Source organism: Staurois parvus, unplaced genomic scaffold (assembly GCF_062004578.1).
Source record: "Staurois parvus isolate SC_StPar_1 unplaced genomic scaffold, SC_StPar_1.0 ptg000183l, whole genome shotgun sequence".
NCBI lineage: Eukaryota > Metazoa > Chordata > Amphibia > Anura > Ranidae > Staurois > Staurois parvus.
In genome coordinates, this window is record NW_028317979.1 from 9,431,470 (window position 1) to 9,575,648 (window position 144,179).

Here is a 144,179-nt window from a genome sequence, read left to right on the forward strand (position 1 = left end):
TTCAAAGAGTAGTGGTTAATGATTCATACTCTGAATGGTCTAGGGTTATTAGTGGTGTACACCAAGGTTCAGTGTTGGGACCCTTATTTTTAATATATTTATAAACAATATAGGGTCTGGGATTAAAAATCCCATTTCAGTCTTTGCAGATGACACCAAGCTGTGTAGTGGAATAACGTCCTTACAGGATGTCTTCAATTTATAAGCTGACCTCAATGCACTGTTTAATTGGGCAATTATGTGGCAAATGAGGTTTAATGTTGATAAATGTAAGGTTATGCACTTGGGGGCTAAGAATATGCATGCATCATACATACTAGGGGGGGTACAACTGGGGGAATCAATGGTGGAGAAGGATCTGGGAGTTCTGATAGATCACAAGCTTAACCTCCCTGGTGGTATTCCCGAGTGTAGCTCGGGGTAAAGTTTCAGCACCATAAGCGGTAAGCCCAAGCTACACTCGGGAAAACCCTGCAGCGCTGCTCCGGGATCTGTTCTTCTCTTACCTTGTTCTGCGCTCCCGCGATGTCCCTCCTGCAATGTTCCCTGCAATGTCCTCCGGCCGATGCCGGCATCTGTCTTCTGGGTTCCGTTCCCTGCGACGTCGGGACGTACGGGGGACGAAACTGGCGGGAAATTTGAAAGTTGTAAAAGTGACAATCACTAAATTCACTAAAATCACATAGTAAAACATTACTGTATCAAACCATTTCACATACATTTTGTCCCTAGTGCTTTGTCCTGTGCCCTGCCTGCATTTGTACTGTTCTTTCTGCCTGGAAACTAAGAAATGTCCATGGTGTCCAAAAAGTGTCCCTTTAGGTCAAAAGCGGTTTTAGACCATCCAGAGAACAGCGATAGTAAATTAGAACCACTTGCAGAATTGAGTGATAATGATTTGTGGGGAAATTCGTCATCAGACACTGAAAACGATTTTGCGACTTTGCTCAGTGATGTGCGAACTTGGCGCTATATTTCAAATTTCAGTGTTTTTGGTTTGATTATATTATTTAATTACATTTATTATATTATTATTTTTTATGATTATTTATTAAATTATAATTTATGATTTCGTGTTTCAAATTTTAACATACCCGGGATGTTTACTAGACTCTTGTTCAGACAGATTTCAGTGAGTTATTCCTAAAAATTACAGGCCTACAATAAAAAAATACATATTTCCATGCAAATGTACCGCTTTGAGCACAGAAATATGGACATAATCAGACTGCCAGGGAAGCTACTAATGGCATGCAATGCCAAGCTGCAGTTTCTAAAGCAAGAAAAATCCTCTCTTGCATTAAAAGTGGTATAGACTCCAGAGAGAGAGATATCATTTTACCCTGTACAAATCATTAGTACCACCTCATCTGGAATATGCAGTTCAGTTTTGGGCACTAATTCACAAAAAGAACATTGGGAAACTGGAGAAAGTACAGAGAAGGGCAACCAAACTGATCAGAGGCATGGAGGAGCTCAGGTATGAAGAAAGATTAGAGGAACTGAATGTATTCTCTCTTGAGAAGAGGAGATTAAGGGGGGATATGATCAACATGTATAAATACATCAGTGGTTCATATAATGAACTCAGTATAGAGCTATTCACCCTGAGGTCATCACAGTGGACAAGGGGGCACTCTTTAGGAGGAACAGAAAATGAATTTCTTCACAGTAAGAGCTGTGAAAATGTGAAATAGGCTCCCTTAGGAGTTGGTTCTGGCCAGCTCAGTGGATTGCTTTAAAAAAGACCTGGATTCTTTCTTAGATACACAGAATATAACTGGATACTAACATTTCTAGGTAAAGTTGATCCAGGGAATATCCGATTGCCTATCGGGGGATCAGGAATTAATTTTGTTTCCCTGCAAGAGCAAATTGGATCATGCTTTGCTGGGTTTTTTTGCCTTCCTCCGGATCAACTGTGGGTATAAGATTCTGGAGCAACAGAGTGAAAATTGAAAAATTTTACAAATATGATGCAAATCTCCTTTCAGTATTTGTATATGATGACATTAGCTAAAAAATATGGCCAACAGTGTATAACAAATACACTAGGTATTCCAGCACCATTGGTAAGACTGGTTGAGATTAGTCTTGCACTATGCTGGCGACACACATATCAATATGATAATTTGATCAACCGAACAATACAATCAAGAGTTAGTGGCTCAATAATTCAAATTATATTACATTACATTGAGTTTATATAGCGCCAAAGGGTTTGCTCAGCGCTGTACAATAGAGGGGGGGACAATACATGAAACATTACAGCAGCTACGAACAGCACACGAGGGGTAAGAGGGCCCTACTCTTTCGAGCTTACAATCTGGGAGGGAGGGGGTAGTGGTACAGGAGGAAGTGGCTGTGGGGGATGGAGTGGTAGGAGGAATGAAGGAGAGCAGCAGTTAGGTGAGGGTGGGGTAGGCTTCCCTGAAGAGGTGGGTTTTCATGGAGCGCCTGAAGGTGAGGAGGGAAGGTGACAGTCTGATGGATTGGGGTAGTGAGTTCCAGAGGATGGGGGAGGACCTGGAGAAGTCTTGCAGACGTGCGTGTGAGGAGGAGACCAGGGAGCAAGATAGAAGGAGGTCCTGTGAAGAGCGAAGGGTACGGGTAGGGTGGTACTTGGGAATCAGGTCGGTGAGGTAGTTAGGGGCAGTGTTGTGAATGGCTTTGTAGGTCAGAGTGAGTAGTTTGAATTTGATGCGTTGGGCGATAGGGAGCCAGTGGAGGGAGAGGCAGAGGGGGGTGGCAGAGGTGGAGCGGCTGGTGAGGTGGATGAGTCTGGCAGCTGAGTTCAGGATGGTCTGAAGCGGGGAGAGTTTGCACTGGGGTAGGCCGGTGAGGAGGGAGTTGCAGTAGTCAAGGCGTGAGATAATCAGGGAGTGCACAAGTAGTTTAGCGGTGTCTGGGGTAAGGAAGGTGCGTATTTTGGCGATATTGCGGAGGTGGAGCCTGCATGTGTTTGTCAGTGATTTGACATGAGGTTGGAAGGAGAGGTTAGAGTCCAGAATGACCCCAAGGACTTTGGCTTGCGGGGCGGGATTGATGGTGGTGATGTTAGTAGTGATGGATAGGATGGGGGGGGGGCGCGGGCAGGAGGGAAGACGAGAAGCTCGGTTTTGGAGAGGTTGAGTTTGAGGAAATGGAGCGACATCCAGTCAGAGATGTCGTTTAGGAGGTGAGTGATGCGGGCGGAGAAAGTGGAGGTGAGGTGAGGGGTGAAGAGGTAAATTTGAGTGTCATCAGCATAGAGATGGTAGTTGAAGCCGTGGGAGTGTATGAGTTTGCCAAGGGAGGAGGTGTAGATGGAGAAGAGAAGGGGTCCAAGGACAGAGCCCTGGGGGACCCCAACAGAGAGGGGGAGGGAAGGGGAGGTGGCACCATTGTAGGAAACGCTGAAGGAGCGTCGGGATAGGTAAGAGGAGAACCAGGAGAGAGCGGTGTCTCTGACGCCAAGGGAGAATAGTTTATTAAGGAGGAGGGGGTGGTCAACTGTGTCGAAGGCCGCGGAGAGGTCCAGGAGGAGGAGGACAGAGTAGTCGCCTTTGGCTTTGGCGGTAAGTAGGTCGTTGGTGATTTTGAGGAGGGCGGTTTCGGTGGAGTGTAGGGGACGGAAGCCGGACTGTAGTGGATCAAGGAGGTTGTTGTCAGTTAGGTGGGCGCTTAGGCGGTTGTAGACTAAGCGCTCCAGGAGTTTGGAAGTGAGTGGCAGCAGGGAGATGGGTCTGAGGTTGTTTGGGTCAGAGGGGTCCAGGGAGGGCTTTTTGAGTATGGGGGTGATGTGCGCATGCTTTAGGGGGGAGGGGAATACGCCGGTAGAGAGGGAGAGATTGAAGATGTGGGTGAGGGAGCAGATGAGGGAAGAGGGGGGTGACTGGAGGAGTCGAGAGGGGATAGGGTCTAGGGGGCAGGTAGTGAGGCGGGCTTCAGAGAAGACCCTGGTGACTTCCTCAGTGGTAGCGGGGCTGAAGGAGTGCAGAGCTGGTGGGGTTACGGTAAGCGGGGTCTTGGGTGTGGAGGGGGGCAGTGCGCTTGCGAGGTCAGAGGAGGGAAGAGATGAGGGGGAGATAGGGGGGGGGAGGCTAGGTGGGGAGGTAGATTGCGAGTTGACTATGTCCTGACGGATAGCATCAATTTTATTGTGGAAATGAGTGGCAATCTCGTGGGCGGTGAGTGAGGTACTGAGTGGAGGAGGGGGGGGAGAGAGCAGGGAGTTGAAGGTGGAGAAGAGTCGGCGAGGGCAGGAGGAGAGGGTGTTAATCAGGTTTACGAAGTAAGCCTGCTTGGCGGCGTGGAGGGAGGAGGTGTAAGTGAGGAAGGCAGATTTGTAGAGGGAGAATGAACGGGGGGACCTGGTTTTGCGCCATAGTCTCTCCAGCGCACGACTGCGACGTTTGAGGCATTTAGTGTGGTCGTTCTGCCATGGTTGGAGCGGTCTGGGTTTGATGTAGCGTGTGGTTAGGGGTGCCAGAGAGTCTAGGGTAGCTGATAGTGAGTCGTTGTACGTGTTAGTGGCTAGGTCAGGACAAGACAGTGGAAGGATTCTGTCGTGTAGGCGGTCGGCAGCTGAGTGGAGGGGGGCCGGGTTCAGGTTGCGAAGGTTGCGGCTGGTGATGGTTTGGCGCTCTGGGGGGGGGGAGTTAGGGGAAGGGGAGATGGAGAACGTGAGGAGGTGGTGGTCGGAGAGAGGGAAGGGGGTGTTAGAGAACTGGTTGAGGGTACAGAGGTGGGAGAAGACGAGGTCCAGGGTGTTCCCAATGATGTGGGTGGAGGATTGAGTGTGCTGTGTGAGCGCGAAGGAGGAGGTTAGGTGGAGGAATTGGGAAGTAGCCGGGCTGTTGTCATTGATGGGGATATTGAAGTCCCCGAGGATGATGGTTGGTAGCTCAGAGGAGAGGAAGAAGGGAAGCCAGGCAGCGAAGTCATCCAGGAAGCGGGGTATGGATCCGGGAGGCCTGTAGATCACTGCGATCCTTAGGGGGGTGGGTGAGAAGAGCCGGATGCAGTGAGCCTCGAAGGAGGAGAAAGTTAGGGAGGGAGGATTAGGGAGGACCTGGAAGGTGCTCAGCGGTGATAGGAGCAGGCCGACCCCACCACCTTTGTGACCGCTCAGTCTTGGTGAATGGGACCAGACGAGACCTCCATAGGAGAGTGCCGCAGGGGAGGTGGAGTCAGTGGCCTGTACCCAGGTTTCGGTGATGGCTAGGAGGTTAAGGGAGCGGGAGATAAAGAGGTCATGGATGGCAGTAAGTTTGTTGCAGACCGAGCGGGCGTTCAGGAGTGCAACCGAGAGAGGGGGGATGGATGCGGGGAGAAGGGGCACAGATATGAGGTTGAGGGGGTTACGGCAGCTGGCGGGAGCAGGGGGGTCCCTAGAGGAGGGGTGAGGTGGCGAGGGGCCAGGGTTCGGGGAGATGTCCCCAGCAGATAGGAGAAGGAGAAGGGTGAGGAAGGTGGCATGGGAATGGGAAGTGTAGGAGCGTGTGGGTCTGATAGTGGTGGCACGTGGGTCGACGGGGGAGTGGAGTAGCAGGAGGAGGTGGTGAGTGCCGTAGTGGGGAGAGGGGAGTAGTGAAGGGGCAATGTAGAGCTGTTTTGGGGGGGTAGGCGGGTAGAGGGAGGCGATTTTTGGGATGGTGGAGAGGAAAATGAGGAGGAGGAGTGCAGGAGGCATGTTGGGGTGGGTGCGGTGACAGTTGGGTCAGGGGAGGTGAAGGGATACAGGTCAGGGCAAGGTGTGTGGGGAATCTGTGTTACCATGGGAGAGTCATTTGAGTCCTTCTGTAGGGGTAGAGTGAGGGTGGAGGGCGGCAGCTGGTTGGCAGCAGTCTGTGGGTGCAGTAAGCTGGCGACCATGGGTGCTGTGGCATGTCTTCAGTGGGTACGGTGGTTCGGCTAGTGGAGGGGTCGTAGGGTGCGATGGCTGGGGGTGATGGTAGGCACGGCGACTGGTGATGCTGGCGGCTCGGTGACTGGGGTTGTTGAGGCCAGGCGTCGGGTGCTGAGGGCTCGGCGTCGTGAGGCGCTGAAGGTGTTGAAGGATCGTCATCAGAGTCGAGCGGGGCGTTGCGGTAGCGATCGTCGGCCCTGCGTGGTTTGTGCTCAACCGTGATCTGTTGCGGCCGGTAGGAGAGACCGCAGCTTCAAGGGTCGTGGTGGGCCATTAGTCGCCGGGGCGTCGCCAGAGGGAATAGCGTGCCGGAAATCAGGGTGCTGGGCGAGCGTTCCCTGGTGTGGTGGCTGGCTGGTAATCCCAGGTGGGGTGGTGGGCAGGGGATCCCCGGTGGGATGGTGGCCGTGCTATCCCTGGTGGGGTAGTAGCGATCCCTGGAGGGATAGTGGCTTAGGGTCCCTGGTGGTTTGGGGTTTCAGGTGGATGGTGGGATCCCTGAGTGAGTGAGTCCCTGGAGGCTGGCGGTGTGATGGTGGTTGGGCTCCCTGGTGGGTAGTGGGCGCCCCTGGTGAAGTACCTGGTGTCCTGGAGCGTCGGTGGATCCCTCCTGGGTTAGCAGGACCGTTGGTGGTGGTGGTAGCTTCCCGGAGCAGCGGAGGCGTCCCGCCGCGGCCGCAATTCCCGCCGCGATTCCAGCCACGGCTGGCAGGAAACACCGCGGCTTCGGGTGCCGCGGTAGGCCTCAGGCTGCTGCGAACCGCCGGAGCTCCGCTGGAGGGACGGAGTGACTGTGGGTGTTGGTGGGGACCTCGGCAGCAGACACAGACACAGGGGCCCGGATGGGCCCTGATGGCAGCGGTAGGGGCGCAGGGGTGATCCCCTGATCGGCGGGGACCGAGGAGCGGAGTGGCAGTAGTCCGGGCTGATGTCCGGCGATCCTGGTCGGCCGCGCCAGAAATCGAGGCCGCGGCTTCAGGTGCCGGGTAGGCCGCAAGTCCCGGAGCTCCGGGAGAAAGGTCCAGTGGCCTTCCCTGGCTGGCGAACAGGGACCGGAGGGTCGTGGGGCCCCCGTCAGGGTCCGCTGCCGCCCAGATGGCAGCGGATTGGGGCCGGGGGAGCAGGAGCTCGCCGAGACACGTCCGTCTCGCCGGACGTCCGGATGTTTATGCTAAAAAAATGATGAAGAATCGCTCTTTGCGGATTGCTTCTTAAATTGATCATAAATAACAACAAGTATGGTGGACCTTAAAGACCTAAAAAGGGGAAGTATGTATGCAGGGCACCATAAAAGAGAAATGAGCCTTAGATGACTCTGATGGAGGCAGCCATTCCTGGCTCAAGGGTAAAGAAATTAAATCCAAGTAGCTTAGAAAGTGAGATCAGTATCCTGGAACAAATATGCAGTCGATGGTGTAGCAATGGCAACCCCCATCAGAGGTCTTCTAAGACCTCTGCTTTGTGACGGTGTCCCTTTAACAGCATTAAGGGACCAGTAAGTGAGTAAGTGAGTAAGTGAGTCAGTGGATTGTCTGACCCTATTAAAGCCTGTATAGGAAGAGATGATAAAAAATGCCCAAGAATTTGCATTATCTTATTATAGGTCCAGTCAAGCAAATGATGTTATGAGGGTAAGGTGTTTCTGATATAACCCTGCAAATAGTTGTCCTATATTTAAAATAGATTTTCATTCTGTATATTCAGCACAGTCAGCAGTAGTCATTCATATAACAGATTTCTGTGACATAGAACTGCTAAAACATTTTCATTTTAGGCAGAAACATAATCCATTTCCTGAGCAGATATTGTAAGTCATACTATCAGATGTTTTAACCCAGTATATGTACCATAGGATAAAGCGTGATAAAGGTCATGTTATATTATAGCAAAATTGCCACTTGCAAGTTGGGACACACTATTACATTTCACAAGAACTTATGCAATGCATACACATATTATTTATATGATAAGAAGTTGTATATATAGCTTCAGAAATGTCTGGTTTTGGAGCATCAGGGGCAGAATTTAAATTAAGGTTATGTTGTATGTTAGTGCGCATCTCTTGGATAAAATGGAAGTGAGCAATACAATAGACTTATTTTCATATAAAGTTTTCATTTTTTAACCTACATACATTGAGGGATACAAGATTTAGTTTGAATTCACGATGCCATATACAGTGCCTTGAAAAAGTATTCATACCCCTTGAAATTTTCCACATTTTGTCATGTTACAACTGAAAACGTAAATGTATTTTATTGGGATTTTATATAATAGACCAACACAAAGTGGCACATAATTGTGAATTGGAAGGAAAATGATAAATGGTTTTCAAACTTTTTTACAAATAAATAAATAACTGAAAAATGTGGCATGCATTTGTATTCAGCCCCATTTACTCTGATACCCCAAACTAAAATCTAGTGGAACCAATTGCCTTCAGAAGTCACCTAATTAGTAAATAGAGTCCACCTGTGTATAATTTAATCTCAGTATAAATACAGCTGTTCTGTGAAGACCTCAGAGGTTTGTTAGTGAACAAACAGCATTGTGAAGGTCAGGAACACACCAGACAGGTCAGGGATAAAGTTATGAAGTTTAAAGCAGGGTTAGGTTATAAAAAAATATTCCAAGCTTTCAACATCTCATGGAGCACTGTTTAATCCATCATCTGAAAATGGAAAGAGTATAGTGCAACTGCAAACCTACCAAGACATGGCTATCCACCTAAACTAACAGGAGAGAATTAATCAGAGAAGCAGCCAAGAGGCCCATGGTAACTCTGAAGGAGCTGCAGAGATCCACAACTCAGGTTGGAGAATCTGTCTCCAGGGCAACTATTAGTTGTGCACTCCACAAATCTGACCTTCATGGAAGAGTGGCGAGAAGAAAGCCATTGTTGAAAGAAAGCCATAAGAAGTCCTGTTTGCAGTTTGTGAGAAGCCATGTAGGGGACATAGCAAACATGTGGAAGAAGGTGCTCTGGTCAGATTAAAATTGAACCTTTTGGCCTAATAGCAAAACGCTATGTGTGGCAGAAAACTAACACTGCACATCGCCCTGAACACACCATCCTCACCGTGAAACATGGTGGTGGCAGCATCATGTTGTGGGGATGCTTTTCTTCAGCAGGGACAGAGAAGCTGGTCAGAATGATGGGAAGATGGATGGAGCCAAATGCAGGGCAATCTTAGAGGAAAACCTGTTAGAGTCTGCAAAAGACTTGCGACTGGGGTGGAGACTCACCTTTCAGCAGGACAACGACCCGAAACATACAGCCAGAGCTACAATGGAATGGTTTAGATCAAAGCATATTCATGTGTTAGAATGGCTCAAAGTCCAGACCTAAATCCAATTGAGAATCTGTGGCAAACTTGAAAATTGCTGTTCACAGACGCTCTCCATGCAATCTGACAGAGCTTGAGCTATTTCGTAAAGAAGAATGGGCAAAAATGTCCCTCTCTAGATGTGCAAAGCTGGTAGAGACATCCCCAAAAGACTTGCAGCTGTAATTGCAGCGAAAGGTGGTTCTACAAAGTATTGACTCAGGGGGTCTGAATACAAATGCACGCCACACTTTTCACATATTTATTTGTAAAAAATTTTGAAAACAACTTATAATTTTACTTCCACTTCACAATTATGTGTCACTTTGTGTTGGTCTAAAACATAAAATCCCAATAAAATACATTTATGTTTTCGGTTGTAACATGACAAAATGTGGAAAATTTCAAGGAGTATGAATACTTTTTCAAGACACTGTGATTTTTAAACGGACGCTGAAGAGGCTGCAATTTAGGGGGCTAACTCTGAGCACTAGGAGTATAATTTGTATTTGTGGAACCTGCTGGGGGACAAGGGGATTCCAGCTGCTTGAGTGATTTTATAATGTTTATCTTGAATTTTGGGTGCTTGTTATAAGCGCTGGTTCTATATTTATAAACATCAATGTAGAGTGCCCCCTTTCAATGCCCACTTTCATTGGCGGTTAGCAGTGAGTGCCCCGATTCATGAGTAATTAGTGGTGTACGCCCCCTTTCACTGGTTATCAGGGGTAAGTGCCCATGTTTATTAGAGGTTAGTGATGAGTACTTGCTTTTATGGTGTCAGTAACAAGTGCCACCTTTTATTCATTCAAGATCATTGGTGTGAGCCCCTTTGCCCCCTTTTTTTTGGCAGTCACTAGTAAGTACTCCTTTTCCAGGTTGCTCAGTGGTGAGTGTCCCTTTTCATTGGTGGTCATTATTAAGGGGCTCCTTTCATTGGTGGTCTGTACTGCTGACTTCTGGCTCTGTCTAGACTGAATGATAATAGTCTCAGATAATCCCACACTTGCCAAAAAAAAATTAAATAGCAAATATAAAGGTGATATGTAACATCCTCCAGGTTAGTTAGCTTTTTTTAGATGGAGGCTGAGCAGCAGACTGGGGATGAGTCGGCCTGGGGAGAGAGGCAGTGAGGTTACCTCAGGACAGGCTGGGAGGCTCTAACAGGTCAGGGCTTCTAGACCCCTCCCACCTCTCCAGAGTTTTCTGGAGGAGGGGTAGAGGAAGCCTAGACCTGCATGTTTGAGGGACCCTGGCCAATCCCCTGGCAGGATGCTGGGCATGGTGTTCAGGGCAACCCTCAACAGTGGCAGAGCCTGTACAGAGGGCCAGAGAATGTTGGGTGGAAGTTGTGCCCAGGGCATTTGGCCCTCCTGCCCAGCCCTTGTCCTGGCCCTAGATAAGGGCACCTCCTGAGAAGTAGTGAGTCTGTGCTCCCAGGCCAGATATTCAGGGAAATGGCACAGAACAGGCTGCAGTTTTAAATGCTATAAATTGGACGTGTCTCTTATTTTTTCCTAAATAAAACATCTATCGTCTTCTCCTTCGTCAGCCAAGTCAGATATCATTACAGAAAACGTGAGGCTCTACCTTCAGTCTCATCACATCCTTCCAGTACATGTGTATGGCAGTGAATGGATGAGGTCGTTACCACTCCCAGACAGCAGGGGGCGCTGCTCTCCGTCGCCGTGTGATCATAATACAAGTGTCGTGTGCAGCGCAGTCATCGTGAGGTGCACATGTCACAGTGCCCGGGGTCGGCCGGGAGGGGGCCGGCTGATGGTGAGTCACTATTACGCAGCACATTTACTGTGGAGTCACCGTGTTCCGGCTATAATAGCGGAAGGCGGAGAGCCGCTGAACAGACCGAGCAAAGAACGGGACGGCGCGGAGCTCAGCCTTCTGTATTCTCCTTCATAGAGGAGACATGGGCACCGACACTGCCCGGAGCATGCTCAGTACAGCCGGCACTCTGATCCTCCACACCGGCAACATGATGAACTGGGGCCGCCTGAAGAAGAAGTGTCCGGCCACCCCCAGCGAGGAGGTCAGTCACCTTCCTATAGATCCGGGGGGGGGGGGATAGAATCCACAAAAGAAGAACTCCTCTCCATCTATTCTCATCTCTTCTTCCCCTCACCATCTGCCATACATGCACCGATCTGATCGATCATTGTTCCAGGACCTGCAGATCACTATTACATTGGGTGATCAGCCTCACCGATCATTACATCGTTTTCTGCAGAGAGATTATCCCAAATGTCTATTTTCATTGATCACATTTCTGATCGATCATCCATTGTTGTGTGTATGGCAATCATCGTCTCCTACTGACCTGGCCTGTGCTTAACAAGCTCGTTTATTCTGACTTGTGTTTGTACATTTACATATTATTATTATTATTCAGACTTGTGGTTGGGCATTTACGTATTATTATTATTATTATTATTCAGACTTTTGTTTGTACATTTACATATTATTATCTTTATTATTGTTATTACTATTATTCAGACTTTTGTTTGTAAATTTGGAGAAATTATATATATATATATATATATATATATATATATATATACTAATTGAACAAAGAAAGTAGTGGGTTGGATTTTGTCCACACTAGTGGCCCCTTGTCTGCGCTCACCTGTCGGATGTGATGACTTTGTTAGGTGAATACTTGCTGCTGAAAGTTGTGGTTTTTTTTGTGCCTTAAAGTGCCAAGCAAAGATTGTGTGACACATTAAAGGCGGCGCCAGCTGTCAATGGATTTCAGTCATTGGCCTGTCAGTGTACACACCCACTTAGTGTGCAGTGCACAGTGTATAGGTAGTTGGATGCTCTGATACATTACCCCTGGAGGGAAGTGCAGAGAATTGTAACGCCAGGCTCTATGTATTCAGCAATGATATGACACCATAAATCAGCAAGAATGAAAGGGACATTCCTTTAGAACAGGGGTGTCCAAACTTTTTTCAAAGAGGGCCAGATTGGATGAAGTGAACATGGTGGAGGGCCGAACATTTTTCCAAACATTCTTTGAACCATTACAATTAAATGCAAATAAATTATTTTATGCCAAGTTACTGTATTTTTCGCCGTATAAGACGCACCTGACCATAAGACGCACCTAGGTTTTAGAGGCAGAAAACAGGAAAAAAAAATTCTGAACTAATGGACTGCAGACACAGTACAGGAGATGACCAGAGACTGCGGACAGCACAGGGATGACCAGAGACTGCGGACAGCACAGGGATGACCAGAGACTGCGGACAGCACAGGGATGACCAGAGACTGCGGACAGCACAGGGATGACCAGAGACTGCGGACAGCACAGGGATGACCAGAGACTGCGGACAGCACAGGGATGACCAGAGACTGCGGACAGTACAGATGACTGCTGACCTTTGGGGAGGTGGGGAGCGGGTACCTGAATTTGACAGGTACCCGCTCTTACTTCCGCAGTTGTTCTTTGATCTTACCTGTTCCTCGATCCAGCCGCGCGCTGTCTTCTTGGCTTCTGTAATGGCGCTCGGCATGACAGCCGGGTGCCCAGTGCGCATGAGCGAGAAGCACTTGCGCTTTGTGATTGGTCCGGCGGCTTCTGGGATCTGTCATGTGTCCCAGGTACCGCCTTACCATTCACAAAAAGCACCGCTTCTTGCGCATGCGCACTTGGCACCCGGCTGTCATGCCCAGCGCCCACACTACAGAAGCCGGGAAGACAGCGCGCCGCTGGATAGAGGAACAGGTAAGGTCCCGCTGCAGAGCTGAGCAGCCGGCCCGGTATTCTGACACGGCCGCGGTGGAAATACCGGACCGGCCACTCCATATTCGCTCCATAAGACACACTGACACACGGACATGGAGGGCCGTATTAAACCGACCCTCGGGCCGTAAATGGCCCGCGGGCCGGACTTTGGACATGCCTGCTTTAGAAGGTATAGAGGCTGATATGAGGCTGGCTTCATATAGTACTGCACCTGCAGACTAACATAGGCCGGTCATAATAGAGTTGAAGTAACACTAAAAATAAATAAATGAAATAATCCTTTTTTGTTTTGTTTTTTGCAATATACCATAATCATTTTCATAGCATGTGCACTCCTAATGTCAGTACCATTCACCATTGTCAATGTGGAGATACTGCCTGTGCCCTGTAGCCCTGTCTGGTAACATGCACATTAGGCCCCATGCACACGGGGCGGTTTAATAACGCTGGGAAACATTAGCTGTGTAAAGTCCTGTTAAAAACCTGAGTTTTTTCAGCAGCGTTTTGCCGCGTTTTTCGCATTTTTACATGTTTGCGGTTTTTTAGCGTTTATTTTTTACCCCCCCAAATTTTCTTTTTTGGTCCAAAAAAGCCCAAAAACGCTGGTTTACCGCGTTTTGCCATGTTTTTCAGCATTAGAGCGTTTTCACAGCTAAAAAAAACTCCTCTCGAAACCCACTAGTCCTGGGTCATTATGGCCTATGATGCCCCTCTGTGACTGCAGTGTAGCGTACTATACATGTGCACACATTCAGAAAAAGTTACATGAGCTACATTGGCGCTTTTGTCACGTGGAGAGCAACCTTATGCTGGTGTGTGACAAATGCTCCAAAAACACAGAAAAAAAGTGTCACTCAGGTATGAAAGCAGTGTAAGGGCCAGTTCACACTACTTGTGTTTCAGCTGCTTTTTTTTCTGCATCCAAAATGCACAAAAAGTAGGTTATATTGTTGTCAATATCATACTTCACATCAGTGCTGGCAGTTCCAGTGCATTCCGGATGCAATAAAAAAAGTAGAACATGCTGCATTTTTTCTGCACAGAACTGTACTGGAACACGGTAAAACACACTGGAACGCACATGTCCTTATTTAAATTGAAGAAAAAGAAGGGGGAAAATGAACTGGAATGCATAAAAACGCATCAAAAATGCGCTTTCAGAAATGCATCCGGAACACATTTCTATAGTGTGAACTGGCGCTAAAGGTTTGATTCTCTTCTAGAAGAGTGAGGAATGTTCACCTCTATATACACATCCTTCACTTCCTAGCACTGTTACTTTACCTTAGTCACTTCCTCTGTCAGGATGACTTGCTGTTTTTGCTTCTTATGTTCAGCTCTTTTCTATGTCCTTCCTTAAACATTTACTATGCTATGTAGTGCATGCGTTCTTTTCTTTTTTTTTTGTAAGTTAGACAATTAATGGTGCACCAGAATGAAAATTCTTGGACCAAAAATTCAGGATGCATTTGGCCAAAAAACAAAACCGTAATGGGTGTTTTTTTTTTTTTTTTAAATATATATTTTTTATATATATATAATTGTATTCTACTTTTCAGATGAATATGAATTTATCTTCAGCACCTTTTGGCCAATAGGCTGCTTTCACACTGAGCAGTTTTTGCAGCTCTTTTGCATTTAAGAAAAAAAAGGCACAAGAAAAGCTAAGAAAAACGCATCCCTTTAAATTCAGTGTATGTTTTCACACTGGTCCCTTATGCTTCCCTTGCAGTGTTAAAAATCCTGCTTGCTGCAATTTTGGTGCATATTTGGCAAGTTTAAAAAAAAAAAAACGCATCCCCCATTGAGGCCTGGTTCACACCACTGCGTTCCCCCCCCCCCCCCCCAATTATTGAGGCCTGGTTCACAGCAGTGCGTTTTTTAGGACTTTTTGCAGAAATGCGCTACAGTCAATTTAACATGATTTCCTATGGGACATGTCACATCTGTGCTTTTTTTTTTTCTTTAACTGCTGCGTTTTTGGAAAGGGTCAGGGACTTCTTTAAATGCAAAATGTTGCATTTTTGGTTCAACAGACTTCAATGCAGACTCTTCAGAAAACGCATGTAGTGCGGTTTTGATGTGTTTTCATGCATTTTGCATTTTTAATCTGCTCAGTAACAAGTTGGCCAAAAAATTAAAAAAAATGCAAAACACATAAAAAAAAATGTCAAAAACGCAAAGCGGGTAAAACGCAAACTGCATTGGTGTGAACCAGTCCTCAAATGCATTGAAAACGCATAAAAAAACACGTATGTGTTGCGTATTTGATGCATTTTGATTTTTTAATCCAGCAACAAGTTGGCCCAAAAAAAATAAATTGAAAAATGGCTCAAAAAACGAGTCAAAAACGCATGTGCAAGAACTCAAAATGCACTGCAAAACAGACAAGACGCAAACTGCATTGGTGTGAAACAGACCTGAAATGCATTCAAAATACATAAAAAATTCATGTGCTGCGTTTTTGATGAGTTTTGGATACTTTTTGCATTTTTAATCTGCCCAGCAACAAGTTGGCCCAAAAAAAATACAAAAAATGCATCAAAAATGCAAAACGAACAAAACGCAAATTGCATTGGTTTGTACCAGGCCTGAAATGCTTTGAAAACGCATCAAAAACATACATGTGTTACGTTTGTGATGCATTCTTAATCTGTCCAGCAATGACGTGACGAAAAAAAAGTAAGAAAAATTACTTAAAATGCACTGCAAAACGGACAAAGCGCAAACTGCACTGGTGTGAAACAGACATTAAATGCATCGAAAATGTAGTGAAAATGCATAAAGAACACATGATTTTTGATTGTGATGTGTTTTTGATGCATTTTGCATTTTTAATCTGCCCAGCAACAAGTTGGCAAAAATGCACCCTAAACGTGGTAAAATCACGGGCTAAATTGCGCATTTTCAGGAGCCTGTCAGCAAAATGCCAATAACACTATTTTCAGCCGATACATTTTGGCCGACAATATATCAGTGCATCTTTTTGCAGGTAAAAAAAATGTGCATTTATTTATTCATTTTTTTTTATTCGGATCCTGTAAAGCAGGGGTGTCAAACTGGTGGTTCTCCAGCTGTTGCGAATCTACAAGTCCCATCATGCCTCTACCTTTGGGAGTCATGCTTGTAACCGTCACTCTTGCAATGCCTCATGGGACTTGTAGTTTGGTAACAGCTGGAGGTCCGCCAGTTTGACACCCGTGCTGTAAAGCATTGCACCTGTGATCATTAGATTGCGGGTGCAGTGTCAGGCTCCTGCAGACTGTCAGTGCAGCTGTCTGCCTGCACCTCATACAGGCTGGAAAATTACTGAATTGCATGAGAAAAGAATGATAAGCCGTCAGCCGCAGTGGTGGACTATAGTTGTAATTTATTCATTTACAGAACTCTGTTAATGAATTTCGTAGCAGGGACCTGCTCAGCCATGCTGTCAGCACGGGGGAAGGGGGGGGGGGGGTAGGGTGCAGGGGCTGCTGCTTTAGTAACATGTTACACCCTGAATATGCAAACATGTAAATGGTAACTGACTGGTTCCAGTAATCATGAGTCACCTAGAAATCCCATGACGCTATGCCTACGTCAGGCAATACCCAGCTCAGGTCCACTACAAGGGAGAATTTTTAGGTTATCTGGAGCTGGACTTTAAAAACTGGAAGAAAGAACCCATAAACATGATCATTTGCCAACTCTGTAAACCAGTTTTTCTCAACCTTTTTTCAGTCAAGGCACCCTGTAAAATTATGGACTGTCCCGGGGCACCCTGTAAAATTATGGAATGTCCCGGGGCACCCTGTAAAATTATGGACTGTCCCGGGGCACCCTGTAAAATTATGGACTGTCCCGGGGCACCCTGTAAAATTATGGACTGTAACATTATGGACAGCCCCGGGGGGGGCACCCTCTAACATTATGGACTGCCCCGGGGGACACCCTGTAAAATAATGGACTGTCCCGGGGGGGGGGGCACCCTGTAAAATTCTGGACTGTCCTGGGGACACCCTGTAAAATTATGGACTGTCCCAGGGGGCACCCTGTAAAATAATGGACTGTCCCGGGGGGCACCCTGTAAAATAATGGTCTGTCCCCAGGGGCAACCTGTAAAATAATGGTCTGTCCCCAGGGGCAACCTGTAAAATAATGGACTGTCCCGGAGCACCCTGTAAAATTATGGACTGTCCCGGGGCACCCTGTAAAATTATGGACTGTCCCGGGGCACCCTGTAAAATTATGGACTGTCCCGGGGCACCCTGTAAAATTATGGACTGTCCCGGGGGACACCCTGTAAAATTATGGACTGTCCCAGGGGGCACCCTGTAAAATTATGGACTGTCCCGGGGGGCACCCTGTAAAATTATGGACTGTCCCGGGGGGCACCCTGTAAAATTATGGACTGTCCCGGGGGGCACCCTGTAAAATTATGGACTGTCCCGGGGGGCACCCTGTAAAATAATGGTCTGTCTCCCGGGGCACCCTGTAAAATTATGGACTGTCCCGGGGCACCCTGTAAAATTATGGACTGTCCTGGGGGGCACCCTGTAAAATTATGGACTGTCCTGGGGGGCACCCTGTAAAATTATGGACTGTCCTGGGGGGCACCCTGTAAAATTATGGACTGTCCCGGGGGGCACCCTGTAAAATTATGGAGTGTCCCGGGGACACCCTGTAAAATAATGGACTGTCCCGGGGGGGGGGGGGCACCCTGTAAAATTCTGGACTGTCCTGGGGACACCCTGTAAAATTATGGACTGTCCCAGGGGGCACCCTGTAAAATAATGGACTGTCCCGGGGGGCACCCTGTAAAATAATGGTCTGTCCCCAGGGGCAACCTGTAAAATAATGGACTGTCCCGGGGCACCCTGTAAAATAATGGACTGTCCCGGGGCACCCTGTAAAATTATGGACTGTCCCAGGGCACCCTGTAAAATTATGGACTGTCCCGGGGGGCACCCTGTAAAATTATGGACTGTCCTGGGGACACCCTGTAAAATTATGGACTGTCCCAGGGGGCACCCTGTAAAATAATGGACTGTCCCGGGGGGCACCCTGTAAAATAATGGTCTGTCCCCAGGGGCAACCTGTAAAATTATGGACTGTCCCGGGGGGCACCCTGTAAAATTATGGACTGTCCCGGGGCACCCTGTAAAATTATGGACTGTCCCGGGGCACCCTGTAAAATAATGGACTGTCCCGGGGGGCACCCTGTAAAATTATGGACTGTCCCGGGGGGCACCCTGTAAAATTATGGACTGTCCCGGGGGGCACCCTGTAAAATTATGGACTGTCCCGGGGGGCACCCTGTAAAATTATGGAGTGTCCCGGGGGGCACCCTATAAAATAATGGAGTGTCCCGGGGGGGCACCCTGTAAAATTATGAGCTGTCTTGAGGCACCTCCTTCTAAAATGTAAAAAAATATTCTAATACTTTTATCTAACGCAGCAACATCCACACATGTAGGACACCCAACATTAGAGGTGATTTATTCTTCCAAAGCAAATGCACTTTTGCACACTGGTACTGACTAGTATTCCAATGTTTCTCTTCTCCCTCAGTTTTTCTCCATCACTGAGCCAATGTGACCCCAGCACTGATGGAGAGGGGCAGGGGAGGGTCAAACTAGGATGCTGTGCAGGCGACATCCCCCTTATCAGCTGATGATGTCATTGGTTGTTGTTGTTTTTACCATTTTCTGTCTATGAGTACTGTCAGAGGCCATTCACTCTCGTCCATTGCATTGTGGTGCTGCATGTTGACATGCATTGTGGTAAGGTAGCCTATTTATTATGAATGGGCTGTAAACACACTACAACACAGGTTTTAATGGACCTGCAGCATTTTGTTAGTACTGTATATCACAGCACATAGGTGGTTTACAGCCTGGGACTGCATGACACTGTATTGTACAATAGTACAGCCCACTAGTGTAATTGAGCCCTAGGTGAGCAAATGATAGTGTGCCTTTATAGATACGTCTGGTGATGTAATCATACAAAGCGGCTATTCGATTGGTTCATTTCATTAACTTATTTTTGAATTATCTCCCTTGGTGTGCAGTAAATGTCGTTTTTTTTTTTTTTTTTTTTTTTTTTTTTTTCCATAGTAGTAATGAGTAACATTCAAATAGATGAAGCAACCTGTGCAGTCATGATGACAAGGCATTTCATTGAGTTACATAATGTCACATGCTGAGACATAAACAAGTTAGACATATGCGTACAAAGATAGTCCTGACATCTCGGGTTTGGTACTTTAGCATCGGGGGTCAGACACTATGGGGTTGATTTGTCAGTTAACCTCCTTAGCGGTCTGATTATTTCAGATTTTTGGTGCTGAAAGCGGTACCATTATTTTGCATGGAAATATGCAGTTTTTTTATTGCAGGCTGTAATTTTTAGGAATAACTCACTGAAATCTGTCCGAACAAGAGTCTATTAAACATCCCGGGTATGATAAAATTCAATAATAATAATAAATAATCATAAAAAATAATAATAATATAATAATAATACATTTAATTCAATAATATAATCAAACCAAAAACACTGAAATTTGAAATAGAGCGCCAAGTTCGCACATTGCTGAGCTCAGTAGCGGAATCGTTTTCAGTGTCTGATGATGAATTTCCCCACGAATCATTATCACTCAATTCTGCAAGTGGTTCTGATTTACTATCGCTGTTCTCTAGCTGATCTAAACCCGCTTTTGACCTAAAGGGACACTTTTTGGACGCCATGGACTTTTCTCAGTTTCCAGGCAGAAAGAACAGACAACATGCAGGCAGGGCACAGGACAAAGCACTAGGGACAAAATGTATGTGAAATGGGTTGAAACAGCAATGTTTTGCTATGTAAAATTTTTTTTGAAAAAAATGACATTTTTTAAAATTTTCAAATTTCCCGCCGCCGCCCGTACGTCCCGACGTCACAGGGACCGGAACACAGAAGCCGGATGCCGGTATCGGCCGGAGGAGATGGTCGGGGACGCTGCAGGGGACACATCGCGGGAGCGCAAGACATGGTAAGCTCTGCAGGGACCCCCAGAGCAGCGCCGCATGGTAAGCCCGAGTGTAGCTCGGGGTTGCCGCTTTTGGCACTGACATTTTACCCCGAGCTACACTCGGGAATACCGCCAGGGAGGTTAATGTAGAAGGCTTTGCTGCGAATCCTTACCTATGCAGTGATACAGAGTTATTTGGTTGGATGGGATGTTACGTGTTTGGTATACAGAAGGAATGTGACATTTAGCTTTCTTTCCCTGACAATGTTTATTAATCATGAAAATAATCCTCATATTTTCTTGTCATGTGCTTTGATAATGTAAATGTCAAAGCTGGATTATTTAGACGGAGGATGAGGGAGTGTTGTTCAACCATGTCTGTTTTTTGGGTTCCATGGCTCTGTCACTGAAACATTGAAACATTCATACTTGTAGAACATCTCATGCTTCCTTCTGAAAATGCTAGTTACCTTTCTTTCTTTGGCTTCATTACCTTCTAACCCTGGAACAAGCATCCAGTCAGTGAAGTCTGGGCACACTTAACACAGCTGAACAAGAGGAAGCCAGTCAATTTCCCCGTTGATGCTGACAGCGAGGATGGCGGAATCACCACTGCTGGCTATTATATTTAGGAGCCATGACACCTATGGCTGCCTGAATACCCTAAGAGTGGCTGCATCCAATAGGGTGCAGTGACTATTCGGCAGAATATTTTCCTCCCGGGTCAATCAATTTCTAACTATTTATGTGAAGCCGAATGGTGCTTGCAGGGCACAGCTCAGATATGGGCCTATTCAACAGGAATCAGCTGAAATTTGAGCTATCTATGACTAGATCTAGACTCTGCCAACTTGTTTTAGAACAAAGTACTTAGTGTTACTAAACCCACAACAGTAAAATCAGTCTGTATATGCAGTAAAGCATGCTTGTTATACTCACTGTGGAATCTAAAGGGTTAATCCTCCGCATTATGTAAAAAGGTTGTTTAATCCTGTCTTCTCTGATCCTCCCCTTCTTCTGTTCTTAGTCCATCTGCTGATAGTACAGACCTCTACGAGTCACTCTGCGAATGCTCAAATTGGTGTGTATTGTTGGAGAGTTTTTTTTTTCTTTGTCTCTGTGTTGATGACATGCACCCTCAGCACTGTCCAGACAGTGGGTCAGGGGTTATGCAGCCTTATAGGACAGTCAGAGCAGAATGAAAACTCCTACAAACTTTAAAGTGTTACTAAACCCGCAACAGTAAAATCAGTCTGTATATGCAGTAAAGCATGCTTGTTATACTCACTGTGGAACCAAAGGAGTTAATCCTCTGCATTGTGTAAAAATGCTGTTTGATCTTGACTTCTCTGATCCTCCCCTTCTTCTAGCATCCCCCTCTTATCTCTTGATAAGACATATGGTGTGGAGTCACTCTGCACATGCTCAGTTTGGTGTGTATTGCTAGAGACTATTTTTTTTTCCTCTTCGGAAAATGCATGTGATCAGCACATGGCCAATCATTACTGTCCAGACAGAGGTCAGGGGGTTTTGCATCCTCCTATAGCAGAAAACCCCTCCTCTTACAAGCTTTAACCAGTGCTCTGCTGAACACTTCTAGAAGTCACAAGACTGCTCTAACTGCTGATGAAAAAAGGTATTTAGCAGTTTATATTTACTAAAATAATTGCATTTCCATGTTCAGTGTACTGTGGAAGACTGGTTATAGTGAATGCAGGGTCCTGGGTTTAGCAATACTTTAACCAGTGCTTGGCTGGACACTGCTAGAAATCACAAGATTGCTATATACTGCAGAAGAGAAAAGGTCTTTAGCCGTTTTTCTAAAACAATTGCATGTCCATGTTCTGTGTACTGTAAAGGACTGGAAATAGTGAATTCAGGGCCTTGCAGGTTAGTAACACTTTAAGCCAATAATATAGCATTACAGCCAGGAAACTAGTATTTTTAAAGCAAGCTGTCAAATGACAAATGACATACACCTATCAGCCATTACATTTTGACCACTGATTGGTAAAGTGAGTAACATTGATTATCTTCTTACAATGGCATCTGAAAGTGGGTGGGATCTAATGCGTATCAAGTGAACATGTTGTGCCTGAACTTGATGTGTTGAAAGCCAAAAAATTGGGCAAGCGTAAACGATTTGAGCAACTTTGACAGGGGTCATATTATAACGACTAGATGACTGGGTCAGAGCAACACCAAAACTGCATCTCTTGTGGGATGTTCCTGGTCTGCAGTGGTCAGGACCTATCAAAAGAGTTCAAGGAAGGAAAACCGGTGACAGGGTCAATGGAAGCCAAGGCTCTGTGATGTGAGGAACGAAGAGTGCCCCGTGTAGTCCAGTTTAATAGAAGAGCTACTGAAGCTCAACTTGCTGAAAATATGAGAGCTGGTTCCAATAGAAGATGTCAGAATGCACAGTGTGTCTCAGTTTGCTGTATATGGGGCCGTATAGCTGCAGACCAGGCAGGATGCCCATGCTGACCCCTGTCCATAGCCAAAATTTCCCACAATGGGCATGTGAGTATCAGAACTGGATCATGGAGCAACAGAAGAAGGTGACATGACATGGTCTGATGAATCATGTTTTCTGTTACATCATAAGGGTAACTGGGTGTGGGTGCAGGTGCAACACTTACCTGGGGAAGAGGTGACTCCAGAGATGCTGTATGGGAAGAAGGCAAGCCAGCAGAGGCAGTATGATGCATTGGGCAGGGTTCTGCTGGGAATTCATCGATCCTGCCATTCATATTGAGGTTATTTTGGAGTCTGTTTTGGCGGCAAAAGGTGAACCTACTCAGTATTATGTTGGAGGCCATAATGTTTGCATCATAGTTAGTCCCATTTAAAAAAAGACACACATCCATCTAGTTCAACCATTAAAAGGGGAAAAATTACACAATCCTATATGCACAGTCCACGCACAGTTTATCCAGAGATGGGCAAAAAAAAAATCCCAATAAAGCATGGTCGAATTTTCCTCCAGTAGGGGAAAAATTCCTTCCTGATCCGCCCCCAAGAGGCAGTTGCATATTCCCTGGATCAACTTTACCTATAAATATTAGTATCGAGTTATATTATGCACATTTTAGGCCTTTTTAAAAACACTCTACTGAGCTGGCCAGTTCTCGAGGGAGTCTATTCGATATTTATTCTGCTCTTACTGTGAAGAAGCCTTTCCGTATTTGGAGATTAAATCTCTTTTCCTCTAGACATAAAGAGTGCCCCCTTGTCCTCTCTGATGACCTTTAAAATGGTTCTAAAAGCTCTAGGTATTTTACCTTAATGTATTCTATGCATGAAGGTAAAAAACCTTCTGTGTGCAGAGGCTCCCCCAGCCCCTCCAATCCTTACCTGAGCCCCCTCTAATTCAGCAACGTTCTCAATAGCCTCTGTTGTCTGGGGACACTTCTTCCTCATTGGCTGAGTCTTATGGACACATAGAGCAGTGGCTTGGGGATGAACACGTAGCATTGCCTCCAGGGCAAGCAGCTTTCCCCGAGGGCACTGCTTGAGCGGGAAGAGCCAGGAGCTCTGTGCAAAATCACTGCACAAAGCAGGTAAGTATAGACAAGTTTTGTTATTTAAAAACAAAAAACAAAGCTTTCATGAATAACTCTACACCAAGTTCATTATATGGACCACTGATGTATTTATACATGTTGATCATATCCCCCCTTAATCTCCTCTTCTCAAGAGAGAATAAATTCAGTTGCTCTAATCTTTCCTCATAGCTGATCTCCTCCATGCCTCTTAACAGTTTAGTTGCCATTCTCTGCACTTTCTCCAGTTCCCCAATGTTCTTTTTGTGAAAAAAAATGCTCTCTCTCTCTCTCCAGTCCATACCTCTCAACACAGGAAAGGATTTTGCTCTACCAGAACACCCAGATCCTTCTCCACCACTGATTCCCCCAGTTGTACCCCCCCTAGTATGTATGATGCATGAATATTCTTAGCCCCCAAGTGCATAACCTTACATTTATCAACATTAAACCTCATTTGCCACATAGTTGCCCAATTAAACAGTGCATTGAGGCCGGCTTGTAAGTTGAAGACATCCTGTAAGGACGTTATTCCACTGCACAGCTTGGTGTCATCTGCAAAGACTGAAATGGTATTTATAATCCCAGACCCTATATAGTTTATAAATATATTAAAAAGTAAGGGTCCCAACACTGAACCTTGGGGTACACCACTGATGACTCTAGACCAATCAGAGTATGAATCATTAACCACTACTCTCTGAATCTGGTCCCTTAGCCAGTTTTCTATCCATGTACAAACTGATTTTTCCAACCCTGTAGACTTTACCTTACACATTAGCCATGTGTGGGGAACTGTGTCAAACGCTTTTGCAAAATCCAAGTATACTATATCCACAACCACACCTTTCTCTAAGGTTTTGCTCATGTCATAAAAAGAAATCAGGTTTTCTGGCTGATCAGTTTTTTTCTCAGTGTGGATTGCCTTTAACATAGAGGGGTGCTCAGGAGCAATCCAGTCATAGTACAGCCTTCCTTGCAAGGACATGCATCTTCAAGTAGAGTTATTGTAAAAATTGTCATTATGGGGGACCATAGTACATGTGTCAGCATTACCTACTCTCATGTTTATGTTGGATTAAAAACCACAATAAAACACTAAAGCATTCAGCTTAGATCACATGTTCTCTGGCTGTCAGTCATTGCTGCTGAGTCTGTTGGTTTTAATCATCAACGAGATAAGAGGATCAAAAGTGCTGGCGCCATTTGTAAATCATTACAAACCATTCATACAAAGATATATTATTTTTTGTTTACAGTAGGTTGATTATTTCTCATAGTATAAAAGGTCTGTGATTCCCCTTACATATTGTAGAAGTTTGCATGGCTGTGTACACAGTGGACAACTCCATGCCACCTTATCTTGAAGTGCTATGTGCTATGGAACAAAATTATCCCACCTGACCAGTAAACCGTGGTCATAAATGTACCACCTTCAGGCAGTTTCAACCACTTTTGATTAAGTCAGCATTGAACTTATGATTGAAGGTGGTTGCCTGAAACCTAAGAATCTACCACCCACGGGTTTGATTGCTATCCTGAATTAGATTGCTTGACCTGGGCTATAAATCAATAACTTCAATATGCTTATTAAAGAAAAAATCAAAACTGGACCAGTTTGGTCTAAAGCAATATTGTTTTTTTGCCAGGTTTGATTGGGGTAATTTCAATCCCATCTCCTTGCAGTTGATCAAAACCTCTTTTTTCAAGTTTGCACTCTGGATTTTGTTCCAGCTCAAATGGAAGTCGGTAAGCTTGCTTGAAAGTTTCCACGTGTGTGGCTATACATGTGGAGATATATTCTTACGAAGTATTTGCAAGCTTCACACCGTTTTCTTGAGGCCTTTAACCTCTTGTTGCCCATGTAACACTTATGTGCAGTGACAAAGAAAGTGGGCTTTAACACTAACACACCATACATCTGCACTCATGGGCTGTTTTTTGTGCTGAGAATGTGCCCAATGCACACTCCAAACACCATGACTGAATGGTCAAAGACCACATTTGATTTGCAGTAATGATTGGGAGCCAGTGGGATTGGCTCCTGATTATGTAACCACTGTGCCAGTCAGTCACAGTGGTCACATGATCAAGCAGTCCTTCCTGCCCCCTAGGCATACTAACCCATTTAAAAGATGCCAGGACTGGGTAGAAACAGGTTAAAGAAGTACTGTCACAACTTAAACACCTTTTATTGAATCATTTAGGAGACAAAGTGCAGATGTGTGTCCTTCTGGGAAATAAAAACATATTTCTTATTTGTTTGTTCTGACTCTAGCTCCACCCCAGGCTGAAGCCCAATTTATGGAGGAGCTAAAACCTGCACTGAAGTCTCACACCCTCTCTCAGGTTCTCACTTTGGGGTTTATTTATTAAAGCTGGAGAGTCCAAAATCAGACTCCCTTCTGCATAGAAACCAATCAGCTTCTAACCTCAGCTTGTTCAATGAAGCTTTGGCAATGGAACCTGGAAGCTGATTGGTTTCTATGCAGAAGTGAGTCTGATTTTGGACTCTCCAGCTTTAGTAAATAAACCCCTTTGTGTCCTTTCCATTGGATGTACAAAATGGGGAGATTTACTAAAACGGGTGCACACAAAACCGGGTGCAGCTGTGCACAGTAACCAATACATTTCTCAGTTTTAGGCTCCATTCACACTTGTGCCACTTGTCATGTGATTTTTGGACACAAAATGACAAGTCGCAGCCCAATGTTTTCAGTGGCACTTGTTTGGATCTATGCAACTTAAAGTTGCAGCCACATTGAAAAGGTCCCTGCACTACTTTTGATGTGACTTGAGTGTCAAAGTGTAAAGTCACACTGGAAATTGTGCGACTTTGGAGTCGCTCAAGTTTGAACAGAGCCTTATTGTCAAAGCTTAATTGAACATGCTGAAGTTAGAAGCTGGGTGGTTACTATGCCTGACTGCACCAGGTTCTGTGTGCACCAGTTTTAGTTTATCTCCTCCAAAGTAAATCTCTATCTATTCATAGCCCTGACAGCACTGACAGATCTTTCCTATTGAAGGTGTGGAGGGATGTTTACTATCAGCTAGCAGATAGATCACAGTTAGATCCTGATCCCCAGGATATCTATCAAAGCTAGGTCCCCAAAAAGAGTGTCCAAATGTTAGAAGAGGGGGCATAGAGGCAGAAAAGTGGAACTTATCCTTTTGGGTAAAGTTCAAATTTTAAAAATGCTGGTGAAAGCACAGAAAATGTGGGTATTTGAGTTGCCTACTTGCAGTCATCTCTCCAAGACAGCACAGGAGAGAGAGGTCATGACTACACTCCAGGAGGTAGGAAACACAGGCCTCAGTATTTGTGTTTCCTCCACCAGAGGAGAACGTGTCTTGAGCGCTCCCATTGCAGGGAGAGAGGGTTGCTGCAGCATTGTTGCTGCTGATCTGAACTTCTTGCCCCCCCCCCTTTTTTTTTTCCTTGTCCCTCATTGTAGCTGCATAAGTTAGATATTGGTCTGGGGCTCCCTCCTCTGTTCCAAGATCCATGGGGAACAAGGACGCCCAGTGATCGAGCTCCCCTGATGATGGTGAGACTCCTCTAAAGTTGTCCCCTGAGTGGCAGAACCGGGCAGCACTGCCGGTAGGGGCAGGTCCAGGGGGTGGAGCAAGACTCCTGAGTTTGGTCCTCAGAGTACAGGTGGAGGGGGAGGACGGGATTCCGTGTCCCACATCATGTGAGGTTATTTTTTATTCACATACAGTGTGCCTCTGAACTTGCTAGAACATTTGACTACTCCAGGAAAGTCAATTCCCTAGTACAGCCCCTACCTCAGAGCACATCATAGCTCTCTCCTTTTCTGAAAGTATCTAATTACTCCAACCATGTTGGCCCAGCAACTCTGCCTCTCCCCTAAGCTCTCTGCATATTTTTATGCAGCTACTTGGGGAGATGCTAAGGGTAAATACTATATAGTGTCACCTCCGTGAGAGCTCTGAGTCTGCCAGGGCTACTGACATCACATCCAAGATGGTGGCACCCAGGAGAAGTCTCAGGACTTTTATAAAATGCCCATATTATCTTCCAGTAATCTTGTTGAAATGAATGGTCTAGTGACAAGGTCCATTTCCATAATGAGGATGTAAAACATGGATCTGAAAGGGAACACTGTTACTTTAAACAAACTGCCAGCAGGCTTTCAACCAAGTATTGTTGGAGCTTCTTGATGATTGCTAACAGCTTGTTTAAAGTGACAGCATAATTCCCATTAAGATCTGCCTTTAAAGTGGTTGTAAACCTCAGATATAGAATATGAACAAATCATATCCCTCTATTGTGTGTACTTGTCTCAGTTAAGATCACTAAGTATCATTTCTGTCTGCTGCTTCGATCCTCTGCTATCAGCAGGAATCACATCTGACAAGTTTTCCTGACACCAAGAAAAAAGTGACTGAGCCCAAGGGAGGGATCTCCAGTGCACAGCCTGTGATTGACAGTCTCCGCTCTGTTCTTGTGTGTGGTGTGAAGGCTCTGCAGTGTGTAATCTCAGCTCTTCAAACTCCCCCCCCCCCCCGTTTTCTTAAGGGTCAGACAAGCCTTATAAATCCCAGACTTTGTAGAGAAGACTGCAGATAAACCAATACAAGGAGGATTTGTTTAATCTGTGTATCGCTTGAGGCTAGTCGCTTCACTGGGTGTATGTAAGGGTTTATAACCACGTTAATCTGCCAAGAGTAAGTCTTCAACAATTTGTGCCAAACTGGCTGAAAGCTTTTGGATTCTTTGTAATAACCCACGGTAGACCGATACAGTTCCTATACAGGCTGACTTCTGTATGTACAAAGGCCTACAGTTGGCCATACTCTAGTAGATTTTAAAATAAACGTTTGTGCAAACATTTATATGAAGATTTTCAGTACATTCGATGACTTAGCAAGTTTACCTTTTGAAAGCACTTCAACATTTTGTTTGCTTTAACACTTGATTTTGGAAGGAATGGACTTTCCTAGGTGAAAATCTCGTTCGCTGTTAAAAATTAATTAGTTCGAAAAAAAATTTCCATACTAATCGTTAAGATTTTCTCAGCACTATGGTAGAAAATGAGCAGAAATTTACAGTTTTTTGTCTTAAGAATGTTCATTCTATTTTCTAATTGTTAGTAGTCAAACTAACTTCTACTAGTGTGTAGCCAGCTGAAGAGCTTTGTACTGAAATTGTCTGCTAAGGTCTTTTGCACTCCTTTAACCTCTTGGCGCCAGCCGCACGCAACTGTGCAACCTCCTGGCATCTGGGCCTTGACGCAGAGCGGCTGCACATTTGCGTGCAATTAAGAAAAACATATGTGCTGAGAGCGTGCGCCCTGCGTGCTCCCAGCACACGTCTGGTACTCACGGAAAGGTCCCAATCTCCTCTTTCGATCAGGACCTTTCCCGATCATGAGACCGCTGTGATGGCGAATCACGGCGGTCACATGACCCTAAAACCCTGCCCCGCCTCACGGCTTCTGAAAATCTTAAAGGGCCGGGAGGTGCCGGCGCCAAGGGGGTAAACATCTGTATCTTTGTAAAACCATAGAGATTTTAGCAGAAAATAAGCCTTCTGTATTAATACAATGGTATCCAATAAACATTGACTAATGAGCAGCGTAGTTTTTACAAATACTTTATGAATATTTTATTCTAAAGCAGTTGTTTTCTTTCCAGTTGGGAGATTGCATCAGGATTACACTGAATGAATGGAGCTCGAAGGCCAGCCCAGAACATTTACAGGTAATATTGTTTACACCTGTACTCTTAATCTGGTGAATGAAAAATCCAAGTTGTGTAGTGGTTTCTGTTTAACAGTTTTATAGCCTCATAACCCTGAAGACTGGCCAAAGGCTTTAGCTCTGGTCTCCTTTTTCTCTGGTACCTCACCACCCCTGCAGATATTCACTATGCTTATAATGCCTATATAAAGTTGGCCATACACGGATACACAACCAGCTCAGCAGGGACTGGCTGAATTTCAAGAAGTGTTTGGCAGTCCCTGCCTGACTGAAGTTGATCATTTGATCAGATTCTGTTAGAGAGACATGTTGCAAAACTGTTATCAATTCGTGACTGCGACTGTCAGTGTATTCTGACAGCGGCTGGTGCATCCACCTTGTTCCTGCGAGTGAAGGAATCTGTTAGTGTATGGCTAGCTTAAAGTAAACTCGGTTTGTTATTTAAAAAAAATAAAATAAAAGTTATACTTACCTGCTGTATGCAATGGTAATTCCCTAAGCCGCCTCCTTCTTGGGTCCCCTACTGGCGCTTCAGGCTCCCCCTCTTTCCGGTGCGCCACTATAGGAAGCTGCTTTTTATCGTGACACACCTGCGGGCCCAATTCCGAGGCTCGCTGTCTGTGTCCATAAACAGACAGCTTGGCTCTGCCTTCTGCTTTCTCTTCACAGGATTTGACTGACAGCAGCAGGAGCCAATGGCTCCCACTGCCTTAGCAAAGCCTGTGAGACTCGGGTAAGTGTGTGTGTCTGTGAAAATTAAATCCGTATTTGGTGTGACTACCTTTTTCCTTCAAAACAGCATCAGTTCTTCTAAGTACACACAGTTTTTGAAGGAACTCAGCAGGTAGGTTGTTCCAACATCTTGGAGAACTATCAATCTTGTGCATTGGCCCACTACAGCTATTGTTTCATCAACAGTCCCCACAGCTGGAAATCCTCTGTACCATGGCAGGTATAGAATACAAGTATATTAAACCAGTGCTCATATATTAATGTCTCTTAAAACCATTCAATATCTGTTCCAATCACAAAATCTTCTGCTCTTTTGACTCTCTGATGGACTCCAAACAGCAGGGTAATAACACTCAGAAAAAAGAAAATTATATGGTGCAATATGTAGATACTCCAAAATAAATGTGCTCAAAGTCTTATGAATGGTTCTCAGATTTAATTATTTCACTCATAAATCCATTGTATGTATTCTTACCCTCCACCCAAAAATTATCCTTCTGAAAAAACCCTCTGTTCTTCAGCCTTCTCCCATCAAATCCATTTTTCAAGAATATTCTTCCTCCCTCCAATGTGAGTGTTAGGAGCACCCAAAAGAGAAATGTACGACTAAATCGTGTTATACCACAACACAAATCACTTTCTCACTTATGAACTCACGTTGTGCCTATTTATTTAAGTAGCTGTGATTCTACCACGAGCAAAGTGCCTCACCTGATCATTCCATGCACTTTGCCAAATTCAAAACTATTTATGTGCGTATCTAAATCAATCCCTTCTTCAAATTCCTCCTCCCACTCTGTTCCCACCATATAGCAGCAGGATCCAATAGTTCAGCTCCCCTATGCAAAGATATTAGAGACATTTGTAGTGCAGCAATCCCCATAGAATCAATTCATTTATTAAAATCTGTTCACTTTCAAATGCTTGTATAAACAGATTGATTCTTTGGGGATTGCTACACTATGGATTTCTCTAATATTTTTGCATGGGGGAGCTGAACTATTGTATGAACAGAACTGTTGAAGAAAGTACAACAAAGTATAGCTTTTAGATCCATGTGTCTGGTAAGGTGCATGGAGTGACTACCGGTTGGATATTGGTATTGGATGCACTTTTCACAGGTATATGGTGGGAAACTGGCTTCTTTAAAATGGCCGCCGGAGGTCCGCCTCTTGATTACCATTGGTGCGAGTTCTCCTATATAAGGAAGTCCTGTCCTCTATGGGCGTTACCCTAATGAAGTCACGTGTTGAACGTGACGCAACGCGTCGGTACGTGGGGAGGAGCTTCTGTTAGCGCGGTGATGTCATTTCCGGCGTGGGGGTCATATTGGATCACCCTGTTGTGAATATCCATGCAGTACACCCATAGCATGTGGTAGGAAGCTGAAAAAAAGTCATGGGTAATGTGAGTAGAAACTTTTATCAGAAATTTTTTTATCGGAAATTTGATCTAATAAAACCGGTTGCACTATGGAGGGTCTCTGCTTGTGTCTCACTATGACCATGAGAGGAGCTGGCTGCTAGTCTGGTAAAGGCTGGAGACAAGAGGGGAAATCCTGAGAGGAACCCATTCTGACAGGATCACTTGATCCTCAAAGCGTGCTGGCCCTGTGGGGTCTAAGTAAGGAGGTGAGGGGGCATTTTGGCTGTTAAAGGATTGGCATGTGTGAATCACGCACACTGCACATTATTTTTGCATGAAGAGTGAAGTGGGAGGACCACCACAAAGCATCGCATTATCATTATTATATTTTTTGGACTTTGGAATTGATTATTTGTCCACCAATTTTGTGCACTAGTATGTTTTTTCACAATATTGAATTAAGATTGTATTTGTCACCCTATGCACTGGATATTCCCCATGAGGGAATTCACGCATGACTCTTGTTATTTATTCATTTGTTTATCATCCCGGGTATATATATTTAGGGGATGTGTATCTAGTTTGTGTATTGTAATCACTGATTCACTGAATATTTTTATATATATATTTTTTAGTGTTATTACCGCTACACTGTTTATTTTAATTGACCATTCACTTATTTGGGTATAAGGTTAGTGTCAGCAGCTTTTGAGGGTAGGATTCCATTTAAGCGCAGGAGGTTTATTCGAATTATATAAGGGATGCACTTTTCACAGGTATATAAGGGATGCACAAGGGTTGCATGTCAAATGTGAGTGGTTTTATCACTATGATGATTCATTTTTAAAGTAATAATACATTATATACCTAAGGCTTATTTATGGGTGTGGAGGGTAAGAGTACATACAATGGATTTATGAGTGAAGTAATTAAATGTGCACACCATTAATAAGACTTTGAGCACATTTATTTTGGAGGATCTATATATTGCAGCATATAATTTTCTATTTTTTCCTCATTGATCCTGACAAAATGTTCAACTCCATTTGCAGACATGCAGCCCAAAACTTAAAAGGAACCTCCACAATGCTTCACTGTTGCCTGCAGACACTCATTATTGTAACACTCTCCAGCCTTTCGCCAATAAACTGCCTTTTGCTACAGCCTATTATTTCACATTTTGGCTCGTCAGTTCAGAGCACCTGCTGCCATTTTTCTGCACCCCAGTTACTATGTTTTCATTCATAGTTGAGTCGCTTAGCCTTGTTTCCATATTCAGTGCATAAAAACATAGGAGCTGGGGTGCAGAAAAATGGCAGCAAGTGCTCTGGACTGATGAGTCAACATTTGAAATATACAAATGTACACATTGGCCCAATGTAATTATGTAAAAAATACCATACCTGGAACTTATCTTTAAACAATCTGCATTTTGTCTTCAGTGTGACAGACAACTACTGAGAATTTTAATGTTCCAGCTCAGTGGGCTGAGTTCATAGTACATGCAGTCTGTATAGTATGTTTTGAATGTCGGTGGACAATGAGTAGAGTGGGTTCTCTCTGTACTGTTGCCAGCAGTGCAGTTAATGAGTTCAACTGGCTTCTGAGTGTATTTGCAATTGTGTATGGATAGAAACCCAGTCAAAGTTTTTTTTTTCCTTTTCACCAGCTATGTTTTCATTTCTACTCTGTATTACTGCCAAGAATTTAGATTGTGATAAATCGGTAGTGTTTATTTTTCTAAAGTTTGAATTTACATTCCAAATGGCCAACTGGCTTCTTGTATCCTTTGGGATTTCAGCAGTGACTTCTCCCTGGTTGAGTTTGACTCCCCTCCCTATCCCAAAAACGTTTGTCAGTTGTGTGTGATGCATTGTTGGGCTTCAGTGGAGGGAAACATAATTTATTAAAATTGAGAAACTTAATTACCACCGAACTGAACCCTTGTATAAAAGCTTGTACTTTTTAATGGTAGTCTTGATATTTATTTGTACAACATGCCCCAAGTATTCAAAGCCAGATCCTTACACTTGATGAGTATTAGCTTTTCTGAGTGGAGGACTCTAGCCCTCACCTAAAGGGATGTGTCAGACAGCAGTAGTGAGGAGAACTCCTGAAGCTTACCACAGTGTAAGAGAACCTGATGAACAGGCAAAAATTTGATCAGTGGGTGGCTCTGTTGGCACTTTTCTGCCCGCAGCCTTAAAAAAAAAAAGCCGACTGTAAGAATACAAAAGCAGGCAGAGCTTTCTTCCATCTACAGATATCTTTAGTTCATCCTAAATTGCATACCTACGACAAGAATCTGTAGATACCTGCTGCTGGGATCACAAGTGTGTGTGCCTACAGGTGTGGCCCCTCAGCCTGTACAAAGCAATGACAGGCTGACTGGAGCCACAGCTGTTTGCATGTATCTGCACATCCTGCAGCTAGGTACAGATGATCAATACTGGACACAATCTGTCTACTTCCAGGGGCATTATCTGTTCATAGCAGCTGGACCTCTCATTGGGCAGACAACTGCACCTCCCATCAGTCTGTCATTGCTTGGTATGGGATGAGAGGCCGCAGCTGTTCACACACGCCTGGGATTCCAGCCGCGAGAATGTGCTATCTTGCCCTATTAGCAAGTATAAATGGGGTGTATGTGCAGTGGGGAGCAGCCCCAGATTTTGCAGAGCTGCATTTATGTGGACTATCAATCTTATAAATATGGGGGATTGATGAAAACAATATGGGCAGAGTTGTGCCTTATTTTTGTTTTTAATGTTGGTGCTTAGAGCAGGAGAAAATCTAGTTGTACTTTTTGTAGGAATGTAAATTATCTACCTGCAGTATATGAAATACTGCTTATACAGCAAGGCGGTTCTCTCGTTCTGGGAGGACGTCATATGACGTCCTCCCATTGTAACTGCACATGCGCGGCTCTGGGAGCGCGGCAACACGGTGATCGGTGGTGCGCTGTGTCCCTCGGACACAGCGGATCACCGATCAATGGAAAGAGCCGAAGATGTTGGCTCGGTCATGTGATCAGCTGTACAGGGCAGATGGCTACAGATAAATAGGTACAACTTATGTTTGAGCCTTTGTTTCATCTTCGTGTATCACCTGAGGCTAATTTCTTCACTGGGTATATGTAAGGATTTAAAACCACTTTGAAGCCCAGCTCCTGCAAAAAACATAGGTAATGTATCTTCATTTTATTTTTCTGGTTATAAATTGGTATTTTCTTACATTTTAGGACTCTTCACAGACCCTGGAGTGTGCTGTTAGTCAGGCTATGGAAACCATAAACCCTGAAGAGAGAGAGGAAATGAAAGTATCTGGTAAATACTGACAATAGGTGTAATATTTTGCATTATTTTATTGTATCATACTGTGTATATATTGGTGCAATGATGTTGGTTTAATACCTAGCTGCATTGACCTAGATGGAATGGACTATAGCTAGAATTGTTACTTGTATTAGACAGAAAGTATTGCCCTGCCTATAACCATCATGTTTGCAGGAATATTAATAATATTGGCATCAAATCTTGTTTCACCAGCCAGTGAGAATAAATGCATAGTGTGTGACAATCCACTGATGGCTGGAAAACTGTGTTCAGTGAGTAGTAGTAGAAAATTGCCGTAGAGGATACAAATATGAAATAAAACATTGTGAGGTTATCGTAGTGTACAGTATGGTTTCTGTCATAAAACTATAGTATTTATAATTTTCTGTATACTGAAGAATTTATATACACATACTACATTTATCATTGTTTTGGCCTTCACATGTGTCCAGAATACTCTGCTTTATTGGATTCCCCAAGGGCCTATGTACACTTGACCATTTTCATGCAGCAAAACCCACGAATGAGGGGTTACATTACCTAAAGAAATACACATACACACACAGACACACACACACACTATATTGCCAAAAGTATTGGGACACCTGCCTTTACACGCACATCACTTTAATGGCATCCCAGTCTCCGTCTGTAGGGTTCAATACTGAGTTGTCCCACCCGTTGCAGCTATAACAGCTTCAACTCTTCTGGGAAGGCTGTCTACAATGTTTAGGAGGGTGTCTATGGGAATGTTTGACCATTCTTCCAGAAGTGCATTTGTGAGGTCAGGCACTGATGTCGGATGAGAAGGCCTGGCTCGCAGTCTCTGCTCTAATTTATCCCAAAGTTGTTCTATCAGGTTGCGGTCAGGACTCTGTGCAGGCCAGTCAAGTTCCTCCACCCCAAACTCACTCATCCATGTCTTTAAGGACCTTGCTTTGTGCACTGGTGTGCAGTCATGTTGGAACAGGAAGGGGCCATCCCCAAACTGTTCCCACAATGTTGGAAGCATGAAATTTCCAAAATGTCTTGGTATGCTGACACCTTAAGAGTTCCCTTCACTGGAACTAAGGGGCCAAGCCCAACCTCTGAAAAACAACCCCACACCATAAACCCCCCTCCACCAAACTTTACACTTGACACAATGCAGGCAGGTAAGTATCGTTCTCCTGGAAACCGCCAAACCCAGACACATCCATTGGATTCCCAGACAGCGAAGCATGATTCTTTTCTCCAGAGAGCCAGGGTGGATTTGATTTAAATCAAACTGATTTAAATCACGATTTAAATCACTAGTCAGTAAGGCTTGATTTAAATCCTAGTTTTCTACATAAAGACTAATTCTTGCTGGTATAACTTTAATATGCAAGCAGATGAAGATTTTTAGAATAACAACTTTTCATATTAGTTTTTTTATCCCCAGTTTAATAGGTTAATCATTCATATTTGGACAACTTTTCTGTTGTACTTAGGAAGGAGAAAAATAATCATTACCTTAATAATAACAATTTAAATAGATTTATTCAACTGAAACAATAACATTCCAGCATATGTTATTTGCTTAAACAAACATCCATGTTTGTTAACTAATTTGACTAAACAAAATATATATATTTTAAGAAACTTAGACTGTCAGCTACTTCCTCCTCACACTTCGTTTCACTTTCTTCTTGTGCAGATCTATTCCACTCCAAACAATCAGAAAAATATTGTTTCGATTCTATTCACTGAACTTCTTGAAACTTAGCACTGAAGGGTTTGATTCTGTATTCATAGGTTTGTAGAAGTTAGGATGAAGGTCTTTTTCTTAACTCTTCATGTTATAACATTTTTGCTGTGAAGAAGAGGCATGTGATCTCCGCTGAGTCAAATTCAGTTTTGAGAACTGCAAAAGTAAACCAAGCATCTGTGATAATATCTTGTAGGCAGAGAAACTGCCCAATAATCTTACAAAAACCTCTGGAAGAGCATGACATTGTGAATGGATTAATGGCATTTATTTACCAAAAAAATTAAACATATACAGCCTTATTCTACATAATTAAAAAACTAATCTTTATTTCATGATGGAATAACCTTTGGATGGTAATATATTTTCCTCAAAAAGCATTTTATTAAAAAAAATCCAATTTAAATAAAAAAATCTGATTTAAATAAAAAAAATCAGATTTAAATAAACAAAATTCGATTTAAATCAAACAAATCAGATTTTTTTGATTTTTTTAAAAAAAATTATTGATTTTTATCCACCCTGCAGAGAGCACATCTACACTGTTCTAGAGTCCAGTGGCGGCGTGCTTTTCATCACTGCTTTTGATGCTTTGCATTGCACTTGGTGATGTAAGACTTGAATGCAGCTGCTTGGCCATGGAAACCCATTCCGTGAAGCTCTCTATGCACTGTTGTTGTGCTAATCTGAAGGACACATGAAGTTTGGTGGTCTTTAGCTATTGACTCTGCAGACAGTTGACGACTTCTGCGCACTGTGTGTTTCCACTGTGTGACCCCACTCTGTCATTTTACGTGGCCTACCCCTTCATGGCTGACTTGCTGTTCCCAGTTGCATTCTCTTTGTTATAATACTACCAACAGTTGAGCGTGGAATATTTAGTAGCAAGGAAATTTCACAGATGGACTTATTGCACAGGTGGCAACTTATCACGGTACCACACTTGAATTCACTGAGCTCCTGAGAGCGACCCATTCTTTCACAAATGTTTGTAGAAGCAGTCTGCATGCCAAGGTGCTTGAGTTTATACACTTGTGGCCATGGAGGTGATTGGAACACCTGAATCCAATGAATTGGAGGGCTGGCCCAATACTTTTGGCAAGTATTTGTCTATATATAGGCCCAACAAACAAGAGATCCCTGTGCTCAAATCCCAATAGCTAGTGCATGCATTTATCCATCAGGTGCTAAAGGCGTGTAACCACATATTAACACTAGAAATTCTGAAGGACCCTCTGCACAGTCCTATATACCCTTTCAAGCAGACTATGCAATAAATAGGGATATTTAGTTCACACATATTGCAATACATGTTTAAGCTGGCCAACTGCGTCAAAGTAATCCCTCTATGGCCAGTCCTACTCTGCCTTGCCTACGCAAGTGCTACTGTGAATACAACGATTGTATTGTTGGGTCAGTAGCCGGACCTGAACCTTGTAGCTCTCCCCCATTGTGTCTTTTCCCCTATGGTAGCATTGTGTCCACAGTAGCATATGCGTAGGCAGGGCAGAGTAGGACTGGCCATGGAGGGATTACTTTGACGCAGTTGGCCAGCTTAAACATGTATTGCAATATGTGTGAACTAAATATCCCTATTTATTGCATAGTCTGCTTGAAAGGGTATATACCAGTGTGCAGAGGGTCCTTCAGAATTTCTAGTATATATAGGACCATTCGCACTTGTGTTAAAACACGGAACAACGTGACTTAAGCCTTAAATTTAATAGGCCATGGGGTGATTTCAATTGCCAGTATTTAACAAAAGGTAAAATATAATTTATTCCTGACCAGATGTAATTAATGCTGAAATGCCTAGGCCATATTTTAAATTGAAATTGTTTTAAAAAAATAAATAAATACTCTTGTCACTAATCATTACAGTTTTAAAGAGATGAACACTATCATCTTTAAGCTGCAGTGGTATCTACATGCTGTAAACCATGGGTGCCCACGGCCTCATGCTGTGAATGCAGGAGTTTTGGTGTGATTTCAGAAAGTGCACCACGGCTGCAAGATATAATAGAAGTCCATGGCAAAGCGCAACTAACCTGCAGGAAAGTTGCAGGCACACTTCGCTGCACCTGTGGATCAGTGTGAAAGCAGCATAATAACCCTTTTTTAAAAGTACTAATATGCCCATTGCAATACTGTGTGCTAGAAAGGTCCCAGTACTCAGCTGTCTGCTCCATGCACTCTAATGCTCTGGGATGGTGGGTCACTTGGATACATCCAATAAGCCTTTACTATCCTGTGCCCCCATATAAGGCTGCTTTCACACTGATGCACTGCAGTTTACCTGCACTGAAGTTGCAGGTAAACTGCAGCGCATCAATGTGAAAGCAGTCTTATATGGGGGCTCAGGACAGTAAGGGCTAATTTATATTTGAGGTGGGTGGTAAAACCTCATAGTTCTTACCACCCCCAACCACTGGTGTAATGTCAGGGGTTACAATAGCAACCCCCCTCAATGCTCCAGGGGGCCTGTGTGGCCTCCCTGTAACTTTTTTTCTTCTCCTTACACTTGGACAGGAGGGGTGGTGGGGGCCGCATATGCAGGAACTGATCCTCTTCATTTTCCTCCTACAACCACTTAAAGCTGGCTTCTCCTCCTCTCCCTCCTGCTGGCATTCAATGGCTTCTGGAGGTAAATGTTCATTATGCTATTTAAAATTCTGAACCTTCTCATTTCATTGTGGCCCACGACTGGTTACTAAATCACATAAGCACCCCTGCTGTAAATCTGTTTTGTTAGTGAAGTATCCATCCTGCATATGATACCTATGTCATAGCAGACGGGGGAGCCACTCAAATTTGCGTCTTGATCATCAGTGGGGACTAGAACTGTCCATGACCATCAGAATTGAGAGCCAGCAGCCTGCATGGTCAGCTGGTGGCTGTCGAAGGGAAGATGTTTGCTAATGTATCCCAAGCTTGGGCTATCATGTTGAAGAATGTTTTTACAGATTGCGAGTGGAAAGAAGTGGTTAAAGAAGCATAGCTAAATGCCTCTTATGGCTGCCTGGTCAAGTTTCTAAATGAAAAATGCTCGAGGTGCACTGTTCATCAGCATATTATTAGGGATTGATTTGTCTCTCCAATCTAAACATTGATAGTGTGATCTCTGTAACTTACAGTTGTAATGAGATAGCGATAACTTCAACCTCAGTTGGATGCCACAGTCAGTGACTCAATCGATAAGACATCTTGTAGATCTTGTGAAGTTTATTCCATAAACTGAGAGAATCTTACAACAATGAACATTCGATAGGTCAAAAGATCATAATGTTTCCTGCTCCATGACATGAGGCTAGAAGCTGCAATGCATCTCTGGAAAAGGGGGAGGGCTATCTATACAACATTAACTAAACCAAAGGAAAGGGAGGAGCAGAAACAAAATATAGAAACACTTAAAGGCATATGACAGTCAATATGAGGGTCACTGTTCATTGTCTTCAGTGGGCCTTGCGTATAGTTAGACAAATAAAAGTTGCAAAAAAGTCTGAAATTGAACACAAGAAATGTCAGTGATTGTTGGGTGTTGTCTTAGGTATTTGTTTTTTGTATTTGTAGATGTTCTATTTTTATGCATGGTGTGCGTGTCTTTGTTGTGTTTTTTTTTTTCATAACAATATTGACCTTGTAAAGTATTTTATTTTGGCGTGCAATTGCAGCATATTTTGCATAGCTGAAAGTGTTTTATAAGGTAATGTGAGTTTTGTATTCCTTTCATTACACAAGCAAAATACTATGTATAAATCGATTTTTTTGTTTTGTTTTTTTTACCTCTTTACAGCAAAGCTGTTTATTTTGGATTCTGGTCTTTCATCAATCAGGCATGCTGTAGATATGGGTAAGTTGATATAAAGAAAATGAGTTAATTCATTTTGAGCAGGTATATAAAGTCTTTAAAGTTTTAGTTTTTTTATAGTCGATCACATATACGTAATCATAGAAGCCAACAGGCTCTGACTGTGGACAGGATTCTCTTGTGTTGTGCGCAGAGAGCTACAAGCCTGACCTCATTTGAACTTAGTCTCTTTTTACACTAAAGCCTGTGGTGGTCAAGAGGGATGGAAATAGTGATGTAAACCACTTTGAAAATAAACAGGTATTTGGCAGATCATGTGGCTGGCTCCATCACTAAAGACTCAGAACACCATAGATTAGCAAACATATGTTGGTAATGCTGTATACAAGTTCAGATTCCATGGGGGTCTGCCAAAAAGGCTTGGAGGCCATTGTATCCATTGTTTTTGTGATGAAATGGTGTGCTGGGTCTGATGTACTGAGAACAGAAGGTTAAATTGTTTCCCATGAAATGTAATAGCATAAAAGAGATCAATAGAATTTTGGCTAGCTATGTCAAGAAGTCTGTTTACTAATGTATAGTATATACTATGTAGATCAAGGCTGCTATAGGCTGTTTTAACCCCTTTACGACAGCGGAACTTACATGTGGTGTCCAGGAAGTGGGCTTTAAACCTGGGCGCCACATATGTGGGTCCCCTGAGTCGCTACTAACAATCGTGCCCCAGGGGAATCAGATCACATGATCATGGTGATAACATCTGACTACCACAGTGATCATTTGATCTGTAAAAGCTGTCCCCCCCTCCATTTTTTTTTTCTTCTGTGAAAAGAACACACACACTTCCTTCTAGAGGAAATGTGTCAGTTATTGGTACTGTCAGTGTCAATGTAATTGTCAGTAAGTGGCAGTATCAGTATCGGTGTATTTAGGTAGGACAAAAAGAAAGTGCTGTTGTTTCTTGGCCCTACTATAGACACATAGACCAAATCACACACACGTGGTATCGCCGTGATTGTCAAGAGTAAGAGAATTTATTTAGCTTTTTTTTTGGGTGGTGGTACATGGTAATGGCATAAAATATACAACTAACGTAAAAAGAAAAATAAGATAAGGAAAATAAGACTTTTGGTCTTTTCAAAGTATTACTTTGTACAGTCACTAGGATAAATTCAGAATATTTATTTTAACAATGACAAATATGTTATAGTTTTGCACAGAGCAGCTTTGATCCTTCTCTTCTGTGGTCCCCTACTGGCGTTCCTGGCTCCCCCCTTTATGAGTGTCCCTATAGCAAGCCACTTGCTATGGGGGCACTTGTGCGGGGTCGATTCTGAGACGGGCAGTGTGTATTCATTGATACACACTCAGCAAGGCTTGGCCCTGCAACTCCCCCCCCCCCCCCCTTCTTATAAGTTGTAATTGACAGCAGCAGGAGCCATTGATTCCCACTGCTGCCTCCATGTCCAGTGAGGAGAGAGAGTAGAAATAGCAGCTTGACTGGGGCACAGCGATAGATCGAGATTGTGTTAGTAAGGTAAGTATTCATTTGGGGGGTTGAGCTGAATACAGAAGTTGTTTTTTGGTTTTTTTTTTGCCTTAATCCAGAGAATACATTAAAGTAATAAACCACCTGCCTTTAAAGTGGAACGTTATTTAAAAAAAAATTAAAAGAAGGGCAAACGTGGTATTTTTAATGCTGAAGAGACAGATCACTGTAAAACTTTGGCAATGCCAAAGCTGACTGCACTCCCCCATATGCGCAGGAGTGATGTCACCCCATCCTGGCCAATGAAAGCAGCCGGCAATCGAGTCCCAGAAGCCAGCTATCCAAAGATGTTAGTGGCCTGCGCGGAGCTCTGGGATGCTGCACCGCTGGATCCAAAGTGAGTATAATTCTGTTTTTAAAATTTCAAAACTACCTGTAAAACTTTCTATGATGGTTGTAGGTTTTTAACCAGGATATGTCCCCATCATTTGTACACAGATACAAAATGCCAAATATGTATACAGGGAACTCTGAGGGAAGAGTTTACACTATCCTAAAGTATGTAGTGAGAAGAATAACTTAATGTGGATAGTGAATTATGGAATGTGAAGTACGTGATTATGAGCTTTATTGGTTTATGGTGTCTTTTCATATTTGAGGACATAAGGTGTTTTGGCAAATAAAAAAAAAAAGGAACAAAGTTGCTGCACAGAAATGTTTTTGGTAAATAGTTCATGTAAAACTCAGATATACAGAGCCATTCTCAAACCACTCATAGGATTCCCTACATATGTGCAAACCATGAATATTTTGAAAGGGAATTGGGAGGAAGAATAAAAAGGGAAAACCAAAAACCGTATAGACACCAAGCTATGCAGTGGAATAACATCATACAGGATGTCTCAAACTTACAAGCCGCCCTCACTGCATTATTTAATTGGGTAATTATGTGACAAATGAGGTTTAATGTTGATAAATGTAAAGTTATGCACTTGGGGGGCTAAAAACATACATGCATCATACATACTAGAAGGAGAATGATCTGGGTGTTCTGGTAGATAAACTTCATAATACCATCCAATGCCAAGCTGCAGTTTCTAAAGCTAGCAAAATACTTTCTTGCATTAGGAGTATAGCCACAATTTAGCTGGAGCGTGCAAAATCAAGCTCACTTCTGCATAGAAATCAATCAGCTTCCAGGTTTTATTGCCAATGCTTAATTGAACAAGCTGAGGTTAGAAGCCGATTGGTTTCTATGCAGACGTGAGCCTGATTTTGTATTCTCCAGCTTTAATAAATAAACCCCACTGAGTTCCAAGCATAGCTAGAGAACTGAGCATGTTGTGCTCTCATGCCTAGAGTGGTCAGTTTTTAATATAAAAGCAGGATACTTTTGTCATATAAGTACATGGTACAGCAGGCACATACCAGGAATATGAATTTATTGGGTTTACATACTCTTTAAGAGATTTATACATGGCTTCAAGTTCAGAAATATCTTTCTTGAGCTGTAGCATATGGGCAGCTATACTTGTCCCACTAGTTTCCCTAAGTCACATTTCCTATGATTCCTCTTTGTTTAGCTCTGAAGGCATGACCTGGGCTTGCCCTTATCTGAATGTGTACAGAAGTTATGAATGCATGTGCACTAAAGCTGATCTGCACTGTGGGAACAAGTGTTTACTCAAAATTGTACACAGTACCTTGGGCCTAATTTCAGCAAGGTGGACTTGCATACTAATTTTAGAAATTCTAATATCCACTGAATTGTCATAATGTTGCATCTTCTGTTTTGTAATTTGTGTCCTGAAGAACCATACCCTTTTTTCTTCCAGTGGAAATTGTAAAGTGAAGTGCAAATATTTGCTATATGTAAAAAAAGGTTTAAATGAGTCTTCTCATTAACCCTGCAGGCTATTGATTATTCTTTACCACTCCATAAACCTTTTTTTTTGTTAATTTGATATTGCTTACTGTATAAGAATTGATAACTCAGACCTGGCTTATGGCTCCCTATTGTTGTTCCCTAGTGTCTTACATCACTATTTTTAATGTCCTCTTGCTTTCTTTAACTTTAATATGGATACAGCATCATTTGTAATTAATACAAGTTATTGCTGTCTCCTCTATGTGAAAAATAAATTGCAACTGGCAACACTCCAGTAATCCCAGTTCATTATTTAGTGCCAGTTCACACTACTGCAGTGTTGGAAACTGCATGTGATTTGGAAAGGAATCATACTGCATTCCTGTTCAAATCACATGCGATTCTTTGCAGTACAATTTGAGCCATTCGTTTTGTATAGCTCAAATCACACTGCACCCACAGGTTTCCACACTCTTGTTGGATCGCATGGGTGTTTACACCCATGCGATTCAATTCATCCAATTACACTGCATTCTATGAACCTTTTTGGGGTGTCGTTAATTTAACATAGACACCTGCAATGGTTCACATGAACTGAGTTCATGCATGCACAGAATTTGCTGCGAATTCACACTGCATTAGTGTGAACCAGCTTATGGTAAATGTTTGATTCTGCTCTCACACAAACCTTATGTTTACTCACTGGGCAACTTCTGTGGCTCCACTATATTTCACGTCTGTCCCTTCCTCAAATGCAGTTCAACTAAAATGTTAGTGCATGTCCTCATTATGTCCTTGCTTTACTATTTAACCACCTTTCCTCTTGGCCAGTCTGTACTCAAATGTTTACTTGGCTTCTCATTCTTCCAATACTGTTCTTCCTCCATACATTTCTTTGCTAATTTCTAGATGCCGTCTTATAAACACAACACCTCTGCCCATGACCACCTCTTCACTCTAGTCCCTTTCTCATAATCCCAAATCCACATTTATGTGAGTATTTTACACTCAATGGCCACTTTATTAGGTACACCTGTTCGATTGCTTGGTAACACAAATTGCTAATCAGCCACTTATGTGGCAGCAACTCAATGCATTTAGACATCTAGATGTGGTGAAGGCGACTTTCTGAACTTCAAACCGAGCATCAGAAAGGGGATTTAAGTGACTTTGAACGTGGCATGGTTGTTGGTGCCAGACGGGCTGGTCTGAGTATTTTAGAAACTGCTGATCTACTGGGATTTCACACACAACCATCTCTAGGGTTTACAGAGAATGGTCCGAAATAAAGAAAATATCCAGTGAGTGGCAGTTTTGTGGCCAAAAATGCCTTGTTGAGGTCAGAGGAAAATGGGCAAACTGGTTGCTACGGCATTCAGATGGTAGGGTCAGAATTTGGTGTAAACAACATGAAAGCATGGGTCCATCCTGCCTTGTATCAATGGTTCAGGCTGGTGGTGGTATAATGGTGTGGGGTTTTTTTTTTGACACTAGGTGTACCTTTTATAAAGTGGTCAGTGAGTGTATGTAAGTGATTCTCTGAAACCCCACATATGTACCCTTCATGTACACCCTAAAACTTCTTTATCAAACAAGAATACAATCTGAACAAAGTTCTTATATTAAGTAACTATTCCATCACTTCTTCTTTGTCTGGCAAGACCCACGCTATCACTTTAGTATTCATCTCATTCACTTACTTTAGCTCTTTAGATGGTAGACTTGTACACAAAGGGCCCTAACTCTTCTTTCTTGTCATTTCTATATTTTGCTAAAAAACTGAATGCACTAGTCTTTGGAACATTTTTTTTTTTATTGTATTATCTTCACTACCCTATTTCTTATCTGTTACTTTGTACAGCACCACTGTAGATAAAGGTGTGCTGTATAAATCATACCCCAAAATGATCCCAGATGTTGCAAGCAGCACTACCTTGCCACAAAATGTCCCCTTTATCTACCCAAACATTTCTTCAGGTTTTCTATTGAGCCAAGTCCTGGGGCTAGATGATTTAATATTAATAAGCTTACGCCCATGAGATAGTGACTGCTTATACCTGGACAAAACATGACCCTTTATTATTTGTGGGATTCCATTACAATATCCATATTAGTAAACAAAACATTTTCTTTTGTATAGCTTACCAAAACAAAACTTATTTTCATGGGTAATAAAGCTGGTAATACCTCTTCCTCTTCCAACTGGGCCATGCATAAGACTACTGTTTGGAGGATTTCTGATTCAGTTTTGTGATTGTTGAAAGCTTACAGTTCATTTAACAAAGAACTGAAGAATATCATAAACTTCAATTAACCTGTGCTTGACCACTAGGGCTGAAGAATCCTTGAGATGTTCACATCACTGTACAGTAGATAATCTAGGGGTCTCTCCTAGCCGATAAACTCCAGGACATCTCTCCAAGTTATGCCAGGACTTAAATTGAAAAATGGCACTTTATCTCAAAATCCCGACTCTAAACTGCCAGAATTCGATTACTGTTATAGTACAATGTATCAGGAACTGTGTTCCATCTCTAGAGCACATATGGATAAATTATTTCCGAATCTTGATATCTCTATGCTAGACCAACATACAGTTGTGGCCAAAATTATTCAACCCCCACTGAAATTGAGTGTTTTGGCCAGTTTGACATTGCTTTTGATCATTCAGTCATCTTGCTTACATTTACATTAAAGAGGCACTTGTAGGTCAGACAAATATAACATAACAGTTATAATGAAATAACCACAAATGTCTTTTCTGTGCTCACAGCATTATCAGTTTTATTCAACCCCCAAGTGACATTCAATCTTAGTACTTAGTACAGCATCCTTTTACAGTTATAACAGCTTTTAAACGTGAAGCATAGCTTGACACAAGTGTCTTGCAGCGATCTACGGGTATCTTCGCCCATTCTTCATGGGCAAAGGCCTCCAGTTCAGTCACATTCTTAGGCTTGCGCACTGCAACTGCTTTCTTTAAGTCCCACCAGAGGTTCTCAATCGGATTTAAGTCTGGTGACTGCGATGGCCACTCCAAAATGTTCCAGCCTTTCCTCTGCAACCATGCTCTAGTGGACTTGGAGGTATGCTTGGGATCATTGTCCTGTTGAAAGGTCCAACGTCTCCCAAGCCTCAGGTGTGTGACGGACTGCATCACGTTTCCATCCAATATCTCCTGGTACTGAAGAGAATTCATGGTACCTTGCACACGCTGAAGCTTCCCTGTACCTGCAGAAGCAAAACAGCCCCAAAGCATGATTGACCCTCCACCATGCTTCACAGTAGGCAAGGTGTTCTTTTCATCATAGGCCTTGTTCTTCCTCCTCCAAACATAGCGTTGATCCATGGGCCCAAACAGTTCTAATTTTGTTTCATCAGTCCACAGAACACTATCCCACAACTTTTGTGGTTTGTCCACATGGCTTTTGGCATACTGCAGTCGACTCTTCTTATTCTTTGGAGACAGCAAGGGGGTACGCCTGGGAGTTCTGGCACGGAGGCCTTCATTACGCAGTGTGCGTCTTATTGTCTGGGCTGAAACTTCTGTACCCACATCTGACAAATCTTTTCTCAGTTCCTCAGCAGTCACACGGGGACTTCTCTCCACTCTACGCTTCAGGTAGCGCACAGCAGTCGAAGTCAGCATCTTCTTTCTGCCACGACCAGGTAGCGTTTCAACAGTGCCCTTTGCCTTGAATTTGCGAATGATGCTTCCTAAGGTGTCTCTTGGTATGTTTAACATCTTTGCAATCTTCTTATAGCCATTGCCCTTCCTGTGAAGAGAAATCACCTCTTCTCTTGTCTTCCTGGACCATTCTCTTGCCTTCACCATGTTTGTAACCACACCAGTAAATGTCTAGAAGGAGCTGAGTATCACAGTCATTTTAAAGCTGCCTAATTGGTGCTTATTATGCTTGATTGCTGCTCGGTGACATCCACAGGTGTTTTCAATACCTGATGGAAAGCACCTGTATGAACCTCTGTTCTTCAGAGTGGTAGTCTTTAAGGGGTTGAATAATTGTGGCAATGAAGAAACCACATAAGAACCATTTACTACTGTATTACATAAACAATTGATGTCATTTTAGTTGCATTTGGGTAGTTACAACGTCCTTGTAGGATTTGATTCTGAATACAATTCCAAATGTACACTATAGTCCCTAAACCCCTTTACAGCATTGGGGGTTGAATAATTTTGGCCACAACTGTATTTGACTAATGAAAAAACATTTTCCAGTTAAAGAAAAAAGTGATTGTGATTAAGGGTGTAATCTCCCTGGCAGTTTTAAGGCATGGTACACCCACTTGGTCTGGCTCATTTTCGTAGTAGTGTAAGTACACTAAAAAAGCCCAGGTTCAGTTAAGTGCACCGTGTCCAGGATGGCTTGGAAGTAGTGGTCTGGGGCTTCGTTCACTTGGAGTCCAGTCCAGTTCACTTCAGTTTGAGTGCAAACCATGCCTGAGCACAGAACTGCCCAAAAATCGCTGCCCTCCAAAGCAGGGATCACTGTGGTCTGGCTGGCAGAGGTAATGACATAAGCATGCCCAGGAACACATCCTTTATAACATAGTGTGAGTGCAGACCAACGAGACAATCAAACTTGGGCAAGGTTTATTTCAACTGTACCCAGTGTGAGTACAACCTAACACTCTTAAACTTAATCACCAGGCCCTGATGGTTTTCTGAAAGGCAACTATGAACATTTTTCTTTGGCCCCCTCATCCCCCTTTTTTTTTTTCTTTTTTTTTTTTAAGCTAATTGTGGAAAAAGTAACTATTTTTCACTAGATGACTAAATACTAACTTCATTAAGAACTAAAAATTTGGATGAAAAATCTTGCATTGAGACTAAACTTCTTTATTCAATTGGGACCTCCATACACTTAGACAAGCAATGTTCCTTGCAAAAGACTTTTGACGGTGTTTTTTTTTCTTTGGAGTTTTTGGCACTCTCCCTATTTTGGATACTTCAGGCCTTCTATGCTGCTCTTATGGCTCCATGAATGGTTACAAATCCCCAGTTGTAGACAATCAGAGTTGATTTACACATGTGTGGTGCGGATTGAAGCTCAGGTTTCACAGCTAATGATACAGTAGTTGTTCAGCGGTTCATGTCAGGTTTACATCAGGTTTAGGACAGGATTAGGTTAGGATTTCATCCTGTTCACACTAATACAGTTTAGAAATGGTTACCATAGAAGTCAGTGGCCTGTAATCCACACCTGAAGGCACTGCTCAGAAATTGTACGCGACTCTTTTCCATACCGCACTGAATCCGCACTGCCAGTGCACCGGACATATGTGAACAAGCACCATAGGAAGCAATGCTATTTCACATGTCATGTGGATTGGATGTGGTTCAAACTGCATCCAATCTGCATATATGTGAACCAACACTCAGAGAAACACCTGACAAGGATGCTCCTTGTCACCATTGCTATTTAAACTAGTGTTGGAACTCCGTGCATAGCTTTGTTCCAACCCTGACATCAAGACCATAAAGTGTGGCCAGGAATACTGCTTCAAGTAAATTTTTGGGCTGCTAAATCTTTCCCGTTTAGGGATTCAATTATCCCTGTCCTCTATTCCAACAAATATATCCTACTCTTTTAGGCAGATATCTGTAGTCCTGGATAAATAGATGGTCAGTATCGTCTACCTTTGTGGTTTGGGAGAATATATTCAATTATAATTGTTATCCTGTCCAGAATATTATATTTTTTTAGGACTGTTCCCATACCAAACTCTAGAACGGAACAAAATAATCTGCTTTGTATGGGTTAATAAGAGGCATATTACCAAATATTAAATGTTTCAGTGGTTTAGGAGTACCTATCTGTTCACATATGATAGGCAGCGCAACTAGCTCAAAGTCCAACAAGGGGCTCATACCCTCAGTGAGTTTACATGGAAGCTCTTTCCTGCTTCTCAGTATCAGTAGATAAGCTAATGTGGATTTCAAACAGGTTGCATCAAACATTATCTTACATTCTGTTAGTATGGGACAGAGAGCTAGAAAAGCATTAGGCTTAGTGCACACTCCTCTGGCACCTAACATGGGTAACCTTGAGTATCAGCCCCACCACAATCCACTTTTTTTATTTTTTATTTTTTTATCCACAGGCTGGACCATTAACAAAAAAAAAAATGATATATATATATTATAATATAGCTTCCTTAATAATTAATAAACCTACACTCCCTAACTGCACCATTACTGTGTCACTATTGGAGAAAACTTGCAATTCCAGAGGTCCTCTTGAAAGCATATCTCTACTATATACAACTTGCCGTGCCTATTTAAAAGCTCTCATATACACTATATTGCCAAAAGTATTGGGGCACCCCTCCAAAACATTGGATTCAGGTGTTCCATTTACCTCCATGGCCACAGTTGTATAAAATCAAGCACCTAGGCATACAGACTGCTTCTACAAACATTTTTGAAAGAATGGGTTGCTGTCAGGAGTTCAGTGAATTTTAGTGTGGTACTGTGATAGGTTGCCACCTGTGCAATAAGTCCATCTGTGAAATTTCCTTGCTACTAAATATTCCACGGTCAACTGTTAGTGGTATTATAACAAAGTGGAAGCAACTGGGAACAACAGCAACTCAGCCACGAAGTGGTCGGCCATGTAAAATGACAGAGCGGGGTCAGTGCATGTTGAAGCGCAGAAGTCGCCAACTGTCTGCAGAGTCAATAGCTAAAGACCTCCAAACTTCGTGTGGCCTTCATATTAGCACAACAACAGTGCATAGAGAGCTTCGCAGAATGGGTTTCCATAGCCAAGCAGCTGCTTCCAAGCCTTACATCACCAAGTGCAATGCAAAACGTCGGATGCAGTGGTGTAAAGCACACTGCCACTGGACTCTAGAGCAGTGGAGACGTGTTATCTGGAGTGACGAATCATGCTTCACTGTCTGGCAGTCTGATGGACATGTCTAGGTTTGGCGGATGGCAGGAGAACGGTACTTGCCTGACTGCATTGTACCAAGTGTAAAGTTTGGTGGGGGGATTATGGTGTGGGGTTGTTTTTCAGGGGTTGGGCTTGGCCCCTTAGTGCTAGTGAAGGAAACTCTTAAGGCATCAGCATACCAAGATATTTTCCACAATTTCATGCTCCAAACTTTGTGGCAACAGTTTGGGGATGGCCCCTTCCAGTTCCAACATGACTGCACACAAAACAAGGTCCATAAAGACATGGATGAGTTGAGTTTGGGGTGGAGGAACTTGACTGACCTGCACAGAGTCCTGACGTCAATCTGGCAGAACAACTTTGGGATGAATTAGAGCGGAGACTGCGAGCCAGGCCTTCTTGTCCAACATCAGTGTCTGACCTCACAAATGTGCTTCTGGAAGAATGATCAAGCATTCCCATAGACACACTCCTAAACCTTGTGGATAGCCATCCCACAAGAGCTGAAGCTGTTATAGCTGCAAAGGATGGGCCAACTCAATATTGAACCCTACAGACGAAGACTGGGATGCCATTAAAGTTCATGTGCGTGTAAAGGCAGACGGCCCAATACTTTTGGCAATATAGTGTATGCTTCAATGGAACCAAGAGCTCCAATAAACTGTGGCTACTTAGGACTGGTAAGAAGTTGAAATAGCCTGTCACAAGTATCCATTAACAACCTCTCAAAGACAATCTAGTCATAAAACACTGATGTGGTATATAGTCTGCACTAGAATAGCTAAGCTACATCCTCAAATCTCACCTATATGTTAAAAAGACTGTTGCCATCTGGACACCATATTTCATGTATTATGGATTAGAATTTATAACTTGATATATTCCATTGCAACAATTTACAGCTTGATATAGTCTCATGTTAACCTATGTAAATTACCTGAAACTGCCTTATTTGTGGGATCTGTGGATTCCTCTTTCCTTTCTTCTATTTCATTAGAGGTTGGAATGGCATGCCAGTCAGTCAGTTCCCTGAATTTAGATAAACATGGAAGGGTTTTTTTTTCTTTTTTTTGTGCCGTATACGAAATGAAGTTGGTGATGTTTTTTTAGAATTGTGAAGAATTTGCATGAAATAAGAATTGAATATGCAAGAAAGTTTGCTTTTTATTGCTAAACTGTTGCCATGTCCATTTCATATGGTTGTAATTCTCATATGCAAAAACTATTGAACTATTGAACGGATCAAAAAATAAACTCTTATCTCCAGATACCAGTTACTTGAAAAAGCCTATTGAAAATTGTTTTTTTTCCTGTACAGAGTAGGGAATGTGTGAAGGTTCTGTGGCATTTTGCTGCCTGATAATCTGTTTCCATATCTGATTGTTCTTCTAGCATGTTCCACCCTGGCAGTTGCCCAGTTGGATTCAGTGATCATTGCACCACCCCCTCTGGAAGATGGAGTCATTCTTACCTTGGAGCATTTACAGCCTTACTGGAGAGAGCTGGAAAGTCTTGTGGAAGACAATAAAGTTGTTGCTATAGGAACATCGGATTTAGATAAACCACTCTTGGAACAGCTTTACCTCTGGGCACAGGTGAGGCTCAGCACCCACTGGTAGTCATAGCAGTGAAAAAAAAACATGTCACATGCTTTATAAAATTTTGATGGCATTAAAGAAGCAGCAGCCTACTAAAGCCCTTTCACACTTGCAGCAATGTGTTTTCCAGGACGTTTGCTGTTTATGCCCTGTTCAGTTTTTCATGCACTTTTCAAAAGTCTCACTATAGGACCGGAATATTTATCAGATCTCTCCAGTGGGTCACATTCTACATAAAAAAACTTATTTGAAAAATACATTGTATATGTTAAAAAAAATATATATTTTTTGTTTACCTAATTGTCTACCCAGTAACTGTCCTTAACCGTTTCCCGCCTGCCTGCAATGTATTGTGGCCAGGCGGTAGCTACGGGCAAAGCGATGTACCTGTACGTCCAGCGGAATGTCTGGTGAATGGGACCCGGTGATCATGTGATCGCTATGCGATCACATGATCACATTGTAAGCACAGCTGTTATGAATCAGTCTCATTCATAACAGCTCTGCTCCTCTTCCTAGTGAGCTGTGATTGGCCCACAGCTGTCACATGATACATGGGGCCAATCACAGCACCCTGTACCTTGTGACCAGCTCCAGCCAATCACAGATCACTATCTTGAGCTGTCAAAAACCTAACTCATTCATGACATGAAAATGATCTTTATTTCTCCTGCAAAGCAAAGTGTAAAAAAAAAATAAATCCCTGATCACCCCCCCCCACACACACACACACACACACACAGTATTACAATGGTACTATGGTAACATTGTACTATTCTGATAAAAAAAATAAAAAATAAAATAAATACCATATTGAGAATTTTTTTTTAAGGGTTTTTTTTTTAACTAATTGCCAACCGCTTACCCGCATTTTGCGGGCGAGCAGCAGCTTTTGGCAAAGCGACATAATCTTGCGTCGCTTCCTATTTTGGGGTGTAAACGCGCCTGTGCCCCCCTGCCCCCCCATCAGTCAAGGGAGAGAAGAGAGAAGCACCAAGTGAAGCAGTACATTTTACACACACACACACACACAGTAGATTAGCACATTAAACCCTTTGATCACCCCTATTAACCCTTTGATCGCCCCATCACCCTGCCACTGCCATTAGTACAGTGTCAGTATATAGAATTTTTCACTGATCACTGTATTTCTGCCACTAGCGACATCAGATAGTGTCAGGGTCGGTAAGCTCCTCTCCCAGCCAGGGTCAGCTAGCGTTAGAGTGCCTGCACACTATCACACTCATGCTATAGGTCACTGATCACTGCCATTACTAGTATAGTGTTTGTATGGATCAAGATATTGATCACGAACAGAACTATACTAGTGCCAGCTTAGTATAGTGTCCCCAAAAATGCAGTGTGAGCAAGATCGGCCCCGTTCACTGCTAGCACTAGCGTTTAGCCCTTCTGCTGTTTTTCACAGAAGATTTGTACCAATTGATTGAGGGCCAATTTATACGCACAACAATACATCACCGCCCACCCAAAAACAGCTCTTGCCAGACAATTCGCATGGAAACCTATCACGGTTTCTGAATTTAAAACTCTTGGGCCTAACGCTCAACATGAGCATTACAAAAAAGAATGAATTGCGGTCATATTGGTCCACAGATTTGATTCATCAAATGCCCATGTTCTCTGCTGTTACATATATGTCCAACATGGACCAACAATGTACTGGTACGACGCTGGACTTTGAGTGGTTATACCGGGATGATGCCTGCAGCTACAGGCATCATCCTGGTATCGTTTTCTTCAGCCGGTGGTCGGCTTTAATATATAAGCAATCCTAGTGGCCAATTAGCTGCTGAATTGTTTTTACGAGCAGTGGGAAGGACAATTTCCCCCCCCCCCCCCTCCTGCTGCCTTCCACAGTATTCTTGGACTCTCCTGTCCCACGGGGGAATCCGAGAATGCAGCGGCAGTTCCACTGGCTGACCATAGAGCTGATCAGAGACCAGAATGGCTCCAATCATCTCTATATTCTAAGAGATCAGAAGTTACGAGCATTTCACCTCTTCAGTTTTGCAGGATATAAACAGCGCCATTTGTAAATTGGGAAAGCATCGGATCACACCAATCTTGGTAAGGGCAGAGGAGATATCTAGAGTCTAATAGACCCCAGATTTCTCAAAAAAGAATATCTGTCAATGCCTATTGCAGTCAGAGGGGATATTTACTTTGCCTGTGATAGCAATAAAAGTGATTTCAATAAAAAAAAAGGGACAGTGTAAAAATGATTTAAAAAAATCAAAATAACCAAAAAAACCCCACTCTTGCCCCCCTGCGCAAAAGTTTTGACCCCGTGACGGTATGTAAACAGCGGTTGCACCATGCATGTGAGGTATCGTCGCGAATGTCAGATTGAGGGCAGTAATTCTACTACTAGACCTCCTGTGTAAATATAAATTGGTGACCTGTAAAGGCTTTCCAAGTGTCGCCTATCGATAATAAAAATGTATGTATTTTGTTGCCATTGCACGGGCATGTACAATTTTAATGCATGTAATGTTTGGTATCTATTTACTCGGCGTAACATCATCTTTTATATTTTATCAAACAATTGGGCAATATATTGTGTTTTTGTGCGTATCTTTCCCAAAAGATTTGTGTTTGAAAAATCGCTGTGCAAATACTGTGTGTCGTAAAAAATTTCAACACCCACCATTTTATTCTGTAGGGCCTCTGCTTTAAAAAAATATATAATGTTTCGGGGTTCAAAGTAATTTTCTAGAAAAAAAATGTTTTTTCATGTGAACAAAAAGTGTCAGAAAAGGCTTGGTCTTCAAGAGTGGGTGATGTGTGGCATAAGTTGCTAATGTTGCCCTTGAAATGCCAGGATAGTAGAAGCGCCCCTCCAAATAACACCTTTTTGGAAAGTAGATACTACAAGGTATTAGCTAAGAGGCATGGTGATTATTTTTCAGATCTCATTTGTTGCCAAATGTTTGGAAAACGAAGAAAGAAAACAAAAATGTATTTTTTTTTTGTTTTTTTTTTTACTTTTTCAAAACCCTGTGACAAAAAATATCTGTAAAATACTCACCTTGCCTCTTATCAAATTCCTTGAGGAGTCTACTTTCCAAAAAGGGGTCATTTGAGGGGGTGTTTGTACTATTCTGGAATTTTGTAGAAGTAGAAGAATGTGTTTTGGGTCGTTATTCCACATATACCCATGGCATGCATGAACAATATATCATTCAAGTGACAACTTTGTGTAAAAAAAATAAAAAATAATTTTCAGAATATTTGTGGCAAAAAATAAAATGTTCCATGGACTCAACATGCCTCTCTGCAAAATCCTTTGGGTGTCTACTTTCCAAAAATGGGCTATTTTGGGTGTGGGGGGGGAGGGTGTTGTATTGCCCTGGCATTTTAGCACCTTCAAGAAATGTGATAGGCAGTCAGAAAGTAAAAGCTATGTAATTTCTAATATATATACCATAGTTTGTAGAAGCTATAACTTTCACACAAACCCAATTAATATACATGTGTTGTTTTTTTTACCAAAGACATGTAGCAGAATACATTTTAGCCTAACTTTGAGTTTATTGGATATTTTTTAAAACCAAAAGTGAAAAATATCTTTCAAAATTTTCAGTCTCTTTTTTTTGTTTATAGCGCAAAAAGTAAAAACCGCAGAGGTGATCAAATACCACCAAAAGAAAGCTCTATTTGTGTGGGGAGAAAAAAAGGACATGCATTTTGTTTGGGTACAGCATTGCACGACCACGCAATTACCAGTTGAAATAATGCAGTGCCAAACAGCAAAAAAATGGCCAGGTCATGAAGGGGGGGGGGGGGGTAAATCTTCTGGAGGGCAAGTGGTTAAATAAGTTCATAAAAGCATACATGGCATATCTAATTTTTGTGCATCACATTCTTCTATCCTGCTAGTGAAAATGATTGGGAGGAGGTTTTTGAAACAGTGTATGGTTTGTACAGGTGATTAACAAATGAGAACGTCTACTTTTTTTTACATATTTATTTTCATTTAATCATTAGGCAAGACTGACTGGTAAATTTAGCAGTCAATGGCACTTTGTAGCTTTAGTATTACTAGTGTTTTTTGGTCTGAATTGTAATTTACTCTTGATGAATGTACAGTGTATGTGCTGTAAAAATAATGTTTTGTTTTTTTTTTCTCAGATAAAGCCAAGCAGTAACCAAGTGAATCTTGCATCATGCTGTATAATGCCTCCCGACTTAACTGCTTTTGCAAAGGAATTTGACATTCAGTTACTAACTCACAGTGATTCTAAAGGTAACTAAGAAATTGGGTTTTTTTTGGCTTGCACAGCCTCAGACATCTCAGTAGCACATATAACCTTAGATGGCTTTGCTCTGCGCTTTAAAATAGCAAAGGCTTGTACACATGGCTGTTGGGGTCCAAGGAATGCTTTAAGGAACTAGAGGTGAGAACTTCCTTTGTGCTGGGCACAGCTTGACACAAGTGGTGTTGGGCAGAGCTTGACACAAGTGGTGTTGGGCAAAGCTTGACACAAGTGGTGTTGGGCAAAGCTTGACACAAGTGGTGTTGGGCACAGCTTGACACAAGTGGTGTTGGGCACAGCTTGACACAAGTGGTGTTGGGCACAGCTTGACACAAGTGGTGTTGGGCACAGCTTGACACAAGTGGTGTTGGGAACAGCTTGACACAAGTGGTGTTGGGCAGAGGTTGACACAAGTGGTGTTGGGCACAGCTTGACACAAGTGGTGTTGGGAACAGCTTGACACAAGTGGTGTTGGGCAGAGGTTGACACAAGTGGTGTTGGGCAGAGGTTGACACAAGTGGTGTTGGGCAGAGGTTGACACAAGTGGTGTTGGGCAGAGCTTGACACAAGTGGTGTTGGGCACAGCTTGACACAAGTGGTGTTGGGCACAGCTTGACACAAGTGGTGTTGGGCACAGCTTGACACAAGTGGTGTTGGGCACAGCTTGACACAAGTGGTGTTGGGCACTGTGGAATGGCAAGTTCATGCCACTGTGTAAAATTGTATTCTAGGCCAGGTTTTGTGGTTAAAAAAGCACACTAATTGCACCGGTGTGTGTTGGCTTCTTAGTCGAGATGGGATTAGAGTTCCCGAAGGGGTCAGTGTGTGTTGGGAGCAGAGAGGTGGACGTCTGCACTGCGCTGTCAGGGACAGGAAAGACAGAGGCCCGAGCCTGAGAGAGAAGGATGTAGTAGCAGGTTGCTGCAGAATAAGAGACTAGCTGCAAGAGGTACAGTGGCTGGTTAGCAAGCACTGGGATGTGTGTTTGACGGTCAGCAGGACCAAAGGTACTAAGCCTGAGTGATCAAGCTGCAAAGAAAGCCAGAAGGCTGAATATTTTGTTTTGTTCATTGTGATAGTGGAAACCCCTGCATGGGCAACTGATGTCTTGTGTGGAACTATTCTTTGCCATTTTATTTGTGAGCAGAAATAAATCCCTGAAAAGACACTTCTGCAGTTGAGCTACCACACTGTTTTGCACTACCAATAAGCTGCAAAACCCCCAAGTAGTTACAAGAGACACTTAAATGGCAATCTTTGAGATCCTAAAAGTGGGCCTATAGCTTCCAATATTTGCAACACTTACAGTTGCCATGCAGGAGAGCACAATCTTGTGACTGATGACGTCATTTGGGCATGTTGGAAGTGCTTGCTGTCTGTCGCAGAGTCTCAAGCATCCTAGTAGTTTCAGCATAATAAAATGGTTGTAAGGGCTCAAGTTTTTTTTAATCTTCATGCATTCTAAGAAAGAAGGTAAAAAAACCTGCTGTCTGCAGCAGCCCCCCCATCTCCCTTATACTTATCTGAGCCCCATCGCGATCCAGCGACCTGTACAAGAGTCTCGGCTCTTCGGGACTCTCCCTCTCATTGGCTGAGACAGGTCAATCACCACCAATGAGCCAGTGAGGAGAGAGAGGGGGTGGGGCTGAGCCACGGCACTGTGTGTAAATGGATGCGCAGAGCAGGCGCTCGGGAGCAAGCCTGTCTGGGTGCCCATATGTCTTATCAGGATATAACATGGGGACACAGGAAGAAGGGGAGGATCAGAGAAGTCAGGATCAAACAGCCTTTTCACACAATGCAGAGGATTAACCCTTTAGGTCCCACAGTGAGTATACCAAGCATGCTTTACTGCATATACAGACTGATTTTACTGTTGTGGGTTTAGTAACACTAAGTTAAAATGTTGTCCAGTTCCTGTAACCTTTAGCTCAGGTCTTATATTTCTGAGAAGAGATTTGCACAGGAAGATGCTTCACTAATAATGGTCAATGAGACATCTGCATGCTTCTCACTATGTGAATAATTATTGCATGTTAGAAAGTAAAGCCAACTGTCGGGCATACCGAACCATTTATCTCTTTTTGTAACACATTTTTTTCCTTTTGTCTTTTTTTCACAATGCAGAAATCTTGTGTGAAGAAAGTTTTCAAGAAGTTCTGAGGGACAGTGTTGAGGGGAGCGATGCAGATGCTTGGTCACCTGTGTGGGTCCTCAGATACTCTGTCATTGTCAAAAGCCGTGGAATTATCAAATCAAAAGGCTACATTGTGCAAGCAAAGAGGAAAGCTCCCCACTAACAATGTATTTGGGACAAACCACTGAAATGTTTTACCAAACACACACAAATGTCTTTACACAAAGAAAGATGTTCCTAAGACCAAATGACTTGGACACCAATGTCAAAGCAATATCTGCAGCCACAATGATGTTACAAACTCCAGACTGCAAATAGATAAAAGAAAATATGAAAAAAAAGGATTAATTTTATCCTTGGGAATCTAACAAGGGTCCATTGTGTCCATATTCACATCACTAGGTGCCTCTGTTTAAATTATTGCTAATGTTGGAGGGAACAGCCTCTCTGTTCAGGGCATTACTTATTTATAAAAGAAATTCTCCAGTACTTAGTGCTGCTAAATTGTTCTATGATTTTGTATAATATTACATGTAACAAGCTTCCCTTGTCCTCCCTAGATGTGCTGAATACATCCACAAGGATGTACAGGAAAACTGATACTTCCACCTTTTATTAGCTGTTATACATCATGCATGTTAAATGTGATCTAGTTTTTCTTCCACACACACAACCACTGACAGTGAGGGACAGTAAATAAACGTGTAAAAAGGCATACACATAGGCAACCGATGCCGACCTAGTGGTTTCCTGACTTCAGAGCCACTGACCCAAAACAAAGGTGTAGCAGGGTGGGCCAGAGTGAAGTCAAACCTCAGTTCTACATATGTTTTGGGTCAGTAGTTCAGAAGATGCCAAAGCCAATAGATCAGCAGCCAGGCAACTAGCATTTTCAAATGGAAGGGTCTGCAATAGTAGCCACATTTCCCTAAGTTTAGGTTTTTTCCTAAGATATTTAGTGAAAATTGAGTCATTTCAAAGAGGGCTCTCTGACAAACTGGTACTCGCCTTGCCTGCCCTAACCCTTCCATTCCTTCCTCTATCTCCATGTGCAACAATACCTGATATTTCCGGGTATGGGGGAGGATGTGGTCACCCATGTGACTTTAATGTAGTCTAGTAGCCATTTACTAGACAGGAGCACTGTCACCTGACAGAGGGAGTAATGTCACCACCGCCTTAACGTAGGTCACTGGGGATTTTAGTGCTGGGACCGAGAGCTGTCCAGGTGAGTGGAAGGGGGCTCTGAACAGGCAAGATGGTAGTGCCTCTTTAAGCATGAAAATGGCACTCAAGAACTGTTATAAAACTGGATTCATTCCTATAGTCCATCAAAACAAGACCAGTAAAAGTTATAATACTAAGCTGTGAAGGCAGCATTGGAGTGCTAAAGGCCACTGGAGATAGATATGGAGGGGAATTAACAAAGAGTGGCAAGCCCCTTTGTTAATTAGGAATATCTGCTAACTGTTCTGTACTGTGACTGTAACTGACATGGCACAGACCACTTCAGCTAGAGCTGCATGCTCTAATCTCTCTGCCTGTCCTCCATCCCCTGCTCAGCTAGGAGGCTCTGCTTGTACTGTGTAGTCGCTGCACAAGCAGAGAGGGATGTGAGCTTTCTGCAAACAGCTAAAATCCTGTATGTCAGGCCCAACCTGGCGTGAATCTGCAGAGTTTTCTATACTGAAGACTACCGCGTTATTTTTATTAATTGAAGCAGACCCTGCATCATTTTCAATTTTACTCTGAAATAGAAAATGTCATGGCTGACACAGACCTGAAACATGTCTATCTGGTTAGTGCATTTGATGCACACCACTCAAAGCAGTAAGCTTTGTCAATTCCCTTGTCAATCATTTTACTGTTTTACAGTGACTGAACATACATCTGCAGTTAATCTGCAGATGTTTTTCTAGCATGCTGGCTACTTTCACACTGAGTTTTTGAAGCGTTTTTGCATTTTGGGGCATGTTTGGTTAGTTAAAAGATAAGCTTGAAAAACGCCTCTTCCCATTGAAATCAATGGAAAGCGCCTGAAAAACGCCTCTGGGAGCATTTTAAATATGCTCAGAAAGCACAGCAAAAGCACGTTAAAAATATCTATGCGTTTTGCTGTGTTTTTGCGGTGGATTAGTTTGAAAGTAGCCTACTAATTTTATTTGTATTGTCTAAGGAATATAGTAAGCTTTTTTTTTTTTTCTTGTAATAATATGCCCCCCCCATTCTCTTGTAATCTGGAATCAACTGCTTGCTGATTCAAAGTGAACAGTCTAACATTTGTTTTTTGCGTAGGAAGCCTTAGCATTCAGTGTAAACCTTGCACTTTGAAGGTTAGTCTGGTTTTATTGTCCTTATCTCTGGAGCTGTGCAATCTTATTATCATGACCTTAGTGCTTGGCTAGGAAAAGAAGTCTGATTATTTCAGGACTTGACTGACAATTTAGCTTTTGTTTACCCTGGCTTGTGTCAAGTGATTATCACTGCAGCCCTACTATGGTACTGGCTGACAATATATCTCCTAGCTAGGCTCCAACTGAATGTCATGCATTGCACGAATTAGGGACTAAACAAACTTTCTGACCTGCTACATAAATGTTGTCTTGGGCAGTCCTACCTTGTACTCATCAGTGTTGAGCGTATTATTAAGTTATTGAACATAATCCATTCTTCTGTGCAAATGGATCACAGAGAAAAATACTTTCCTTTTAATTCTAAAGAAAAGCTACTGAAAAAAAAACCTCTTTAAATCTTTTTTATTAAAAGCACTCTCGTCGGAAACTGAAGCAAAGTGAATAAGCTGCTATAACCTTTAGACAAAGCCGACTTAATACACGTTTGTGGCTGTTACACGCCAAGAGCGGAATTAGCATTTCAGATACCTAAGGTTTATTAAACATATATTGCAGGTTGGAGGAATTTGCTTGACCTTCTCCGGATGATCTAGCCACCTAAGAAAAGAGATAAATATGTATGTCTGTATTATAGTGTTACAGATCTTGGTGGCTGCTGGGTGCAGTAAGCCAATCGGCTTGCACAGGCTGCTGCTGATGTTACAATGTAACTGTTTTAAGTCTGATCTTGTTCATATGGATACGTTTATTCATTTGTTTTATATAGCTGATATTATGTATATGTGAACCAACTGAATCCTGCGCTGCCAGAATCCTGCAGCTCCAGAATAGTTAAAGGTGTTGTATTATTATATCATCAAATATATAGGTTTGTATATATGTAGATGATTTAAAAAATGTATTGTAAAACTTGAAAATAGTTGTACTATTAGCATTAGGTAATCTGTTGCTTGCTTGTTCATTATAAAGGTGTTTTTGTTGGTTATGAAAAATGGTGTTGTGCTTGAAGATAAAAGGTAGTATAGTGTAAAGGTGTTATATACTGTCCAGTCCAACACCCTGTACTGAACAAAAGGCTGTTGTGAATAGCCTTGTACCATGCTACTTGTGAGGTCACATGGTACAAGGCTATTCACAACAGCCTTGTACCATGTGACAAGCTGTGACCAATCACAGCTTTCACAGTGATTCTCAATGGCTGCAAGAATGCAGTCAGAGAGAAGGAGAAATTATTGCTTTTACAGCCTTTATGGGTGTAAAGGCAATCAGTGTAAAAAAAAAATGTCACTATGGTGACACTGTACTGCTAGGGTGACAGTATGTTAAAAAAAAAAACATTAATATAAAAAAAAAAAAAATGTAAAAAAAAAATGTTTAAATGATAATTTTTGGTTATGAACTAATTTTGGTTATTTTGGGGTTTTTTTTACTAAAAAGATAACTGAATACATTTCGGCCAAGATTTATGAAAAAAGATTATTTGCAAAATTTTATAAGAAAAACACTTTTTTTCAAAATCTTTGGACTTTTTCATTTATATAGCAAAAAAAAATTAAAATCCCAGTGGTGAATAAATACCACCAAAATAAAGTTTTATCTGTCTCAAAAAAATGCTAAAAAAATTCATATGGGTACAGTGTTGCATGACCGCGCAATTGTCAGTCAAAGTGTGATAGCGCTGAAAGCTGAAAATTGGCCTGGACAGGAAGGGGGTGAAAGTGTCCGAACTTGAAGTGGTTAAAAAGCTACCCCTCAAGCACAGTGCTTACAGGCCATCAGCCACTCAAGCATAGAGACTAATGGCTGTACTTGGCTCTTGCACTACTATCACCCACTATGTACAGGGAACATTAGTCTGCATTGTGATGTGCAGTGTAGATAAGAGCCTGTAATTACTGGCTTTGGACAGGTCAAGAGCGTGAGCATGAGAGGTATTTTTAATATATATTAATGAAGAGGGCCTGAGAGGTAGTTACACTTTAAAGATTTCTAGTATCTTTTCTGGAATCTAAACAGACCTTACTTTCCAACATGCCAGGGAAAACAGAAATGAGACCTAATGTCTTGTGTCCTTTTTGTTAAATGTAAATGAATGGATGTTAATGATTGCTTTTTGTACTGGAGGTGTATAATATTTAAGCTTTTATTTGCTTGCATTGCATTTTGTGATCAGACTGCACTAATGGGCAGGGGGCATATTGCATTTACTGCTGGCGGAGCAATTACCTGTCAGTGTGCAATGAAACTGGCAAATAAATAGTTGGCTATATACTGTATATCTTTGTAGACTACAGTGCTATACAACTGTTATTGTAGACTACAGATTTAACCTTTTTTTTCCTTTCCTCAGTAGATGTCACTAAATGATTTGATTATTTTGGAAAAAAATTATTTTAATTTTTAAATGTTTTTGTTCTGCAAGCTTTATGTATGTTTTGTGCTAAATAAAAGGCTACTAAACCTGGGAAGCTTCCACTTTAATTTTTTTTAACTTCTAAATTACTTTAATAAAGGAAACCTGTCTTTAAGTTATCAGTTGCCATTATTGACTATCTGAAAATGCTAGTTGTCTGGGAATCATGCCCGGGCTTCAAAAATGGTAACCTTGATTAAAATAAAAATGTGCTCTGATTTTTGATTGTCAGATCCAGATCTTTCTTTCATAAGACGTGTGATTTCAAGCAAATGTGTAGTAGTTTTGTACATATTAAATATGCAGTCTTCTTTCGAGCCAGCACAGGGCACTCTAGTATTCTTTTCATATACTGTATTTAGCCATATGCTATAGTGCACCAAAATACGCAGATGCCCTTTAAGTGTGCTGCTTAACACTGCTCCTCAACTCAGAAAAAAAAAAATGTCTGTTAAAGCCCCTGTACTGGGCTGGCAGGTGTGGTAATGCTATGATGGATACATGTTGGTTGGCTTAATAATCCACTGCCTTCTAATGTCTTCACAAGGATGCCCACTGGTATTTTTGGGCTTTGTACAGCCCTATGCAACACAAAAATCATGCAACTCCCATCCCCCATCCCCAGCCAGCATCTCCCCTCCCCAGGACCAGGCTCCCTCTCTCATCCACAGCCAGCATGCTCTGCTCTTCCCAGATCCCTGAACAAACAATGGGCAAAACCAAGCTCCAGCCATTCCCAGGCAGAGGCTCCTTCCTTGTCTGGCCTTTTGGCTCCTCTTTACTGGCTTCTCTACTGTGTGCCACTGCCGGGGGATAATGCCACCCCTTGAAAAGTGCTGCCAAAGGCCAACACTTTTTTTTTCCTCGCAGTAAATATGCCCCTGAGGATGCCCCCCCCCCCCTCTTCCCCATGTGGGGTCACTTATTTTGCAGCTCAAATTTATCTCTGTCCGCCTTTTGCAGATTCTTAACAGGATATTACTGATGATCTGTGTCAGCAGGCGTATAATCATCTTGTGAAGTCCGGTATGGTGCACGGAGATGCCGCCACCACCACTACCAATGTCACAATGTGGTATTTGAAAAGGTGGTAAATTAATCAGTCTGCTGCCTCTGTTTAAAACCAATATTTCCATTTGAGATGAGCTGACTTGCCACTAGTCTACACCATTCCAGCCTTTCTCAAAGGGCTTTTGTGGAACCCTGGGGTTCCTCCAGAGGTGGCTAGTGGTTCAACGAACAATAAACAATTTCTGCCTATTAGATAAGTAACCACTGACCAAAATGATGTTTTTAGCTATCTGTAAGAGTAGCATTCTTCTCACAACCTCCAATGTAAGGAGCATTCTTCCCACCGACCACCAGGTCCTGCACTCCAGTTTAAACCTCAGGTGGACAGATTTTTACTGTTCACTGAAAGCATAGGACCACTAGAATAGACCGATGGTGCTACTGATTTTGTAGGTCCTGTGATAGTTGTGCAAATGTATGCCAAAAACAATATGTTTGATAAAAATACACTAAAATCATGATTACCACTACAAACACAGCATCATTTACAAAGTTCCTACTAAATCTAAAACTGTATTGGGTTAATAAATAACTGTAAATTTTAAATTGTGCTTTTTTGAGAATTGGTGAAAATGTAAGGTATGTACAACTATACAGTAAATAAACAATCTGGAGGCTGGCATTGCACCTCTGCATTGCGGTAAAGCCCAATCACAGTGTGTGACTGTATATGTGAACACGCACACACCACTGAAGGTGTGTCAAATGGCCCCCTCCCAATAAAGAAGGACCCTTCCCTGACTCTCTGGGGTACAAGACTCCAGATGGGGGTAAGGCACACTCAGGTATACCTTGCCAAAAAGCCCAGTAGCACCCTCTTTTCATGATCAGCCAAAAGTGACCAATAAATGCTAGGTGGGGGGCTCTTCTGAAGAGCAGGGTCGGAAGGAACCTAAGGGCCACACATCCTCGCTCTAGATGTCCAGGTAAGCCCTAAGACCAACTCTGTATAATCCTGATGAAAAAAATAAGTGCAGGGGAAACACATGGAGAGAAAAATAATTTAGAAAGGTAACTGCAGTGGCTAGGATTTGCAGCCTGATAACAAACATTGCCCATCTCAGCCAAAAGGCTTAACCTACGAAGGGATGTGCATACAAAACAAGTGGTGTTGTGACTTAGTGCCCATACTCACAGTGATGTCATAAACCTATACTGATAAAGGAGCACCCTTGGGGTGTTACTGCCAGGGGGTGCTCAACACCATTGGCCCTCTGCTTCCCTGGCCAGACAAGGCAGCACAGCTGGACCCCTCGGAATCCTCCTTACCAGGAAAATACTCCAGACCCCACCTTACCCAGTGGGTGCTTAAATCAATGTCCTTTCCACTGGGGGGGCCCTCAAGAACCCCATCATAATAGCAGGGATACTATACAGCTAGTCATCCCAGCCAAAAGGCCAGAATGATGGTGGAACAACCCTACTGGGAAAGAAGATATACTACATTTGATCTTAGGCTAAAGGGCTGAGAAGTCTTTATTTTCACCTGGTGATCCAGCCAGTAACACAAGTCTTAGGGTAGCTCTAGTCCACTAAAGGAACAAGGTTGACACCTTTGTCAATCACCGGGTCCCGGACAGTAATTACTCGCCGGTGCCCAATGATTTCCAAAGATCTCTGGAGGAGGGCTGTTTTGTTTACTTACAGTTCTTCTCCCTGTGAGCTTGGACACACTGCTCTGGATGGCTGATCCAGAGCAGTGTGATTACAATGAAGCACACTGATACATCCCCTAGTAAAACACTCCCTGCACACAGTTAACCCTTTGATTGCCCCTCATGTTAACCCCTTGCCCAGTGCCATTAGTACAGTGTCAGTGCTTTTTTTTTATTTTTTAGCACTGATCACTGTATTGGTGTAACTGGGGATGCCAGTGACACCAAGTCAGTTCCCCCCAGTGTCAGAATGTCTGCCGCAGTCCCGATATAAGTCGCTGATCGTCGCCATTACTAGTAAAAATGAAAAAAAAATTCCAGTATATATACTGCCATTTGTAAATGCTATAACTTTCATGTAAACCAATTAATTTACATGTATTGGGATTTTTTTTAGCAAAGATGCAGCAGAATACATTTTGGTGTAAATTTATGATCAAATTTGATTTTTAAAATTTTTTTTACTGGACATGTTTAATAGCAAAAAGTGAAAAATATGTTTTTTTCTCTCAAAATTGTCCATTTTTTTTATAGCGCAAAAAATAAAAAACGCACAGGCGATCAAATAGCACCGAAAGAAAGCTCAATTCATGGGGAAAAAAGGACATAAATTTCATTAGGGTGCAGTGTTGCACGACCCTGCAGTTGTCAGTTAAAGTTACGTAGCGCCGTAACGCAAAAAATGGCCTGGTCAGGAAGGGGGGTAAATCCTCGGGAGGGCAAGTGGTAAATACATTTTTTTCATTTTCCTGGCACCAACATGACAGCATACAGTTGTGGCCAAAATTATTCAACCCCCAATGCTGTAAAGGGGTTTAGGGACTATAGTGTACATTTGGAATTGTATTCAGAATCAAATCCTACAAGGACGTTGTAACTACCCAAATGCAACTAAAATGACATCAATTGTTTATGTAATACAGTAGTAAATGGTTCTTATGTGGTTTCTTCATTGCCACAATTATTCAACCCCTTAAAGACTACCACTCTGAAGAACAGAGGTTCATACAGGTGCTTTCCATCAGGTATTGAAAACACCTGTGGATGTCACCGAGCAGCAATCAAGCATAATAAGCACCAATTAGGCAGCTTTAAAATGACTGTGATACTCAGCTCCTTCTAGACATTTACTGGTGTGGTTACAAACATGGTGAAGGCAAGAGAATGGTCCAGGAAGACAAGAGAAGAGGTGATTTCTCTTCACAGGAAGGGCAATGGCTATAAGAAGATTGCAAAGATGTTAAACATACCAAGAGACACCTTAGGAAGCATCATTCGCAAATTCAAGGCAAAGGGCACTGTTGAAACGCTACCTGGTCGTGGCAGAAAGAAGATGCTGACTTCGACTGCTGTGCGCTACCTGAAGCGTAGAGTGGAGAGAAGTCCCCGTGTGACTGCTGAGGAACTGAGAAAAGATTTGTCAGATGTGGGTACAGAAGTTTCAGCCCAGACAATAAGACGCACACTGCGTAATGAAGGCCTCCGTGCCAGAACTCCCAGGCGTACCCCCTTGCTGTCTCCAAAGAATAAGAAGAGTCGACTGCAGTATGCCAAAAGCCATGTGGACAAACCACAAAAGTTGTGGGATAGTGTTCTGTGGACTGATGAAACAAAATTAGAACTGTTTGGGCCCATGGATCAACGCTATGTTTGGAGGAGGAAGAACAAGGCCTATGATGAAAAGAACACCTTGCCTACTGTGAAGCATGGTGGAGGGTCAATCATGCTTTGGGGCTGTTTTGCTTCTGCAGGTACAGGGAAGCTTCAGCGTGTGCAAGGTACCATGAATTCTCTTCAGTACCAGGAGATATTGGATGGAAACGTGATGCAGTCCGTCACACACCTGAGGCTTGGGAGACGTTGGACCTTTCAACAGGACAATGATCCCAAGCATACCTCCAAGTCCACTAGAGCATGGTTGCAGAGGAAAGGCTGGAACATTTTGGAGTGGCCATCGCAGTCACCAGACTTAAATCCGATTGAGAACCTCTGGTGGGACTTAAAGAAAGCAGTTGCAGTGCGCAAGCCTAAGAATGTGACTGAACTGGAGGCCTTTGCCCATGAAGAATGGGCGAAGATACCCGTAGATCGCTGCAAGACACTTGTGTCAAGCTATGCTTCACGTTTAAAAGCTGTTATAACTGTAAAAGGATGCTGTACTAAGTACTAAGATTGAATGTCACTTGGGGGTTGAATAAAACTGATAATGCTGTGAGCACAGAAAAGACATTTGTGGTTATTTCATTATAACTGTTATGTTATATTTGTCTGACCTACAAGTGCCTCTTTAATGTAAATGTAAGCAAGATGACTGAATGATCAAAAGCAATGTCAAACTGGCCAAAACACTCAATTTCAGTGGGGGTTGAATAATTTTGGCCACAACTGTACATGTGGTAGTATGCTGCCATGGATTGTTGCAGAAAAAAGAAAATTATGGGAAATATTTGCTAAAAAATGTCCATTATTTTATCACCCTTGAAACGTTCTTCCTGGGTTGACATAGTTGATTAATTTAGATCTGTAGTAATGTGTGCCGTTCATATCTGCCTGGCATTCAGCTTTGTGAAAGGCAGTAATGGAAGAAACAGAACAGGTGGGGGGAGAGAGAGATTTACTAAACCTGGAACATGCAAAATCTGGTGCAGCTCTGCATAGAAACCAATCAGCTTCCATGTTTATTGTCAAAGCTTAACTGAACACACTGAACTTAGAAGCTGATTGGCTACCATGCACAGCTGCTCCAAATTCTGAATGCACCAGTTTTGGTAAATCTTCTCCAGAATGTCCTATTAACTGCTTCCCGTCTGCCCTATAGCAGTAATACTGCTACAGAGTGGCACCGGAGCGCAAAATCACATATATATATATATACACATGATTTTGCATTTCTTGGTAGGGGGTGCATGCTGTATTCGCGGCCTCAGCTGTCAATCACCGGATTCCGGCCGTCGATTACTCGCAGGCACCCAGTGATCGAGGAGCATTACTGACAGGGAGAGAACTGTAAATAAACAATACAGTTCTCTCCCCTGTCAGCTCCAGCACACTGTTATGCATGGCTTTGCATAGCAGAGCCATGCATAGCAGTGTGGTTACAGTGAAGCACAGACACACAGCAGTTAGTAAAACAGCACACAGTTAACCCTTTGATTGCCCCACATGTTAACCCCTTCCTGCCCAGTGCCATTAGTACAGTGTCAGTGCTTTTTATCTGGTGTCACTGGGGATATCAGTGACACCAAGTCAGTTCCCCCCATTGTCAGAATTCCAACTGCAGTCCTGCTCTAAGTCATTGATCGCCACCATCTATCTGGTCAAGCATGCATCCAGACCTAAACCCTATTGAGCATCTGTGGGGCATCCTCAAGCAGAAAGTGGAAGAGCGCAAGGTCTCTAACATCCACCAGCTCCGTGATGTCGTCATGGAGGAGTGGATGACAACCTGTGAAGCTCTGGTGAACTCCATGCCCAAGAGGGTTAAGGCACTGCTGGAAAATAATGGTGGCCACACAAAATATTGACACTTTGGGCCCAATTTGGACATTTTCACTTAGGGGTGTACTCACTTTTGTTGCCAGCGGTTAGACATTAATGGCTGTGTGTTGAGATATTTTGAGGGGACAGCAAATTTACACTGTTATACAAGCTGTACACTCACTACTTTACATTGTAGCAAAGTGTAATTTAAGTGTTGTCACATGAAAAGATTGAATAAAATATTTACAAAAATGTGAGGAGTGTACTCACTTCCGTCAGATACTGTATATACCTCCATACACACCTATATATGACAGCTCAGGTGTGTTCAATTAGCAGGGCAGCCAGTTCTTCCACACACTGTATGTTTCCATCTGACACATTAGATACAATGTAATAATATTTATTATTATCAATAACAATATTTATAGCAAAATATCCAAATGAAATAATTATTAACTCAAAACATTAAGAAAATCACTTATTTTTTTTAAAATAGCATTTGGTCAAACAGCAGCCTCACCTACATTAGATTGTAAGCTCTAAGGGGCAGGGCCCTCTGATTCCTCTTGTACCAAATTGTATTGTAGCTGTTATGTCTGCCTTCATTTTGTAAAGTGCTGCGCAAACTGTTGGCGCTATATAAGTCCTGTATTATTATAATAACACAAATAGGTTGCTGTCAGAGCTGCACAATAACAGCAGCAGTGTGGAGACAGTCCTAGCCTTGGAATCCAGATGTGAAATCTGCTTTTCATCTCTTCTTGTGTGCCAGCAACTGTGACAATTCTACAACGTGACTGAAATACAAACATTTACTACTCAACATACACAGGCAATTAATAAACAAATGTAGATGATGAAAAGAAGAAAAAAAACAACCCGACTCCGCCGGGACTCGAACCCGGAACCTTTGAATACCCTCACTCCTCTAGAAGTCCAATGCGCTATCCATTGCGCCACGGAGCCACCTGTTGGATTCAGAGGAAACAATGTACATCACAGAAATCTCAATGACGTATGCCATACACCACTAAAACAGAGAATGACAGTTCTAGCACTGCAGGCAATACAACGGCTACGATGGTCGGAGTTGTGTCGTCTCCCCGCTGCACAGCCTGGAATCCAGCCGGAGCTGAGACCTCTGTGTAACATTACCCAACACGAACAAACAGCTCGTCCTGATTTCGCAATTGAAAATGAACGGAGCATGCGCAATACTTTACCTGCGTAGAGCGACTTTCAACGCGCATGCGTGTATATGTTCTAACTCCTAATGGATGTATTTAGGTTCAGGAGAGAAGACATTTTTGTGAAGTTGCTGATAATAAACACAGAATTGTGGTCTTCAGAAAAATGGCCAACAAAAATCAGAACTCAATTCGAGCAGAGAGTGGTACTCCGTTTCTGTTTTCATGCTGACTTTCTGAGCACACCACGACCTGTTATGGAAACAGCAAAATGCATTTCTTGAGACAACAATATACATTAACCACTTCCCTCCTGAGGATTTACCCCCCTTCCTGCATTACTTTGACAATTGCGCGGTCATGCAACGCTACACCCAAATTAAATTGATGTCCTTTTTTCCCACAAATAAAGCTTTCAGTGGTATTTGATCGCCTGTGCGATTTTTATTTTTTGCGATTAAAAAAATGCCAATTTTGAGAAAAACTTTTTGATATTACAAAATGTCCAGTACAAAAATAACATTTTGTCATAAATTTACACCAAAATGTATTCTGCTACATGCCTTTACTAAACAAAAATCTCAACACGTGTAAATTCATTGGTTTAAGTGAAAGTTATAGCGTCTACAAATGGCGGTATACAGTGGATATAAAAAGTCTACACACCCCAATGTCAGGTTTCTGTGATGTAAAAAAAAAGAGACAAAGATAAATCATTTCAGAACTTTTTCCACCTTTAGGCTCCATGTACACGGGACGTTTGGAAAACTCTTCTGAACGATGGAAACTGACTGCTGGAAAACGTAGGTAAAAAAAACATCTGTTTAGCTGAGTTAGCGTTTATGATCGTTTATGATCGTTTGCGTTTAGAAGTGTTTTTTTAAAGATAACCTCAGGAGACCTTCCAAAATGCCCAGAATGCACTGAAAAACAGTAAAAAAAATTAACTATTTCAGACATTTTGAGACGTCTACAATCACCTCTAGCAGACATTTTGAGAGAAATAGAGAGAGCAGAAGCAGAGAGAGCAGTATGTGTTGAGATTAGCTGTGTTTTTTGTTTTTTTGGGGGGTTTTTTTGTGGTGTTTGGATGTGTTCCAGCTCATTTCTGTGCAGAAATTATTGCAGCAGTGTCTAACATATTTTCTTTCACGAGAAACCTCAAAGTACGGTGTGCTAGGTCCATTTGCGTAAGGGCAAAAACACTTTGCATTCATTTTTCATGATGAAAAAAGGCTCTGCACAGCACCTGGAAATGGAAGAGTTAAAAACATTTTGCAAACACAAACACTTATAAACGCGGTTAGCCGCATTTACAAGCGTTTGGCATTTGAAACGCTGATAAAATCTACTCCTGAACGCAAGTTTGGTGCGTTCAAAAGAAACGACTGTAAACTCAACTGCCTGTAAACGACAATGTGTACATGGACACATAGGAAAACATTAGGTGAGTTCAGGGGCTTCTGAAAAAAAAACGCAGAAAAGCTCCTAAATGTGAGTTTATCAGCTGCAGTGTACATGGAGCCTTAATGTGACCTATAAACTGTACAACTCAAGTGAAAAACAAACTGAAATATTTTAGGAGGGGGGGGGGGGTGAACATAAAAAACTAAAATAATATGGTTGCATAAGTGTGCACACCCTTAAACTAACACTTTGTTGAAGCATCTTTTTATTTTGATTCCAGCACTCAATCTTTTTGGGTATGAGTCTATCAGCATGGCACATCTTGACTTGGTAATATTTGCCCACTCTTCCTTGCAAAAACACTCCAAATCTGTCAGATTGTGAGTAGAGATGAGCGAATCGAACTAGGCGAACCGGAATTCGAGTCGAATTTCAGGAAATATTCGATTCGTGTCGAAACCGAAATTTTGCCTACTTCGGGTGCGCGAATCGAACATTTCCCGATCAGCCGGCAAAAGTGTCCCTGCAGTGAGCTCCGCTATTTCTGACAGTTCTCTGACAGAAGGAACACATGTTTAGCGGTTGAAACATTGTATCTATTAGTTTACATTTAGGATACAGATGTTTCAACCACTGTACATGTGAAGAAGTTGTGAGAGAACTGTCAGAAATAGAGGAACTCTGCACATACACTTTTTGCCGGCTTGGAATTATTCTTCTTTTCATCCTACTTCTTCTTCTTCTTCATCCTCAGAAGAAGAGGATGAGGATGAGGATGAAGAAGAAGAAGAAGAAGAAGAAGAAGAAGTAGGATGAAAAGAAGAATAATTCCAAGCCGGCAAAAAGTGTATGTGCAGAGTTCCTCTATTTCTGACAGTTCTCTCACAGCTTCTTCACATGTACAGCGGTTGAAACATCTGTATCCTAAATGGAAACTAATAGATACAATTTGTATCTATTAGTTTCCATTTAGGATACAGATATTTCAACCGCTGTACATGTGAAGAAGCTGTGAGAGAACTGTCAGAAATAGAGGAACTCTGCACATACACTTTTTGCCGGCTTGGAATTATTCTTCTTTTCATTCTTCTTCTTCTTCCTCATCCTCATCCTCATCCTCATCCTCTTCTTCTGAGGATGAGGATGAAGAAGAAGAAGAAGTAGGATGAAAAGAAGAATAATTCCAAGCCGGCAAAAAGTGTATGTGCAGAGTTCCTCTATTCTGCAGATACACTTAGAGGAGCTCTGCAGATACACTTAGAGGAGCTCTGCACATACACTTTTTGCCGGCTTGGAATTAATCTTATTTTCATCCTACTTCTTCTTCTTCTTCTTCTTCTTCTTCATCCTCATCCTCAGAAGAAGAAGAGGATGAGGATGAGGATGAAGAAGAAGAAGAAGAAGTAGGATGAAAATAAGAATAATTCCAAACCGGAAAAAAGTGTATGTGCAGAGCTCCTCTAAGTGTATCTGCAGAGCTCCTCTAAGTGTATCTGCAGAATAGAGGAACTCTGCACATACACTTTTTGCCGGAAACCGCTGTATGGAGTGAATGTCCCAAAACTGTCAGAAATAGACTATTTATGACAGTTCTGGGACATTCACTGCATACAGCTGTTTTAACCGCTGTATGGAGGGAATGTCATGGAACTGTCAGAAATAGACTATTAATGACAGTTCTGGGACTGTCCTTCAATGCAGCGGTTGAAACATTGTATGTATTTGTTTCCATAAATGGATCCATTTATGGAAACAAATACATACAATGTTTCAACCGCTGTATGGAAGGACAGTCCCACAACTGTCATTAATAGTCTATTTCTGACAGTTCCATGACATTCCCTCCATACAGCGGTTAAAACAGCTGTATGGAGTGAATGTCCCAGATCTATCAGAAATAGACTATTTATGACAGTTCTGGGACATTCACTGCATACAGCTGTTTTAACCGCTGTATGGAGGGAATGTCATGGAACTGTCAGAAATAGACTATTAATGACAGTTCTGGGACTGTCCTTCAATGCAGCGGTTGAAACATTGTATGTATTTGTTTCCATAAATGGATCCATTTATGGAAACAAATACATACAATGTTTCAACCGCTGCATGGAAGGACAGTCCCAGAACTGTCATTAATAGTCTATTTCTGACAGTTCCATGACATTCCCTCCATACAGCGGTTAAAACAGCTGTATGGAGTGAATGTCCCAGATCTATCAGAAATAGACTATTTATGACAGTTCTGGGACATTCACTGCATACAGCTGTTTTAACCGCTGTATGGAGGGAATGTCATGGAACTGTCAGAAATAGACTATTAATGACAGTTCTGGGACTGTCCTTCAATGCAGCGGTTGAAACATTGTATGTATTTGTTTCCATAAATGGATCCATTTATGGAAACAAATACATACAATGTTTCAACCGCTGCATGGAAGGACAGTCCCAGAACTGTCATTAATAGTCTATTTCTGACAGTTCCATGACATTCCCTCCATACAGCGGTTAAAACAGCTGTATGGAGTGAATGTCCCAGATCTATCAGAAATAGACTATTTATGACAGTTCTGGGACATTCACTGCATACAGCTGTTTTAACCGCTGTATGGAGGGAATGTCATGGAACTGTCAGAAATAGACTATTAATGACAGTTCTGGGACTGTCCTTCAATGCAGCGGTTGAAACATTGTATGTATTTGTTTCCATAAATGGATCCATTTATGGAAACAAATACATACAATGTTTCAACCGCTGCATGGAAGGACAGTCCCAGAACTGTCATTAATAGTCTATTTCTGACAGTTCCATGACATTCCCTCCATACAGCGGTTAAAACAGCTGTATGGAGTGAATGTCCCAGATCTATCAGAAATAGACTATTTATGACAGTTCTGGGACATTCACTGCATACAGCTGTTTTAACCGCTGTATGGAGGGAATGTCATGGAACTGTCAGAAATAGACTATTAATGACAGTTCTGGGACTGTCCTTCCATGCAGCGGTTGAAACATTGTATGTATTTGTTTCCATAAATGGATCCATTTATGGAAACAAATACATACAATGTTTCAACCGCTGTATGGAAGGACAGTCCCACAACTGTCATTAATAGTCTATTTCTGACAGTTCCATGACATTCCCTCCATACAGCGGTTAAAACAGCTGTATGGAGTGAATGTCCCAGATCTATCAGAAATAGACTATTTATGACAGTTCTGGGACATTCACTGCATACAGCTGTTTTAACCGCTGTATGGAGGGAATGTCATGGAACTGTCAGAAATAGACTATTAATGACAGTTCTGGGACTGTCCTTCAATGCAGCGGTTGAAACATTGTATGTATTTGTTTCCATAAATGGATCCATTTATGGAAACAAATACATACAATGTTTCAACCGCTGCATGGAAGGACAGTCCCAGAACTGTCATTAATAGTCTATTTCTGACAGTTCCATGACATTCCCTCCATACAGCGGTTAAAACAGCTGTATGGAGTGAATGTCCCAGATCTATCAGAAATAGACTATTTATGACAGTTCTGGGACATTCACTGCATACAGCTGTTTTAACCGCTGTATGGAGGGAATGTCATGGAACTGTCAGAAATAGACTATTAATGACAGTTCTGGGACTGTCCTTCAATGCAGCGGTTGAAACATTGTATGTATTTGTTTCCATAAATGGATCCATTTATGGAAACAAATACATACAATGTTTCAACCGCTGCATGGAAGGACAGTCCCAGAACTGTCATTAATAGTCTATTTCTGACAGTTCCATGACATTCCCTCCATACAGCGGTTAAAACAGCTGTATGGAGTGAATGTCCCAGATCTATCAGAAATAGACTATTTATGACAGTTCTGGGACATTCACTGCATACAGCTGTTTTAACCGCTGTATGGAGGGAATGTCATGGAACTGTCAGAAATAGACTATTAATGACAGTTCTGGGACTGTCCTTCAATGCAGCGGTTGAAACATTGTATGTATTTGTTTCCATAAATGGATCCATTTATGGAAACAAATACATACAATGTTTCAACCGCTGCATGGAAGGACAGTCCCAGAACTGTCATTAATAGTCTATTTCTGACAGTTCCATGACATTCCCTCCATACAGCGGTTAAAACAGCTGTATGGAGTGAATGTCCCAGATCTATCAGAAATAGACTATTTATGACAGTTCTGGGACATTCACTGCATACAGCTGTTTTAACCGCTGTATGGAGGGAATGTCATGGAACTGTCAGAAATAGACTATTAATGACAGTTCTGGGACTGTCCTTCAATGCAGCGGTTGAAACATTGTATGTATTTGTTTCCATAAATGGATCCATTTATGGAAACAAATACATACAATGTTTCAACCGCTGCATGGAAGGACAGTCCCAGAACTGTCATTAATAGTCTATTTCTGACAGTTCCATGACATTCCCTCCATACAGCGGTTAAAACAGCTGTATGGAGTGAATGTCCCAGATCTATCAGAAATAGACTATTTATGACAGTTCTGGGACATTCACTGCATACAGCTGTTTTAACCGCTGTATGGAGGGAATGTCATGGAACTGTCAGAAATAGACTATTAATGACAGTTCTGGGACTGTCCTTCAATGCAGCGGTTGAAACATTGTATGTATTTGTTTCCATAAATGGATCCATTTATGGAAACAAATACATACAATGTTTCAACCGCTGCATGGAAGGACAGTCCCAGAACTGTCATTAATAGTCTATTTCTGACAGTTCCATGACATTCCCTCCATACAGCGGTTAAAACAGCTGTATGGAGTGAATGTCCCAGATCTATCAGAAATAGACTATTTATGACAGTTCTGGGACATTCACTGCATACAGCTGTTTTAACCGCTGTATGGAGGGAATGTCATGGAACTGTCAGAAATAGACTATTAATGACAGTTCTGGGACTGTCCTTCCATGCAGCGGTTGAAACATTGTATGTATTTGTTTCCATAAATGGATCCATTTATGGAAACAAATACATACAATGTTTCAACCGCTGCATGGAAGGACAGTCCCAGAACTGTCATTAATAGTCTATTTCTGACAGTTCTATGACATTCCCTCCATACAGCGGTTGAAACCGCTGTATGGAGTGAATGTCCCAGAACTGTCAGAAATAGACAGAAACTGTCACAGAACTGTCCTTCTTCTCATCCTTCTCCTTCTTCTCATCCTTCTTCTCATCCTTCTTCTCATCCTTCTCCTTCTTCTCATCCTTCTCCTTCTTCTCATCCTTCTCCTTCTGCTCATCCTTCTTCTCATCCTTCTCCTTCTTCTCATCCTTCTCCTTCTCCTTCTTCTCATCCTTCTCCTTCTCCTTCTTCTCATCCTTCTCCTTCTCATCCTTCTCCTTCTCCTTCTCATCCTTCTCCTTCTTCTCATCCTTCTCCTTCTTCTCATCCTTCTCCTTCTCCTTCTTCTCATCCTTCTCCTTCTCCTTCTCATCCTTCTCCTTCTTCTCATCCTTCTCCTTCTCCTCATCCTTTTTCTTCTCATCCTTCTCCTTCTCCTTCTTCTCATCCTTCTCCTTCTTCTCATCCTTCTCCTTCTTCTCATCCTTCTCCTTCTTCTCATCCTTCTCCTTCTTCTCCTTCTTCTCATCATTCTCCTTCTTCTCATCCTTCTCCTTCTTCTCATCCTTCTCATCCTTCTTCTCATCCTTCTTCTTCTCATCCTTCTCCTTCTTCTCATCCTTCTCCTTCTCCTTCTTCTCATCCTTCTCCTTCTTCTCATCCTTCTCCTTCTTCTCATCCTTCTCCTTCTCATCCTTCTCCTTCTCCTTCTTCTCTTCCTTCTCCTTCTTCTCATCCTTCTCCTTCTTCTCATCCTTCTTCTTCTCATCCTTCTCCTCCTTCTTCTCATCCTTCTTCTCATCCTTCTTCTTCTCATCCTTCTCCTTCTTCTCATCCTTCTCCTTCTCCTTCTTCTCATCCTTCTCCTTCTTCTCATCCTTCTCCTTCTTCTCATCCTTCTCCTTCTTCTCATCCTTCTCCTTCTTCTCATCCTTCTCCTTCTCCTTCTTCTCTTCCTTCTCCTTCTTATCATCCTTCTCCTTCTTCTCATCATTCTCCTTCTTCTCATCCTTCTCCTTCTTCTCATCCTTCTTCTTCTCATCCTTTTCCTTCTTCTCATCCTTCTTCTTCTCATCCTTCTTCTTCTCATCCTTCTCCTTCTCATCCTTCTCTTTCTTCTCATCCTTCTCCTTCTCCTTCTTCTCATCCTTCTCCTTCTTCTCATCCTTCTCCTTCTCCTTCTTCTCATCCTTCTCCTTATTCTCAGCCTTCTTCTTCTCATCCTTCTCCTTCTCATCCTTCTCCTTCTCATCCTTCTCCTTCTTCTCATCCTTCTCCTTCTTCTCATCCTTCTCCTTCTCCTTCTTCTCATCCTTCTCCTTCTCCTTCTTCTCATCCTTCTCCTTCTTCTCATCCTTCTCCTTCTTCTCATCCTTCTCCTTCTCCTTCTTCTCATCCTTCTCCTTCTCCTCATCCTTTTTCTTCTCATCCTTCTCCTTCTCCTTCTTCTCATCCTTCTCCTTCTTCTCATCCTTCTCCTTCTTCTCATCCTTCTCCTTCTTCTCATCCTTCTCCTTCTTCTCCTTCTTCTCATCATTCTCCTTCTTCTCATCCTTCTCCTTCTTCTCATCCTTCTCATCCTTCTTCTCATCCTTCTTCTTCTCATCCTTCTCCTTCTTCTCATCCTTCTCCTTCTCCTTCTTCTCATCCTTCTCCTTCTTCTCATCCTTCTCCTTCTTCTCATCCTTCTCCTTCTCATCCTTCTCCTTCTCCTTCTTCTCTTCCTTCTCCTTCTTCTCATCCTTCTCCTTCTTCTCATCCTTCTTCTTCTCATCCTTCTCCTCCTTCTTCTCATCCTTCTTCTCATCCTTCTTCTTCTCATCCTTCTCCTTCTTCTCATCCTTCTCCTTCTCCTTCTTCTCATCCTTCTCCTTCTTCTCATCCTTCTCCTTCTTCTCATCCTTCTCCTTCTTCTCATCCTTCTCCTTCTTCTCATCCTTCTCCTTCTCCTTCTTCTCTTCCTTCTCCTGCTTATCATCCTTCTCCTTCTTCTCATCATTCTCCTTCTTCTCATCCTTCTCCTTCTTCTCATCCTTCTTCTTCTCATCCTTTTCCTTCTTCTCATCCTTCTTCTTCTCATCCTTCTTCTTCTCATCCTTCTCCTTCTCATCCTTCTCTTTCTTCTCATCCTTCTCCTTCTCCTTCTTCTCATCCTTCTCCTTCTTCTCATCCTTCTCCTTCTCCTTCTTCTCATCCTTCTCCTTATTCTCAGCCTTCTTCTTCTCATCCTTCTCCTTCTCATCCTTCTCCTTCTCATCCTTCTCCTTCTTCTCATCCTTCTCCTTCTTCTCATCCTTCTCCTTCTCCTTCTTCTCATCCTTCTCCTTCTCCTTCTTCTCATCCTTCTCCTTCTCCTTCTTCTCATCCTTCTCCTTCTTCTCATCCTTCTCCTTCTTCTCATCCTTCTCCTTCTCCTTCTTCTCATCCTTCTCCTTCTCCTTCTTCTCATCCTTCTCCTTCTCCTTCTCCTTCCTCATCTCCAAGGGCATTTAAATTAAAGGTACAGTGTTCTGCACTAATTTAAAGGCTCTCTGAAGCCTAGAAACCCTTTAAATAAGTCATCTTCGTAGCGGAGAAATTCGCATCGAATCGAATTTCACACTGGAATTCGCCGAATCAGCCGAATCGAATTTTTCATTTCTTCGCTCATCTCTAATTGTGAGGGCATCTCCTGTGCACAACCCTCTTCAGATCACCACACAGATTTTCAATCAGATTCAGGTCTGGGCTTTGGCTGGGCCATTCCAAAACTTGAATCTTCTTCTGGTGAAGCCATTCCTTTGTTGATTTGGATGTATGCTTTGGGTCGATGTCATGCTGATAGATGAAGTTCCTCTTCGTGTTCCGCTTTCTAGCAGAAGTCTGAAGGTTTTGTGCCAATATTGACTGGTATTTGGAACTGTTAATAATTTCCTCTAACTTGACTAAGACCCCAGTTCCAGCTGAAGAAAAACAGCCCCAAAGCATGATGCTGCCACCACCATGCTTCACTGTGGGTATGGTGTTCTTTTGGTGATGTGCAGTGTTGTTTTACATTACAGAAACCTGACATTTTAATGGGTGTGTAGACTTTCTATACCCACTGTATGTACTGGCATTTAAAAAAGTTTTTTTTTTCACTAGTAATGGCTGCAATCAGCAACTTATAGCGGGACTGTGGCAGGCATTCTGACACTGGGGGGACTAACCAACTGACATCCTCAGTGACACCAATACAGTGATCAGTGCTAATAAAAAGCACTGACACTATACTAATGACCCTGGGCAAGAAAGGGTTAACATCTGGGGTGCCTTTCAACTGAAAGCACACTGCTTTGTATGGCTCTGCTATGCAGGGCCATACAAAGCAGTGTACAGGAGCTGACAGGGGAGAGATCTGTATTGTTTGCATACAAGTCTCTCCTCCGTCGGTAATACTCGGTGATCGCCAGGTGCCGGCAGGGAATCACTGGCCGGGACCCGGTGATTGACAGCCGAGGCCACCAATGGCGGCAAACGCAGGTACCACGTGCCCCCTACCTGTAAATGCAAAATCATGTATATACACATAATTTTGTGCACCCCTGCTGCCATGTAGCAGTATTTCTGTTACAGGACAGCGGGAAAGTGGTTAAAGTGGAACTAAAATCTGAAACTGCAAGCAAGACAGGCAAGCAATGTATTACAGAAGACAAAACATGTCCTTCAATAAGCCTACCTACCTGCTCACAATCTTAGAAGGGACACTGGGGTGCGCATGCACAGCTCAGTATACATTCAGTGCCTGTGTGCTGGGATGACCACGCATGCGCAGGAGTCCTGTTATCCTGGGCAAGGTAATCTTTTCTAGCTTAAGGAAGAAGCCTGGCAGCTTTGAAACATGTAGCCACACCCACTGATCCTCCCAGAGTGTGTGATGTCATGATGTCATCTCTGCAGTTCCCATGCTGTCATCTTTTCTCCTATGCAGCCGTGGGGTCTGTTTACAGCATTTGTATCTTTCATCCACTGGCAGCTCTGCTCCCTGAGGCTGGAGAAGGTGGCAGTTCCAGTAAAGGTGTAGCACCCTCCTAGTGAGCTAGGAGGAGCTAGAGTCCTGATTTACAGAGAGGAAGGCTGAGTAGCAGCCTGGGGGTGATAGGCAGGAGGTCAAATTGTGGTCAGGGCTGAGAGGCTCTGTAGGCCAGCCCCTCTGGAACTCCCCTTGCTTTGGAGGAAGGTCTGGAGGTAGTGGGTGGATCTGAGGAGTGGTTGGCTTGTACTCTTGTGGGATCCTGGCCAATCCCCAACAAAAGGTTTGGTAAGGGGCCAGGACAACCCTTAAAAGTAACAGAGCCTGCTCAGCAGAAGGAGAGTTGGAGGAGAGAAGTGGAAGAGAGAGAAGGATGTGAGGCTTGAGGTAAGAGCCTGTGAGGGAGCCCAGATGGAGAGAGGCTCACCTGCAGGGAGAGGACCTTGGAAGGAGGAAAACTTGGACTTCAGCGGCCCCCTGAGAGAGGACCACCTGTGTAGCAGGGAAGGAGCAGCCCAGCTAGAAGGCCTGGAAGCAGCCACCGACCGACCAGCCTCACAGGAGAAGGACTGAGTGAGTAAACCTGTGGCCCCCGGGCCAGGAAGAAGGAGGAGGCACTCTAGTGGGAAGCTGGATTAGCCTGCCACCCAGGACTGTTATACTAAATTTGTGGCAGACACCGGATCCCCTGAGCATTGATTTCTCCAGACAACTGGATAAAGAAGAGGATTTATCTGGGGTCTGGGGTTGGTACTACAGGATATGCTATCTAGCTCTCCAAAAGAGACTGTTTTGCTGTAAAGACTTGTAAATAGTTCTAGGAAATTGTCCTTAGTTTCTCAGTTCCATTGGGTATCCCATGCACCCCTTACCCCATCCAAGTTCAATTCCCCTAATGAAACTTCAAAACAATCTCAAGGACTATTTACTGACTCCTGGACACAATTCGGTGTGGACCCACATGTTGCCTGGCTGCACAGGGCTGTTGGGGGACCCAAATGTATGCAACTCCCAAGGGGGTAGTGCTACAATAGATTTAGTACAAGGCCAAAGACATACTGCAATATAACAAAACTTGACCCTGGCCACTTCCTAATTGTGCGTCTGTTTAGAGTGGAAATCTGTCTCATCATCAGTAATATATCTGTCACAGACCTTTAGAAATCTGTGCAGTGCACAGGTCCTAAATACACAGAAAAACTGTTGTATATACTTTGCTAGAAGAAAGCAGACTGATTTGCACTCAGCCATGTCACTAATTTGCATTACAAAGGTCGGTTCCTATAGTTCATTGCTGAGCTAAGGCTGGCCATACATTACACAATTTTCTTGAAAATTTTGCTTTAGATTTCCCAAAAACCAAATAATAGGAGGTCAAACCTAAACAACACTTTCAACTGTATCCTATTAGACAGGCCCCTGCACTACATAGCTGAAGGAAATTTTAAAGGAAATGGGGCAGAAATTGGACAGATAATTGTAAGAAAATACATATTGTATAGTGTATGGCCAGCCTTATGTGGCTGGAAAAAAAAATTGACCGATCGTTAGTGCGGTAATCGGTCGGACATTTTTAGTGATTTTTGCCCTTTTCGATTATCGGTCCTGCTGAAAAAAATCGGCCAAATTTGTCGTTGTGCCAATTTTCGCGGCAATGATGGACAAATCTGCCGATCTTTTCCCAATTTTAAAAAATGCGCATGAGCAGTGACATGAAAGAAGAAGGAAAAGAAGAAAAGGAAAAAAAATAGACTATGAATGAGAAGAAGAAATAGAATATGAATAAAAAGAAGGAATAGAATATAAAGAAGAAGTATAAATAGAAGAAATAGAATATGAAGAAGAAGAAGAAGAAGAAGAAGAAGAAAAAGAAGAAATAGAATATGAAAAAAAGAAGAAATAGAATATGAAGAAGAAGAAGAAATAGAAGAAATAGAATATGAAGAAATAGAAGAAATAGAATATGAAGAAAAAGAAGAAATAGAATATGAAGAAGAGGAAGAAATAGAAGAAATAGAATATGAAGAAGAAGAAATAAAATATGAATAAGAAGAAGAAAAAAAAAAGAATTTTAGTCCGATATTATATTTGACATTTAAACGTATAGCAACATTGTATCTATTTGTATCCGAATAGAAACATCTGTATCCGAAATGGATACAAATAGATACAATGTTGCAACTTTTTCTTATTATTATTCATATTCTATTTCTTCTTCTGCATATTCTATTTCTTCTTTTATTCATATTCTATTTTTTCTTTTTATTCATATTATATTTCTTCTCCTTCTGCATATTCTATATAATTGCCGGCCGTAGACGGGACGAAAATCAGACAACTTTTTTTTACCAATGGTGGTAACGTCGGCTGATTGAACGACCGATTTTTTGTTTTTCTAGAAAAAAACGGGCCGTTTTTCTCCCCGTCTATGGCCTGCATTAGGCTGGCCATACCTTATACAATTTTCTTACAATTTTCTGTCCAATTTCTGCCCAATTTCCTTTAGATTTACCTTCAACTGTGTAGTGCAAGGGCCTGCCTAATTGGATACAACTTAAAGTGTTGTTTAGGCTTTTGGTAAATCTAAAATTCTCAAGAAAATTGTATAGGGTATGGCCAGCCTAAGGTTGGCCATACACTATATAATTTTCTTACAATTTTCTATCCAATTTCTGCCCAATTTCCTTTAGATTTACCTGCAACTGTGTAGTGCAAGGACTTGCCTAATTGGATACAATTGAAAGTGCTGTTTAGGTTTGACCTCATATTACATGGTTTTTGGTAAATCTAAAGCAAAATTCTCACAAAAATCGTATACTCTATGGCCATCCTTATGCAGGCCATAGACGGGTCGAAAACCGTCCGTTTAAAAAAAAAAAAAAAAAAAAATCGGTCGTTCAATAGGCCGACGTTACCACCAACGGTAAAAAAAAATCTGCCGATTTTCGTCCCGTCTACGACCAGCATTTAATTACTTCTGTCCCTTGCAGAGAGCTCGGCTATTATATTTGAAATGAAAAAGTATTGCAGTTGCAACAATGTATCTATTTGTATCCATTTCTGATACAGATGTTTTTATTTGGATACAAATAGATACATTGTTGCAACTGCAATACTTTTTCATGTCAAATATAATAGCGGACTGGAATTCTTCTTCTTCTTCTTCTGCTTTTTCTTGCAGGTCACGGCACATGCACAGATTTTTTATTGGTAAAAAGATCGGCCGATTTGCCCATCATTGCCGCAAAAATCAGCCGCTTTTTTTCCAACTTTACCGACAAATAAAATGCAGCAAAATCCAGAAAAACGGCCGACCAATTAACCTATTACAGGTGCAAAAATCAGCTGATTTTTTTTTTTCGGCTGAAAAATCGCCCGATTTTCGACCCATCTGCTGCATAAGTCTGGCCATTGTGTAAGATTTTTTACTTTGAACAGTCTTCAGCGACCTCAACTTGTTCGCAGGGCATGGCCTTTCCTCACCCAGTTTTATTCCTCCTGCACAGCTGATTCTGTTTAATTGAATTCTTGTGTTTCAACCTGCAGGCTCAATCATGGACATCTAAAATCCCTGTTTAGATGCATGCAGCATAGAGTTTTGAACAGATCTAAACACAGCACTATAGGAATCAATGGGGCAATAAACGAAAATGTGCATCACATGTAGCATTTACCAGTATTTATCTACAGATTTCACATGTTTACGCATGTAAATGCATGTAAGCATACACATGTAATGTCATTAGAATAACTATAGCCTCTAAACACTGTATGATTCTAACAGAGAGGAAGAGGAGGAACCCAAGGTTTCGGGGGGGTTTCTCACACCTCTAAAATGTTGGGTTTTTTCTGCTTCTCTCTCTTCCCATCACGGACTGGCTCAGCTATTTTTCTCATGTTTCCATTTTAGATACTAAACGTCTTGTATGTATTTATGAACATTAGCTGCTATATGGCTTTAGTGGTGCACACTATATATATACATTGTATTTTTGTTGGTTGGTATTAACAGTGCCCCCTGATGGATTCATCTTAGCAGGGGTTCCTCGAGATATGAAACTGATTTCAAGAATTCCTCTGGAATAAAAAGGTTGGGAAAACCTGACCCGCTTTATGTGATATGAAGCAGTTGGAAATTTGTACGTACAGTAGGAGGTAGGAGGCGGCGTGACATCGTGACGTCACGCCGCCAGAGCAACGTGGAGATCTGGCAGACATCTTAACACTCCAGACGGTTAGTTGTATACTGATAACTGTCTGCAACGTTTTTGTACCTGATGCATCTTTAATAAATTTCTTTACCGACTACTACACTATGGGAGTATCTTTTTAATCCGCAGACACACTCCTGGATGTACCTAAGGTACCCCAGCCCAACCAGAGGGATACCACTCACCAAGAGCTAGCAGGAGGACCCCCAGTGGAAGAGGACCACCAGCCTCATACACAGCAGAGGGAGGACCACCCATCACCAGATGACATCTGGATTATTTTTACACAAAAGCGCATATATTATGCACGTCCGGTGAGTGCGCATTGCTTTACCATTTATTCACATGGATACCAGGATCTTTAAAGGCACCGGAGCACTTATACTCCTATATTGAATTACAGGACTGTTTATTTATTTTATTGATTTAATATTTGCTATTTTAGTTTACCTATAAGCACTGCACTATTTTGTATACATTATTATTCTTTAGGGGTTATTGTTACCTTGTCTGTGCATAGCAGCTTATCAACCTATTACTAAGGCGCTTTTTTTACCTATTTTTATATGTACAGTATATGCCTAATACAATTTTATTGCTAAAGCAGTTTTGTTATGTAGCGTGCTTAGGCTGGCCATACACTATACAATTTTCTCTTCAATTTCTGCCCAATTTCCTTTAGATTTACCTTCAACTATGTAGTACAAGGGCCTGCTTAATTGGATACAATTGAAAGTGTTGTTTAGGTTTGACCACATATTATATGGTTTTTGGTAAATCTAAAGCAAAGTTCTCAAGAAAATTGTATAATGTATGACCAGCCATGCTCTATATAGTTAAAGCTGTGCTAGTAAGAACCTGTGTTCTGTGTGAAAAATACACATATGCCATTCTGCATGAACCTTACATGTTATCTTTTTGATCGTTAACACCTGTTTTCATAATTGTTTAGTCACGCAGTAGACCCGATAACTGCAAAATCCTTCAGCCCTGGTTCACACTGATGCAGTACGGATTTTGCAGAGGTTTCTGTGTGAATTCCGCACCGCACCAGAATCGCACCTCGCTCATGCGAACCGCTGCGGGTGTGTATGTTAAATTAACAACACCCCGAAAGTGGTCCACAAAACGTGGTGTGATGTGCAGAATCGGATCACATAGGTGTGAATACCCATGCAATCCGATTCTAGTGCGGACCAAAAAAAGGGTCCTGCACGTTTTTGGTGCTGGTGCGGTGCGATTAGGGCCTTACAAAATGCATGGCTCCTATCGCACCGCACACAAATCACATGTGCTTTGCACAGGAATGCGGTGCGGTTATACACTGCACCACATATCTGTGAACCCAGGCTAAGGATAAGTTTTCACTTACAGTTGGGGTTAGACGTGCAGAACAAAAAAAAATAGTTTTGTTTTGGATCTATTCATTAAATTACTGTCATTTTATATGTCATTTTGTTGCATTTGTAACGAAAATTTGTTTAGTTTTGTTTATTCCTTTTTCAATTGGATTACATTTTTTTCCAATTGATTCTAAGAATTAGAATCAAATTCCAATCATTCTGAATTAATTGTGAAGAATAGCTGGTTGTATTCTATTCGAAATTTGAATTCCGGAACACAGCTATATTATATTTTATTCTATTTGAAATTTCAGTTTCAGAAGGCTACTATATTCTTTCTATTTTATTCTAGTTTATTTTCTTCTCTTGTGATCTATTCTAATTTATTCTATTCTTTTATTTTATATTCTATTTTATTCTATCCCATTCTGTTTTATTCTACTCTTTTCCAAAATCAAATTTTGGAAGATGACTATATTCTTTTTATTTTATGCTATTCTATTTTTTTCTATTCCTTTATTTTCTATTCTAGTTCTTTATTTTCTGTTCTATTCTATTCTTTTCTATTCTATTGCGTTAATTTCTATTCTATTTTATTCCATATATTCTTTTTATTTTATGCTATTCTATTCTTTTCTATTCCTTTATTTTCTATTCTAGTTCTTTATTTTCTGTTCTATTCTTTTCTATTCTATTGCTTTAATTTCTATTCTATTTTATTCCATTGTATTCAAAATTTGATTTTTGAATTTGAAAAGATTGCTATATTCTATCTTATTCTATTCTATTCTCTTCGAAATTCAAATGTCAGTATTCAGATTTCAGAAAACGGCTATGTTCTTTCTATTCTATTCTATTCTATTTTTTCTATTCTATCCCTCTATTTTCTGTTCTATTCTTTTAATTTCTATTTTATTCTATTCTATTCTTTTCAAAATTCAAATTTCAGAAGATGGCTATATTAACATTAATACAAGTGGTTTTTCAAGGAAATCAGCAATAGTCAGCAATATGTTTAAATTTCAAATTAGTTTCTAATTCGATTTGAATTCAGATAATTTGTTCGGACTAAATTTTGTTTCATTATTTCAGATTTATTTAAATTTCTTACTCTTGTAATTCGGATACACCTGAATCTCTGAATAAGGAATATCTGCTAATATGTCTTAATTTTGATTCGGAACGAAACAAACCACACATGTCTATTTGGGGGTCAGGAGCCTGTTGAGCTGCAAAGGCAGCCAGGTGGGTTTGTATACTTGCCATGTCCACAATGCTTTGCTGTGCAGTGTGGCAAGAATTATACCCTCTGTCAAGTTCAGCGGGCAGTACTGTCCGCAACCCATTGAAGTGAATGGGGCTGTGCTGTAACTGCCATGCAACAGTGTGCAGTCCTAAGCCTAGGTTCACACTAATGCCGCAATGCGTGTGCGTTTCCCACATCATATTCCAATTGCACTGCCCTTGCAATCTGCTGTGGGTGTCAGTGCAAAGTTAACAACACTCCAAACGCAGGTCACAAATGCAGTGCGTTTGATTGCACTGGATTGCACCAGATTGCATGGTTCAAAACAACTATACAATCCGATTGCGGTGCAATTCCCAAAAAAGGTGCATGCACATCTTTGGTGCGATACGTTGCAATTTGAGCCCATGCAAAATTATTGGGCTCAAATCGCACTGCACTGTATCTCATGTGAATTGCACAGGAATGAGGTGCATTTCCTGTGCGATTCACATGTGGTTCATAGTACAAACTGAGGCTAAATATTAATTTGATTCAGGTTTATTTCTATTTATGCATGTTGTAGGTTGTTAGTTGATAAATATACTGTTATTATTTTTAAACCATCCCAACCACGGCACCAAATGCAAACAGAGAAACAAAAGAAAGGACGCACCGACCTAGTGCATTACCTTTTAAAAATATATTTATTGAAGGAACAAAGTAAGTATCATACTCACAATAGACATAAAAACACAGGCATGTCAAACTGAACAAGATGTATGATCCAAACAGCAGCTGAGCCCATACGTTGGAACCCTAGATGACCAACTGGTTAATGCGTTTCGAGGACACAACCTCTTCTTCAGAGGCTCTGAGGAAGAGGTTGTGTCCTCGAAAGTGTTAGCAAGTTGGTCATCCAGGGTTCCATTATGTGGACTCAGCTGCTGTTTGGATCATACATCTTGTTCAGTTTGACATGCCTGTGTTTTTATGTCTGTTGTGAGTATTATACTTACTTTGTTCCTTCAATAAATATATTTTTAAACGGTATTGCACTAGGTCGGTGTGCCCTTTCTTTTGTTTTCTCCATTTGCATCTAGTGTATTTGGACCACCCCGGTCTGTAGAGGGCAGCAAGCAGTGCATATTCCAGAAATTCCAGAACATTCCTATTGGGTCTACTGAGTCCATTCCTAGTGCAGGAGAAAAGTATTTGTTGTGTTGGACCAACCACAGCACCACCTGCCTGGAGTTTGCATGTTCTTCCTGTGCCTGCATGGCTTTCTTCCGGGTTCTCCGGTTTCCTCCCACACTCCAAAGACACGCTGGTAGGTTAATTGGCTCCTGTCTAAATTGGCCCTAGTATGTGTATGTATGAATGTGAGTTAGGGACCTTAGATTGTACGCCCCTTGATGGTTAGGGACTGATGTGAATGCACAATATATACCTCTAAACTCCTAGAACGCTTAGTCTACAATCGCCTGAGCTCCTATCTCACCGACAACAACCTTCTCGACCCTTTACAGTTCGGCTTCCGCCCCCTACACTCCACCGAAACTGCCCTACTAAAACTCACCAATGACCTACTAACCACCAAAACCAATGGCCACTATACTATACTCCTACAACTCGATCTCTCTGCGGCTTTTGACATGGTTGACCACCCCTTCCTCCTCAAAAAACTGCACTCTCTTGGCCTCAGAGACTCCGCTCTCCTGGTTCTCCTCCTATCTATTGCAGCGCTCCTTCAGTGTTACCTATAACGCTGCCAACTCCTCTTCACTCCCTCGTTCTGTAGGGGTCCCTCAAGGCTATGTCCTCGGACCCCTTCTCTTCTCCATCTACACCTCCTCCCTTGGCCAATTGATAAACTCCCACGACTTCAATTACCATCTCTATGCCAACGACACACAAATCTATCTCTCTACCCCTCACCTCACCCCCTCAGTCTCCAATCGCATCACCAGCCTACTAAGTGACATATCGGACTGGATGTCACTCCACTTCCTCAAACTCAACCTTTCCAAAACTGAGCTTCTAGTATTCCCCCCAGCCCGTGCCCCCCCCCCCCTGACTTCTCCATGAAGATCAACAACACTACCAACAGCCCCACCCCTCACACCAGGGTACTAGGTGTAATCCTAGACTCCAATCTGTCCTTTCAGCCCCAGGTCCAATCACTGACAAACTCATGTAGACTTCATCTCCACAACATCTCCCAGATACGACCGTTCCTAACCTCGGAAACCACTAAGCAACTCATTCACTCCCTTATTATATCACGCCTCGACTATTGTAACTCCCTCCTCATTGGCCGACCTCATTGCAGGCTATCCCCACTTCAGTCTATCATGAACGCTGCTGCCAGACTCATTCACCTTACTGACAGCTCTATATCTGCCACAACTCTCTGCCAATCCCTCCACTGGGTCCCAATTGCCCAACGATTAAAATTCAAAACACTAACACTGACGTATAAAGCCGTTCATAACACTGCCCCTAATTACATCACCAATCTTGTCTCTAAATATCACCCAAACCGTACTCTCCGCTCCTCGCAAGACCTCCTACTCTCTAGCTCCCTTGTCTCCTCCTCCCTTGCTCATCTCCAGGATTTCTCAAGGGCTTCACCCATCCTCTGGAACTCCCTACCCCAAGCTATCAGGCTATCGCCTACTCTGCTCACCTTTAGGCGCACTCTGAAAACCCATCTCTTCAGGGAAGCCTACCCCACCCCCAGCTAATACTGGAATCCACTACTCCTCCTACCACTCCATCCCCCACAGCTAATTACCTCTTGTACCACTATCCCCTCCCTCCTAGATTGTAAGCTCCAAGAAGCAGGGCCCTCTAATCCCTGTTATATTGAACTGTATGGTTACTGTACTGTCTCCCTCCATAATGTAAAGCGCTGAGCAAACTGTTGGTGCTATATAAGTCCTGTATAATAATAATAATAATATATATGTATAGTGCTGCGTAAATTGACGGCGCTATATAAGTACCTGAAATAAATAAATAAATAAATAAACCATCCTTACATTACAGCATTTTTTGACAAGTGCCTGAAACATTTCCACAGTTCTGTACATCAAGCTTTGCTCAGCTTTGGTTGTAGGATTGTCTTTGGATCTAGTACATTCATTCTGTATCTAGTACATTTGTTCTGTGGTTAACAGAAAAAAACTGGTGAGATCTGGGGGTTTTTTCAGATTTTTTTTCAGATTTCTCTTAAGTACACAGGAAAGTTACAAACACACTAGATTTTTGCAGGATCAACAGTAGAAAATTTAATAAAAAAGAAAACTAATGCAATCACTGCAATAATGAAACTATAGTAACTATAGCAAAGTGCAATATAAAATATATTCATTCTATGGTTTAGATACACTTTATTATTATTTATAAGTAATCAAGCAATAATGATACATTTGATTTTTTTAATTCAATCATGTCATCCTACATATAAACTCATAAAAATAACCTTTCATTTGTTTCAGAATAAATATTAAGTTAATATTGAATACATTGGTGGACATGGGCATACAGTATTTAGTAAGATAAAAGGTGTTAAACTCTATTGTATCTCCAGTAAGCAATCAGTTTTCAGCTGTTAGATGTAGGTACATGTAAAAGCTGCCTAGCAATTGCTTGTCAAGTGTTTTTGCCACAGTCCATTATTATTTGCACTGTTGCCTAAATCAAGCTCCCTGTAGGGCAATGCCATTTGGATATTCTGCAATTACTTAATAGTTTGAACTGATATTTGCTCAATATCCACTAGAGGGCATTATAACACAGCCAAAATTATTTGAGTCCTTCTTCTACTCAAGTAACAAAATGTGAGCCTTTCATTTGCAGCTATTTGGAAATCGGATTATTTGGTTGTTGCCTACAAAAGAAAATGTATGCTCTATAGCTAAAGATAAGCTTTTAAAATAAACATTTTATAACTATAGTTTTCTGAAAACCCTTTGCGTGAAAAACAGGACAAATCCAGTAATCCATCATGACATCTTTTTAGAAATGGAACATTAATTTGTATATTAAACTAAGGCCACCTGGGGTAATTTTCTTCCTTGGTGATATCATCTACCATATTGTATATTAGCCTATGATTATACCCTGATTATCAGTGCCGTCCCATCAGTGCTGCCTAACAGTGCCCATCAGTACTACATATCAGTGCCTATCAAATGCTGCCTATCAGTGCTCATCAGTGCTACCTATCAATGCCTTCTCATCAGTGCTGCCTATCAGTGCCCATCAGTGCCGCCTATCAGTACCCATCAGTGTTGACTATCAGTGCCGCCTATCGGTACCCATCAGTGCTGCCCATCAGTGCTGCATATCAGTGCAGCCTATCAGTGACCATCAGTGCCACCTATTAGTGCCCAACATTCCCACCCATCAGTGCCACCTATTAATGCCCATCAGTGCTGCCTCATCAGTGCCCATCAGTGCTGCATATCAGTTCAGTCTATCAGTGCCCATCAGTGCCACCTATTAGTGCCCATCATTCTCACCCATCAGTGCCACCTATTAATGCCCATCAGTGCTGCCTCATCAGTGCCCATCAGTGCTGCATATCAGTGGAGCCTCATCAGTGCAGCCTATCAGTGCCCATCAGTGCCACCTATTAGTGCCCATCATTCCCACTCATCAATGCTGCCTATTAATATCCATCAGTGCAGCCTCATCAGTGCCTACTCATCAGTGCCCATCAGTGCCGCCTCATCAGTGCCGCCTCATCAGTTCCCATCAGTGCCGCCTCATCAGTGTAGCCTATCAGTGCCCATCAGTGGAACCCATCAGTGCCCATCAGTGCAGCCTCATCAGCACACATCCGTGAAGGAGAAAAATACTTTTTTGCAAAGTTTGAAAATAGAATCTTTTTTCTCATTTTTTAAGCAAAAAATTTAAAAAATACCAAATAATACCACCAAAAGGAAGATCTATCTGTCTCAAAAAAATTATAAAAATGTTGTACGTGTGCAATGTTGCATGAACGCACAATTGTAATTCAAAGTGTGACGGTGCTGACAGCTGAAAATTGGCCTAGCAGGAAGGGGGTGAAAGTACCTGGTATTGAAGTGGTTAAAAAGGCAATTTTTTTAAATATACACAGAGCTTTATGTTTTCAAGGAAGTGCAGAGTTACCGCCTGACAGCCTGTCAGTGCAGTGACAGTGTGTGAAGACCGGACAGTGACAGTCCCAATGCAGAGAAGACTGATTTGATCCCGGTGTGGTGATCGGTGTCACCGCTGTGTTAAAACTGATGTGCTGGGATTTAAAAATAATAATTATTATCATTATGATTTATGATTACTATACTATTTTTAAGCTTACTCTTGCAGAACAACAACAGTACATATATTTGCAGTAATCCTCTGACAATTTTAAAGCAACGTAATATGTTGCTATCATGTTTAAACTCATACTGCACTCCTAGAATTCTTGTGAAACTTAGCAATATCCGCCAGGCATTAATGGGATGTTCCCTCTTAAAAGCATTGACAAATATTAATATAAAGACTAACTGCCTTTAACTGGTCAGATGTGCTTAAAAATGAATTTAAAAGAAAATATTTTTTTCTACAGCTACCAATTGCTATGATCTTCTGCTTTCTTCCCAGAGGGGTAAAATAGCTGTCATATTCCTCTACAGCTTTACCAGTTAATTAGGTCACTCCTACAAAAAAAGTACAAAATGACTTGTCTGAAAAGGCAGTGATACCTCACAGCAGCCAAGCTAAAATCATGTTTCAGTGTTTGGACTGCACTGCACATATTAACACACAGCTATGCAAACCCATAATATGTCAGCACCTTCCTTCAGATGGCCCTAAAAACCATATACAAATACAGACTTTCTGAAAGAAATTCCACGTTACCATACCCACTAGTATCCAAGGCCCAAGGGTGTCCATACACACTACAATCTGATTGTACTATCCCTGTACAATATCATTTAATTTGATCAAAACTAAAACGAGGAAAAACGAGAAGTACTAAAGCTAACATAAAAAGTTAGAAGAACGGCCACGTATTCCAATTATAGGCCCATTGCACTGTTGAATTCTGATTTTAAACTTTTTAATAAAATTCTAGCAAATAGGTTGAACACATTTCTGCCCTCCATAGTTCATAAAGATCAGGTTGGGTTTGTCCCCTTCCCTCAGTCGGGGGATAACACCAGGAGGGTCATAGACCTTATCGAAGTGGCGAATAAAACCTGGACACAGGCATTGCTGCCTGGCATCGTCGCAGGAAAAGCCTCTGATAGGCTCAGATGGCCATTCTTGTTTGCTACCCTTTGTTACATTGGCATTAGGACCCTTTCCTGCAGGCTATCGCCCATTTATATTCATCGACATTGGTAATCAGAACTCCACCTCCTCTCCTCTTACTATCTCTAACGACACTAGGCAAGGTTGTCCCCTTTCCTTGCTTCTATTCACACTCTGCCTTGAACCTTTTGCAGCCGATATTAGACACAACCCTTATATTCAGAGCATCCTGGTCTGTATGAGGGAATTTAAAGTGTTAATACACTCAGAACCCTGCATTCACTATATCTGGTCTCCCACAGTACACACAACATGAACATGCAATTATTTTAGTAAATATAAATTGCTAAATACCTTTTCTCATCAGCAGTTAGATCAGTCTTGTGACTTCTATCAGGGTTCAGCAGAGTACTAGTTACAGCTTTTAGGAGGGGTTTTCATTCTGCTCTAAGAGGATGCACAACCCCTGACCTCTGTCTGGACAGTGCTGGTTGGCCCTGGACTGATCACATGCACTCTCCCAAGAGGAAAAAAAAAACCTCCCTTGCAATACACACCAAACTGAGCTTGTGCAGAGTGTCTCCACACAATATGTCTTATCAGGAGAGGGGGACACTGGAAGAAGGGGAGGATCAGAGAAGTCAGGTTTAAAAAGCCTTTTTACACAGTGCAGAGGATTAACCCTTTAGGTTCCACAGTGAGTATAACAAGCATGCTTTACTGCATATACAGACTGATTTTACTGTTGTGGGTTTAGTAACACTTAAAGATAACTCTTTTTGCAGACGATAGACTTTTAATACTCACACATCCATGTATATCTTTTCCTAACCTCCATAGAGAATTGGATCTCTGTAGTTCACTTTCCGGATTTAAAGTCAATAATGCAAAATCAGAGGCTTTGCCTTTTAACATGCCTGCTCAAACCTGATATTATCTGTCTCAGTTGTTCCCCATCTCCACAATAAAATACTTAGGGATTAACCTTACCCCTACATATGATACACTCTATAAAGCAAATCTTCCCCCCTTACAAAGCACCGTTCATACCCTTCTTTCCCATTGCAGCTCCATTAAACTTTTTTTTTTGGATGTATTGCGACTAATAAAATGGCTGTGCTGCCTAAATTCCTCTATCTCTTAGAGACCTTCTCTGTTCCCATCCCACTTCCCCATCATAAAAACCTTCAATCTGACCTGCTTAATATTGTTTGGAGCTATAAACACCACCAGACTGCTAGATCTGTTTTATATGCTGCCCTAAAGCAAAGCAGTCTTGCCTTCTCGAATATCTCCAAATACTACCTGGCTGCTCAGCTTTGTTCCCTTGCCTCCTAGTACATCCTCCACTCCTATAACCAATGGATGGAGATTGAGAAGTTATAGTTGGCCCCCATACACCCACACTTCATGTTATGGAGTGACTGGATAACTCCCTATGCATCTCGCTTATTGAGATCATTGTCTGTCCTCCACATCTTGTGGAACAGAACCAAGCAGTCCTTTCCTCTCACTACGACCGCTTATTTAGCAACCTTTTTTTTTATTCACCCCAGCAATGGCAGATAGTTTAACCTCACAGATGACTTGTTTTTGGAAAGAAAATGCCTTGTTCCATTTTGGTCAACTGGTGGATGCCAGAACTATAACCTTGCGATCCTTCCAGGTTTTACAGGACACATATGCCCTTCCCAGACAAGCCTATTCATCTACTTGCAAATCCGTAAATTTTTCAAACTGACGGAGTGTGAAAGAGTCCATCTGGCAGGACCTTCACCCAAATGTTCGATCTCTCAGATTTATAGAATTTGAATCTTCATACCCTCCCAGTGTTCTTTTAAACACGTGCAGCACCTACTATAAATGATCCTCTATATTTTTCTCATGCAGCAGCTGAATACCGGAGGAAGGAAGAAGAAGAGAAGCTGGTCTTCAGCTGCTGTAGGGGGAAATAATGGGGGATCGGTTCCAGTAAATGCCTTCCCTGTTCCTCTCCAGCTTCCAGGGGTTGGCAATGAAGGCCTTGTTAATGTCAGAGGTCAGAGGAGAATGGGCAGGCTGGTTGCTGCGACATTCAAATGGTAGTGTCAGAATTTGTCATAAACAACATGAAAGCATGGATCCATCCTGCCATGTATCAATGGTTCAGGCTGGTGGTGGTGGTGTAAAGGTGTGGGAGATATTTTCTTGGCACTAGCAAGGCGTACCTAATAAAGTGGCCGGTGAGTGTATATGCACTTTAACCACTTGCCGCCCTGCCACTGTAGAAATACAGCGGCAGGGTGGCACTGGCAGGCAAAACCACGTTTTAAAACGTGTGTTTTGTAAACAAATAGGGGGCGTGCGAGAGACGCGCCGCTGCCCTATCTGTCCCGCCGATCACTGCCGCGGATGTCAGTCGCCGGGTCACAGCCGGTCCTTAGCGGCTGTTTCCCGGCGATCGGCGGTAAACAGTGACAGAGAGCACAGCTGACGTAGCTGTGCTGTCTGTCACTTCCTTGTCAGCTCGAGGACGAGCTGATCGAGACAGAAGAGTTTCTCTCTCTCGATCAGCGGTATCCTATGCAGTACACACCCCCACCCCCTAGTAAAACACTCCCCCTCACTCAGATAACCCTTCCCTGCAAAATAAAGTTAACCCCTTCCTCCCCATTGCCATTAGTACAGTGTCAGTGTTTTTCTTTTTGCACTGATCACTGTATTAGTGTTTTTGGGGATGTCAGTGACCCCAAGTCAGTAACCCCCAATGTCAGAATGTCCGCCGCAGTCCCGCAGTCCTGCCATAAGTCGCTGGTCGCTGCCATAAGTCACTGATCACCGCCATAATTCACTGATCGCCGCCATTATTAGTATAAAAAAAAAACTAAAAATCCCAGTATCTTTTGTAAACGTTACAGTTGCAAGAAAAAGTATGTGAACCCCTTGGGATTACGTGGAGTTTTGCATGAATTGGGCATAAAATGTGCTCTGAATGTCATCTAAGTCACAACAATAGAAGAACACAGTCTGCTGAACATAATACTACACAAACATTAGATGTTGCCATGGTTTAATTGCACATAACATGTAAACATTCACAGTGCAGGGAGGAAAAAGTATGTGAACCTTTGGACTTAATAACTGGTTGACCCTCCTTTGGCAGCAATAACCTGAACCAGACATTTCCTGTAGTTGCAGATCAGACCTGCACAACGATCTGGAGTAATTTTGGACCACTCCTCTTCACAAAACTGTTTCAGTGTAGCAATATTCTTGGGATGTCTGGTGTGAATCGCTCTCTTAAGGTCATGCCACAGCATTTCAATCAGGTTGAGGTCAGGACTCTGACTGGGCCACTCCAGAAGGCGTATTCTGTGCTGTTGCAGCCATTGTTTTGTTGAATTACTTGTATGCTTTGGGTCATTGTCCTGTTGCATCACCCATCCTCTGCGGAGCTTCAGTTGGCGGACAGATGGTCGTACATTTTCCTGCAAAATGTCTTGATAAACTGTGGAATTCATTTTCCCATCAATGACAACAATCCATCCAGGCCCTGAGGCAGCAAAGCAGCCCCAAACCATGATGCTCCCTCCGCCATGTTTTACAGTGGGGATGAGGTTTTGATGTTGGTGTGCTGTGCCTTTTTTTCTCCACACATAGTGTTGTGTGTTCTTCCCAAACAACTCAATCTTGGTTTCATCTGTCCACAGTATATTTTGCCAGTAGTGCTGTGGAACATCCAGGTGCTCTTTTGCAAACTTCAAACGTCCTGCAATATTCTTTTTGGACAGCAATGGCTTCCTCTGTGGTGTCCTCCCATGTACTCCATTCTTGTTTAATGTTTTCCTTATTGTAGATGTGTCAACAAAAATGTTAGCATGTGCCAGAGATTTCTGTAGGTCTTTAGCTGACACTCTGGGATTCTTCTTTACCTCATGCAGCATTCTGCGCTGTGCTCTTGCAGTCATTTTTACAGGACGACCACGCCTAGGGAGAGTAGCAACAGTGCTAAACTTTCTCCATTTGTAGACAGTCTGTCTTACCGTGTACACATGAACCTCAAGGCTTTTGGAGATACTTTTGTAACCCTTTCCAGCTTCATGCAAGTCAACAATTCTTGATCGTAGGTCTTCTGAGAGCTCTTTTCTGCGAGGCATGGTTCACATCAGACAGTGCTTCTTGAAACCAGTAAACCCAAAACAGGTGTGGGTTTTTTAAGGGCAGGACAGCTGTCAGCAACACATCCAATATCATCACACTGATTGGAATCAAGGTTGGCTCACTCCTGGCTCCAATTAGCTCTGGGAGAAGTAATTAAGCTAGGGCTTCACATACTTTTTCCTCCCTGCACTGTGAATGTTTACATGTTATGTGCAATTAAACCATGGCAACATCTAATGTTTGTGTAGTATTATGTTCAGCAGACTGTGTTCTTCTATTGTTGTGACTTAGATGACGTTCAGAGCACATTTTATGCCCAATTCATGCAAAACTCCACGTAATCCCAAGGGGTTCACATACTTTTTCTTGCAACTGTATAACTTTCACATAAACCAATTAATTCACACGTATTGGGTTTTTTTTTTAGCAAAGACATGTCACAGAATGCATTTTGGCAGAAATTTATGACTAAATTTGATTTTTGTATTTTTTTTTACTGGACATGTTTTATAGCAAAAAGTCCAAAATATTGTTTTTTTTTCCTCAAAATTGTCAGCCTTTTTTTTTATAGCGCAAAAAATAAAAACCGCTCAGGCGATCAAATACCACCAAAAGAAAGCTCAATTTGTGGGGAAAAAAAGGATGTAAATTTCATTTATGTACCGTATTGCATGACCGCGCAATTGTCTGTTAAACTAGCACAGCGCTGTATAGCAGAAAAATGGCGTAAGTTGCAGTATTTATACCATAGTTTGTAGACGCTATAACTGTCACACAAAGCAATCAATATACACTTATTGGGATTTTTTTACCAAAAACATGGAGCAGAATACATTTTGGCCTAAATTTATAACCAACTTTGAGTTTACTATATATTTTTTATAGCTGAAAGTAAAAAATATTGTTTTTCTTCAAAATTTTTGGCCTTTTTTTGTTTATAGCGTGAAAAATAAAAAGCGCACAGATGATCAAATACCACCGAAAGAAAGCTCTATTTGTGTGAAAAAAAGGACGTAAATTTCGTTTGGGTGCAGCATTGCATGACCGTACAATTATCAGTTGAATTAGTGCAGCGCCGAGTAGCAAAAAGAGGCCTGGTCATTAAGGGGGGTAAATCCTCTGGAGCTCAAGTGGTTAAGTGAAGGACATTGATATACTTGGCACAACCAACGCAGTAGAATCTGAAAGCTCTAGTTTGCCATAGCTATCTATACTATATTCTTTATTGTTATGCATTTTATGGAAAATCTAAATGACTCATAGGTAGGGGGATTTGTTTTTGCACTTGAAGATTTGAGAATTGTCTTTTATTGCATATTTGTTCTCCTACAAATATTTCAGTTTTGAAAAGATGCTAAACAAGTGAGTCACTAACCTAGGCGTATAGCCAGGATCTCTAATATAGAGATCTCACCAAATGCTCCTTTAATCGCTAACCTCCTCAGAAAAATGCTTTTTGCCTGACTATCATGCTGATACGCTGTATTGGTATTTGGGGTCACTGACCCACAAAGGCAGACTGTATTTATTTTATGTGTGTACTTTAAAAAGAGTTGTGCATTTTCGGTCACCCAGATTTGCAGAGGAAAGTATTTGCCCTTGCTATTGGAACACAGCCACTGGCCGGAACCTTAGGACTTTTTCTGTATAGTAAACATCTTGTGACAAAGGGTTTAGAACATAGGCAAGATCTGATGACTCTGATGAGGAAGGACAAAAATAAATAGAACAGAAAAAGGGGAAGATGGGCTATATTTAGAAATAGGGTTTTTTGTCGCAAAAAGTAAATATTCTATTAGCAGCACAAATGCAGGGCGGCTGTGTGTAGAAAATGTTATTTGTGTAGAAAATGCTTCCAGAGAAGAATGTGATAGGGCTTGAGTAACAGACTGCATGTTTTACACAATTTACATGGCAGATCTATAAAATCTAAGCTTCAAGTCTAGGCCACCTTATAAATTATTTATATCCAATCCCTCATTCTACAACTGATTAGGAGGTGGGTTATTGATTAGAATTGTGGCCGCTCAATGCTGGGGTCCTGCAACAGTTTAAGATTGGCTCAATGGCTTCCACCAAGGGCCAGAACAATGTTCTCTGGAACCAATGGCAAGCATGCCAAAGTGTGCCCCATTCCAGTTCTTTAGTTCAGTTCTACAAACGCTTTAAAATGGTACAAAAAAACATTTTAACTAATGTTTCTGGTACAAAGCATTCTTCGTTTATATTGACACTACATACAGAAACAAATGCTAATTTATCAGGAAGCATCTGGAGGGGCCCAAAGCAATTTTTTTAAGGCAATCCTACATTTCATTGTCAGCCAGGAGTCCCTGGCTGACAGCTGAATGGGCTGGGTGGATTCATGGTTGTTAGGATGCAGGCGGCTGCCAGCTTCTTAACAACCAGCCTAAGGGGTACTTGTCATATTTAGCAGTGGTAGTAATGCCACTGCCATATGTTTCACTGTCTCTGGAGATTCAACATAACTGAATATCAGTTTAGTTGGGCTATTTGTGCCAACTTTGAAATTCTGAATCTAGGTTCGGACAAAACCTCCAGCTCATTTCTTCCATGTTGGCTTCTCAAGGGTAAGTACTTTTGTAAAGAATAAAGAAAACAATTTTCCGTTAACAGTAATATTTGCCTAAGGGCTTTGGAACTTACAGGAAGACTTTAATATTAGATTAATTGAAATATTGCACAGAGTATCCATATTGAAGAAAAGTGTCTACTTATTCGGCCTTCTATTTATCAATGTTTTATTTAACCCTTGTGGTTACTCTGACAAAACCCAGTGCTGGGTCTCTAAAACTAAGTCTTTGGTGGTAGCAATTTTACTATGGTAGTGATTTTGGTAAAATGGTCTTGCTTTCTGGTATCATTATAGCAACAGACACTAGGGGGTTTATTTATAATTGTTTTCACAAAACGATTCACATAACATTCACCCAGGATTCACATACTTTGCCAAGTGAACCCAATTAGAAAAATATGTGAATCTTGGGTAAAAACTGTGTGATTCTTGGGTGAAAACATTTATAAATTAACAGCTAAAGTGTGCAGGTGCCAACAGAATTAGACTCTGGAGGAGGCTGGGGAACAAAAGCAAGGCTAATGTTTTTGTTGTTTTTCATGTTCCCAACTTTTTATTGCCATGATCTGCATGGATCTGTAAGGAAGACAATGCCAGAAAAAAAGTGCTCTCCAATCATTATCATCCTAAATCTATTTTGTTTCTGTTTTTTGAATGTTTCTGACTTTCATTATTTCATTAGTCAGAAATAACAAAAACAGCATCACACATTTATTTTTTCTGTTAGTGATTTGCTGTTTAAATATCTTTTGATTTGGTTTAGTTATTGCCTACACCTTGATAAAGGGATCCATCACAGTCCTAAAACATTTACCAATGACATTTGATTTAATAAATGTATGTTGCACACCTGGATATGAAGGTATATAGTTGATTTTTTAATGGATTACTGCGACAACCCATCTAGTAGTTATACACAATTTTTATTATTCTTTTATTTAAAAAAAAACTGCTCAGTTTTATCTTCTTTTTTGCCACCCATTTTACCCAACCACAGATGTAAAAAGTTAAATCAAAAGCTTCTTCAGGTAAGAGTAATAACTCATAAAGCATACTCACTTAAAATATGTTTCCTTTTATTTTCCCTTATTTTTTCTTACAAAAAAGAAAACTGAGTGCTGATTTAGGAAAACCTTGAAAAACAAAACATATCCTGTGACAAATCTAGCCCTAAGGCGCTACTTGTTTCTCACTCTGCATCATCAGCACTTGGGGATTATGAATGATACGCCTTCAGAGCATCTAAAGAAGAGGAGATGGCTGATAAAGCAATAGAATGCAAGAATGACTGGAATGCTAGTCAGCCGTCCATGAGATGAATAAAGTTATTTAAATAGTTTTCTTTTGTCAAACAAATGTTACTGGAATGTGACCAATTCACTTTCTGTGTTCTTAAGGGCTAAAGGAGGCACGGGAATATTATGCAACTATTTTATATAAAATTTCAGAAATATATACAGTATATTCCCCTCTCCAATACATTCACATGTACTTTATTTATGAAAAAACTGCATTATACGAGAAGTCCAGGCAGCCATTTTGTAGTTTTTTAGAATCAGTGTTAAAGGTAACTTAGCCTAAGCACTAACTTGAGATTATAGACATATTTCAATAAAAATTCTAAGTGTTTTCTCTTGGTCTTCCCATAAAGCTCTGTTGTGTGATTTGTAAAATATAACAAGATTTTCTATCAAATACTTACAGTAATCTTCCTTTCCTGATACACTCCATGGCAGCATATGTTTAGGTAGACTCTTCCCTTGCTCCTACCCCTCTGGACTCCACTTCCATAAATTTTGAGGCTGAGACAGACAACGTGTTCTGTAGCTAGCTTTCTGATAACATTGGAAGGATACCCATGCTGCCATTGAGTCTATCAGGAAAAGGAAATTACGGTAAGTATTTGATGATGAGAAACTTACAGAAAAAGAACTAGTTGTGGACTCAACTGGAATAGGGAATTTGTGAATACTCAAGAAAAATTATTCAAACAAAGATGAAGGTGATCAGTGGCGCACGAAAACTTTTTTATTACAGACAAAATTAAAAGTATAAAACAAACACAAAAAATCGTACCACACTCCACAGGTCCCAAGTAGGTAAATCCCTGTCAGGGGAAAACTCATTAGTAGAAAGATAATTGTATGGATGATTCATATGTAAGACTCATTTGTAAGCTATAACATGTTCCATGCAGGAAAGAGTGCAAAGGCATAATAACAAAAAACTCCTATACTCAGAATTGACCAGCCATAAGTGCCAGGATAAACCCAGCACCAGACCAATCATACAATGAGACAACAACCGGCTGCCTCAAAAGTGCAGTGAAGGAAATAAGTATTTGATCCCCTGCTGATTTTGAATGTTTGCCCACTCACAAAGAAATGATCAGTCTACAAATCGAATGGTAGGTGTATTGTAACACTGAGAGACAGAATAGCAACAAAAAATTAAAAAGAAATACATGTCTAACAATTATGCACTGATTTGCATGTTCATGAGAGAAATAAGTATTTGATCCCCTATCATTCAGCAGCATTTCTGGCTACCAGGTGTCTTTCATACAGGTAACACACTGAGATTTGAAGCAGTCTCTTAAAGGGAGTGCTGCTAATCTCATTTTGTTACCTGTATAAAAGACACCTGTCCACAGGAGCAATCAACCACAGTCACCAAGAAAACAATTGGTAACACATTACACCAACAAGGTTTGAAATCCTGCAGTGCCCGCAAGGTCCCTCTGCTCAAGAAAGCACATATCCAGGCCCGTCTGAAGTTTGCCACTGAACATCTGAATGATGCAGAGGAGGACTGGTTGAAAGTGTTGTGGTCAGATGAGACCAAAATCGAGGTCTTTGGCATCAACTCAACTCGCCGCATTTGGAGGAGGAAGAATGCTGCCTATGACCCCAAGAACACCATCCCAACTGTCAAACATGGTGGTGGAAACATTCTGCTTTGAGGGTGTTTTTCTGCTTTGGGGACAGGACAACTGCACCGCATCAAAGGGACGATGGATGGGGCAATGTACCATCAAATCTTGGGTGAGAACCTTCTTCCCTCAGCCAAGGCATTGAAAATGGGTTGTGGATGGGTGTTCCAGCATGACAATGACCCAAAACACACGGCCAAGGCAACAAAGGAGTGGCTCAAGAAGAAGCACATTAAGGTCCTGGAGTGGCCTAGCCAGTCTCCAGACCTTAATCCGATTGAAGATCTTTTTTTTGTGAAGGAGATCAAATACTTATTTCCCTCATAAACATGCAACTCAGTGCATAATTTGTTAGACATGCATTTCTTTTGAATTTTTTGTTGCTATTTTGTCTCTCAGTGTTACAATACAGCTACCATTCAATTTTTAGACTGATAATTTCTTTGTGAGTGGGCAAACATTCAAAATTGTCAGGGCATCAAATACTTATTTCCTTCACTGTAGGTTGCTTCGTCAAGCAAACGTTTTGAGCCTACCTCCGAGGCTGATGGTTGTCAGGAATGGCCCAATACCACACTCCCAGGTCTTACACTGAACTTTCCATGGACTTCTACTTCACGATAAGTACCTTTATTGGTTATGGATGTTCCTCTTAGTGGCTGTAAATCTCCTATTCCATGCTGGTATGCTGTTATCACCTGGAAGGACTGCTGGTTTTACACTGTATGCCTACTTCTCACTCACTGTGTTCTGTTTGACTTAGAAGAGATCTACAAGGCTCTATGCTTCAGGGTGTCATTTTGCCTCTAAAAAGGGGTTTGTGTGGTGCCATCCTTAAACTGAGAAGTTACTGTATACTCTGATTGCTTCCAAGTTACTCCATATACACCTCTGTGCAAATGGTGCATACGCACCTCTGTGCACTTAAAGGGACTGTGCCTCAGAAAATGCCGTCTCTTTGATTGAGGAGTCATCACATTCTTTGATTGCTTATAAGTTACATAATATGCACCTCTGTGCATTTAAAGGGACTGTGCCTCAGATAATGCCATTTCTTTGATCGAGAAGTCACTGCATATCCTGACTACTCATAAGCTACAATACATGCACCCCTGTGTACTCAAAGAGACTGTGCCTCAGATAATGCCACTTCTTTGATAGAGGTATCACTGCACACTCTGATTGTTTACAAACTATATCATATGCACCCCTGTGCATCTAAAGGGACTGTGCCCTGGATAATGTTACTTCCTTGATGTAGAAGTTACTGCATACTCTGATTGATTATAAGTTACAGTGGGGATCGAAAGTTTGGGCACCCCAGCTAAAAATTTGTATTAATGTGCATAAAGAAGCCAAGGAAAGATGGAAAAATCTCCAAAAGGCATCAAATTACAGATTAGACATTCTTAGAATATGTCAACAAAAGTTAGATTTTATTTCCATCATTTACACTTTCAAAATAACAGAAAACAAAAAAATGGCATCTGCAAAAGTTTGGGCACCCTGCAGATTTAATATCTTGTACTGCCCCCTTTGGCAAGTATCACAGCTTGTAAACGCTTTTTGTAGCCAGCCAAGAGTCTTTCAATTCTTGTTTGAGGTATCTTTGCCCATTCTTACTTACAAAAGTCTTCCAGTTCTTTGAGATTTCTGGGCTGTCTGTCACACACTGCTCTTTTAAGGTCTATCCATAGATTTTCAATTATGTTGAGGTCAGGAGATTGTGAAGGCCATGGCAAAACCTTCAGTTTACACCTCTTGATGTAATCCCCCGTGGATTTCGAGGTGTGTTTAGGATCATTATCCATTTGTAGAAGCCATCCTCTCTTTAACTTCAGCTTTTTCACAGATGGCATCAAGTTACCATCCAAAATTTGCTGAAATTTTATTGAATCCATTTTTCGTTCTACTCGTGAGATGTTCCCTGTGCCACTGGCTGCAACACAACCCCGAAGCATGATTGATCCAACCCCATGCTTAACAGTTGGACAGAGGTTCTTTTCATTAAATTCTGTGCCCCTTCTTCTCCAAACGTACCTTTGCTCATTCCAGCCAAAAAGTTCAATTTTAACCTCATCGGTCCACAGAACTTGTTTCCAAAATGCATCAGGCTTGTCTATATGTTCATTTGCAAAGTTCAAACAATGATTTTTGTGGTGAGGAAGTAGAAGAGGTTTTCTTCTGATGACTCTTCCATGAAGACCATATTTGTACAAGTATCTCTTTATAGTGGAATAGTGTACCACAACTCCAGTGTCTGCCAGATCTTTCTGGAGGGATCGTGCAGTCAAACGTGGGTTTTGAATTGTTTTTCTCACAATCCTGCGAGCTGTTCTGTCTGATATTTTTCTTGGTCTTCCAGATGTTGCTTTAACTTCCACTGTTCCTGATGACTGCCATTTCTTAATTACATTCCGAACAGAGGATATCGACATCTGAAAACGCTTTGCTATCTTCTTATAGCCTTCTCCAGCTTTGTGAGCGTCAACTATTTTCAGTTTCAGTTTTCTAGACAACTGCTTAGAAGAACCCATGGTGCTGATTGTTGGGGCAAGGTCAGACGAGTCTGGGCATTTAAAACCTTTGAGATTGACATCACCTGGTCTTCCCAGACGATGATTGAGAACAATCCATGACACTGGCAGGTCTCAGCTTGGCAAAGGGGGCAGTGCATGCTATAAATTCTGCAGGGTGCCCAAACTTTTGCAGACGACATTTTTTTGTTTTCTGTTATTTTGAAAGTGTAAATGATGGAAATCAAATCTAACTTTTGTTGACATATTCTAAGAATGTCTAATCTGTAATTTGATGCCTTTTGGAGATTTTTCCATCTTTCCTTGGCTTCTTTATGCACATTAATACAAATTTTTAGCTGGGGTGCCCAAACTTTCGATCCCCACTGTATACCATAAGTATCCCTGTGCATTTAAAGGGACTGTGCCGCAGATAATGTCATTTCTTTGATCGAAGAGTCACAATATATTTTGATTGCTTACTAGCTATTTACATGCACCCCTGTGCAATTAAAGGGACTGTGCTTCAGATAATGCTATTTCTCTGACTGAGAAGTTACTGCATACTTTGAGTGCTGTGACAGGAGGTCAGGAAGAACTAGGGGATGTATTCAAGATGGGAGATATATTTGTCCTAGGTTTATGCTCTACACGGACTGTTTCTCCTGTTGTGCTGTGTGGTGAGCCTGTGTGGCTCACTGTGGATAATTAGCTCAGGTGTAGTGCATTAAGGGCTCTGGGCTCTATAAAACTCCCAGGCTGCATAGGGAGATTGCTCCATCCTGGAACCAGTTGGCTGTGTAAGACAGACTGGGGAGCAACCAAACCAACCTATGGTGAGAAATAATCTCTGTGATTTTGGAACTGTGTGAACACCCTGGGTCTGAGCAGTGGTAGGCTGCATACAGACCGCCAGATAGGAAAGCTGTGTGTTGTAGTTAGTAGCCCAGTGTGGCCAGACTTTATTTTCTGTTTTGTTTGTTTGGCTGTTTTTTTTTATGCACCGTGTGTTCACTGGAATTTGTAAATAAAAGCACAAAACTTATTCACCAAGTACCTGCTGTCGTGCTGAGCCTCTTTTTTTGGTGTTCTGACCCATCCAGGGGGTCAAACACAACCAGCTAATGAGCTAATCCCTCACAGTGCTTACAAACTATACCATCTGCACCCTTGTGTATTCAAAGGGACTATGCCTCAGATAATGCCAAATTTGTGTATAGAGGAGTTGTTGCCTACTCTGATTGCTTACAAGTCTCATCATGCGTGCCTCCGTGTATCAAAGGGACTGTGCCTCTCTTCAGCTAATGCCATTCCTTTAATTGAGAAGTTATTGCATACTCTGAGTGTCTACTGGCTATACTAATTATCTTCAATTTGAAGCAAATCCCGGTTCTAGTTCATCGACGGCCGCTACATATTACATCCTCTCAAGGGAGTGCACTTTCCATCTAAAACCACCTCTAGAGCATACCTACTCTCAGGAATATCCATCAATACACCAGCTTAGTCCTTGACCTGATCATGTATGAAGGAGGTTACAGTGGCCTGTTAGGATCTCCCCGGGATGGTGTCCTACAGCTTGGCACCTGAGAGGGTCACGGGCCTTTTATATACCATTATTTACATCCTCCTCTGGAAGACATGTGGTCATACGTTTAGGATCAGTTGCTGTTGTGATCTTTATGCCTTGGTGTTTAGTGTATGAAGGGGGCTTTGCTACCTTTCCTGCATCCCTCCCTGTATTACACTAATATTTACACCAGTCTCATTGTATGATTGGTCTGGTGCTGGGTTTATCCTGGCACTTATGGCTGGTCAATTCTGAGTATAGGAGTTTTTTGTTATTATGCCTTTGCACTCTTTCCTGCATGGAACATGTTATAGCTTACAAATGAGTCTTACATATGAGTCCTCCATACAATTATCTTTCCCCTGACAGGGATTTACCTACTTGGGACCTGTGGAGTGTGGTACGATTTTTTTGTGTTTGTTTTATACTTTTAATTTTGTCTGCAATAAAGAAGTTTTCGTGTGCCACTGATCACTTTCTCCTTTGTTTGAATTATTTTTCTTGAGTATTCACAAATTCCCTATTCCGGTTGAGTCCACAACTAGTTCTTTTTCTGTTAGTTTCTCATTGGCTTGGTGTCTAGGGACTCCCGGAATACGTATTTTCGTTTGATCGTATTTATATATTTTTAGGTACCTTGAGGCTTCTTTTTGGAAGTTTTGGAAGTATTTGATGATAAATGTTAAGTTTTCTTGACTGACTCTATGGCAGCATACATTTGGGAAATAACTAGTCAACAGAAACCTTAAGGCCAAAAAGTAACAGGATAATGAAGCTTCACACCACAGTGAATCAGAACAGTTTTAGTGGAGGACCATGTCATCACCCTACAGTTATTCCTGGTGCCTTGTTACATGAAGTTCACAAAGTCTACATACTCCTGGTTGAGTATACTGTCACAGCTTCCTCAGGAACCAAGCCTTTAACCGTATAGACTAGATGGCTAGCCAACACAACCCATTAAGTGATTCTGAATTATATTATTATTATACATGATTTATATAGCATCAACAGTTTGCTCAGCGCTTTACAATATGATATCTCCATTACTTTTTTTTTTAACAAAAGTGGAGCTGCTTCTTAACAGACTGCAAGGTGTCTGGTCAAGTACCTCATTTCAACCTCAAACTGCACATATTCAAGTATCCTGGACCTCTTCCACAGGGGGATCAATGCACATGCTGGGCACACTCTGGACCACCTGATGTTAGCTGGGCATTTGGTCAAACATAGTCCAACTGGTGGTTAGGAATGCTCTTTGATTTGCTCCTCATACCAGGAATGCCACCCTTGATGGAGAATACAGTCCCACTGAAGACTGGGAACACTGTTCCTCATCTTCTGTGTGCCATAATTACCACCCTGCCTATAGCTGACGAACCCAGTATCATCCTGTAACTGTCCCACTGATAGCTGGGAACAACTCTTCTCTACTCACTAACCTACCAGAGATCCAGGAGCTGACATTTATCAGTAATCCAGTGAAGATATGTCAGAACAGTCCAAAATTCTATTATTACAGGAGGGTTTTGGTGGCTGCTGCTAACCTGCAGAACAATGTTATTTTTTGTGCTCCTGAGTCATGGTACCCCTCTTCCCCAGCAACTTCCAAATGTTTACACCTACCTGTCCTACTTCTGAGAACCTCACTGTGTAGCCCCACTGGAAGCTACATGGCTTCCATTTCAAAAGTTTTCTTTACAGGTTTTTTTATTCATTGCTAAGACAAGGCTATCCACCATTCGGGCACACAATAGATAGCCTCCTCACTGGAATGAACAGAAATATTTTTGGCAGAAGAACCCAGCCAGAAGACTTTGGAGTAATTGGCTATGTGTATTCCATTGGTCAGGACAAGGACAGGTAAGTGTAAAGCTTGGGGTTGGTTGTTTAGGAGAGTGGGGTCTTTTAAAGAGCTTTTAAAAGTTCTGTATGTCAAGGGTGGGAAAGATCACATGACCACTGTGACAGACACTCACAGTGGACACGTAATTGGCTGTTACATTGGTCACATGTTCAGGAGCTGGTTCGCCAGCTACTGATCATTAGCGAGGACCAAAAGCTTTTACAGCTTGGTCTCTGGGCTGGGAGCATGCAGTGACCATGCTCTCAGGACAGAAACATCAGCTACCCAGTGACGCATATATGCAGTGTGTTCCATCTTCACCTTCACCCATCTTCCTTCTGGGTTCACGGGCTCTGGCTGCTTGATTGGCTGAGCCGCGATGACATCACATCCATGCATGTGAGCAGGAGTCTCAGTCACGGCACAGAGCTCTGAAGGAACAGCACGGGTATACCTTTCCGTCAGAGCACATCATCGGCTCCAGGGACACTGAATATCTCCTAAACAGTGCATGTTTAGGAGATATTCCTTGTACCTACAGGTAGACTTTATTAGAAGCTTACCTGTAGGTACAAGTGTCCAATGGGAGTTAACTTCCACTTTAATGCCCCCGCTTTTCTTTCTGCATGTGTGTGTTAGTGGAAAAGAGGTTAAAGATTAAGATAAAGAAATAACTGTTTTTGCTGCAATACTCGCCTTTTGTACAGAATTGCTTACTGCAGTGTGGACTGAAGTCCATGGGGTTGAATGTCATCAAGCATCATTAACTTAACTCAGTTCCTGAGAGCAGACTTTCTTGGACCCAAGGTTTTGTGCAGAGTGGCCCCCAATCTTCCTCTTCTGGGGTCCCCAGCTGGCGCTCAGGGCTCGTCCCTTTCTCTGTGTGCCCCCATTGGAATCTCCTTCTTATAGTAGCACACGTGCAGGCACGCTCTCGAGCCCTGCTCTGTGTGTCCATAAACAGTGCAGCACGGCCACACACCCCCACTCCCTCTCATAGGATTTGGTTGACAGCAGCAGGAGCAGGGGTGTATTTACCACAAGGCAAACAAGGCATTTGCATTTTTCAGGGGGGGCAGCACTGTCTGTTAGGGATCCAGGTATGACCAGAAATGTGTGGACTGACACAGAGAACAGCAGGCTTCAGAAATGAAATAATAATAGAATTTATTAAGAGCCGCAACAAAATAAACAAACGCAGTGCAAACAAAACCAAACCTTAAACTAATATAAATAAGAACAAGTGTCATCAGGGCTGGAGAGGTGGAGTGGTCAGGCAGGCCGGGTCAGGAACAATCGGGCAGACAAGGTACAACAGGAGCAGGCAGGAGAATGGTCAGGAATAGCCGGGGTCGGTGTAGGTGGAGTTCGATCAGTGTCAGGGTCAAGCAGAGAAACCAGGAAGGCAGACGACAGGTACAGGGGCTCATGGGAAACAAACACCAAGGCACTGATTGCAGGCCTGGTCCTGCTTAAATAGACCTCCTGCAATCAGCCTCAGGTGATGGCTTGATTGCAGGAGTGAGACCCTGGCTTCTGAAAGCACCCTCTGGTAGGAGCTGGTACTGCAGCCCACAGAGCAAGTGAGACACAGCACCACCAGTGGTGAGTCCATTCCTGACACTGCCCCTTGGAAGAAGGGACACGCGTGTCATGGGGACCTGGTGGGTTCTAAGAGAGAGGCTGCGAGTTTCATAACGGTGTATGCACAGACTGACTCTCGTTTCCGGGATGTCCAGAGCTGTGAAGGTTAGTGTCCCTTTCTCTCTCGCCATGGGGGATGGTGTCTGGTGTATGGAGGGCAGTGGTAGTGGAAGGCTCTCCTGGGTGGGGGGCTGGGTGGGGTGTTGTTGGTCAATGTCAGTCTCTCTCTGCCGGGGGGGGGGGATTTTTGTGTTGCCTAGGGCAGCACAGAAACCTAAATACACCACTGAGCAGGAGGCAACGGCTCCCACTGCTGCCTCTCTGTCATATGTGAGGGGGGAATGAAGAAAAAGCTGCTGCAGATGGGCACAGAGCTAGATTGAATGAGGACTCGGGTAAGTATTTAGGGAGGTTAAGGGCGTAAGAAATACTGGAACCTTTTTTACCTTAATGCAGGGAATGCATTAAGGTAAAAAATGTTTTCCTTTAGAACCACTATGAAAAATGCATTTAATGATATATTAATGGATATAGAACTACATTAATTTGTGCCTTTTATATATACAGTACCTAGAGTTCAGCCTTAAAGTCTGTCTGCAAATAATATCTCAACAGTAAATTGATGTTTGTGTCTAGCAAGACCCAGTAATATCAGCCTCTCTGCCAATATACAACCCACAATAATAAAATGTCTGAAGCGTCTACCTTGTCTACCTCTTATCATTTTTTATGTATACAAACAAGAATTGAAACACCTGATTCACCACATATGACTTATGCACATGTATAAACAGGTTTGAATTTCAAAGAGAAAAGACACCTACTTGCATTTGAAATTAATACAGAGCAATTATAAATTATTAATACAGAATTGTTTCTTACAGCCAAATATTTATCTGCTAGTTATATAGAAAAAAGAAATGAAAGGATTTTTTTCTTACTGATGCTAATGACCTTGAACCGCACTCAGGCCTGTCTGTTTTGACAGAAAACAGAAGCATAATACCTGGCAGTGGCAATGCTTTTTAACTGTCACTTTGTTTTATGTTCTTATTACCTCCCACAAGGAGTTTATGCTTTTTGTAGGTAATAAGCTCTATTTTAATCTATTTGACCTAAAGGAGAAGAATGCAAACTCGAGTCCTGTGGCACATGTGGAAATCAAATACCAGTCATATTGATTAAATAGTTGTTATTTGACCTGATTGATTTATCAGAGCACATACATTGGGGAAGAATCAATCGAATTGGATTTTCCTGGGATTAGTTCAGAGCATGAACAACTGAAAAATTGTTTTTGAACAGACTGACCCAGTAGTTAATTTGTTTGTCAAATAGACCTTTGCTGAGCACAGCAGGAGAGCGGCAATACAGCATTGTACTTTGTACAGAATTGGCTTTCCACATTGTATTCCTAATTGGTCGAAACAGGAACCTCTATGGGCTCAGTTCCCTAAATGGTGAAATTAGTTTGCACGTCTTATGTCATTTATCATGCTAACTTTTATCAATAAATATTATTCACTAAAATATTACCATTCGGGTACCATACATCTAAAGCTAAAATTTTAATACTTTAACCACTAGAGCTCCAGAGGATTTACCCCCCTTAATGACCAGGCCTCTTTTTGCTACTCGGCGCTGCACTAATTCAACTGATAATTGCGCGGTCATGCAATGCTGCACCCAAACGAAATTTACATCCTTTTTTCACACAAATAGAGCTTTCTTTCGGTGGTATTTGATCATCTGTGCGCTTTTTATTTTTCACGCTATAAACAAAAAAAGGCCAAAAATTTTGAAGAAAACAATATTTTTTACTTTCAGCTATAAAAAATATATAGTAAACTCAAAGTTGGTTATAAATTTAGGCCAACATGTATTCTGCTCTATGTTTTTGGTAAAAAAATCCCAATAAGTGTATATTGATTGCTTTGTGTGGAAGTTATAGCGTCTACAAACTATGGTATAAATACTGCAATTTTCGCCATTTTTCTGCTATACAGCGCTGCGCTAGTTTAACGGACAATTGCGCGGTCATGCAATATGGTACATAAATGAAATTTACATTTTTTTATTCCCCACAAATTGAGCTTTCTTTTGGTGGTATTTGATTACCTGTGCGGTTTTTATTTTTTGACCTATAAAAAAAAAAGGCTGACAATTTTGAGGAAAAAAAAACAATGTTTTGGACTTTTTGCTATAAAACATGTCCAGTAAAAAAAAAATGCAAAAATCAAATTTAGTCATAAATTTCTGCCAAAATGCATTCTGCGACATGGCTTTGCTAAAAAAAAAAAACAATACGTGTAAATTATTTGGTTTACGTGAAATAGCGTTTACAAATGCCGGGAAAGATACTGGGATTTTTAGGGGTTTTTTTTATACTAATAATGGCGGCGATCAGTGACTTATGGCAGCGACTTATGGCGGGACTGCGGGACTGCGGCGGACATTCTGACATTGGGGGGTACTGACTTGGGGTCACTGACATCCCCAAAAACACTAATACAGTGATCAGTGCAAAAAAAAAAACACTGACACTGTACTAATGGCACTGGGGAGGAAGGGGTTAACTTTATTTTGCAGCTACTGCAGCTGTGCTGTCTGTCACTGTTTGCCGCCGATCGTCGGGAAACAGTCAATAAGGACCGGCTGTGACCCGGCGACTGACATCCGCGGCGGTGATCAGCGGGACAGATAGGGCGGCGGCGCGCCTCGCGCGCCCCCTATCTGTTTACAAAACACACGTTTTAAAACGTGGTTTTGCCTGTCCGTGCCGCCCTGCCGCCGTATTTCTACAGTGACAGGGCGGCAAGTGGTTAACACATGCAAAATGAATGTGCAAAAGTATAGATAGTGCTACCTTTGTGAGGGCCTCTTGTATGATGTCCTGGCTTCCCCTTACTTGGCCACGCAGCCAGGCACAGTGTATTTCTGCAGCCAAATACACTCACACACACTTCAGCTCATTGTCTTCAATGATCAGTCTAGGGCAGCAATGGGCAAACTACGGCCCGCGGGCCGTATACGGCCCGGCGGACCTTTTAATCCGGCCCGCGGAGCTAGGCTCCCGCTAGGCTCCTCTCAGTCCGCCCTGAAGACTGGTGTAGCATGAAAATCTGTCTCCTATGAGGATCTGTCCCCCTTGACGTATCTGCGCATGTGCCGGAGATCGCCCATGGGCTGCTAATGCCTGAAACTGGCACATGCGCAGATACGTCGAGGGGGACAGATCCTCATAGGAGACAGATTTTCATGCTACACCGGAACGGCGCGGGAAGACGGCGAGAGGAACGCGCGGAGCAAAGGTAAGTGAATTGACACAGGGGGGACTTGGGGACTTAATATGGGGAATGAATTACTATATGGGGGATGAATTACTATATGGGGGATGAATTACTATATGGGGGATGAATTACTATATGGGGGATTAATTAATATGGGGGATGAAGTACTATGGGGGATGAAGTACTATGGGGGATGAATTACTATATGGGGGATGAATTACTATATGGGGGATGAATTACTATAGGGGGGATGAATTACTATATGGGGGATGAATTACTATAGGGGGGATGAATTACTATGGGGGATGAATTACTATATGGGGGATGAATTACTATGGGGGATGAATTACTATATGGAGGATGAATTACTATAGGGGGGATGAATTACTATGGGGGATGAATTACTATGGGGGATGAATTACTATATGGGGGATTAATTACTATGCTTACTATGGGGGAATATTACTATACTTACTATGGATGACACATACACATCATTCATCTACTCTTGGTCCGGCCCCCGGGTCCAATATATGAACCCATTGCGGCCCTCAAGTCAAAAAGTTTGCCCACCCCTGGTCTAGGGGATGTTTTGTTTTTGGAGTTTACTGGGGATAGAGATGGGGAATGTAGTAGGATACTCCAAATCAGAACTATTCACACTGAGGACACCTAGTTAATCTCTTAGTTGAACACTGTAGACGTCCTGTCTGACAGTAGATAGACTTCCTTGTAACATATAGCAGCAAGTAGTTTTAGGAGTGAGCAAAGTCCCTTTTTGCAGTAGTTGTAGTTACAGGGCTGAGCTCCTCAGGTATTAGTCAGTTACAAGAGACTGCGACAGCCCAAAGGTAATGTAGCTGAGCAGTAGCAACACAAAGACAAGCTCTTCAGAACACTAGCCAGTGTTCCCTTTCTCAGACCCACGCTGGCTATCAAACACCACGGGAGGTAGCAAGCACACAGGGTCCGAAATTAAAATTCCTCAGTGTCAGTACTCACAAGGCTCATGGACAGAATGGTTGCCTCCTTCCAATCGTCCAAGCAAAACCCTCCAGTGACAACAGACAGAGCTTTGGCAGACAACTCCCCTCAGTCAGTTCCTGAACAAACAGGGTGACTCTCTCTAACTTCAGGCCCTCAGGTTGACCCACCTGAGGCCACATGGCAGCAAGTGCCAGGCAAGGCAGCCTGCTTTCAGCCTGGCTGGTGCAATCCACTCCCAGGAAAGAAACTGAACCCATGTGCTCTCAGAACATAAATACCACTCCCAGCATGCAATGGGGCTGCCTTCCCCTGCAATTAGCCAAGACTGTATCCATAGTCATACTGTTCCTTTACCTAACCCTTTGTTATTCATGCTGTTTATTTGCCATGGGAAGGGGCATGTTCATAGCTTCCTGAAGGTGGGCAGAACTCAGACAAACTCCAGCAGCACCAGAGCAGCATGAGCATACCTAACTAATCAGTCACAGCACTCTGTTAAGCTGAATATCGCACTGAATTTACCTGACAGCCTCTTTGGTAAGCAGAAAAACCCATCTATGCTTAACCTAACTATATACATCCTAACACCTAACTAGGAGGGTGCTACATATATGATTTAGGGCTCATGCACACTTGAGCTCAAAAATGCTGCTTTTACAGTTGAGCTTTTTCTTTCTCTGCCTCTAAATGTCCCTCCATTTTAGCTTATCTGTCCATGCACACTATTGGCGTTTACAGGAGTTTAGAGGCAGAAAAAATAATCACCAAAGTTGTGATTAGGAGAGGAGCTTTTGAGCATTAAAAAAACACTGAAAAGTGCATAAACATGCATTAACGCTAGGCGCATTTATGCACGTTTGAGTGTTTGCACGTTAATACATTGCTCAAAAAAATTAAAGGAATGCTTTTTAATCAGAGTATAGCATCAAGTCAATTAAACTCCTGAGATATTGATCTGGTCAGTTAAGTAGCAGAGGGGGTTGTTAACCAGTTTCAGCTGCTTTGGTGGTAATGAAATTAGCAACAGGTGCACTAGACGGACAACAGTGAGATGACCCCCAAAACAGTAATGGTTTTACAGGTGGAGGCCATGGACATTTTTTTCCCTACTTATCTTTTCTGACCATTTTTCACTAGTTTTGTATTTGGCTAGGGTCAGTGTCTCTAGTAGCATGAGGCAATACCTGGACCCTACAGAGGTTGCACAGGCAGTCCAACTCCTCCAGGATGGCACATCAATACATGCCAGTTCCAGAAGGATTGCTGTGTCTCCCAGCACAGTCTCAAGAGCATGGAGGAGATTCCAAGAGACAGGCAGTTACTCTAGGAGAGTTAGACTGGGCCGTAGAAGGTCCTTAACCCATCAGCAGGACCGGTATCTGCTCCTTTGTTCAAGGATGAGCACTGCCAGAGCACTACAAAATAACCTCCAGCAGGCCACTGGTGTGAATGTCTCTGACCAAATAATCAGAAACAGACCACATGGAGGATGAAGGACTTGATACCCTTGAATGGCGCCCACGCTCGCCTGACCTAAATCCAATAGAACATCTCTGGGATATCATATTTGGGTCCACGCCCTGTTAGATCTGGGAGGAAATACCCCAGGACACCATCTGTCATCTCATTAGGAGCATGTCCCGATGTTGTCAGCCATGCGTACAAGCACATGGGGTCCATACAAACTACTGAGTACCATTTTGAGTTGCTGCAATGACATTTCAGCACAATTGACTAGCCTGCTGCATCATTTTTTCACTTTGATTTTGGGGTGTCTTTGAATTCTGTCCCCTGTAGGTTGATAATTTGCATTTCCATCAAATGGGGCATCCTTACGTTCCTGACACATTACCCAGTCCATATCAGTATAGATATCCAGCATGATATTTTTTCCCGTTGAGATCTGATGTGTTTTCAAAGTGTTCCTTTAATTTTTTTGAGCAGTGTACATTCTATTGGCCAGAATAAATTAATATTCTGGCCAATAGAATGCATTAACACCAGATACATTACTACCTTTCTTACCTTGACGTGATTTCCAAAAAATCCTTTAGGATCTGCAATAGGTGAAAAACACCTTTGGTTCACTTGCATTGCATTTGGACTCTACCTCTCCTCGCAGGTGATGATCCCAATTCTGGCCATTTTCTGGGTAAAGGGCATCAGACTGGTTCATTATCTTGACAATATGTTACTACTAGCCTGGGGCAAGTTGACACTTCTCTCACAACACATATTAATTACTGTATATCCAGATTATGGGACCATGGAGTAGATAATTAAGCGGGAGAAAAGCCAGCTCAACCCAACTCAGAGGACTGTTTACCTTGGGGGGTTTTTAACACATACAAGATGGTTCCCCTTACTGAGGAGAAAGTCTTGGCCATCCAGCACAGAGTTTGCCGCGTCTTATACAAGAGCCATTTGTCAGGTTATTATTAGTATTATTATACAGGATTTATATAGCACCAACAGTTTGCACGGAGCTTTACAAAATGAAGGCAGACAGTACAATTTGGTACAAGAGGAATCAGAAGGCCCTGGTTTAACTTTTATGAAATGTATATGGAGATAGCCTCTTGCAAACTGCAGGTGCCATGGGCACCTTTTCAGCTGGACTTCTCATAGCAATGGGCTTCTTATCTCAATTTTGTATTCAATCAGGATAGATCCTTTCTGTGGTAATGGATCAGAGAAGGTCAGGTCTCAATGATCACAACTACCACCAACACAAGTGACAAGGGATGGAGGGGGTGCACTGCGCAGACCTCCCATCACAAGAAAGATGGTTGGTCAAAACAGATCATGTAGATTCCAATATCCTAGGGCTCAGGAGAGTGTTTGAGGACCTCAAGGAATTTTTCTCAATAATACACCATGAACACGTTCTTCTTCAGATGGAAAATCAGGCTGCAGTCTCCTATATTCATAGACTTGGAGGAAACATGCAGTTACACTGTCCTCCAGAAGATATAGTCTGTTCTCATCTGGCCAGATAAAAACTTTCTGTCTTTAAAAGCAGTATACGTTCCAGCATAAGAGAGTGTGAAAGATGATTTTCTGTCCTGTTCATTCAGCAACAATGAGTGGATGCTAGGTTAGCAGATTTGCGACCAGTGGAATTCCCCACAAATTGATCTATTTGTGATCCAGAACAACTTTTCCCACTAGCCAGATTCTTTTCCCACTAGTCAGATCCAGAAGCAGAGGGAATAGAAGTCTTGTGAAATCCTGAATAGGTGAAATTAGTGGCGATTATTCCCTATTGTCCCAGGAGACTTTGATTCTCCCTCTTCTTTACAATGAGCGTCTGTCTTTCATTTCAACTTCATTCTTTAACAGGTTAATGTTAATTCCCTTGCAGAAAAACCTTCTTGTTTATGGAGCTAAATAGCACAAATACAGACAAAGCTGAGTGAAGTGGCTCATACTCCTGCTCTCCCTATTCTACACAGCAGAAACCTTCATTTAGAGTGAGAGTGACACAATCTGAACCAGGGGCGGACTGACCATTTGGAAACTCGGGTCAGTAGGGGGCCCCATGAGATGCCCCTGGTACCTTTTTCATAGGATTTGTTGAGTTTGGGCAAGGACACAGGGGCCCCATGATCCCCTATTGCCCGGGGGCCCCATGAGTTGTCAGTCTGCCCCTGGTCTGAACACAAACAGCTCCTGCCATACACTCTTTTAAGAAAACCCATAATGGCTTGTTGCACTGGTGTCATTGGTGCACCATAGTGTGTGTGTGTGTGCGTGTGCGTGTGTGTATAGAGAGAAAGAGAAAGGAGAGAGGTTATTGCATATTTGAAAAATAAAGATTTATATAAATGATACAAAAATGGTAAAACATCAGTCTAAAAAAAATTTGCTATATAAAATCAACCCCAAACTATTATATAGTCTCACTTCATATGACAATATTTAAATTGATTTATTACATTTTAGACCCAACATACACGTGTGGGTCACCCTGCCTTTGCAACAAGATAATTACCTGTTCAGTGCATGTATAGGATTATTATACACATATAGGATTATTGTATCTGACTATTACCAATTCATGCAAAATGTATTAAATGGTATGTCAGTAAAAACAAAAAACATATTCAGTACATCCTTGCATTACATGTGCAAAACTTCTGTCTGGGTTGACAACACAGTAGTTTTGCTGGACTTAAATTCTATAAAGCAGTGTTACCACCTAAGCGTTTTCTGCAGCGTTTTGCAGAAACGCAGTACAGTCCATTTAACATGATTTTCTATGGGACATGTTCACACCTGTGCGTTTTTACACAATGCATTTTGTGGAAAGGGTCAGGGACGTTTTTGAACAAAAAAAGTTGTGTTTTTGTTTCTATAGACCTCAATGGAAAAGCTTCAGAAAAACATGTATTGCATCTTTGCAGCATTTTTGATGTGTTTTGCATTTTAAATCTGCCTAGCAACAAGAAAAATTAAAAACTGCAAAAAGGCATTAAAAACGTGGCAAAAACACAAGTGCAAAAAATGCAAACCGCAATGCAGAAACGTCTCCAACGCAACCTGCATAGGTGTGAACCTAGCCTTAGTCGGCCCTGTCTGTTGGACTGCGGAACTACAAGTGCTAATCCTCCACCCTCTTGTCCCACTCCACATGCATGAATTTATTTATTTTCCAAGAAAAACAATTCTGCTGTCTTGATCCCCAAAGTGCCTGCCCTCAAATGTGTGAGGCGAATTTGTAGTTCAAGAGCTGTGTCTATATCAGTACATCAGAAAGAACTGACATTCCAAGAGCTGCTTCTGCAAAAAGTTTACATTACTTTTACAATTTTACATGTCACACTAGGTAAAAGTAAGAAAATATGATGGACCATGCTCTAGAGAGGGAGAAGAAGGTTTTGAGTTAAATTTGAGTAACACATGGATATATTATTTTATTAATATTGGGGATGTGGTTAATTCAGGAAATTAATTCAATACTTCTAGAATCAATATAATGTTTGGAATAGTACTTGCTGAATTGAGTGGACTTTTTTCTTTTTTTTCACCCTACTTATTCTGTTATATTACACTGTAGCATCCTAGCCACCCAACATCAGTTTATACCAGATACTAAGTAATTGCTAGTAATTCTTCCTATAGACTATGGGAAAAGAGTACATATATGTAGAATTGACATCCTTGCATTGTTTCTCAAGTGTCTATGGTAAGAAGAGGCAACTAAGAAGCCAGGAGGCAAGGTGAGAGCCTTGTCTCATGTTGCCCATGTAAGGCACCTCCATACACAGGATTCACACTATCACGCCTTGTGTTAGGAATGGACCTGCCAGTTCTAAATGGATAAAATAAAAGAATCTGCCCCTTTGAACATTTAGCAAGAACAGACCATCATGTAACACTGTGAGACGGGCCAAACTGAAGCTGTGTGCTATCAGATAAACTATGCGAGGTCTGTGCCTACAATAACTGATAATGGATTTTACTCAGCTGTGTTGAATTTTCGGTGTTCAGGTTACATGTATCTTTCCAAAACCCATCAACATACTGACTTTGCCTGGCAACTCATAACACATTGAATAATGTGGGTGATGGGGGAGAGATTTAATTAAAAATTTAAATCAAGTTCATGACAGACTGTTCTGTGGAAGTAATCCAATATTCAGCTTTCTATTTAAGTAGCTTTGAAATATGGCAACTGTCAAGCAAATTTGATTCATTTTCAAAAGCTGTTCCAAAACCACCTGTATGATAACAAGCAATTTGTTATAGAGCAAACACACAGCACCTCACTTCTTCAATATGCACATCACCCAGTTGAGGTTAAAACTTGTTCGTAAAGTTTTATTTAATATTTTAAAAAAATAAATTAATGCGGTAGGTGTTTTTTTTACGAGCCTATATTATTTTTTTTGTCTTTTAAAAATTGCCACCTTTTTATTTTCTAATAAGGAGTACCAGTGCAAATAATTTCAGAATTAACATTGGCAAAAATTCACTGTGAGTTTTAAGTAAATCCGTCACTGTATGTTTACCTTCATATAACCCCCATGAGTTCCAGAGAATTCTTTGGAGATCTGCATCCTATACTATATAAAATACTATAGTTAGTTTGGTCTACTCTACTTTAATTAGTTAGGTGATTGGCATACAAAAAAACTATACCCTAGGTTTAATAAGAGAAAAAAATATGAAAAAGCAGGAAAAATGCATTCTCTTTTAACTCTTGCCAACAAAACTTTTGCATAATTTGTGCATGTCCCCCAAATATGTATCCTTAAATATAACCAGTCTTCTAATAAAAAGGATATTCATAACTGAGAGCTCCTGGTGCAGATGTGCCTTGATGTTGGTTTCTGGTTTTCTTTTTTAAATATTAATGTCACCTGCAGAGATACAACCACCAAATTTACCAGTATCTCTCACTTGCCACAGCTGTTATGAAACCCAACAGTTTTATATCTCCATGATTTTGGATAATAAATATTTGGCAAATCAAGCTAAAAGTTATACTCTTAATAATATTGTCGGGGGGTCGATGGGCAAGACACTTTCACCAGTGTAGCATTTGAGATATGGCTCTCAAGTGAATAACCTTCCAGTGATCACCCAAAATGTAAATATTATTGACTGCCAAGGTTGTCAGAACTGATGAAAGAACACCTATTCACAGTCATCACATGCCCTTTACCCAACAGGTTGAGATATTCCCAGACTACATAATGTCAAGTACACAGGATGAGAAAATTGGGGAAAAAAACCTTTTGGAGTGATCGTACAATAATCTGATCATTATTACACAACTTTTGAAAGCCACAACAGTTCATGTGAAAATTTTTCTCACAAGATATCAGAACTAATTATATTAATGTAATTAGTATAATATTTGAACGGAAAAAATTGTGTGACCAAGACCATACATGCTCAGAAATGAAAGAATACATTACAATTCAATACATTACATCACTTCTAAAGTTGTATTCTGTTTTACAAGAATTTTCGTAACTTTTTGTTTTCGCTATGAGACTAGCAGTCAAAAAATAAACACAGAAGATCATTCGTCTGATATTCTCATCATGTGTACTAGGCGTAAGATTACCACCACAAGTCACAAGGTTTACATACAAAGTGTGGATATATGAGGGAGAAAATAAAACATATCACAGACTAGTGACAAAAAAACAAAAGTCAAGCTGTGTGATACTATGCAGAACTGATTTACTGGAATGCACAGTTCATTCATCATTCATCCAGGAGGTGAATAAATTAGGGAGGCTGGCTTTGCATGTCCCATTCCCAGGCTGTAGAAGAATAGCTGTAAGTATACTGGAGACCGGGGTCATACAGTATTTATCTCTGCTAGTTAACTAAGACTAAGGTTATCAGACATAGCCGATGCCTGCTAGACCAAGATGATTAGATAACTACGGAAGACCAATCACAAAAACACCTGTATGACCAGAAGCAATCCTTGATACACCAAAAGCTGTCCTTTATATCTGCAGGCAATCAAGTGGTTGGGATCTCTTCAGCTACAATGGCTCTAAGGGCTTGTTCACACAATTTTCTTTGAGGATGTTTTGCAGGGTCTTGATAGGCAGTTCTGACCCCATAAATGTGGGGACGCCATAAAATGATATATACCCAGTGAAGTGACTGGCCTCAGATGATACACAGAGATTTAACAAATCCTTCTACACACTGTATGCACCTGTTTATCTGAAGTTTTCTCTTCTCTACAGCCATACAAAGTTTATTTATAAAGCTTGTCTGAGCTGTCAGAAAAAAGTGGGCGAGAGCTGAAGTGACACACCACAGAGCTCAGTGAGGAGAGTTCTGAGAGCTGATTGAAGGTAAGGGACAACCCACTCCCCACAGCACACAGGAACAGAGCTGAGGCTGTCAATCTGCTGGAGCTCCCTCCCCTGACACCTTTTTATCTCTGGTGTCAGAAAAACTTGTCAGAAGGGACTCATGCAGATAGTAGAAGAACAGAGCAGCAGACACAAATGACACTTAGTGCCCTGATTAGAGTAACATTATAGACGGATATGATTAGTTTATATTCTATTCTATGCATGAAGGTAAAAACCATCTGTGTGCAGCAGTGCCCCCAGCCCACCCAATACTTACCTGCGTGATGCAGTGATATGCATGACAACCTCGGCTTCCCGTGTCTCTGCCTCCTCATTGGCTAAGACAACAATCAGGAGCCATTAGCTCCTGCTGTTGTCAATCACAGCCAGTCAGCCAATGAGGAGAGAGGGGGACACACATGGAGCAGCGGGTGCCCCCATAGCAAGCTGCTTGCTGTGGGGGCACCCGATAGGAGGGAGAACCGAAGAAGAGCAGGATCCAGGCTGCTCTGTTCAAGAACACTGCACATAGTAGATAAGTATAGACATGTTTTTTATTATCCAAAAAAAATGAACCTTTAGAATTGCTTTAACTCTCCAGGAGAGCGCCCAGAAATACATTGAGCCTCCAACGTAGTGTGTAAACAAATCAAATTTCCTTTTCCAGGTTAAGTGTGAAAGCCTATCAAAATTGTCAGCTGCTTTTCACTGAAATTGACACATTCATACTCCACTTTTCATACAGTGTTTTGGTTCTGACATGTTTTATGCTCTACTAAAGACTGCTTTGGCAGAATTCGGAATAGCCAAGCAAAATATTTTAAACTGCACTGTGACTTCATGGTAGGGCTAGATGCAATGCTCATAAGGACAGATGTCAGCAGACTCACAAATAATACTGCACATCAGGCAACATCCAACTAAGGCCGTTGAGCTGGACGCATTCTGCTCCTCATTTGCAGCCTGCAGCTGCATTGGTTGCAAGATAGCTGCAGAAAAAGGCTCATTCACACAAAAAAAAAGGAACATAAAAATGCAAACATCCTGCTTATTTCTGTGCAGCTCTGCACTACATATGAGACCAGCAGTTTGAACAGGGCATAATTGTTTTCTGTTTACCCGTACAGAGACCTGCATTTTTCTAGTCCAGAAAATGTAAGTCTCTGCAAATAGTGTGAACAAGCCCATCTTACCGTATTGCTGCTGTCGCAGTACTCATTCATCCAACTGGAAAAACAACAGTTGACTACAGCTACTACCTGATACTGCAGCTGCTACCTGACACTGCATTCATTCAGCTGCAGTCTGCAGAAACAACAGCAACATGTTGTGAACGGCATCCAAAATCTGCTACTCATTCAGTGTCTGGCTGTGGCAGAAATCCAATGGAGCACACAGGTCATTAGGCCTCATGTACACAGGGCATTTTTGCAGCCAATTTTAGGAGTGTCAGGCAATTTTTTTTTACTGCTTCCAAACGGCCCTTCATGTTATTCTATGTGTCTATGCACACATATACTTTTAGAAGCTTTTAGTAGCAGTAGTGTTTACCAGCAGGAAAAAAAACCCAGGGCCAGTGAGTCCAGGAGCAGAAAAAACGCTTAACGTGGCTAAATGTGGCTAAATGCTAGGCGTGTTTAGCACTTGAGCATGAACTCATTTCAATGGCCAGAAAAAAAATTATCATTCTGGCCATTGAAAAGAATTAACACTCCCCCTCTTCTTAGCTTTGAATTTTATGAATTTTATAATGGTTAATGAGAAGCTAACGGCCATGTTGTTGGACACCCACCCAAAGTTTCTGCAGATCTGGCACCCCTGGATTGATGTGGCCCAACCTTCTAGATTCAACCAGACCCTTCTGTCGATATATAAAGGACTCTTCTGGCGCGATCCCCTGGAACCCTTTCTTTGTCTTTACTTTCCTTGTTTCTCCCTTCTTTTCTTCTTTTTTCTTTCTTTCCTCTGTTCTGTTAGTTATGATATTTGCGCTGATTGTAATACTAGAGAATCATACCTGCAATATTTTATATACCTGTTGGACTTTCTCTCTTAGGTGTAGAGTACTGATGTGTGTCCAGTGAGGCTCCGTGCTCAGTTTTTACTACCCTCTGTATGTGATTTTTGTGATTATCTTTGATCTTCGCCTACTAGCTGATTGGTCATTGTTTGCTATTAATGCAATTTATTAGGTTTCATTCCATCTCTTTATGTATTGTGATTATGTACTCAGTTTCTCTCTTTGTGCATTTGTTATGTCTTTCATCAGAAGAACTGTATATCTTGTTCTTTTGTGTCAGTGATCTTTCTTTTGACTGTTTCTTTGATGTTGTGTTCTCGATAACAAAATCCATTGTAAAAGAAAAGAATTAACGCCTGTCACGATCGCACGGTTGCCGCCACCAACATGCGACAATCGCACCACCGCGACTAACAGTAATACGTCACGCCCGCGGCGTCAGACCCCAGACTTTCTCACCAATTCGTGACCGAAGGACCGGCCGATCTAAAACCGCGGTGTGACGCGCGTAACAAGGCCACACCCAGCTGCACCCAGCACAGCGATTGCCCAGCTAATGGTCTACAATCTGTGCGTGCAGCCTGAATGCGCTTGTTACTGGGTTGGGTTAATTACGCAACTAACCCTCTACTGCCAATTAATTAAATACTTGTGAGCCACTAGAAGTTTTCTTACTAATAAAGCAATTAATTCCGTGTTTAAAAATAATATTAGATAATGAATGAAGTGAACCACTAATAAATCAATTAACGTGCTTAATTAGATATTTAGATCGCCAGGTACTTTTTACACCCTCTCTAGGTGTATGGATGTTAATTACCTATATCTATATTGTACCGCGCTCTAAACTATATAAGTGCTCTAAATAAATTATGAATAAATATTGTGTATCACCAATAATTCAATAATAATCTATAACCATAATGCTTAAATCCATAATTGCATAATACTTAAATCCATGATTAAAGTGAATCAAAAAATTCTAATAATATTTGTAAATCAGTGCATAAAAAACTGCGTGCATACAAAACTAATAAAAAGTGAAAAAATGAAAAAATATAAAAAATATAAAAAATATATAAAAGAATAAAAAATAAACTGAAAGAAAATTTATATAAGTGAATAATAGTTCAGTTCATACGAATTGAGATAGTAATGTAGTTCAATCTAATCTGCGTAGTAAGTCAATGTTCATGACATGAACATTGACTTACTACGCAGAGGAGAGGAGGAAGGAGAGAGAGAGGTTCATGTCATGAACATTGACTTACTACGCAGATTAGATTGAACTACATTACTATCTCAATTCGTATGAACTGAACTATTATTCACTTATATAAATTTTCTTTCAGTTTATTTTTTATTCTTTTATATATTTTTTATATTTTTTATATTTTTTCATTTTTTCACTTTTTATTAGTTTTGTATGCACGCAGTTTTTTATGCACTGATTTACAAATATTATTAGAATTTTTTGATTCACTTTAATCATGGATTTAAGTATTATGCAATTATGGATTTAAGCATTATGGTTATAGATTATTATTGAATTATTGGTGATACACAATATTTATTCATAATTTATTTAGAGCACTTATATAGTTTAGAGCGCGGTACAATATAGATATAGGTAATTAACCCTCTACTGCCACCACCACTTTTGTCGGAGACTGGGAAACTCCCGTTATCAAATATACACTATAATGACTGAAAAGTCGCCTGTCCAATACGGTCACCGCAGGCCGATTGGGCAGAGGATTAAACAAACACAGTAGCGTCTCTTCAAAGGCAGGAATTCGTGAATTGCAAGTAAGCGCTTAGAAACAGTTTAACACTTTCAGAAAGAAAGATTTATTACTAAAAGAGTCAAACAGGTGCAATAAAATATTTACAAAGAAAATGTAACTATATATATATATATGCATATAAAGGTACAGCAAAGAGATAATAGGAAGGAAATTAAAGAGTTAAGTTACTTGCCAATATGCCTTGGTTTGTAAGCAGATCCAAGTGCAGAGCAGGAAGGGTCTTTGATCTCCTCTGTTACGATGTTAAACTCAGGAGATGTGTGTTAAGCTCTCCTCCAGGCTTACAGCCTGTCCTTTTTAAAATCCCTCTGCAAGGAAGGGGGGGGGGGGTGGCTCTGAGTCTGCCCAATACAATATTTTGGGCAGGAGGTCAGTGGACTCTCAATTAAAACTAACAGCTTCATACTCCATGCTATGAAACATAGGTGACAGCTGACCTGATGAATGTTCAATTAACTGCTGGTCAGTTTTATGAGGTTCCAACTTCTTTCAAGTCCGGGGAGAAGCTGCCTTATCTGTTTTTAGGATGGGTGAGCCTACACAAGTTTCTCAGGTCAGTGCTTTTAAGTGAGAAAGGTTACACTTCCGCAGACGGCCTGGCACTGGGACTAGGGTTGCTTTACCCTGTGGTTGAACCCCCACCATCTGTCACTCAGGAAGGGAGGGGGTAGGGAGTGAATGATCGAGGAATACCTCAAATAAAAAGAAAAGAAAAAGGAAAAGGGGAACTCCGCATCCAACTCTGATGAGCAAGTTTGCTACAATGCCCAAGTGCTTGATGCTTGTAAACGTGTCTAAACGCTTGTAAAAGCGCTAGATACTTTTCCAAATGTCAGGTGTTTTTTCTGCAAAAACGCTGCTGCAAGGAGGACAGCTTTTAGGAGAGTTTTTTTTTAATGTCCTGTGTGCATGAGACCTTACAGACAAAGTTGGGTTAGATGGCAATTGATCAGATCAAGGTCAAAGATATAGTCAGTATGGGCAGTAGACAGACATCCAGATTCCAGTAGACCAGTTGAAAGAGAAGCAAGTAGACAAAAGGAATCACAGTATAGCCACTAAAGCTCACAAAGGACTAAAAAATGTTTTTTATTTAGGTGCTTCTTAGTGCACTGAAGAATATTTATATTCAGCATTTTAGAGGGACGTGGTAGCATTTCTCAGTCTCAAGTTAAAACACCAGATGGTACGGATGTGTGCCCAAAGTGTGCACCGATCTAGTGAAGGAAGGGACATTAATCAATCTAGGACAAAAACTGTCAGTCCCCCTGGAAGTGAGAGGGAGTTGGTGGTTCCATACAAAGATGTTTTTTCCCAGTGAACAGAAGATCATGGTAGATGTGAACCAATGCTCCTGGTGGTACGAAGGAAAAGGGTCGGTTAAGCAAGTCAAATCATTCAAGAAATTGTGTTCTCTACACATCTAGGCAGCTTCATATAAATTGTATGTGCTAGTTTAAAAAAGGCATATCCTTTTTTTTATATTCTTTCCATTGAAACTGGAATTCTGGAAGCCTGGAGTGAAACAGAAACGACTATTAGTTAAACTTGCCTAAAGGTTTGGAAAAGTTCTATCAAAACATTTCTGTATCTAGTGACAAGAGAAGTGGAATCTGTTTTACAAAAAAAAAAATCAAAGACAAGAAATGGTCAATAGATTAAGTGTCATTGCAACATGTGTTTCTCATGTGGCTGTTTTAAGCCCATTATCTACTTGGCATCTATTTGTGTGTGGTGAAGCGTGGCTTGAAAACAAGGGTCAAGTATTTACTTAAATGTCTGTCACACCAGCATGTAGCCCCTGGGCACATTACAATTACTTCACTGATGTCATTCAGTAAAGGTTTAAAAATTAAGCTCCAGTCATTACTAGCTGTCAATACCCATTGTTAGCAATTAGTCCATTGGGCTTCTGGGTGGAGAGACTACAGGAGAGCCTTTAGGCAGAATGTTTTCACGCTATGATATAAACGAAAAATTAGCCATTGCATGATGGTCATTAGTATATATGGCTATACTGTAGCATACGATCATACTTAAACCGGAGCTCCACCCAAAAAGAGAAAGTTTCGCTTCACCGACTCATCCCCTGCTCCCTGTTAGGAATTGGCACCTTTGGGGAACTGGGTGGGAGGAGGAACCAGATTTTGACAGGTATCCGCTCCCACTTCCACTCTCACTGCCTAGGCAATCGGAAGCAAGAGTTCTCCCCCCCCCCCCCCGCAGTCTTCTGGGAAATGTGACAGGTCCCAGAAGACTGTGGGGCTGTTCACCATGCGCATCGCTACTCACCCATGCTCAGTCGGCACCCGCTGTGAACCCGCAAGCTGTCACATTCAGGTGTCCCACACTTAAAGATGCCAGAACCAGGGAGAGAGGACAGCCAGCGAACCCGGCTGTAGTAAGCACACCGCTGGATCGAGGGGCAGCAAGCAGATTTTTTAATGCACTGCACCCACTGCACAGATGTGAATAGAGCCCTTCTGTCCATGATGTACTATGGTAAAAAAAAATCATAAGCATATATGTTAATTTATTATACAAATAGTAGCAGTAGTGCTTTACCTGATTCATTTTTCACTGGCTAATGGCACAAAGCAGGAGGCAGCTGATCCACTATGGGAACCAGAAATCTCTACGGCTAGGTTCACACCTATGCAGTTTGCATTTGATCCATTTCTGCATTGCGTTTTGCGTTTTTGTACATGCGTTTTTGCCATGTTTTTGATGCTTTTATGTTCTTGTTGCTAAGCTGATTTAAAATGCAAAATGCATCATAAATGCATCAAAAAGTGGCAAAAACGCAGCAAAAATTCACTACATGCTTTTCTGCAGCATTTTCATTGAAATCTACAGAAATAAAAACTTTTTGCATTTTAAAAAGTCCCTGACTCTTTCCAAAAAACTCACAGGGTGAAAACACTGAGATGTGATTTGGAAATTATGTTAAATGGACTGTAGTGTGTGAACCTAGGGTAAAGGAGAGCTTGGAGCTAGGTTATCAGATTGAGACAAGACAATACCAGGGTAATGTGCAAAGATGAAGCTACCTGTATACTACTTGTGTGTATATAATAAATTATATACACACACTGTATAATATAACAATTGTGGACCCATCTGTACTGAAATAGTTTCCCAGGAATTGTAATTCTCTGTTACATTTTTATTGCATTCTATTCCTCTAACATTTATTTTTTGTTCTGTTTTGTGGATACATTTTTCATATTTGATTTTTGTGAGGTTTCTAAAACATGTATGGAGGAGCTGGCCATCCTGCTGACTGTTTGCACCTGGTAGGTTCAGCTGAACAGATATTTAGATCCTTTTGACTGGATGGTCAGTTAGGTTTTGAGGAAGCACTGTGAAAAGTGTGAAATGTGTAAACCGTCCATCCCTCCCCCCTAGTGCATATGTTGTGATTTTATGTATGTGCAGTAACACAATTAAGCTATCTTTTCAAAGATTTATGGGAGTGCAGCCATCCAGAGTTGTAGTTGCCAGTGACAGTAGGCTTGCACCCCGTGTCATACTGTGAAAGGAGTCAATGTCAACTTGGAACAGCGGAGATATGTCTTAGTAAATGCTGGGGAGCAATGCTAGACACAAATGTTCAAGGAGTATAAAAGAGGCATTGGACTTAAAGTGTTACTAAACCCACAACAGTAAAATCAGTCTGTATATGCAGTAAAGCATGCTTGTTATACTCACTGTGGAACCTAAGGGGTTAATCCTCTGCATTGTGTTACACTGATGGTTGATGCTGACTTCTCTGACTTCTCCTCTCCTATTGTTCAAATGTCCATGTCTTATCTCCTGATAAAACAGACTGAACCGGTAGCTCAGTTTGGTTTGTATTGCTAGAGAGATTTTTTTTCTTGCCTGGGAGAGTGCATGTGATCAGCACAAGGCTAATCAGCTCTGTCCAGACAGAGGTCAGTGGTTCTGCATCCTTCTACAGGGGACTGAAAACTCCTCCTACAAGCTTTAACCAGTGTTCTGCTGAACACTGATAGAAGTAGTCACAAGACTGCTCTAACTGCTCATGAGAAAAGGTATTTAGCAGTTTATATTTACTAAAATAATTGCATTTCCATGTTCTGTGTGCTGTGGGAGACCAGATATAATGAATGCAGGGTCCTGGGTTTAGTAACACTTTAGGGCAGAGACTAGGAGTCACAAGTTACATAATGCTAACAAGACAAGAACAGTTGAAGAACAGAGCCGAGAGGCCATAGCCTAAACATGGAACTAGCACCTAGACACGACAAAGACATGGTTTGCTTCTATCCCCACTGAGACCTTTCAAGTCCTCCCTAACCCTCCCTCTCTATCCTTCTCTTCTTTCGAGACTCACTGCATCCGACTGTTTTCTCCCATTTCTCTGAGGATTGCAGTGATCTATCGGCCTCCTGGACCAGTTTCCTGCTTTCTTGATGATTTCTCCGCCTGGCTACCCTACTTTCTCTGCTCTGAACTACCCACTATCATTCTTGGAGATTTTAACATCCCCATTAATGTGCAAACCCAACTACAACCCAACTCTTCAACCTAACCTCCTCTTTTGCCATAACAGAATGGACACAATCCTCCACTCACTCTGATGGGAATACATTAGACCTTGCTTTCTCCCATCGTTGCACTCCCTACAACTTCACAAACACCCCCTTTCCTCTCTCTGATCACAATCTCATCACCTTCACAGTGTCCTCGTCTTCAAACACCTATCCCTCCAAGCAGCAAACAATTACCCGCAGAAACCTTCACAACTTGAACCCTTTTCCACTCTGCAACTGACCGCCTCTATGACAGAATCTCTCCCCTGTCCTGCCCTGGCCACTTCTGTCTACAACAGTTTGCTTTCATCCACACTAGACTCACTTGTTCCTCTAACAACACGAAGCATCAGGCCCCGACCATTACAACCTTGGCAGACTGACAACACCATAAATCTTAAACGACATAGTCGTGCGTTGGAACCAAATCTCATCAAGCTTTCACCCTATATAAATCTGCTTTCTTAACATACAATTCCTCCCTCCATGCTGCCAAACAAGCCTACTTTGTCACTCTCATCAATAGCTTGTCATCCAGTCCTCATTGTCTCTTCTCTACTTTCTCCACCTCCACCCAGTACCGCACTCACTGCTCATGAGATTGCAAATCATTTCAAAAACAAGATTGATGCACTTCGTAGAGGCATCTCCACTGCACAGACATCTATCCCACTTAGCATACCTTATACTAAACCTCCCTCAACACTTTCCTCTTTTGACCTTGTTACTACCGAAGATGTCACTAAGGTTTTCTCAGAAGCCCGTCTCACCACCTGCCCCCTGGATCCTGTCCCCTCACAACTACTACGGTCACCCTCTTCTTCCATCCTATGCTCCCTCACTCACATCTTCAATCTCTCCCTCTCTAATGGTGACTTCCCCACCCCTCTAAAGCATGCACACAACGCTCCCATACTTAAAAAGCCCTCCCTGGACCCCACCAACCCAAACAACTTAAGACCCATCTCCCTGCTCTCATTTATCTCTAAACTCTTAGAACGCTTAGTCTACAATCGCCTGAGCTCCTACCTCACTGACAACAACCTTCTTGACCCTTTACAGTCTGGCTTTTGCTCATTATACTCCACTGAAACTACCCTATTAAAACTCACTAATGATCTACTAACTGCTAAAACCAATGGCCACTACTCCGTACTCTTACTACTTGACCTCTACGCAGCTTTTGATACTGTTGACCATCCCCTCCTCCTCAAAAAAATTCAACCCATGCCCCCCCCCCCGACTTCTCCATCAAGATCAATAACACAACGATCAGTTCCTCCCCTCATGCCAGGGTGCTAGGTGTAACCCTAGACTCCCATCTGTTCTTTCAGCCCCAAATCCAATCACTGTCCAAATCTTGTAGACTTCCGCAACATCTCCTAGATACGTCCGTTCTTAATCTACTACTAAGCAACTTATTCACTCCCTTGTTATCTCTCGCCTTGACTATTGTAACTCCCTCCTCATTGGCCTACCTCATCGCAGGCTATCCCCTCTTCAGTCTATCATGAATGCTGCTGCCAGACTCATCCACATTACTAACCATTCTGTATCTGCCACCCCTCTCTGCCAATCCCTCCACTGGCTTTCCGTTGCCCAACGGATAAAATTCAAAACATTAACAATAACGTATAAAGCCATTTATAACTCTGCCCCAAATTACATCACCAATCTTGTCTCCAAATATCACCCAAACCGTAATCTCTGCTCCTCGTACGACCTCCTGCTCTCTAGCTCCCTTGTGTCCTCTTCCCATGCTCATCTGTAGGACTTCTCCAGAGCTTCCCCCATCCTCTGGAACTCTCTACCCCAATTTATTAGACTATCACCTACTCTGCTCACTTTTAGGCGATCTCTGAAAACCTATCTCTTCAGGGAAGCCTATCCTGCCCTCAGCTAATAATGGAATCTTCTACTCCTCCTATCCCCCATAGTTACTGCCTTTTGTACCACTAGCCCCTCCCTCTTAGATTGTAAGCTCCAAGGAGCAGGGCCCTCCTCTCCCTCTTGTATTGAACTGTATTGTTGCTGTATTGTCTCCCGTTGTATTGTAAAGCACTGAGCAAACTGTTGGCGCTATATAAATCCTGTATTAAAATAATAATAATAATAATCTCTAGGGTTTTCAGAGAATGGTCAGAAAAAGAGAAAATGTCCAGTGAGTGGCAGTTGTATGGACAAAAATGCTTTCCTGATGTCAGAGGTCAAAGGAGAATGGACAGACTGGTTCGAGATGATAGAAATGCAACAGTAACTCATGTCAATATGGACCAAAACCTCTAAGGAATGTTTCCAACACCATGTTGAATCTATGCTACGAAGAATTAAGGCAGTTCTGAATGGAAAAGAGGGTACTAGGTACTAGCAAGGTGTACCTAATATAGTAGCCGGAGAGTGTATATTGTAAGTTTTCACCAAAATTATATAACACATAAAGTGGAGCCTATATGAAATAAAATCACCATTCGCATGTTCCTAGAGCACCATGACATTTAGTATAGTCCTGATAATAGCATGGAGAAAAAGGAATAGACACAGAAAAGGTTAAGGACACAAGATAAAATCAACCTGAAGCATTAAAAAGCTCTAATCCAGCAAAAATAATTTTTTTAATTTTTTTGAGCAGAGTAAGCAGTGTTGGGAAAAGGTCCTTTAGCACCCAGGACAAAAAGGCCAAAGTGCACCCCCCACCACCCTTGAGCTGTGAAATACTTCAGAAGCATACATTTTAAAGTAGAATTATAAGCATAACTTTTTTCCTTTTTGGATAGCGTAAGGGAGGGTTATAACCTCTGTCAAATTTTATTTCAACATCTGTGTCTCATTACAAAGATTTCCCTTCATTTCCTGTCCCATAGCCAAACAGGACGTGAGAGGAAATCTCTGTAAATTAAGGGAATTCCATGGGGCCCCCTCAGGTCACCAGAACTGGTGTCCTCATTGGAAGATTTCCCTCTATTAGTTTTCTGGGGACAACCCAAATTTTAGGACTTTCTTATACGTTCACTGATAATGTAAACAGGACAAATAGAGAGGATGAATCTCCTTAACAGGGGTACAGACTACAGTAAAAACTGACAAGCATTCCAGTCCCATTCCACTCTATCCAAAACTAGCAAAAAAGGTTTGCCTTTAGGAATACTTTAAGTCTTGTGTTTTTTTTCTACCCCCTTCTTTAGAAGGTGCCCAAGGCAGCTGCATCCTCTGCCTACCTCATGGCCCATCCTTGAGAGTAAGGAAGGGTTAGAACATCTATTAGGTTTGTATTTTTTATTAGTTTTGTTAAGCAGGGTGGGAAGGGGTTTGATTCTTACATCTTTATATGTGTCTTTATTCCCATTAGGTTTTTATTCCTGCATGAGATTCTATTGTCACAAGTGTTCCTTAGTTCCTTTGTGGTCACCAGTTTAGGAAGTGAGGCAACCTCTGCATTAGGATCATATAATAAAATAAGTTATTTTGTTAAATAGAATGGGAAGGGGTTTGACTCTTTTATCTTTTTTAAGTGTCTATATGCCTATTAGGTAGATTTCCCACTTCATGTGTGGTTATCAAGACATATAGTGATGGAAAATATTTCTAATGAAGGCCCAGACTGCCAAAAAACCTGACTAAAGTTCTGACTATGAATGTGTTTGCCTTCACCTTGCCTCCTTGGAGATTTATTTTTTTAAATCATAATGCACTGCATGACCTTTAACTATGACCAGCGAGCTTGGAAGGGCCAATAAGGAGGCTTATGGATTAGCCAAACCACTCACTTTAAAGATAAGGGGACACAGTGGAAAAAAGGGGAAAAAAAGACGCCTAAAAAAAGGAGAACTAATGCAGCCATCGCTATGATAGACCCAACCCAGACAGGGACTTTTGAAGTGAACTGCAGGCTAGCCTCTTGCCTACTGACTTTGGGCCCTGGCAATTGATGCTGGAAGGGTTTGGAGGGCAGAAGGCACTGTTTGGTGGATGCACCCAGGCAGGGTGCCAGGCGGTCTGTCATGATCACATTTAAGGATTGGTAAGCTGAAATATATTACATTTTGGTTTTGTGTTTAATACAACTTTATGTTATGATGATAGGGTCTTTATTGTAAAAATTACTATTTATAAACAAAGCATATACACTGGTTACAAGGTACCGTAATCATTGACTGTATAACCAATACAATCCAATAAAATCCAATAAAATCCAATAAATCCTAAATGAGTCGCTTGGCTATAATATCTTTACAGTGAGTCTTTTGTCATATTGAGGCAATCTGAATACATATCTAGACCATTACACCATGAGCACATGAGCCTTTATTTTAACCACTTGTTGACCGCACTATAGCCGAATGATGGCTACAGCGCTGTCGTCCAGTTCTGGAGAGCGTCATATGACATCCTCCCAGAACCACACCCCCTTTGCACCCGCTGCGGTGCGCTCCTGGCAGTCATTGTGATCTCTGTGTCCTTCGAACACAGCTGATCACATGTGACAGTAAAGGGCCAATCACAGCGACTGTTTACCACATGATCAGCTATGTCCAATTACAGTTGATCATAATGTAAACACACTTGCTGGCTATTGGCAGCACTTTCCTCACACTGTGAAAGTACTGCCGATAACAGCAAGTGTGAAAGGACACATCTGCACTAATAATCAGGGCACTAATTATCAGTGCCCTGATTATCAGTGCATCCCAACAGTGCCCTGCAGTGGTGCCTATTATTGCTAATCAGTGCCCAGCAGTGCTGCTAATCAGTGCCCATCAGTGCTGCCAATCTGTGCTCATCAGTGGTGCCAGCCAGTGCTCATCAGTGCCACCTATCAGTGCCATTTAATGCTGCCTATTAGTGCCGTTCAGTGCTGCATATTAGTGCCCATGGGTGCTGCCTATCAGTGCCCATCAGTGCCACATATCAGTCCAGGCTCATCAGTGCCTCTTCATCAATGCCCACCAGTGCTGCCTCATCAGTGCAGCCTATCAGTACCCATCAGTGCTGCCTATCAGTGCCCACCAGTGCAGGCTCATCAGCGCACATCAGCGAAGAAGAAAAAATACCTGTTTGCAAAATTTTATAATAAAAACTAAGACTTTTTTTTCTTATAAATTTTCAGTATTTTTTCGTTTGTTTAGCAAAAAATAAAAACTCTAGTGGTGATTAAATAACACTAAAAGAAAGCTCTATTTGTGTAAAAAAAATGCTAAAAATGTAATATGGGTACAGTGTTGTACGATCACGCAATTGTTATTCAAAGTTCAACAGCACTGAAAACTAAAAATTGGCCTGCGCAGGAAGGGGTAAGCAAGTGGTTAAAAAAGAGATTATTAGAGGGGGAGACATAGGTTAGTTATAAATCTAGAGAGTAGGGGTACAGGAAGGGCTAGCTGCAGGGTAGAGCAAAGAAGTAGAAACCAGTCAAAACCAAAATCTAGGAGAGTAAGTAGGGGATGGGTGAGTGTGTAGGAGATATAGGCTATATCTCAAGCCTTCCAACAAATCAGCATCTTGCCAACCATCAGAGGGAATGATATTGGTCTTGTACACTTGTCTGAGAAGATAAGATTCTCCATTTGCCGAATGTCATACATCTTGCCCAGCCACAAAGTAACAGTGGGAGTGCCTTGGTGTTTAGATAGTTCTGGAATGTAACTTCTAGCTGCATTGATCAAATGTGATATGGCTGATAGGTCAACCTTAGCAAGATCTTTTTATAAATGAGGTCTCCGGAAATGGATGCAGTATTCTAATAGAGGTCTAACTAAAGATCTATATAGGGGAATCAGGACCTCCTTCGATTAGCTGGTGACCCCACTGGTGATGCAACCTAAAATTCTATATGCTTTTCCCACTGCATGGCCACACTGTTTGCTCATTCTGCAGTCTTCTGAAATAAATACTCCCAAACTTTTTTCTTCTGTAGCACTGGCCAACACTGTACCCCCAATATTGCACTCTATCAAGGGATTATTTTTTCCTAGGTACATTATTTTACATTCTGAAACACTGAACTGCAGTTTGCACTGTAAATTCTTTCATTGTGTTTAATAAACTCACATACATACATAGCTAGATCGCATTTAAATGTATTCAATGTGATTTGTAGGTAGCTGTTTGCAAGAAATGTGTTCTTTGTGTGTGCGTACAACATATTGTAATTTCAGTTTATGTGATTGTATTGCAGTTTTACAGAACCATTGACAGAAATAAATTCAGTTTTGGAATGAAACACAACGCTGCTTTTGTCAGTTTTGTTAGCTAGCTGTCGGCTAACCGTTAGTAGGACAGCATAGGCTGCTTTACGCCAGGGTTTGATGCTAATCGTTTCGGCGAGAGCCATTGAGAGCAATGTAATGATGTGTTCTACATTTTCTCTTACATACTAGTTTCTGGAAACAATGATCTTCCACTTCCAGTGGGAAGGATGGGTTGATAGGGCCTCTTTTTTGGGGTGCACCATTCACTTTTACTAACCATCCAAGGCATTGCTTCACATCGCAACACTGTTTTCTTTTTCTTCAGTACATTTCAGACTATTCTCCTTCAATAAATATTTCTTGCTGCTGGCCAGTTTTACATTTCTACAGTTAGGTCCATATATATTTGACCACAGGCACAATTGTAGATTTTTCAGGTATTTACCAAAATATATTCAAGCTATAGTTATATAATGGATATGGACTGAAAGTGCACACTCTCAGGTTTAATTTGAGGGTATGTACATCCAAACTGGAGGAAGGGTTTAGAAATTAAAGCTCTTAAGAGTAGCAATCCCCCTTTTTTCAAGGGACCAAAAGTAATTGGACAACTGAATCAAAAGCTGTTTCATGGCCAGGTGTGGGCTACTCCTTCATTGTTTCATCATCAATTTAGCAGGTAAAAGGTCTGGAGTTGAATCTAAGTGTGCTATTTGCATTTGGAATTTATTGCTGTGAACCTACATCATGCGTTCAAAGGAGCTGTCCATGCAAGTGAAAAAGGCCATTGTAAGGCTTCAAAAACAAAACAAATCCATCATAGAGATAGCAGCAACATTAGGAGTGGCCAAAGCAACAGATTGGTACATTCTGAGGAAAGAAGAACGCGCTGGTGAGCTCAGCAACATAAAAAGGCATGGACACCCACGGAAGACAACAGTGGTGGATGATTGCAGGATCCTCTCTATGGTAAAGAAAAACCCATTCACAACATCCAGACAAGTGAAGGACACTCTCCAGGAGGTGGGCATATCATTGTCAAAGTCTACAATCAAGAGAAGACTTCACAAGAGCAAATACAGAGGGTTCACCACAAGTTGCAAACCATTCATAAGCCTGTAGAATAGAAAAGCCAGATTAGACTTTGCCAAAAAACATCTAAAAAAGCCAGACCAGTTCTGGAAAAACATTCTTTGGACGGATGAAGCTAAGATTAATCTGTGCCAGAATGACGGGAAAAAAAGTGTGGAGAAGGCCTGGAACAGCTCATGATCCAAAGCACACAACTTCATCTGTAAAACATGGTGGAGGCCGTTTGATGGAATGGGCATGCATGGCTTCCAGTGGCACTGGGTCATTGGTGTTTATTGATGATGTGACAGAATACTGAAGCAGCCGGATGAATTCTGCAGTGTTTAGAGATATACTGTCAGCCCAGATTCAGCCAAATGAAGCAAAGTTGATTGGACGGCCCTTCACAGTACAGATGGACAATGTTCCTTTTGAAGCAAAAGAAGTGGAATATTCTGCAATGGACGAGTCAATCACCTGATCTCAATCCAATTGAGCATGCATTTCACTTGCTGAAGGCAAAACTAAAGGCAGAAAGACCCACAAACAAAAAACAGCTGAAGACAGCTGCAGTTAGTGCCTGGCAAAGCATAAGAAAGGAGGAAACCCAGTCTTTGGTCCATGTTCCAGACTTCAGGCAGTCATCAACAGCAGCGGCTTCAGCAAACTATTATTATTATATTATTATACAGGATTTATATAGCGCCAACAGTTTGCGCAGAGCTTTACAAAATGAAGGTAGACATTACAGTTACAATACAATTTGGTACAAGAGGAAACAGAGGGCCCTGCTCATTAGAATTTATAATCTAGGAGATTATATTGACTGATTTCTACCATTAAGGTGGGCCTATTACCACTTGAAAAAGTTTGTGTCTCTGCTAAAAACTGCCTGAAAAAAAGCATTTTTTTCAAACTGATAGAAATCCAGCAGGGGTTCAGCTGCAATATATAAGCCAAGCTAATTGTCAATCTATTCCACAGCCAAATATTTGCTGGCATTGTATTCTGTCAGTGAAACTGTCCCTAAAGGCATGTTATTTATAAGATTATCAATATTTCCCTCAAAGCCACTTGAAAAAACACTCTCCCCACTGTATGGTATTTTTTTTTTTTTGAGATTAGATGCACAAGCTTTTTCTTTTTTTTTTATTTTCAATGTTGATCTGATCAGTAACACACTTGCTTCTGCATTGTCCTTTGAAGAATGATCTGTGTTACTGTATGGTATTTTTAAAAGCTTTTTTTGCATTGGTACATGTGCCCCATGGTAGTGTCCAGCTTCCCATGTCTTTTTGGGGCATTTACAGTTTATCTGTTCTCTCTAACAAATGGCCAGAATTAATTAACAGGATGCACCCTCCATCCCCACAGACTAATAGGATTTTCCACCAAGTTTAGGTTTGCCAAAATTCTAACAGGATCCTCCATTTTGCTTGAGGTGATTGTAGCCGTATTAGTGCACTTTCGACAGAAACAATTGAATACTGTCCGTGATACTTTTTTTATTTGAACTAACATACGATTTTGAGGACAAGCTTTCGGGGTATGTCCCCAGTCTTTGCTTTTGCTTTGCTGTATCTTATCTCTAGTTTAACCCTAGGCTTGTGTTTCTTTCTGCTTTTTTTTTTTTTTTCTCATCTCCAACTTCTAACATTCTGCTAAAATATTGTAATAGTACTGCTTGGACCTTGAAAAAGGGGACATACCCTGAAAGCTTTTCTTCAAAATTGTATGTTAGTGCAAATAAAAAAAGTATCACAGACAGTACTGAATTGTTTCTGCAACAGGATCCCCCAAATTCTTGATTAATCAAACTTGGTCAGATTTGCATAAAACTAAAACCTACATTGGAAACCACAAATCCTCAATCTATATGGTTATCCCAATACTACTACACTTCAAGTAAATATATTTATTTTAATGTGATAACATAATTTAGTTTTCATGTAATATTATTAGCCATTGTTGTATTGGCACACTTCTCCATTGACTACCATCATAATGGCACACTTTTTAATTGACTACCATTGTATTGGCACATTTGTCCATTGACTACCATCAAATTGGCACACTTTTCCAATGTAACTAGTGAATTTATTCACTGATTGCAATGATTATTGACTATTTCAATGATACCCATCTGTTCTGAGCTCCATTGCAACAAGGCAATTAACCACTTCCAATGTCATTGTGCTTTTCTGATAACAGAACAACTGTATTGTAACACTTCTCCATTGGCCAACACTGTTTTGGCACATTTATCCTTTGGTCTTCATTGTATTGGCACACTTCTCCATTGACTACCATCATATTGGCACACTTCTCCATTGACTACCATTGTATTGGCACACTTCTCCATTGACTACCATCATATTGGCACACTTCTCCATTGACTACCATTGTATTGGCACACTTCTCCATTGACCATCACTGTATTGGCACACTTCTCTATTGACTACCATTGTATTGGCACACGTCTTCCCTGACCACATCTGTATTGGCACACTTCTCCACTGATCATCATGTCAATATGGACCAAAACCTCTAAGGAATGTTTCCAACACCATGTTGAATCTATGCTACGAAGAATTAAGGCAGTTCTGAATGGAAAAGAGGGTACTAGGTACTAGCAAGGTGTACCTAATATAGTAGCCGGAGAGTGTATATTGTAAGTTTTCACCAAAATTATATAACACATAAAGTGGAGCCTATATGAAATAAAATCACCATTCGCATGTTCCTAGAGCACCATGACATTTAGTATAGTCCTGATAATAGCATGGAGAAAAAGGAATAGACACAGAAAAGGTTAAGGACACAAGATAAAATCAACCTGAAGCATTAAAAAGCTCTAATCCAGCAAAAATAATTTTTTTAATTTTTTTGAGCAGAGTAAGCAGTGTTGGGAAAAGGTCCTTTAGCACCCAGGACAAAAAGGCCAAAGTGCACCCCCCACCACCCTTGAGCTGTGAAATACTTCAGAAGCATACATTTTAAAGTAGAATTATAAGCATAACTTTTTTCCTTTTTGGATAGCGTAAGGGAGGGTTATAACCTCTGTCAAATTTTATTTCAACATCTGTGTCTCATTACAAAGATTTCCCTTCATTTCCTGTCCCATAGCCAAACAGGACGTGAGAGGAAATCTCTGTAAATTAAGGGAATTCCATGGGGCCCCCTCAGGTCACCAGAACTAGTGTCCTCATTGGAAGATTTCCCTCTATTAGTTTTCTGGGGACAACCCAAATTTTAGGACTTTCTTATACGTTCACTGATAATGTAAACAGGACAAATAGAGAGGATGAATCTCCTTAACAGGGGTACAGACTACAGTAAAAACTGACAAGCATTCCAGTCCCATTCCACTCTATCCAAAACTAGCAAAAAAGGTTTGCCTTTAGGAATACTTTAAGTCTTGTGTTTTTTTTCTACCCCCTTCTTTAGAAGGTGCCCAAGGCAGCTGCATCCTCTGCCTACCTCATGGCCCATCCTTGAGAGTAAGGAAGGGTTAGAACATCTATTAGGTTTGTATTTTTTATTAGTTTTGTTAAGCAGGGTGGGAAGGGGTTTGATTCTTACATCTTTATATGTGTCTTTATTCCCATTAGGTTTTTATTCCTGCATGAGATTCTATTGTCACAAGTGTTCCTTAGTTCCTTTGTGGTCACCAGTTTAGGAAGTGAGGCAACCTCTGCATTAGGATCATATAATAAAATAAGTTATTTTGTTAAATAGAATGGGAAGGGGTTTGACTCTTTTATCTTTTTTAAGTGTCTATATGCCTATTAGGTAGATTTCCCACTTCATGTGTGGTTATCAAGACATATAGTGATGGAAAATATTTCTAATGAAGGCCCAGACTGCCAAAAAACCTGACTAAAGTTCTGACTATGAATGTGTTTGCCTTCACCTTGCCTCCTTGGAGATTTATTTTTTTAAATCATAATGCACTGCATGACCTTTAACTATGACCAGCGAGCTTGGAAGGGCCAATAAGGAGGCTTATGGATTAGCCAAACCACTCACTTTAAAGATAAGGGGACACAGTGGAAAAAAGGGGAAAAAAAGACGCCTAAAAAAAGGAGAACTAATGCAGCCATCGCTATGATAGACCCAACCCAGACAGGGACTTTTGAAGGGAACTGCAGGCTAGCCTCTTGCCTACTGACTTTGGGCCCTGGCAATTGATGCTGGAAGGGTTTGGAGGGCAGAAGGCACTGTTTGGTGGATGCACCCAGGCAGGGTGCCAGGCGGTCTGTCATGATCACATTTAAGGATTGGTAAGCTGAAATATATTACATTTTGGTTTTGTGTTTAATACAACTTTATGTTATGATGATAGGGTCTTTATTGTAAAAATTACTATTTATAAACAAAGCATATACACTGGTTACAAGGTACCGTAATCATTGACTGTATAACCAATACAATCCAATAAAATCCAATAAAATCCAATAAATCCTAAATGAGTCGCTTGGCTATAATATCTTTACAGTGAGTCTTTTGTCATATTGAGGCAATCTGAATACATATCTAGACCATTACACCATGAGCACATGAGCCTTTATTTTAACCACTTGTTGACCGCACTATAGCCGAATGATGGCTACAGCGCTGTCGTCCAGTTCTGGAGAGCGTCATATGACATCCTCCCAGAACCACACCCCCTTTGCACCCGCTGCGGTGCGCTCCTGGCAGTCATTGTGATCTCTGTGTCCTTCGAACACAGCTGATCACATGTGACAGTAAAGGGCCAATCACAGCGGCTGTTTACCACATGATCAGCTATGTCCAATTACAGTTGATCATAATGTAAACACACTTGCTGGCTATTGGCAGCACTTTCCTCACACTGTGAAAGTACTGCCGATAACAGCAAGTGTGAAAGGACACATCTGCACTAATAATCAGGGCACTAATTATCAGTGCCCTGATTATC

The 144,179-nt window shown here is 41.8% G+C and overlaps 1 protein-coding gene and 1 non-coding gene across 2 annotated transcripts; one reads left to right on the plus strand and one right to left on the minus strand.

Moving 5' to 3' along the window:
- The first annotated feature begins 10,909 nt into the window (after positions 1-10,909).
- Positions 10,910-63,386, plus strand: GCLM (glutamate-cysteine ligase modifier subunit). Its single transcript, XM_089677300.1, has 7 exons — positions 10,910-11,263; positions 29,183-29,248; positions 34,586-34,670; positions 40,202-40,258; positions 51,885-52,087; positions 56,243-56,357; positions 58,495-63,386. Exons 1-7 carry the CDS (start codon positions 11,144-11,146, stop codon positions 58,665-58,667), a joined length of 819 nt encoding a protein of 272 aa, XP_089533426.1. The 5' UTR covers positions 10,910-11,143; the 3' UTR covers positions 58,668-63,386.
- Positions 63,387-70,360: 6,974 nt separating this feature from the next.
- TRNAR-UCU (transfer RNA arginine (anticodon UCU)) lies at positions 70,361-70,446 on the minus strand. Its single transcript is given in 2 exon segments — positions 70,361-70,396; positions 70,410-70,446. It is a non-coding gene; the product is annotated as a tRNA-Arg (tRNA).
- Positions 70,447-144,179: the final 73,733 nt, after the last annotated feature.

Bases quoted from the DNA above. Each gene is read 5' to 3' on its own strand.
- GCLM (XM_089677300.1), top strand. From the start codon at position 11,144: ATGGGCACCGACACTGCCCGGAGCATGCTCAGTACAGCCGGCACTCTG. The intron at 29,249-34,585 runs GTAATATTGTTT...CTTACATTTTAG, and splicing joins CCAGCCCAGAACATTTACAG to GACTCTTCACAGACCCTGGA. The intron at 52,088-56,242 runs GTGAGGCTCAGC...TTTTTTTCTCAG, and splicing joins AGCTTTACCTCTGGGCACAG to ATAAAGCCAAGCAGTAACCA.